The 144,179-nt window shown below is 46.5% G+C and overlaps 3 protein-coding genes and 2 pseudogenes across 4 annotated transcripts; 3 read left to right on the forward strand and 2 right to left on the reverse strand.

The window, feature by feature from the left end:
* The first annotated feature begins 18,243 nt into the window (after positions 1-18,243).
* On the forward strand, positions 18,244-121,008 carry LOC146196216 (uncharacterized). 2 transcript variants are annotated; one of them, XM_084598123.1, is made up of 10 exons: positions 18,244-18,531; positions 20,481-20,642; positions 25,971-26,089; positions 98,624-98,686; positions 107,217-107,490; positions 112,180-112,329; positions 112,535-112,626; positions 112,799-112,940; positions 120,152-120,311; positions 120,835-121,008. In XM_084598123.1, the coding sequence occupies exons 6-10, from the start codon at positions 112,255-112,257 to the stop codon at positions 120,969-120,971; spliced, it is 606 nt and encodes a 201-aa protein (XP_084454249.1). In that variant the 5' UTR covers positions 18,244-18,531; positions 20,481-20,642; positions 25,971-26,089; positions 98,624-98,686; positions 107,217-107,490; positions 112,180-112,254; the 3' UTR covers positions 120,972-121,008. The 2 variants fall into 2 exon arrangements, with proteins under 2 accessions (XP_084454249.1, XP_084454250.1); XM_084598124.1 differs by lacking the exons at positions 107,217-107,490; positions 112,180-112,329; positions 112,535-112,626; ... (1 more) ...; positions 120,152-120,311; positions 120,835-121,008 and adding an exon at positions 100,874-101,395 and having other exon boundaries at positions 18,280-18,531.
* LOC146196217 (uncharacterized) lies at positions 36,539-38,378 on the reverse strand (annotated as a pseudogene).
* On the reverse strand, positions 72,276-73,078 carry LOC146196218 (uncharacterized). Its single transcript, XM_084598121.1, has one exon. The coding sequence runs from the start codon at positions 72,981-72,983 to the stop codon at positions 72,276-72,278; it is 708 nt and encodes a 235-aa protein (XP_084454247.1). The 5' UTR covers positions 72,984-73,078.
* LOC146196219 (uncharacterized) lies at positions 101,863-103,307 on the forward strand. Its single transcript, XM_084598122.1, has one exon. The coding sequence runs from the start codon at positions 101,945-101,947 to the stop codon at positions 103,151-103,153; it is 1,209 nt and encodes a 402-aa protein (XP_084454248.1). The 5' UTR covers positions 101,863-101,944; the 3' UTR covers positions 103,154-103,307.
* A 19,538-nt stretch (positions 121,009-140,546) lies between the features above and the next one.
* Positions 140,547-144,179, forward strand: part of LOC146196220 (uncharacterized) — a 4,014-nt pseudogene continuing 381 nt past the window's right edge.

The raw sequence follows: 144,179 nt of genomic DNA on the forward strand, positions 1-144,179 counted from the left end.
GGAAAAACATAAAATAAATATCTAGTTCACAGGAATGGAAAGGCGCAGCATCTGTCACACTTGTTTCTGTGGACACCTGCCCGCGCCGTAAGGGAAGGAAGGCGTTGGAAGTGAGAGTGGAAAGAGAGACAGAGTAGCCGCAGTGGAGTGCTACAGAGTAATTTCGACCACCTGGAGATCTTTAATGCCACAGCACACGGACGCCTTTTCGTTTCGCCTCCATGAAACGCAGCCGCCGCGGTCGACATCGAACCCGGAAACTACTGCACCAAATGCAGGGGTAAGACGCCCGACGCCGCAGTACCCGGGTTCGAACCCGACCTCGGCGGCTGCGTTTCGATGGAGGCGAAAAGAATAGGCGTTGCTGTGCTGAGCGACGTAAGCGCACATTAAAGATCCCCAGGTGGTCGAAATTACTCCGTACCCCTCCATTACGGCTCCTCTTTCTCTCTTTCCACTTTATCTCCCACCTTCCTTCCTTCCTTTCCTTACGGCGCAGTTGAGGTGTCCACAAAAAGTGAGGCCGTTACCGTGCTTTTTCCCTTCCAATAAATCAAATCAATCAATCACTGTGCATTTTATATTACTTGTGAGGCTAGGTAGAGCCTAACGCTCGCCAAATTATAGTTTCTTGCAAGAATACTGTATAGACAGCAGGCCTCTGTAGAATTCAAGCAGCTTTGAAACACTGGGTTGACAAATATCCTTCAAATGAGAGACACTGAACAATATAGGGTAGATTTTATGGAGTGTTATTCTCGCAAGAATGTGCCACGGGAGGGTTGGACGATACAGTCGTCTTTTAGCCCCGACGTGCAGCCCACACAGACAGAGCTGTTACCCCCAACCCGCGGTGCGAGAAGACGCTTCTACGGCGCGTTCGGGCCAGAGGGGACAGCGCCGAGTTACTTGAACAGTTAAGACCAAAGCCTTTAAAGGCCCATGCTGTCGTGGACGTAGTGTGTCCCGATTTAGGGCGTTCTGATTGGCCGAGGCAGGATGTGTCCCTGCCATGTGCAATGCCACATTTGAACGCACGCCAAGGAACGCCACGCGACAGAAGCGATGGTGTACCATCCAAACACACTTGCCGGAAAAGCGTGTTAGATACAGCGCCTTTCTTTTCCTGTAAACCTATTATAATTAAGGCGAAATCCTTTAATGGTTCATATCGTCGTGAACAAAGTGTGTCCCGCGTTTGCGGCGGCTGTCGCATGGCGATCCTTGGCGCGCGTTCTAGTGTGGGATTGCAGATGACAGGAATGCTAGACAAGATGAGACTTCTCAGGCTTTCGCCTTTCGCTACTATAGTCGCTAAAATCCCTGTAATTTTTGTGCTCGAGCACACGGAAATGCACAACACTCAAATGCAACCACTGTAGCTAGCGAACGTCCCACTCGCGTACGGGGGTGAAACAAAACCACCTAATTGGAAAGCACGCGCAAGGCGGTGAGAAGAGTCTGCTCACCTGGCGCAGCTTCGTGCTCAACCGTCGAAAGACCCCCAGCGAGTTGCGACACTTGAGGTTCTTGTGTGTGTGTGTGTGTGTAGGTGGGGGGGGGGGATCAGGAAGTGTAGAAAATTGGGGGGCACAGCCCTATAACTGTCTACTACTAGCAGTTAGGGACCACTGCAATAGGGCTGTGCAAGGGAAGAAGAGATAAGTAGAGAGGGGTGGAGCGAAAGGGAAGAGGGGGCAAAGGGCAAATAGAGGGGAGGAGTTGGCGCGAAGCCAGAAAAGGACGCGCCTGCAGGGTCTAGAACCGGGGCGAAGGTCAGTTTTCAAGCTCTGTCAAGTTTTCAAGCCCGGTGACCTAGGCCTAGCCCTTACCTCCCATGTTGGCGCCGAGGCGGTCAAGGCCCTCACCATCTGGCCCCTCTGGGACCAGAACATTTTTCTCTGCGCCACCCAAGACGTCACCACAGCCAACAAGCTAGCCCGGGAATTCATACTGAACTCAAGTGAGGGCCCACTTCCTCTCGTTGGCCACGCAAAACTCAACGGGGAGGTGTGTCGGGGTGTCATCACCATCCACGAGCGGGAGACCTCGGTTACTCTTAGCAACAAACTCATCTGGCGCGACGGAGAAATCGCTTTCGTCAGCAAGCTCGGAAACTCGTCTGCTGCGCTGGTCACCTTGGTGGGCCGGAAAGTGCCACGCTTTGTCCTCTACAGCTCAACGGTCACGCCGGTGCGGGAGTACAAGCGCACAATCCCAGCTTGTTACCGGTGTGGAACCATCGGACACCGGGTGGCCATCTGCCCTCGCCCAGTAGAAGAACGCTGCGACCATTGCGGTCAAAACATGGGGATGGTTGCCGATGGCATGGCACCCCACGAGTGCAAGCCGGCCTGCATGGTCTGCGGGGAAGCCCATATCACGGGCTCGCGGGCCTGCAAAGGAAAATTTCGAAGGCTTCAGCAAGCCCGGAGCCCCAAAGGGCCCCCAGCAACACGACATCTCCAGTCGCAGGGCAAGGTGTTTGGAGGTGATCCCGGCGGCAAGGCTGAGAGCGCGCCGACCAATCAGAAACTACCTCCATCCTCCAAGAAGCCGTCATCGAGGACGTCACCGAAAAAGATTTCACAGGGCCAGGGCGGTCCGGTTATCCAGGCTGAGGACTTTCCGGAGCTCGGAGGCAGTGGGTTATCAACATCTGCAGCTTTCAAGAAGTCATCGAACAAGGTAGGCAGCTGGGCTGGGGTCGCCTCCTCTCCCGCCTCTCGCGCCCCTTCCTCTCTCTCCCCAGAAATCCTAAAGATGCGCCGCTAAATGGCAGCCCTTCGTGCGCAGGTAGCTCAGCTAGCTGCTGAAAACAAAATTTTACGCTCTGCACACGCAACCCCACCTTCCCCGCCGTCATCGCCGGCGGACCCAGTGATGCGCCCTGCGGAACCCGAGCCTATGTGCGAGGGCCCTCGGGAAAAGGCAATGGACAGTCGCATAACGGCTGTAGAAAACACTAGCTGAGTTGGTAGGCCAGCTTTCCAGCTTCGGTAAGGTCCTGGAAGACATCACTCAGAAGATGACCATTGCAGTCACCAGTAGCGTCAAAACATGGTTGAGCGAGAATGGTTCGCGCCTCGGCCGCAGGCTTAAATCACCGAAGGAAGTTAAGCGCCCGTCAAAATTTATGCGCAAAATTGACCTGGATGAAATCGTCGAAGATCCTGCGGAGCCCCTCCCAGCTGCTCAGGGACTGGGAGACGTAGCTGCGCAGTCTAACCCAGCTCAACTCCAAATTCAACATGGCGGTGAGAACTAAGCCATCCCGCAGCCCCCCAAGTTTTTCCCTCATGCAATGGAACTGCCATGATTTTAAAAACCGTAAAAAGAGAGCTAACTTAAGATTATATCCCGAGACTTTTAAGCACCCATCAGTACGTAGTTGGACCCAAGAACCTAGGGCTGCGGCGAAGCTGTCGGGCTACAACCTGTTTCAACGGGATCCGTCCACCTGTCTTCTTGTCCACAAAGGCTTTACCGCGCAGGAGGTCGATCTCGAACTTAATCTTATTCGTATGTGATGGTGACAGTCCTCCCCTTGCGTCGTACTGATTCACCCGTACACATCTTAAATATATACTGCCCCCCTAAACTTAAGAACATTACGTTATCGGACATCTTTAGCAAGGCGCGAAAGGTAGCAGATCGCAATCCCCTTCTGGTTGTGGGGGATTTCAACGCCCCCAGTCAATTATGGGGCTACCGCAAGGAATAGTCGCGTAGCAGAAAGCAGAACTAATCTCCACGCTGGGCATTACTCTTCATACTGACCCCGTCCATCCAACACGTGTTGGTAACTCCGTAACTAGGGACACCTGTTCCGATCTTACCCTCACCCGCAACATAAGACACGCTGACTGGATCAACATCGAGGACACCTTGGCAGTGACCACTGCATCATCCACGGAATCATTTACACTCGTGTCCTACACCGCACCATAACACAGGCCGTCCTGCCAGACTGGACGGCTTTCCGTAAATCACTGACAGCCTCCAGTATGCCCGGAGACGACTATTCTGCCTGGGCCCAAAGCCTCACCCAAACACTACACAAACACGAGAAGCAAATACAACTCACAGGTAAGGTTACGGATGTGGACAATCATCTCCTTCACCTTTGGGAAGCGAGGCGCAGCCTCACTAAGAGATGGCGCCGTCAGAAACAACAAGAAACTCCGCTTGAGGATTCGCGATCTCACCCAAAAGGCGGCTGAGTATGCTGCCCAGCTCACCGACTCTAACTGGGTGGATCGCTGTAACTCTGCTGCTAGACAAATGTCTAGTCGCAATACTTGGAGGCTATTCCGCAGCCACAGATTCCACTCAGACCCGCACAGAAACACCGAAACATCTGCAACGAGCAATTCATAATTTCAAGGGCAATACTGACAACTTGCACAGACTCTACGGGATCAGTATCTGTGTCAAGTCCAAGGCACCCTTTGACAGGAATAACTCTATGCAGGCAGAGATAATCCGGATATGGATCGTCCGTTCCAGCTCCATGATCTGCGGGCAGCTCTTGCTAAAATGAAACGAGGTACCGCTCCCGGCAGGGACAAGGTTACGGTGAAACTTTTGGCCAACCTTCTTGATCCGGCGTATCAGTCCCTGCTAAAATATATGAACGCAATCTGGAAAGAAGAAACACCCCTCCACCTAGAATGGAAAACCGCTTATCACCATCCCTAAGCCGGGTAAGCCGATCAATATCGATCACCTGCGACCTATCTCCCTAACGTCTTACGCAGCCAAGCTCATGGAGGCCATGGTTCGAGATCGCCTCTCTGAATATCTGGAAGCTTGCAATATTTTCGCAGACACGATTTTCGGATTCCGACCTCAGAAGTCAGCACAGGAGATTCTGCTTCAACTCAGCCACGAGGTACACACGCCTTTCGAGCACCCTCTCAGCGGCAAGGTGCTTCTCGCCTTGGATTTGAAGGGCGCTTTCGACAACGTGAAGCACAGTGTCATCCTCGCTCACCTCAGCGAGACACAATGCGGACACAACACGTTTAATTACGTAAAATAGTTCTTAACAGACCGTGAATCCTTTATCCGCATTCAGGACAAGGAGCGCGGCCCTTATGCTATGGGTACGCGGGGCACGCCACAAGGCGCAGTGCTGTCCCCACTACTCTTTAATTTGGCAATGCTTAATCTCCCTGACCAACTAGATGATGTTCAAGGTATACAGCATGCGCTGTATGCCGACGACATCGCCATTTGGGCTACAGAGGGCAACACTGGTGAACTGGAGGACTGCCTGCAAACAGCGGCGGGCATAGTGGATCGCTCATGCTACGTACTGTGGTCTCCAGTGCTCTCCTCAAAAATCAGAATTCATGCATCTACGCCCCTCAACGAGATGCAAGACACCAATACTTCTCTCTCTGGCTAGCGGACCCATACTCTAAGCCACAGAGATTAGTCTTCGGACTCTTTATTCATCAAAACTGTCGCGCTGACACAACACTAGCCAAGCTTCGCAAGGTTGGCGACCAAGTGGGCCGCGTGGCCCGCCGCGTCTCCAACGAGCGTGGGGGCCTCAGAAGCAGGGATGCGATGCGACTTGCCCCTGCTTTTGTGACGAGTCGAATTCTTTATTCAACTCCATACCTGCACTTGCGCAAGCATGATGCAAGGTCAAAAAACAGCGCGGCTACTTGGGACAAACAGAGAAGGGAGAATAACGGACAAGCGCTGACTAACAACTGAAGTTTATTCGAAAAAGCACAGGTAATATACACTTTTTTTCTCAAGAACCAGGACGCATGCGCTCCCAAACAAGCATCAGTCTAATCATGGGAATCCAAATATACAATCTCAGTGTCATGCAGAAGCACCGATGGCGTGCTCACGCAACTATCCTCTTTTCTATGGATGTGATAGGCTTCCGATAACTCCCTGGTTAGTTGATCCTTATGCCTGTAGATTACATTAGTGTTGTTAAAAAGAGGTGTGCATAGTTTTTTATCAGGATATCTCTGATCATTATTTAAAGGGCAGTCCCGGTAGTGCAGGGCAAGGTTCGAAGATGGGGCATTTTTCAAAGATGCCTTATGTTGGCGTAGCCGGGTGTTGATACATTTACCTGTTTGGCCTATATACCTCCTTCCGCAAGAAAATTCAATGTCATACACCACGCCTTCAGCACATGGTACGAACTTAACCTGGTGATTTATTTTACACGACCTCCTCTCTCTTTTTTGTTGATTCTTCATTCTTCTGTCCACAATGGCACATATCTTGGCAAGTTTTTTGGGGGCTGAAAATACTACATCAACACCATATCTTGATCCTATGTTCCTTAACCTATGCGACAACCGGTGTACGTACGGGATGACTGCGTACTTCTTTCTACTGCCCTGCTCCTGTGGCTGAGATCTATCTACCGACTTTAGTTTTCTTAAAATTTTTTTACAGGCAAGCGAGATTACCTGATCCGGATATGCCGCCAATCTTAATCTGTCAATCTGCTGTCCAAAACTACTAATCATTTCATGCTCACACGATTTTGAAAGGGCAGACCCCAAGCACGCGACAGCTATACCACATTTTACCAATTTTGAGTGGGCTGATTTGTAACTAAGTAACGGCTTCTCCGAACGCTGCCGGAAAGCCCAGCATACATGATCTAACTTTAATACTAACCTTAAATCTAAAAATTGCAACTCCTTGGCGCTCGGTACCTCAAAAGTAAACTTCAAACCCTGCCCGCAACTATCAAAGACCCTCAAAATTTCACCAACCTGCCCCATTAAGTCCCCCTGCACAAAAATTAAATAATCATCAACATACCTAAAAACCTGTTTTACACCTACCCCCAAGCTACTTTTTATTGCCCTATCCACAAAGCAAAGAAAAATATTACTTAGTACGGGTGCTACTTTTGAACCAATGCACACCCCCGCTTTTTGAGCATACAGTGCACCCTCCCATTCCACAAAAGTCGACTGCAAATAAAACCTTAACAGTTCCAAAAAAGATTCAACAGACACCCCACAAGCCGAAATGAACTCTTCTTCATCCTTATCAATCGTTATACAATTTCTAACATACTGCAGGAGCCTATACTGAGGAAGAGAATAAAACAAATCTTGGACGTCAATGCTGAACATTCCACTTGAACCAGGGTTATGACACTGCAAATACTCTACAATGGCCACTGAATTACAAACCAGAAAAGGGTCATCAACTACAAGCGTGTCCAAACATTTCTGCAAGAAACCCGATACGGAGTGTTGCCAGGAGGCGCGTTCCGTAACTATGCATCTGAAAGGAATTCCCGGCTTGTGGGTTTTGGCAGAAAAGAAAATTTCTAAACAGTTTTTCTCTGACTTGTTAACAGACTCCCGAAAGCGTTCCAAATTCATTTCCTGCAATAACCTCAAAGCTTCACTCTTTTGCCTAGTAATGTTAAGTCGGACTTTTTTGAAGTTTTTTGCGACGGCAGCCCCTGCTTTTTCTGTGAAAATATTCCCTGGCACAACAACAAAATGACCTTCCTTATCGGAAACCAATAGCCTCAAATCTTCAGATGACGGGAAATTCACCAGCGGGGCAAAGCTGTACCCCTTCACATGCCCCCCCTCAGTCCCCTTCATAGCCTCCACACACTCAACCATGCACCTCGGCTGCTCCTCTTTTTTGGCCTGGCGAGACACAGACCTTCCAAGCGACAACTTCTCTTCCTTGCCAAGGGTGGGCTGTACACAAAACTTCGGGCCTTGCTTCAGCACCTTTTGGAACTTTTCCGGCACGAGCGTGTCTCCCAAGATCAATAACTTGCCTTCAGTTCCGGATGGCGTCGTTCTCGCAGAAGTCCTTGCAGAAGTCCAGGGACGTGAAAAAGACCACATGAACTCCGTATGTCACTTCGCTTGGTCACACCACGCCCTGAAGCACCGTACACGTTGCCTCTCCCTACCACAGGCCACCCAGAGACAATCCTTGTAGTGCCTATGCTTGTGCCACCATTCTGATGCCATTATGCGGCACAACCGACGACTGTGGCCCTTTGACGGGAGAAGTCCTCCGCACCATAGCTGCACCTCAACAGGGCACAAGCCTCGTCTAGCATGCCAGGTAGCCAGGCGAGCTTTGAAGGCCGTATTGGCGATTAGTGAAGCCAAGGCGGCCTGGTCCTGAAGAAAAGCGGTATTAGAACAAAAAGGAGAGCTCAGCGTACAAGAAATAAACTGCAGAAGAACGGAAATCTGAGCTAGTTGGTGCATTGCAAGATCAAAAAACAGCGCGGCTACTTGGGACAAACAGAGAAGGGAGAATAACGGACAAGCGCTGACTAACAACTGAAGTTTATTCGAAGAAGCACAGGTAATATACACATTTTTTCTCAAGAACCAGGACGCATGCGCTCCCAAACAAGCATCAGTCTAATCATGGGAATCCAAATATACAATCTCAGTGTCATGCAGAAGCACCGATGGCGTGCTCACGCAACTATCCCCTTTTCTATGGATGTGATAGGCTTCCGATAACTCCCTGGTTAGTTGATCCTTATGCCTGTAGATTACATTAGTGTTGTTAAAAAGAGGTGTGCATAGTTTTTTATCAGGATATCTCTGATCATTATTTAAAGGGCAGTCCCTGTAGTGCAGGGCAAGGTTCGAAGATGGGGCATTTTTCAAAGATGCCTTATGTTGGCGTAGCCGGGTGTTGATACATTTACCTGTTTGGCCTATATACCTCCTTCCGCAAGAAAATTCAATGTCATACACCACGCCTTCAGCACATGGTACGAACTTAACCTGGTGATTTATTTTACACGACCTCCTCTCGCTTTTTTGTTGATTCTTCATTCTTCTGTCCACAATGGCACATATCTTGGCAAGTTTTTTGGGGGCTGAAAATACTACATCAACACCATGGTTGTAATTGTTCTGGTTCTGGTTTGTAATTCAGTGGCCATTGTAGAGTATTTGCAGTGTCATAACCCTGGTTCAAGTGGAATGTTCAGCATTGACGTCCAAGATTTGTTTTATTCTCTTCCTCAGGATAGGCTCCTGCAGTATGTTAGAAATTGTATAACGATTGATAATGATGAAGAAGAGTTCATTTCGGCTTGTGGGGTGTCTGTTGAATCTTTTTTGGAACTGTTAATGTTTTATTTGCAGTCGACTTTTGTGGAATGGGAGGGTGCACTGTATGCTCAAAAAGCGGGGGTGTGCATTGGTTCAAAAGTAGCACCCGTACTAAGTAATATTTTTCTTTGCTATGTGGATAGGGCAATAAAAAGTAGCTTGGGGGTAGGTGTAAAACAGGTTTTTAGGTATGTTGATGATTATTTAATTTTTGTGCAGGGGGACTTAATGGGGCAGGTTGGTGAAATTTTGAGGGTCTTTGATAGTTGCGGGCAGGGTTTGAAGTTTACTTTTGAGGTACCGAGCGCCAAGGAGTTGCAATTTTTAGATTTAAGGTTAGTATTAAAGTTAGATCATGTATGCTGGGCTTTCCGGCAGCGTTCGGAGAAGCCGTTACTTAGTTACAAATCAGCCCACTCAAAATTGGTAAAATGTGGTATAGCTGTCGCGTGCTTGGGGTCTGCCCTTTCAAAATCGTGTGAGCATGAAATGATTAGTAGTTTTGGACAGCAGATTGACAGATTAAGATTGGCGGCATATCCGGATCAGGTAATCTCGCTTGCCTGTAAAAAAAATTTTAAGAAAACTAAAGTCGGTAGATAGATCTCAGCCACAGGAGCAGGGCAGTAGAAAGAAGTACGCAGTCATCCCGTACGTACACCGGTTGTCGCATAGGTTAAGGAACATAGGATCAAGATATGGTGTTGATGTAGTATTTTCAGCCCCCAAAAAACTTGCCAAGATATGTGCCATTGTGGACAGAAGAATGAAGAATCAACAAAAAAGCGAGAGGAGGTCGTGTAAAATAAATCACCAGGTTAAGTTCGTACCATGTGCTGAAGGCGTGGTGTATGACATTGAATTTTCTTGCGGAAGGAGGTATATAGGCCAAACAGGTAAATGTATCAACACCCGGCTACGCCAACATAAGGCATCTTTGAAAAATGCCCCATCTTCGAACCTTGCCCTGCACTACAGGGACAGCCCTTTAAATAATGATCAGAGATATCCTGATAAAAAACTATGCACACCTCTTTTTAACAACACTAATGTAATCTACAGGCATAAGGATCAACTAACCAGGGAGTTATCGGAAGCCTATCACATCCATAGAAAAGGGGATTGTTGCGTGAGCACGCCATCGGTGCTTCTGCATGACACTGAGATTGTATATTTGGATTCCCATGATTAGACTGATGCTTGTTTGGGAGCGCATGCGTCCTGGTTCTTGAGAAAAAAAGTGTATATTACCTGTGCTTTTTCGAATAAACTTCAGTTGTTAGTCAGCGCTTGTCCGTTATTCTCCCTTCTCTGTTTGTCCCAAGTAGCCGCGCTGTTTTTTGATCTTGCAATGCACCAACTAGCTCAGATTTCCGTTCTTCTGCAAGCATGATGAAGACATCCTGGAGGTCATTCTCTACAAGGCAATCAAGAGGGCGTTCGACCTCCCGATCTCTACCTACAATGCGAGGCTCCTTGCAGGGAGGGTGGTGAACACCTATCGGTAGCTACACGAGGCGCACCTCACTAACCAATGCACTCGTCTTATGAGCTGGGCTGGATAACGCCTACAGCACAAACAATACTTCGGAGAGCAGCTTGGGATCAGGATCCCCAGACCGGATTTCTCATTTGGACTCCAGGCCGCCAGGGCCTACCAGGCAATGAGGCCGCCAGCTCGGCCGCCCGCGCACTCACTAACCAGGCCCCCGGCATAGACCATACCAATCTGGACCAGGACACTTATCCTCTCTTAACTTTTCAAGACATCTGTGCCTATTACCGGGACTCGCACCGTCAGTACCCAGCTCCTCTCAAGGGTCTAGGGAAAGCGGGCGAAATAATACTTCGACTTTTTACTAACACTCTACTGTGCACGGCAGTACTCAAACATTTCGACCCTTCCTTTTCTGTCCTCTGCCCTTTCTGTGGAGAGGTGGCTGACACCTTTCACATGGTCTGGGCATGCCAGCTAAATCCTTCTCTTTTACCCATAACCCCTTTCTCTACCCGAGAGGACTGGGAGGTGACCCTGCTTGGCTGCCTGGATCTAGCGGCACAACAAGCTCTGGTCCACCGAGCTCGTGTGGCGGCCCAGACCAATTGAGTCCCAGAATAAGGGATTTCACCTAATATTGTAAGGAAAGCGGCCCACTAGGGGTGGCTCTCCAAGCAATCTCTCCTTTTGCAATAAATGCTTTCCACTACCACCACCGGTCTCAGGCTACCTACGTGCTCTTGAAGCAGAACTACTCCGAATCCGAGATCACATGCATCCGTGTGGATCACAAATTCCCTGTTAACAGCTGCAGCTCTGTGGTTTCCGCGAGCGCTAAAGTTAGGCCTCGCAGTGCAGCCTCTTGCTCGGGACCCCAATGCCACTTAACACCTTCCCTTAACAACGTCTTTAAGGGGGCTTACAGAGCTGCACAATCTTGGATAAACAGCCGACAAAAGTTCACCATTCCCAGACCGTGATCTCAGTCCGCCTACATCTGCCGGGGAGGGGAACTTCGGACTAGCCCGGAGCTTTTCCTCGCACGGCAGAAGGCGTCCATTGTCTAGCGTGAACCCTAACAAGGTTATTCGGGTCACCGCTATCCGAGTCTTATTCGGGTTCATAGTGATTCCCTCAGACTTTTGTCTTTCCAGTACTTCCCTGAGATGGCGTAAGTTGCCGTATATATCACAATGTTATCTAGGTAGGAAAAAGCTTAGCGCCGCCTTGCATCGCCTAGAACACGGTCCATAAGACGTTGGTACACAGTCGGAGCTCCAGCTAGGCCAAATGGCATTCGGGTAAACTGGAAAAGACCCCTGTGACAGGTGAATGCGGTCTTCTGTCACAGGGATTCATCTCCACCTGAAAGTATCCTCTGTGGGCATCGGTTCTGTAAGAAAGCAGTGCCATCCGAATGGCTCTGTATGGCCGGCAATATGCGATGTATACCCGGTCCTGTTCAGTAAAACTGGAGGACGATTCCTTATCTTTGTAATTTCTAACAGCCATCTCTGTGAAGGAAATATAGTATCTCGTTTGAAAATTGGAAACAGTAAATGAACCCTCCGCAATTATTTTATTCCAGCACCATGAACAACCTCGCGAACCACCGGCTGCCGCCACAGAAGCAAGCGGCCAGGGTTGTGTTAAGTCGCCTTGATCATTTAGGTTCGGTTAGAGCTACTGTATATGCTGCTTTTGGTAGCATATACACTAAATATTCCACTAACTCTCTATAACGTGAGAGGGAAATAACAAGGAAAATAAGATTGGGATGGAGCGAATTGGACAAGCACTCACAGATTATGACTAGCAGCTGACCGGTATCGCTCAAGACAAGAGTATACAACAGTTGCATCTTAGCTGTACTTACCTATGGGGCTGAAACGTGGAGGCTAACAAAGAGGGTTCTACTTAAGTTGAGGACAACGCAGATGGCTATGGAAAGAAAAATGGTAGGGGTAACATTAAGAGATAGGAAACGTGCAGAGTGGGTCAGAGAAATGCCTGAAGTCACCGACATTCTAGTGGAAATCGAGAAGGATAAATGGGCATGGGCAGGACATGTAATGCGAAGAGAGGATAACCGATGGCCGCTTAGAGTCTGACTCGGCAACCGAGGATCCCTATTTCGACCGCCACCTCACCTTCCCATTTAGCAGCTGCCACGTGGCAGCCTTAAGATGATCACCCCACTGCGGTGGTGCAGTGGTAAGACGCCCGACTACTGTGCCTTAGTACCCGGGTTCGATACCGACCGCGGGCGGCGTAGTTTCGATGGAGGCGAAGCGAAGTGGCGTCCGTGCGCTGTGAATTGTCAGTGCAAGTTTAAGAACCCCAGATGGTCGAAATTTCCGGACTCCTCAACTACGGCATAGCTCATTGCCTGAGTCCCTTTGTGACGCTTAACTCCACAAACCAAACCAAACCCTCGGGGGGATACACTTGTGCGTACTGACGGCGCGCGGTAGCGATAGATAGTAGCGGTAGCGAACTAAGCGTGACCCCTCTCTCTCACCATAGCCGAACCATCCTCCCCATTAATGTTCGCATATACGACGTGGAAAGAGATGAAGTCAAGGTCTCAGTGAAATTCTTACTTTTAGCGCCTGTCCGATTCGTCATGATTCATTCTTCGCGGCCACTGAACTTAGTACATGCTAAGAGATATTAGCGTACGAAATAAGTAAAAGTACAGCTTCTCCATGTAAGACTGCAATATGCGATGTATACCCGGTCCTGTTCGGTAAAACTGGAGGACGATTCCTTATCTTTGTATTTTCTAACAGCCATCTCTGTGAAGAAAATATAGTATCTCGTTTGAAATTTGGAAACAGTAAATGAACCCTCCGCTATTATTTTATTCCAGCACCATGAACAACCTCGCGAACCACCGGCTGCCGCCACAGAAGCGAGCGGCCAGGGTTGTGTTAAATCGCCTTGATCATTTAGGTTGGGTTAGAGCTACTGTATATGCTGCTTCTGGTAGCATATACACTAAATCTTCCACTAACTCTCTATAACGTGAGAGGGAAATTACAAGAAAAATAAGATTGGGATGGAGCGAATTTGGCAAGCACTCGCAGATTATGACTAGCAGCTTATCGGTATCGCTCAAGACAAGAGTATACAACAGTTGCATCTTGCTGTACTTACCTATGGGGCTGAAACGTGGAGGCTAACAAAGAGGGCTCTACTTAAGTTGAGGACAACGCAGATGGCTATGGAAAGAAAAATGGTAGGGGGAACATTAAGAGATAGGAAACGTGCAGAGTGGGTCAGAGAAATACCTGAAGTCACTGACATTCTAGTGGAAATCAAGAAGGATAAATGGGCATGGGCAGGACATGTAATGCGAAGAGAGGATAACCGATGGTCGCTTAGAGTAACAAACTTGATTCCAAGGCAAGGAAAGCGTAGCAGAGGGCGGCAGGAAGTTAGGTGGCCAGATGAGGTTAAGAAGTTCGCTGGGGCCAAGTGAATGCAGCTAGCACAGGACCGGGTAATTGGAGGAATTGGGACCTTCGTCCTGCAGTAGGTATACAGTAGTCCGGCTGGTGATGATGATGACACTAACTCTAGATGGATGGATGGATGGATGGATGGATGGATGGATGGATGGATGGATGGATGGATGGATGGACGGACGGACGGACGGACGGACGGACGGACGGACGGACGGACGGACGGACGGGACGGGACGGGACGGGTTGGGATGGCATGGCATGGATGGACGGATGGATGGATGGATGGTAGCAATTGCTACCATACTCGTTTTTTTCCTATATTTTAAATTTTGTCCTAAATGGGTACCTATATCATCATTCTAATATTTGCATTTTTGTTTCTACCTTACTAACATTATGTTACTTTTCGGCTTTTACGCCACCAATATTCTAATCGTTTTTGCTAGCTTCCCCCGCAGGATCATTCACCCGGCCACTAGTATCTCTAAACTCCAGGGCTTTAGGAACAGTGACTGCGCCTGCATCGACTCCCAGGTGGATAAAATCACATTAGGGTATAATATGGTTAATTGTTAATTGGCCACTGACGACAGCGCCCCAAGCGGCAAGCTAACCAGGCGGACCGCCGAGAGACCCCGGCATGGGCGACAACGCCAAGCAGAGCGAAAGCGGGCGCCATTACCTGATGTATAAATAAACAGTTTTGCTTGTTATACTGGCTACGTCTACCACAGTTACACTCACAGAATAACACCGACAAAACTTTTCCGCAAAAAAAAAAAAATACGAATAGTGCACTGGGGTTTAATTTTTTTTTCTTCCCTACTAGGGCTGATAGGCTCAGAGATGTGCGACGAGACGCCGACGCTTTTGCCACCATTTACCCTCGGCGCGCCATTTTAGCATTATAACGATTGCCTTGTATTTCATTTCGACACCAGCTCCCACCTAGCGGCCATCTGCTCTTTAATTGGCACGCGTATCGCTCGCGGTGATCAACCGCGCGACACCCTTCGCCAGCATCTGGGCTTTGTACATATGCGAATCCGGGTGAGTCGGCGCTGTCATATATGGCACCGTTTTTGTTTGTGAGTATTTTGAGAGTTAAGACTCGATCTTTCGTGAAGCGGCACAGAAAGTTGGAATTAGCAGTGAAGTTTGAGGACTGCCCTTGCACGGGTGGGAGCTGTTGCTCGGAGTCTTACGATATGTGGAAAAGAGTGGAGTGTGTAACCTGCACAGGTGTGAGGATCGTACCTGGCTAGCGTTGGAATAAATATGAAGGCCTGATGCTGTGAATAACGACCGTGCGCTCATCACATAAAGCTACGTACGTTGACGATTTCCTGCTCGTTATGAAACCCTACCTAAGCAGCTCCAACGAGGACTGAATAAAAGGATTTTTCCTAACATTTAAGGCTGCTGACCCGAATTGGCTTTCAACTCCGAAATTCGACAAAATCCGTCAATAAATACTTTCACCTGTCAATGGCGTTCAGCGCAACCTGCATGCGTGTTAGCACTGTGAAGGAGGTCTGGCAAAGGTCTACTTTGTGTGTGCCTCTCTGTTCTTCTTGTCCCGTCTTTTTTGCGCAGTTTTGTATTTCCTTATGTCTACTCCCCAGTGACTCTGGGAACTCCAGGACAGCGCAGCAGGCCTTGGCAACTTCGGTCTTTTGGTCAGCATTAGCTATCCTGTGCACAAGGTGGACTTCAGCAACAACAAGCATAAAAAGCTGCAAAATGCTAGCTACCTGACTGCATGCCTTGATAGCCGCCGTCAGCGAAGCAGTGTAGAAAAATTTCAAAGCGCAGCACTAAGGCAAGAACACTAGCGGCGTTGGCAAATTGAACGAGAGCAAGTCTATGCATACAGTGTTGCCGTATATCCAATGGCATCACGCATAATTTGAAAAATATTGTCTCAAAGGCCGGCGTCGAAGTACTGCGTCCTGCCCCTAACAAGATTTACTCCATGTACCTAAAAATCAAACGTTCGTAGCACCTCCTGGAAGAGACCAAGAAGCGAATCTGGGAGTGCCAGGAGTATACCTTATCTACAAGATTCCGTTTTCTTCAGGCTGACACTACACCGGACAGACTGGGTGGTGTATGAATGAGAGAACCTGGGAACACATGAATTCACTCAAATGAACCCCATTAAGCAACCTTGCTCTATAAAATCATGATCATGCCCAAAAAAATGCAAATTGCAAATCAAGCCAATTCGTGATTGGAAAGAGTAGGCAGGTGCGCGAGATTAAGAAGGCGCGTGGTGGTTGACCATGGTGGACTAAACACGTGTCAGTACACCATCTGTAAATTTTGCAACTGAATTAGAATTTTTGCGCAGAGCTTATCACAAAGCAGCAGAATTTAAATCTGGGACAGTAGGTACATGTTTTAAATAAACACGAGTGCGCCTTATCTCTTCCGTCCTTCGTATTTTGTTTGGTTTATTTTTTCACGATGAATAAACAGCGCTACAGACTAGGATGAAAGTCAAGAACAAACAGGACGGGCGCTGGTTTGTTCTTGACCTTCGTCCTAGTCTGTAGCGCGGTTTATTCATCGTCACCGTACCAACTTGTCCAGATGTCACTTCTATTATTTTTTCAAGTCCTATAGTCACAAAGAAGCTGAAGTTCTGTTCGTCTTCTTCGTCACACAAAGTTTTTTCACCCTTATGATGTTTTCTGTCTCCTAATTACAGATGTTTGGTTTATGGGGTCTAACGTCCCAAAACGTCTCAGATGCCGTAGTGGAGGGCTCCGGAAATTTCGACCACCTGGGGTTCTTTAACGTGCAGTCACACCGCACAGCACACGGATTCCTTGCTCTCCGCCTGCATCGAAAAGCGGCCGCCACGGCCGGGATTCGATCTTGCATCGTTGGACACAGTAGTGGAGCGGCCTAACACTGTACCACCGCGGCGGGAAAATACAGGCATTTTTAGTGTCAGCGCAGTCCTTCCTCTTTAATTTGCTTGCGTCTATTCTTGTGGTGGCTTGATTTTTTCTGTGTACTAACCGGCTCAGATATAATCAGTTTTGTAATAGATTTCCATTCTTCCACCCTAGCTGCGCCACCAGGCCCATTCAACATTCCTTTAGCTGCAGATCAACGCACAAGCGATCATAGATTTCCGCTAAAGCACCTCCTACTCAAAGCGCATTTGACAGGGGTGGGACAAAGCTCGGTCACTGCGCGTGGGTCTCCGCTATGCTAGAGAGGCCTACAGGGTTAGTCCTGCGTACTTGTACCCACTACCCGCGCTAACCTTGCGACTTACGACAAACATACGCTTCCGATCTCCTTCGTTTCGTTTGAGGTGCGCATCCCTGAAACATTTATACATATTGTTTATACCCCCGCAAACTCCCCTAGCATACCTAATCACATCTTGGGCTTCCCTCCTTTCATCTAATTTACGTGAGCTCGATGTACCACTCTGATATATCTCTCTCCCTCTCTCTGCAGTCTTTGTCCTTTGACCTCTCCTCGTCTTCAGTGCAGCTTAGCGCTTTTCAAAATACAATTACGAATTAAGCCAGCATAGGTGTGCGCAGGGTTCTGCATTAAGGGAAGCGGAGTTTCATCACAGGGAAGAAAGAAAACGGTAGGACAATGCGCTCTCATAAGAGTTAGCGCTTGTTCTGTTCTTTTACATCCTCTCGTGCATGTTTTTCAGTGCACCTTGCTTTTTCTCTTCCCAATACAAAAAATATTGTCCGCTTAAAAAACAAAAGTTTCGCAATGGATGCAAAATTGAAAATGACACATCGACGTGCTTCTCATAACAGTTCCCTGAGTTTCCGGGAGTAAAGGTGGAAAGTAAGCAGTGCGGGCAAATCACATCACCGGGTCCTTGGCCGCAAGTATCTTTAAAAAACCTGCATGGCCACAAACAACCCTGCATTTTTAAAGATGTTGGCACAGGTGCGACAGAGTAAAGGTACGGGCCGACTTTTCACCCCCCTCCCTCTCCGGCCCTCCGTGTGCAGACGCCTACGAGGCGCAGATTTGACGAGAAAATACGTTTCTCGCTCGCCCAGCCGCGCCTCCCAGCCGCGCTTCCTTCAGCATGTTCAAATCCAGCGCCAGCGCACAAGCTATCTGGTCACGAGGCTCAAAAGCCAAAGCCATCCGTGGTCAGCCGGCCGTCCTAGCCAAGATATGGTGGCCATAGCCAAGACCCATCCATTGTTCTAGCGTTCTAGCCGTCAACGGTGAGTTGCTGAAAAGGCGGGCTTGGCTGGAGGGTTTGTGTGGGTTTTCTTGTTTTCTGCGTTTATGTGATGAAAGGTAAAAGGGGTTCAGCACTGCAGTGGGCAACCAGCGTTGTGCCCACTCGTATTTCGAGGCCTGAAGTCGTTTTTCTCGTGGTTCCGTGGCAGCAGCGCACTTAACCGCGAACGTTGGACCCTCATCACCACAAAGTGCGCATGTAGGCAGACGGTGCTGTTTTTCCTTTCGTTTGAGCTGTTTTTTTTTTTTTTTTTGCTGACTGCCTGGTCATACAAAAACAGCTGGGTGAAATGTTCTTGCATGTGGGCACAACCGCTGAGCGTGTCAGTGAGTATATTCAAAGCTCCCCTGCATTTCAGCACTTGATACGTAAGCCTTTGTGTTTGAGACGTTACAAGTAGGGAGCTCGCCTTTTGATTTCATATGTTCGCTTGCACTGCTATTCCTACGCGTTATGGTACATTTTAATTTTTTACCTCTCCCAGGAGCATGCTGGCGGCTGTTTTTTCAATGTATTTTGAAAAGTGCCAGTGAGGTAGCGCGTATAAATTTTGGTAGGTTTTTTCCTTTTACTTAAAAAAAGAAAACAAAAACTGCCTCTACGCGTGACGTATTGTGCACCAACCGGATTCTCAGTCTTTATGGTGTCTAATAATTTGACACGTGCTACTTTAAACACGTAGTACATTTTCTCAGTGGTTTTAGCAGATAGCCACCCTCTTCGTTTTTGCATTTAGCCCCCGGACCAGTGAAGCAAAGAGCATCATTTCACTATTTGTGTACGTTTTGATAAACTTTGCAGAGAGAGTTCTTGGAGCTCCTGCAGTGTGCACCACGTTACCCTTGTTGCAGGTGTCCTTTTTTTGCTTGTTTTAACTCCCCTTTTGATTCACTTCTAATTGTGGCATACTCATCTGCTTTATGCTTGCTTGAGAACTTGTCTGTGTACATTAATGAGCCTCAGGTGGTTGAGTTAACCCAGAACTTCACTACAGCATCCCTCATAACCGGAGTTGCTTTTGGATGTTGAACTCTGTAAACCAAATTTACCTGTCAGCAGTAAGTGCAAATTGCATGCTAAAAAAAGGATGTGTTTAATCCTTTGGAGTTGCCAGTGGCTACTGATGGTTGTCATTAGATTTGGTTGCTTAGGAATGTGATGTGTGCATACCCTGATGTTGCTGTACTGCCTGTGCATGTTTGGAATGGCCTGCCACCTTTCCTATCTCTCTCCTGTTGCCAGTTTGGTCGCTTTTTGTAGAATGAATTCCCATTGGTGGTTTAACATATATCAAAATTATGCAGCAAGCTTCTGACAAACTATGCCTTGTTTTGGTTTTTGAGCTCTTTCCTGTTACTATTTTCGTGTCGTGGTCCTGACAGCGCTTATACGCTGTGCTGGAATGCACCATGCACTGCAGATGTTTCGGGAACCTCTCGGTCGGCTTTGTAGAGTGTTGCAAAGAATGGGAAAATTTAGGTCGAAAATAGTGGCAAATCGGAGGTTTCTGCATGTTTGTAAAAGGGTAATGATGGAATATTTTTCTCATTTGTTCCACATGCGGGCAGCAAAAATGGGTCTCAAAAAACTTTTCTCAAATCTTGCAGCTTGTACCACTCTTATATTGTCTGCATTTGTATATGTAAAGGGTGCACAGCATTTTCGGGTAACCTATAGCCTGTTAGTAAAAGCTCTTACTGAAGTTCAGAAATTACAGCGCTCTAATTATAGTTCTATAACCTTTTGTGGTATGTATTGGTTTTGCTTAAAGTAAGGCTGCATGATTTGGTTCTTGTCCTTGGTGTGGAGCCCTTAAGGTACACAAAAAGCAAAATAAAGTTAGGGCGAATGTTCTTCTTAGCATAGAATTTTAATTTTAAACTTGAGGACTCTTATACAGGGACTTCCTTATTTGGGAGTCAGGCTTTAAAAAATTCCTTTGCATAGACTACTAGCACTGAGTAGCTTGTTAGGTCTGTCTTATTTTCAATATTATTTAACATCAGTATTTGCCTGCATTGTCTGGAATTGATCTGCTTTCGACTGTGAACACATTTGTGGCTGGTATGAGCCAGGAAAATGATCTGCCAGAATGCACCACCTGCCAGACAGAACAGTAACCAAATGGCTTTTCCTCTTGGTTTCAGAGCAGGCAAAACAGTTTCTTCAAAGAAATCCACAACCTGTGCACCTGCTGAGCCATGCTGTTGGTCACTTTTCTGACCGGCAGGGGACGTAGCCCATTGTGTCAGCTGATGAGACGGCATTTTCGAAGACTGCATTGGTTGGCAGTTCGTCCTTAATGACAGGTAATCCAGGTGGATGCCGATGTTATATTGTCAAAGATCGTAGACCATAATATGATGGGTTCCTTCTGGATGTTAAAAACCCTACTATCCATTTCATGATCGCTAGAAGTCCTGTGGGCAAAGTAAGCACAGTTGCACAGCACTTATAGGCTGAGAGTTCAACTAACAGATAGCTGGATGGAAATCAGCGAGGACACTCAAAGTAGATACTGGGCACACCACTTGAAAGTAAAACTTACTTTCCTTGCATTAAAACACAATGCAAATTAGACCATGATGCTTGCCCGGCTGTGTTTACTGAAAGGAAAGCACGCTTGACTGCCGAGCCTGAAGATTAGAGACGGTGTACAATGTGCCCGTTTACTGTGATGTCAGTACTGATAAAATAATCTTGGGTCATCCAGATTTATCCACAGTACTCTACTTTGGTGTCCCCCATATCCCAAGGCTAACCAAGAGAGTTCTACTTAGGTTGAGGACAACCCAGAGGGCTATGGAACGAAAAATGGTAGGGGTAACATTAAGAAATAGGAAGCGTGCAGAGGGGGTCAGAGAAATACACAAGTTACCGACATTCTAGTGGAAATTAAGAAGAAGAAATGGACATGGGCAGGACATGTAGTGCGAAGAGAGGATAACCGATGGTCGCTTAGGGTAACAAACTGGATTCCAAGGGAAGGAAAGCGTAGCAGGGGGCGGCAGAAAGTTAGGTGGGGGGATGAGGTTAAGAAGTTCGCAGGGGTCAAGTGGATGCAGCTAGCACAGAACCGGATTAAGTGGAGAAATATGGGAGAAGCCTTCGCCCTGCAGTGGGTATAGTCAGGCTGATGATGATGATATCCCAAGCCGCTTTGGGACGTTTGACTCCATATTCTGCATCACACTATGATCAGTGAAAAATATTTTATTGTGCAAACCAGAGTACGAAGCGCTCTTGTGAGCAGTAATAACACGTAGCGAAGTAAGAAAATTGTGTCTATTGTTTAAGCTCTTGCTTTAAAGGCATAACGTGAGAGCATTAACAGCTCCCTTTGCAGATCCTTGTCAGCACACGTGCGCTTTGCCTCATGCTTAATAACTAATTATTATCTCCCTCATCTTAAAACGCTCTCTATCACACATTTGCTAGCTACCATATTATATGAATGCCACCCCACGTAGATATAAAGCCTTGCTTAACCAAGCCGTATGAGCGTGCTTGCGTGACATAGGTGTAATATCCTGGGCACCGAGGGCTTTAACTTTATCGCACTAAAACAGCTGCATTGTTTTTTTTTTAACATGATTTTGGCATGACCTATTTCCTTCATTCAACTCATGTATCAACCTCACCTTATTAATGAGAGGGTGACAAGCATCGTTAATAAGCGGTATAAAATGAAGCTTGTGCAAAGCCTGCGCGCCTACATGTAGTCATGATGACCAGATAGTTGAAAGCTTCTATGAAAATGTAGAATCTGCATAGGGGAAAGTAAAAACGCAGTATACTGGGTTGATGGGAGGGCCGAGGTGGGCAAAAAGCAAACTGGAGATCAGGCAGTGGGTGCGTCTAGGAATAGTAGGGGGAGTTACTAGTTGAGTTTTTCAGAGCACCATAACTAAAGAATCATCTTCTTAGCTAACTGAAGACCCGGAAGTAGACAAGGAAAAATCCTAATGGACTTAATGCTGTGCTTGGCAAAAAATTTTGTCACGTTGAGAGCAGTGTGCGGCCTTGCGTTATCGTGGAGAAGGCTCCATTGTCCAGATGCCCACAAGTCAGGGCGATGGCTTCGCAGTGCATCACGCGTGTGTTGCAGCATGCGGATATAAAACTCCTGATTTTGTGTCTGCCCTTGTGGGACGAACTAGTGGTGTATAACACTAATTGCATCGAAAAAAACTATCAGCATCATCTTTGTTTTGGTCTTCTGTCGCCGCACCTTCCCCGACGCCGGAGAGCTTGGGGACCGCCATTCGGCGCTCTGCCTCTTTAAGGATCGTATTGAAAACATGTTTTGTCTTCAGCAGTGATGCTGTCGACGAATGCAGCATCCTTCTCTGCCTCGGAAGACCAACTCAGCGCTCACTGATGCCCACGTGTCCCTCTGGTCCTATATGAGGCAGTACGGCACTAGTTTGTCATTTAGCTTTCGTTTCCCCAAGTTTCTCATGCACAATTTGGTGGCATCTTGTCTTATTAATGTCGAGAGCATCTCGCAGCATGCGGACTGTAATGGTGCAGTCTTGCTGATCCGAGCCACGTTGTTTTCACTCCGTGAGGTTGACGGGCGCCCCTGCCTTCTGTTGTCTTCCACCGACGTTCTCCCCGAAACGAACCCCTTGTTCCACTCGAAAACTCGCACCCGCAATAACGTCTCGTTGCCGTAAGTATCACGAAGGAGCTCATACGTCTGTGTGGCTGTCTTGCCAAGCTTCACACAGAATGTTATGTTTACATTTTGTTCGAAGTAGACTCCCATCTCTCCACATTCACTCACAGTAGAATGCGCGGACGACTAGTGACAGCATATTTTTCGACATATACAGTCGAACCCGGATATATCGAACTCGACGGGGATCGCGAAATAGTTCGATATATCGATAATTCGATATACAAAAATCGGCTTGTGACGGCACTTACAATGCCAAAAAACGATACCGTATTTGTCGCGTCAGCAACCCACTCGCATAATAAACCCACCCTGCACTTTTGCACAGAGAATTTGAAAAAAAAAAAAAAAAGCGTTAAGGCCAGCTCGCTCACATGCAAGCGATTGAGCGATCTCAGGGACGAGCGGCAGCGACAGAGCGAAAATTTTCAACCTTGTTGGAACTGCGTACTGCGTCCCTCTCGCTGCTCGAGCCACCGCGGCAGCACTAAACTAGGCTTCTGAGTTGCCGCGGCGGAAATCGCAATCGCGAGCGTTTTCGCTTGCATGTCGATGGCGCACGTCACTCCGTTTCGGTCGTCTCATCCACAGCTCATTTCTTGGCAGCGTGCCAAGATGCTGCGCAGCGATAACATCGTTTATCTTTTGATAGCTCCTGCGGTGGCGGGGAGCGAACTTGGCAGAGTGCCCGTGATGGCTTGATTGCACAAGACTGGTTCGATTTATCACGCCGCGATTTATCATGATCGCAGCAGCTGAACGCGTGCTTTCGTTGATTCATACATGCAAGGATAAAAGACTCCCGCAAAAAGAAAAAAAAAACTGCCGCTTCTTAACGTCCGCAGACACCATAGCCACCTCAGCCGCCGCGCGCGCAGAGGGTTCGCAACACACGCTGGAGAAAGCGTTGACGCCTGTCTGAAAACGGGCTGAGCTGGCTTGGCGCATGCGTAGCGCGTGCTGGAGAGAGATAGCTTGGCAAAAGGATGGACACACCCACGCACATGGCTTGCAAACGTCATGTGTTGGCGCGCTGAAAACGATAACTGCAGATGCGCACGCCTTTGGGGAATGGGCGCGGCGCTGCCCAGACCAGCCGTCGCCAAACTGGCCCCTCTCATTCCTTCCGCGGGTGGTTTTGAAAACGGCACGCGGCAAACGGCCAAGGGGGATGCGATCGTGCAGTGTGTGTCAAAGAAATAACTCTTGAGTTAAGGACATTCTAAGGAATGAGAATAAAGGAAAAATGGACAGTGCATGTAGTGCAAACTGATGGTTGCTAAGGGCAACAAATTGGATTCCAAGGGATAGGAAGCGTCGCAGGGGGCGGCAGAAAGTTAAGTGGGCGGATAAGGTTAAGAAGTTCGCTTGGGTCAGGTGGGTGCAGCTAGCACAGAACTAGATTCAGGTGATGGTGATAAACAACCTTGCATTGCTCATGCCTATCCAGGATCTGCTTAACCGAAAAGTCCATCTCTCAAACAGTTCGTCAACCTTTTTGGTGGAGGGTGCTGGCTGCTCAGAAATAAAATTAAAAACAAAAAGACATGACATGCAAAATTCATTTGAGAACAGCCATAAAGTGCCTCCCCTTTATCTGATTGGGGGATGGGGCCGAGGAAGATGATGGGCACAGGATTCTTTTTTTTTTTTTTTACATGGACAGAAGGGCATAAATTTGCAGCCCCTTCTTTAGATAAAAAAAAGGTTCCTGTGGCCAGTTTGGAACAATTCTTGCACATTTCAGTAATTTTTATCAGTTTTACAGTAACAACGCCCTCCCTTTGGTGTAAACATTATGGCTTTCAGCTTACCATTTTGTCTCGTATGAGAATATCAAGTTGACCTCCACACCCCGGAGGAGGTCAAAAGTACCTTCAGTCAGTGTTCTCAGTGTTTTAGATTGCCATATTACCACTCAAGCTTTTTGCATTATTTTAAACTTGAATCAGAGGGTTACCAAATTGTATACTCTTTCTTTTCATTTCATTTCATTTGCAGTGAAAATATGAACCAAAGAATGCTTGTTGTGATGTTACGTCTGTTTTATTCAGAAGTGGTTCTCGGCACCAATTCTGAAATAGTTCTGTTGGTGCCAATCAGGTGCCGATGAGGTGCAGTTCCAGTTCTGTGGTTTAGGTGTAGCCTGTCAGCAGCGCCGCACATTACTGGTGCGCATTTTCAATCGTGCCTTGTCGTCTGCTCGCTTGTTGCCGTTGGCTGCGAGCTGTAAATTCTCGCGGTTAGGCTATTTTCGTGCCTTGCGAGGCCACCGACGACAACATTGTCAACGTCATTTTTAAGAAATTTTTGGAGTCCTCCGAGGAACCCGACGCCATGCTTTACTTCGCAGCAGCACAGTTAATACATCGTTGTTCTGACCGAGGCCACTCGACTGGTTCAGACAGACCGCACCTAACCAAGTTTCGTACAACTAAAGCACTGTTGCTAGATACTTTAGCTGTGAACTTTGGGGGCTATTCAGATTGCCACAAGAGACCTTAGAGGAACTCGCCATTTTCGCGGAGAATGACGCCGGATCTATCAATCGACGATGGGAAAAAAAATGTCCCTAAGGGAACCATCGATGTTTACAAGCATCTCATCGGCAGCGTGCTTCGTCTGCTAGCGCCGTCAACATGTGCACCACTTTTCTGCATCTCTTCCTCGGAGTGTGCCGCGATTCTTTGCACCAGAGCGGCACCATGACTGCGCCAAAATCAATCATAGACGGTGGTGCAGGGAACTCTGGGGAATCGAGCACATTGGTGCAGCGCACCGTGAACCGGTTACGGCGGTGCAGAGAACCACGGCTGAATCGAACACAGCTGTTAATGAATAGGTGACGTGTTTTAGATTGCCATATTACCACTCAAGCTTTTTGCATTATTTTAAACTTGAATCAGAGGGTTATACCAAATTGTATACTCTGTTTCTTTTCATTTCTTTTGCCCAGGGGTTTCCTGTCACTACAAAAGGAGTGGGGTCTTCCTTTTGGCCCGGATGCTGATGAGACCAGGACTACTGTCAGCAACACAATACAGTGAGGGCAGCCCTAGGTGGCAGCACTGTTGGGTGAGTGATGCATGTTATGTGACCTACGATGTAGCTGTGGCCAGCTAGGCACTGATGCTTTCGTGTGGACTGCTGCACTCTGCTGGAGTTTCTCGAAGCATCTTGTGCTGGCAAGTGGTACTGCCTTGTTGTGCTTATTACTTCATACTTTGTCATGCCTTATTACATCGGACTAATTATTAGTGGTTGCTTGGTTAAGCCTGGATATCAGAAGCAAAAAGCTTCAGCGATGCTATGGCTTAGCTTGTGGTTCTTTGGCATAGTTGTGGCTTACCTTGTTCACGGTTGCACCTCATAGGTATTCCATGGCTTATCACGGTGAAACATTGGTTACAGCCGTACATCACATAAGATTAAACTTTGTGCTGATTCCATATCATCATCGTTACACTTCTGTATAAACATAAACACAGCCTGGTGATCCGTATAGTAACATGCAGCTGTTTCCACAGTTTTGACACAGTATTCAGACTTTACACTTGGTGGTGCCTGTCGGCCAAATTCCAAGCTGCCACTTCAGCATCGTCTTCCATAGCGAATGCCTCTTACGTTCCTCTCAGAGCGTTCATATACATATATATGCCGACAGAGTTGCAGCAGCTCCGACCACAGCCACGCATGCCCAGAAGCGCGCGGCACCGGTTAAAGGTCGACCGGCGGAGTTGCGGCGGCGGCTCCGACCACCTACGCCTCTCCTGTGACGTCACATGGTTTGCGCATGCGGAGCTGTGGCTTTTATTGCAAAAGCAATACTACGTCAGGTCTAACCGCTCGTCGCTATGTGCCGTGTCCGTGTCCATGACTGTGATCTCCTGACAGGAGCTGCCAACTTGGGTCTCTCGTTTCACATGGTACGGTTATGTAGACTCAGCCTGCCAGGACCCTTGCAATCACGTTACCCCTATAGGCCACTAAGGCACATTCGTACGGCTTGGTTAAAGCGGGGCTTTATATGCGTTTAAGGGGGGACACCCCTCTTAAAACTTTTTTCCTTATTTATGGGTGGATCTGACTGAAACTTGCACCATTAATGTACTTTTGCATGCTGATTTCAAATATCTGATTAGTTTTCTTGTAGATGAAATAGCTTTCAAAATAATCCCTAATTCATGTTCTTCGTTTGGAGGTGAGTTAATTATTAAACACTTTATGGCATGAGGAGAATAGCCCTGCCAGAGTGATCTAGAAGGATCATAGAGTGCCGCTAGTCATGAATTAACGTGGTAGAAGAATTTGAACCAAAGTTACAATAAGTCAAACTTTTATGAATAAAAGCCCAGGTTGGCACCTAAGATTGATAATTAATTCTGTAAATGTTGCCGCATAATAACTGTACATATTTTTGTCCTACGGCACTGTCGAAGGTTTTCTCTTTCTAACAAGACAAGAATGAGAGCTATAGCACAAATAGACTAAGAGATATCTCTCCTCCAAAATTGCAGCACCCTCAAAATTGCAGTTTTGAGAAAACGAGGAAAAACACTTCACCGCATGTAGGTGTAAATTATGTCAATGATTGATATGTCAGCAAGATCAGAAACAGGTGGAAAGTGATCTGAAGCGAAAATTAATGGCCTATGCCAATTTGAGCCAAAGTTACGCAATAGGAAACGCTTGAAAGGAAAATTCCATTTGGGTACCGAAGACAACATAACCTTCTCAGCAAATTTTCTTTTGTCGTCACTGCATTTACCTTGGTTTCATGAGACTCGCAGGATTCCCTTTCTAGAAAAAAAATTTTTTAAGCAATAGCAAGAACAGGACCAGAGATATTGATCTTTAAAAAATGCAACACTACCAAAATTGGGGGATTGTCGGAAGCACTCAAGCCTCACGGCATTTAATCAGGAAGGGCAACCCCAAAGACCTCATGCTATTAAAATGCACCAGGAGCATAGTCGGGGTGCATGCTGTCGCGGTGTTTTCTTTTTTCTGTTTTAGCAACGCCAAGCGAAGCCGCCCGCTTCTTTGCAGAACGTACGCTACGGTGCAAGTCCTTTTCTTCAGCTCTCCTGGACCCAGTTGCTGTCACATTTGTACTGCATTCTTGCAGAATTGCTGCTGCTGTATGCTTGCAGCCGGCATTGAAGCGCAGCACAGCTTCTGCTGTGGCTGCTTCCACAGCAAACAGTGATGAGTGCCGCTCTTTGTGGATCAAGGTCCAGATGACCGAGTGGAAGCTTTCGTTCGAGTTCTGGGTCTTCCCCCGAATGCACCTCTGCAGCAGGCTCTTCTCTGATAAACGACTATAAACAGGCAAAAGAGCATCAGCCACATCTCTTGGCAGACTGTAATTGTGCTTTGGTGCAGGCTCCTCTTTTGCCTTTGCAGCGTTGTGGCGGCACCATGACTTCTCACCGGTAGGACACAAACTGTGTTTGGGGCAGTCATCAGTAGATGTGATGTGGTAATATGTCGCCATCACAGCTCGCTGCATGGCATCCACATCACCTACATTTGATCGAAGCGCTCGGCCATAATATATTGCCAGCTTGTCAACTAGATCAGCTGTCAGCCTTCCTCTGCCGCCAAGACTTTGCTTCCCTGCACCCTTGTGTCTCTGCAAGAGGTTGCGCAAAGCTGCTCCCATACGCTTGTGCACGTGATTTATGCAGTCCTCTTTGACTATTTCAATGTAGCCATAGATTGCAGCATCTTTAAGAGCACTGAACGTGCGACTGTCCCCATCGCATAGCATGGTTGTGTAGCGCATGTTGTGGCGCTGCAGAGATCTTTCAAACAGAATTTTGCCAGCCTCTACTTCCATTTGACCAGCCTTGGAGTTGGTGTTTTTTTGGCACTGGTGGCGTGATTTCCAAAGTTCGTAGCCGTCAGTGTTTGGCTTGGGACCAATTTCGCAGCCCAGACAAAAGTTTGACAACACCACATAATCAAGCACGTAACCAGTGAAGAGTTCCACCACGGCACCGACGCCTATATGTGATGAGTGTCCGCGCGTCATCCATGTGCCGTCGTAGCACACGGCAATGTTCCCCCTATGCCCAAAACACAAGTCATCGTAGACCTTCGCCACTGCCTGCGCGGCTTGTGCCATAGCGGTCGTGGCGGCTCGGGTAGCAGCGGGTTGCAGTGTGCTCTTCAGATGCCGTTGAAACGTCTTGTTGTGCATCCCGCGCCGCGACAACCCCATCGCCGAAAAGATATCGTTCATTGCTGTCTGGCCGTTACCGGTCGACAGCATTGCTCGACTAGCCAGAATATTCAGCTCAAAAGGATTGCACCTTTTCTCGCCGTCAACCCTCCGCGAGTTCCACTCGGCCGCAATCTCACCGCAGTTGTCGCACAGCACGATCAGTTTTACGGCGAGGCCATAGCTCCGGTCGCTGGTAATTAAACGCACGCATCCACGACACGTTTTGCACCGCACGGCATCCAGAAGGATATTCACAATGCTGAGGTCAATTACCGCATAGGAGGCTGTTCCGTCCGCATCTGACTCTGCGGACGCACCACTTGCATCGGCGAACAGCGCGGTCTTTCGTGCCGTCGCCGGCGTCGATACCAGTCTATCAAGCGTAGCTTGCTCACGGGCACTCACTTGAGTTATGTCACTGTTAGTGACAGGCGCGGTATCAATACGTACACGACTGCAGTCGGCACGAAGAACGGCGCCGTTGTCCAGCGGAATCGGAGAAGCGTCGCCGCCCGCAACGTGATCGTCACACAATCCCGCAGCACTGGCACTTGCTTCTTGCACAGTATGCAACGAAGTCGCATTCTTAACGCGTTTCTTTGGTTGCTTTCGCCCGAACTTGTGCAAAGAGCGGTACTTCTTCGCGCCTGGCATGACTCTTGCGTTGCACTAGCGTGGTCGGCAGAAAGACAAAATGGCGTCACTGGGAGTCCGCATTTCAGGGCTAGCTTGCCGGAACCAACCAAACGACGCCATTTTGATCACGTGCCTTAACCGGCCAATAGTAGCGCGCGCTGCATGCTTTCTTTTTGCTTGTTTTTTATGGGAAAGGCGGAGCGCACAGGGTTGCTTTCCGAAAGAAAAAATAAGCCGAAAGCGCGCGCTTTCGAACGAGACCAAAATCGCCGCGGTGGAGCGCGTAGTTCTCATGCGCCGGGCGATCGAAATTGGGTGTCGTTTGTCCACAATTTAAAGGGCAGTGGGTGTGGTACTGCATTTTTTAATCGCTATAACTTCATAAATAAGCGGGGTATAAGGATGAAAATTTGCATGCAGATGCGGAATGGTGCGAGGAATACGAAAATGAAAAAATTGAAAATCCGATTTTTCAGGCCGATTTTCGGTGCCAAAGAGCCGTGTCCCCCCTTAACAACGGAACACACGCGAGATTTGGAGTTGACTAGCCTAGTGAAACTTTTCGCTTCAAAACTCCATCAAAGCCTGGCAATAAAAAAAAAAATCTGTCTAAGCCTGGCAATAACAAAAAGGCGAAGCCACAAAGGCCAAGTGTAGATCTCGCACCAAAAAAATAAACTGAAGTTTTAACATCATTTCCCGGAGCCTTTATCATGCTCTGCGTACCGTATTTACTCGCGTAATGAACCCACCTTTTTTCCAGATAAGTTGACATAAATTTGGGGGGAGGGTTCATTACGCGGGGAAAAAAAATTTAGATATTATTTTTTAGGTCGAAATTTCATGTCACAATGAAGATAGGAAAATCGCAATCCCAACCTTACCTTTATAGTAAAAACACGTACGCGATGAATGTGAATTCAAAATTCATTTTTATTTTCATGCTGCTGGCTGCTTATGGTCTGTCTCACTCGGGCTCGCTATCTGAATCCACGCTTCAACTCATATCGCTTGCGACTTCGTCGGCGGCGTCGTCTTCACTGCCGTCGAGGCTGTTGGAGATGCCAGTCTTTTTGAAGCTGCGGACGACCATCTCGCTGGGAATCACACTCCATGCTTCTAGAATCCTTCGACAGAGCATGTCGATGGTGGGCCTTCTAATCTTACCTGCGGGAGTCAGGTCGTGGTTTCCCGCGGCCATCCACTCTGTATAGAGCCGGCGCACGTTGTCCTTAAAGGGCTTATTAATGGAAACATCAAGGGGCTGCAGCACTGATGTCAAGCCACCTGGGATGATAGCGAGGTCCGTGCGTAACTCGCTCATTCGGCAGCGGACATTTTTTTCCAGATGGCCACGGAAGCTGTCCATAACAAGCAGCGATGGCAGGAGAAGAGCCCCGGGCCGCCATCCCCAGACTGTTTTCAGCCAGTCGGACACCAGCTCGGCCGACATCCACCCTTTCTCCTGGGCGCGAATGTGGATACCGGCAGGAAGAGTTTCCTTTGGCAGAGTCTTTCTTTTGAAGACGACGAACGGCGGCAGCTTCCTGCCGTCCGCTGTTACAGCTAACATCACGGTGCACCGCTGCTTCTCTGCGCCCGTCGTCTTAACCTGCACACTTTTCGCACCTTTCATATCGACAGTGCTGTTTCTTGGCATGTCAAAGTTTATAGGCGTCTGGTCCGCGTTCCCGATTTGCGACAGCAGGAACTTTTTGTCCTCACGGATCCGAATGACAAAGCGGTGGAAATCACACACTTTGTCCCCACAGTCTGCCGGCAGCCGCTGGCATAACGTAGTACGCCTTCTGAGGCACAACCCGTTCCGGCGCATGAAACGAGTCGTCCAACCACTGGTCGCCTTAAATTCACTCGCGGCAATGCTGTGACTTCTTGCAGTGGCCCGCGCGTGATTCTGTATCAGCTCGTGGGATACGGCACATCCTTCGTTGCGGAGCCTCTTCACATAGCTCAGAACTTCTTCCTCGACGCGAGGAAACTTGCCCTGCTTCGGCCCGCGAAAGGCCCGGCGATCTTTCTTCGTCGCTCTGAGTTCCTCTTGTTGATTCCTCCAGTAGCGCACACGCACGGGGTCTACACTAAAATGCCGTCCAGCCGCGCGATTGCCATGCTCCAAAGCATGCTCCACGACTTTGAGCTTAAAACCGGCCGTGTAGCTAGCGTAACGCCCCATCGCACAACGCGCAGAAAATGCACAGCACGCACGAAATAATGCAAAGGTCGTAGCGAAGCACTTAAACAGCAACAAAATAGGACTGGCGAAATGGCGACCGACGCTGTCCAAGTGCGTTGTCTTTACTTCGTTCTGCCGCCGCCGCGCATGCATGGCGCTATAAGCAGAGGTTTGCTTTGCATTTAATAGATGGCACTCGGCAACCTGCATCATCATCATCATTGTAAAAAAAAATCTAGAGAAGTTTGACAAATTGGTTCGAGAAATACAAGGAAAATAGCCGAGCGTGGTGGAAACTGCCGTCACCCCATTTCAAAGAGGACGCCCCAGTAAAGCCCTTTGCGCATCCACCAACGAATCATGCAAGGTCAATGAACGATCAACGAAAGCGTGCAGTCGACACCCGCGTTCGCGTCGCCGGTGTTCAGCATCGTTGGCTTCAAATGATGTTTATTTTATCACTGCGCGATCAGACAATTTTATGATCGTCGACAGTCGACAGCGCCGGCCAATTGAGCCGAGATAACGCGAACATGCTGAACACCGACCCTGCGGGCGGGTGCGCGTTATTTACGCGACGTAAAAAAAGAAAATTAAATTTTCGACGACAAAAGTGGGGGTTGGGTTCATTACGCGAGTGGGTTCATTACGCGAGTAAATACGGTAAATTCTGCGTCACCAGCATCCGGCAACAGCCGTTGCCGGATGCAAAAGCATTCTTGGCCATTTTTCACAGCCGCCTTTTTCATCCAGCCCACAAAACAAGTTCCACTAAGCTGCTGACGTCGAGGTCGCTTGCGAAAGTTGTTTAGAAGACATCAAAAACTGTGCATGTTACACACTTCAGCACGCAGTTTTTGGGTCAACAGGTCACCTTGATCTCGTCCCCATACGCCATTTGCGCGGCTTCGAGTGGAGGAGGTATTCCCGAGGAGAACTTGTCTGAGGAAACGCCGAAGGGCGTTCATGGATCTAATTGGCTCTGGAGTGGAGGAGCAGCTGTATTCTCCGCTCCAAGGAGTGAGGTGGAGCGTCGAGTCGAGGCGCATTTGTGAATATGGGCTTTAGTCGCCTACTACGCCATTCGAGGTCATCGATATCTGCTTTCAACTCGGCCAGCTCATTCAGTGGGTTGCTTTCAAGCGTGCTGAGCCGCACCTTTAACTCCACCGTTTCTTTTTCCTGAGCGTGAAGCCATTTCTAGAACTCATTGAACTCGTTTTAGATAAACACATTTTTTCAATCTCATCTACTTTCCCTAGTAGGCAAAGAAGCGAGTTCAAGCTGCTACTTATATCAAGCAACATAGATTTGACATCCTTGTCTGAAGTGTTTCCACTACCACTCTTTGTGGCAGTGGGCCTACATGAGGCACATTTTCAGGCTTTTTTGAACGATTCCCTTTTGCTCTTTAGTGTTTCATCCGTAACGCCAGAGCAAGTACTTGTGGGAAATTTGAATTCACACTCATTACAACTCTAGTAGGGCATATTTTCCTAAAGCGAAACCCTGCATTCATACCAGTGCGACATAATGTTGACGTGTCTGCATAGACAGTACAGTAGAATCTCGATGATACGAATTGCAAGGGAGCACGCAAAATATTCGTATCATCCCGAATTCGTATGATTCAAAACAAGTCAACATCCACGTGGGAATGAACTGAAAATGAACCAAAGTTTATTATGGCGAACTACTTGCGGCCGAAAAAGTCCGTAATGCTCGTCTGCACTTTTTTGCTGTTGATGTCGCGGACAAGCTCCGCCTGAAAGGCATAAAACCGTGCCGCGGTTTCGTCGCTCACGCTGCTGACACTTACGGTGCGGCGCAGAACGTCCAAAGCGTGAAGAGTATCTGCCTTTGACGGTGGCTGATCACACTCGTCATCAGCGTCACCATCGCTGTCAGGCTCACTTTCGCAATCATTCGCTTCATTGACCAAGTCTTCAATAGACCTCAGCCCACAGGTCGCGACATTGTCGTCCGCGGTAACGAAGTCCCGAACCGAAGCTTCAGTTTCCATATTGTCCCAGCCATCAATCGTGAGGTCTTCGTCTGGCTCTTGACAATCTCCTGCCGAAGCCGCAGCAAGTCCGATGGCAAATCCGCACTTTCTAAAACAGTTCGAGATTGTGTCTGAAGTTACACTATCCCACGACATGGCTAGAAAGTGCAAAGCATCTAAGAGACTGATCCGCAAGTTTGCTTCTTTACGGTCAATTTTTGCCAGCAGACGCCTCACTAGAAGTCCTTTGAAATGATGTTTCACATTTCTAATTATCCCAGCGTCCAGTGGCTGAAGATGGTTGGTAGTGTTCGCCGGCAGGAACCTGACTTTCACGTTATTGAATGTCATTTCCTTTGGGTGGGCAGAGCACTGGTCCACGAAAAGCAAACTTTTCCGGTTTCTTGACGCCATTTTCTGATCAAGGCTTGTCAAGAACTCGCGGAAAAAATCTCCAGTCATCCACGTCTTTCGGTTGCCTTTGTAAAAGACAGGCAAACGCTCCGCCGATCGGAAACACCTCGGTTTCTTCGACTTACCGATGACGGTAAGCTGAGGTTCTCTGATCCATCCGAGTTGCAGCAAAAGAATACTGTTACTCTCTCCTTGCTTTTCTGGCCGCCCTGGCATGCCTGGCCTTTTACACACAAACTTCTTTCTAGTTGAAGGTTGAAAAAGAGGCCCGCCTCGTCGGCATTAAATATGTCACGTGGCGCGTACTCCGAAATCAGCGCCAGCAGCGTGTTCAGCCACTCATCTACAGCTGACTGATCCACTTTCTTGCCTTCACCTGAGGCGACCCGGCAGACAAGTCCGCGCCGCTCCTTAAACCGGTGCAGCCATCCCCCAGACGCTTGGAAATTTTCAATTCCAAGCGAAAGCGCGACGGTGTCGGCTTTTTCACGTAGCACCTTGCTGTCCACGTTGACGCCGGCCGCTGTCACTTCGCGGAACCAAGTCAGCAGAACCTCTTCCAGCTTGACATGGGTCGCTGTTTTAGCCTGCTTCACGTTCGCACCGAAGTGCTGCACATTCTTCAAGATGACATCTCGCTACCCAACAATGGTGCAGAGTGTTGACGGTGCCAACCCTAGCTCTTTTGCTAAGTCGACACTCTTCTTTTCGTCGACCCTCTTCAGCACTTCAAGCTTTTCCTTAAAAGAAAGGGCTTTACGCTTCCGCGACATTTCGGCAGCAGCGAACGCTTGCGTCTTTCTAACGTTTGGGCAGTTCACGTCACAGCGAACGACAGAAAGATGCGGCGAACGGAGAACCGGAGAACTACTGTAGCGGCAGCCAGCGTCACAGTCCTCCTGGGAACAGCCGGCGAGACAACTTTTCAATAGACCAATGAGCTGCCAGCGAATGAGTGACGTACACGACTGGGCACGTGCTTCGCCTTGGCCGTCCTTGTCTAGTGCTCGTCGGTTTGCTACGAAAGGGAGGGGGGAGGAGGGTGGCTAGTGGGGTGAGAGGCGTTGGAGAGGAGAGGCAGCGGCTGCGGTGGGTACCCTCTCCCCCTGTGAGCTCTTGCGCTGAGCTGCTCGGTGGCTTTGTGCGTTTGTACAACGTTCGTTCCTATAATTCGCGGCGGGGGGAGGGGGGGGGGGAGTTGGCGGCGGCCGCGTTGGTTATGTTGCCCTCTTGAGGCCAGCCGCGCCGGCCCGCTCGCATGCACGACTGGTTTGCACGTTCGTATCAACCGCGGCAGGTTCAGAAACTCTTCGTATCACCCCGAATCTTAACGTATTCTATACAATGTAGTCCGTTCAAAGCATTCTTAAAATTCGTATCATCCCGAAATTCGTACCAGCCGTAATCGTATCATCGAGATTCTACTGAGATGCTCCTCGAAGGTACTTTTTTCTTAATATTCAACCTATGATTATGAAACTTATATAATTGATAAGGATTTTAATGCAGATTCCAAATATTGTCTTAGTTTTTATGTAGCTTGCATAGTTTTTGTGTAATAGAGTCTTCAAAAGTAAAATATAGGGCTTTTTGTGCACACTTTTTTGAGGATTAAATTTATGTTTAGAATAGCTTGCAATAGCTCATTTTGCATCTTAGGTTTAGTAGTATGAGCAAAGCTACTTGAAATTTGATTACAATATCCTGTACTTGCAAAAAAATTCACTAACATCAAAAGTGTACATTCTGGGTGCTGCTAGTCAACATTTTGAATTTTTGCCAAAAAATGTAGAAAAGATATTGACAATCCAGATAGATATGCCCATTCTGCATACTTTGAAGAAGCTGTGTGCAAAATTTTATCCGTATCTGAGAATTCCACGCACTTGAAAGTTTGTGCACAAAATGTAAAAAAATGCTGAAAATTAGAATTGGAGAAAAACGCATCTGAAAGTTTGAAACATCTGCATTCTTGGAAAACATGACACAAGCACATGAAATTTATTCACAAAATACAAAAATAAGTCTCAGACACAGTCATGTTGATCAGAATTCTCCTACCCCATAGATTGGGCCCTCATGATCTTCGCGAACCGAGTCTGTCAGACGTGCCCTCTTTGCCATGTTACGGCGATGTGCTCGGGCTTCAGCTGTTTGGCGGACTGACATCATCTTCATTCTTCTCTGGTCACGAGAGGTTCCCAGCACAACAAGCTCTTCCGATGGTAGCACACCAAGCTCCTCGAGAACTTGCTGAAAGCTACTGTGTCCCCTGTTATACCATAACACAGCAATGGCAGTTGCTGTCTCCACAGCAGTTCTTGAAGCAAACCTAGTTTTTGGGCATAGCAGCCAGATCTTACTATTCAGGGACTCTGCTGCGTTTTGAGTCTTTCCCTGTAGGCACCGGGTAAGCAACTCTTCATCAGTCAGCCGTTTGTAGATGGGTAGCACTGCCAGCCCTTGCGCCTTGGTGAGAAGCGTAGTGTGGTCTGGTGCGGGCTCTCCTAGTCCTTTGGCTCGCTGGTGCTTGCACCAAGATTCCGCTCCTTCAGGGCAGTATTTATGGCTGTGAGCAGCATCTGTTGAGCAGGAGTGAAAGTATGACGCCCAAATGGCACGATACATTTTCTGGATGCTGCCCCTGTTGCTGGTAATAGCTATGCGGTAGTAGTTTTGTAACTTTTGGATTGCTCCATCCTTCAACTTCTCGCCACGTGGAAGAGGTGTTTTTAGTTTTCGGAGTGCAGTGCCGAGACGCTTGGCTACATGATTTGTGCAGTCTTCTTTCTCGACTGGGGTTCCACCATACACCTTTGCGTCGGAAAAAAAAAGGTAAAAGGTTTGCTGTCCCCATCACTGAGGAACTTGGTGAAGCGCAATGGTGTCTTCTGTGAGGATGTCCTCGTCCATATACTTATTGCTGCCTCTGTTTCCATTGCATGAGAGGAACACTCAGTGTTCCTCTCACAAACTGGGCCATGGTACGCCTGCCATATTTCATCCTCGCTTCCGAGGTCCTGGTGTCGACTGCACGCAAGGCAGAAGTTCGAGAGAACCTCAAAATCTAGGCATAAACCAGTGTCTACCGACACAGCTGTGCCAACGCCGTTATGGCTTTTGTGGCCCCGCTTTTGCCAGGTGCCGTCAAACATAACGGCAACATCGGTGTCACCAACCTTCTCTTTTGTGAGGGCTCTAGCTGTCTCCAGATTTTCAGCCACAGCTTTCATGGCCGCAGCATGAACTTTCTGCCGATAGCCACGAAGTTCTTGTGACGCAACGGCGTCGGCAAGCCGAGAATCGCACAAAAACGGGACAGCTGCTCGTGCCCGATGCCTATTGCGCGCGCAGCCACGGCGACCTTGACGTTCACGGCGAAGCTGTCGCGGGAGCTCCCGCTCTGAAACCTCCGGCTTCCACTGGCACCATTCGCGAGTCCACCAGGCACAGCACGGCTCGACGTGTATGTAGAAGAAAGTAGCGCTGCAGGGCACTCGCTATTTTTGCAGTGAAGTTCAAGAAATGCCGAGAGGCCCTTGCGTTTTTCGGCCGGTTCACGCACCGCAAGGTTGCAAGTACGGCACGTTGGGCAAACAGCCCCGCTTACCAATAACGTAAGCGAGCTGATGTCGCATATCGCGGCACTTGTGGAATGACTGTTCACAGCTGTATCGCTTTCGAAGAGTCCAATCTTCATCTCCGAGGCACTCACAAAGTTCACTGCGGCGTCAATTTCGCCGAAGTGGCCGTTGCCCTGATTAGGGCTAGCTGGCGTCGGGCGAATGTCTTCCGCTGTCGCTTTCTGTCGCGGCTTGCGACGGCGTGCTTTTTTCGTGCGAGATTTCCGGGCGCGGAAATCGCGCTTCGTCGTCTCGTCGTTCATTTCGAACCAATTGAAAAAACAAACGCCGGAGGGATCGATGTAGAAGCAGCACAGAGCGAAAGCAGGGATAGCAAAAGAGGGGGCTTCACCGCAGTTGCACATCGGTCTCGGCCAATGGCGGCTGCGCTACAGCACCACGTGATTTAAAGGTCCAGTAGAAACGCGTGAAATAGGCGCCGTAAACGTGTTTTTTTTATTATTTACAGCCCGAATACGAAACTGCAGGAGATGCTGTCGGAGAGAAGAAGGCTTACTCTTCCTCTCCAAGCAGACGGCAATGGCGGGCGCTCCCGCGTTCTCGAGAGGCAGACGCGCGAAAGTTGACGATGTGCGCGAAAAATTGCAGTTTCTCGAGTCACCTTGGCTCAATAAAATGGATTTTTTATTAACTTCGCGTTCGAATTTTGCCATGATTTTTGGAGGGATTGTAGCTGAATGCCCAAAGATAATTTTGCAGTAAAAAACCGAAAATTGAAAAATGTCGCGAAAAACTCGCTTTTTCGACGTGCATCTCCCACAGCGCTAAGGAATAAGTTTGGCAGCAGGGGCGTAACTATGAGAGCAGAAAGAAGAAAGGGAATCAACCTGCAAACGTAGAAGCAGATGTAATACAATCAGCGTGACTTGCCGCTGCTGCCAAATGCAGGGAAACGTCTATAGGTACAGCCCAGGAAAAGTTTCGATGCGACGATGCCGGTGTTGCTGCGTTTGACAATGGCGATGTGGACGCCTGCAGGCCACGGTGAAATAAGCTGCTAAATTGTAAATGCTGCACCTCAGGGATTAGAGTACAGTCCGCAAAAGCAGATCAAAGTTCACACCACGGGTGGGCAGGAGCTCAACATTGTTGAAGCCAGCTAGTAGTCGTTGTCCACAGAAGATCCGTCGGCTAAAGAGACCTTCAAGGCTTGGAGTCGCGAGCACCTCTATTTGCTCACGTGCAATGGGAGACCAATAGCAGCGGGCGTTTCACGAGATTTTGTTCCTTTATTTTCCGCTTCGGTGGGTTCGCTCATGGTCACCAACTGAAATACAGTAGACTCATTAATTCAAACTCGAAGGGACCCCAGGATTTTGTTTGAATTATCAGAAGTTTTTGTACATACAACTCTGGGCAAGATGACAGAGCACACTATGACCAGGCATCTATTTGAATCATTTTTATGCACTTCCATACCTCAACTACACAAAATAAACAAGCAGAGGTGGAAGGTACACAACAAGTTTATTGGTCATCATCTACTGTTGACCAGACCTTTTAAAAAAATTGTGAATGGTCGACTGCTTCCGTGCTACATGAGCTTTCAACACAAAGCTCTCTATGCCCGTGAGAGCAGCCAGTTCATTTTCAGTTTTCTGTTGTCATTAGAAATTGGCAGACTTGAGCAATGTGATGGAATGCTTGTGCAGATGTCACAGTGGATTGCTCTTGCAACTCCTCACTTTCACTACTGCATTCTGGTGGCATCACCTCCGCTGCCAAGTCATCAAGTGTGTCCTCCCTGCACACACACAGGTCATCATCAGCAGCTGCATAATCGCTGAGGTCGGCAGCTATGTTGTGCACTTGCAGAGCAGAGAGCTCTTGGTTTGCATCGTCGCTTTGCAGGCAACCTTCATCTTCACTTTGCTGGCAGTCAGGCAAGTCACTGCTGCAGCCAGGGATGCGGAAGGCGTGCTGAAAACAATTTCGAATTGTTGTTGGCGTCACAGCACTCCATGCAGCAGCAAGCATCCCCAACGATGAATGCAGTGTTATGGTGTATGGCATTGAATTATCCATACACACCAACATTCTCTTAAGTAGCAGCTTCCTTCAAAGCACCTGGGGCGCTTTGACTTTCCGACTACAAAAAGTTCAGGCTTATGGCTTCCGTCCATGTTGGCACAAACCATGACTGTCAGCCTCTCTTTACTAAGTTTTCCGCCAGTGCACCGCTCGCCCTTTCGACACAAGGTCTGATCAAGAAGGCACTTGAAAAACAGCCCCATTTCGTCGGCGTTGTAAATGTCAGCTGGGGAGTATTCATGCAGCAGGCTCTTCAGTCGCGTGTGCTGCCAGTCAGTAGTTACGGCTTCATCGACCGCTGCCGCTTCACCACTTACACTTTTGAAGGCGAGGCCGTGTCGCTCCTTGAAGCGAGAAATCCAGCCATCGCTGCACTTAAAGCCTTCAATTCCGAAGCGCAGCGACAGCTGTTCAGCTTTCTCCCGCAGGATTGGTCCACTCACTGGCAGACTGGAGCTCCGTGCGCGCTTCAGCCAAAGGAGAACAGCCTTTTCGAGTTCTAGGTGCGCCGCTTCCCTAAGCCTTTTTCTGTCGGGCGCGAAGCGGCTTGCGTTGCTCCGCAGCTTGTCTTTAACTTTTAGGATTGTTGTCCGCGTACTTTTAGTGATTCCATATTTTGCTGCCACTGCAGTCTTCTTAAGGGGGGAAGAGGGTATTAAAAACTTTTTTCTTATTTGCTGTCCTATCTTGCTGCAACTTGGCATGCAAGTAGATTGCTGAACGCTGATTCCAAATATGTATTCAGATTCTAGATATCTAATTTGGAACTCATGATATAGAAAATTATTCTAACCCAATTAAGCTTTTTCTTACGGGGCTTTATGGTAATTTCCCGATTAAAAAAGCTTGTTTAAAATATATGCCATCTATGCCAAGTATCCACAGCACATCCTAAAGCTAAAGAAATGTATACAATGCCATTATTTAAATCATGAATGAATAACAAAGTTCAAGGAAAAAAAACAATGTGACAGTAATTAGTTAACATTTGATCTAATTAATGATCTTTCAGGTTTAACGAAAGAAGAAAAGCTTTAGGATGTAGCTGAATTTCTGCTGAAAACAGTGACACCAAGTTCTCTAAAATCCGTTCATGTAAACATTATCAAAAGTCCCGTAAGGCTAAGGCATTTGACAAAAAAACAGAAGCTGAGAAAATTGCATTCAAAGTTTTAATGGCTCTGCAAGATTTCTTTGCTGAGCATATGTAAAAAAATATAGCTTTAGCATGTAGCCCAATTCTTTCTGAACACAGTGACATCAAACTAACAGGAATCAGCTCATGGGAAGATCACCAGAACCTTTGTATGCAATGGGTACCTCACCAAAAAAGAGCTCAGCAAGTCATTTACTAGTTTTGCTTGTGCTGTCACATGTTCACAGAAGTCCTGGGCAGTAGTCCTGGCCTCTGTCAGGCTTATGCTTCTTGGCCATCCTCTTCTTGACCTTTTCGGCATCACTGTGCCCTTTGTCAGACCTGTACAGCCTGTACCTATCTTTTTCACGGCTCCGACGAATGAGGCAGCTGCCAGGACTATAACCAAGCTGGGCTGCAACAGCTCTGCTGGTCGCTGCCATCCCTTGGTTGAAACGTGATACTGCTTCTGCCACAGCCCTTTCGACAGCCAGCAACGAGCCATGGGTGTTCTTGGAGCTTTGGCTCCAAATAACAGAGTGCAGGCACTCAATGGCATTTTGCGTCATGCCATCGCTACAGCGCTCCAAGAGGGCCTCGTCACCAAGCCTTGCAAAGATGTGCTCAAGTGCAGTGCGAACCTCTACTGGTAGAGGGTTTTTGTGTGCTGGTGGCTTCTCTTGCTTGGCCAAAGCCCGGTTGAAAGCACACCATGAATCAGTGCCTTCAGGACAGTGGCTGTGGTCTGGGTTTTCATCTGTTGAAGTCATGTGCAAGAGTGTGGCATGCACTGCCTTCTTCATGGCCGCAACATCATGACTGTGGCTCCTCAGAGCGTAGCCATAATAGTTGGCAATTTTTTTTATCTTTTCTTGTGTAAGCTTACCCTTTCCACCCAAGAATTCTCCTCGCACCTTGTTCTTCTCCACTAAATTGCGAAGAGCTGTCCCCATCCGCTTGTGGACATGATTTAGGCAGTCTTTCTTCTCAATGGACAAATATCCATAGACTCCTTCCTGAGTCAAGGCTTGAAAGGTGCGGCTGTCCCCATCAGAAAGAATGGTTGTGTACTTCAACCCGTTTTTCTCAAGAGACCGCCTGAACAAGATTAAAGCTGCCTCAGTCTCCATCCGCCCCGCATTGCATTCAATGTTCTTCATACACCTGTGATTGATAATCCAGTCACCATAAACGTCATCACAGGGATCAGGTGCACCTTGGCATCCACGGCAGTACCTAGACAGGACAACATGATCAAGAACAAGACCCGTGTACAACTCAATGATGCACCCGACTGCAATGTTGGAATTGTGTCCACGTGTCTTCCACGTGCCATCAAATATGACATCTATGTTGCTTGGTGGATTCATGAAGTTCTTGTAGACGTTCTTCACCACTGCAACGCTTGCTGCTTCAGTAGCAGTAGCTGCAGCCTGGCAGGCTTTCACCATGGTGTCCATGTGTCTTCGAAAGGTTTTGTGATGAAGACCAAGGTGGGAAAGATTCATGGTGGCACAAAAATCTTGTAGGGCAGTGAATCCTTTTCCTATACTTTGAATGCCCTTCATTGCCCGCAAATTAACCTCAAAGGGCGTTATTTTTGCTTCCCCCGATACAGTTGAATCCCGCCACAACGAATACCGCCACAACGAAATTTCCGCGACAACGAATAATTTTCTATTCCCCGCGAGTATCCTATAAGAATTAATGGCCTAAATTTCTCTGCACAACGAACCATTTTTGCAGAGCGTTTCCGCTTCAACGAAATTTTCGCGTTCAAAATCGAAACCGAAACTAGTTTTATTGGCGAGAAGTCCAAGTCAAATCCAAAGCCACATTAAGCATGAAATCACGTGATTGCAGTTCCGCCATTTTGGCTTTGTGTCGTGGTCGCGTTGTTCACTCGCTGCCTTTCTCTTCGACAACGACGAGTTTTCATCCGCAGGACACGATGGCAACGCAAGTGAAAAAACGCAAAACTCTTTCCCTTGAGCAAAAAGCTCAAATAATCGCCCAAGCAGAAAGCGGAAGGAAGAAAGCGGCAATTGCTGAAGACTTCGGAATTCCTGCAAGTTCGCTGTCAACGATTCTAGGCAATAAGGACAGCGTGAGAATGGCACTTGCTTCAGGCACATCCTCGAAGCACAAAAAGGTGACGCGGCCCCTCCACGAAGAGTTGGACAAAGCAGTGCATGCGTGGTTTGTGGAAGCACGAGCCAGCAACGTCCCCCTGTCCGGAAGCATCGTCCAGCAGAAAGCCTTGAACTATGCATGCCTACTTGGCATTGATGATTTTAAAGCCAGCATTGGCTGGCTAAACCGTTTCAAGGCCCGCCATAACATCGTTGGAAAAGTGTTGTGCGGCGAGTCAATGTCAGCAGACGTGGACGGAGCAGCTGCTTGGAAGGCGAGTAACATGGCCGGAATTTTAAGCAACTTCGCGCCTGCAGACATTTACAACGCCGACGAGACCGGGCTATTCTACGAGATGTTGCCGGCTAGGACGCTCGACTTCAAGGGGCAGCGCTGTCACGGCGGCAAACACAGCAAAAAACGCATAACAGTGCTGCTTTGCACAAACATGGATGGCTCGGACAAGCGTCCGCCGTTAGTCATAGGCAAAAGTGCCAAGCCGCGCTGTTTTAAGGGAACTCGTAGCCTACCTGTGCAGTAAAAGGCGAACAACAAGTCATGGATGACCCGCGCTATTTTCACCGAGTGGATGATGGCATTCGACCGCGACATGAAGCGGCAGGGCCGTAAAGTTTGCTTGCTTTTGGACAATTGTTCAGCGCATCACTCCGACGAAGTCAAGCTCACTAACACGGAGCTGAGGTTTTTCCCTCCCAATTGCACGTCTGTCTTACAGCCTCTCGATCAGGGCGTGATTCTTAGCCGGAAGCGCGCTTACCGCGGGAGGTTAATTCAGCGGCTGCTTTTTAACACTGAAACCGGCCGAGACACGAAGGTGGACTTGTACGTGGCACTGCAGATTATGTCTGCTGCCTGGAGCACACTGGGGCGCTCAGTAATTGTGAACTGTTTCAGGCACGCCGGATTTGCCGAAGGTCGACCCGTACACTCTGCTGGCCTAACACCAGGCGTTACAGACGACGACGAATAGGCGTCACCGGCTCCGGGGATCGCGGCCGCCTGGAAAACGCTGGGAGAAATAGGAACCGTGCCGCCTAATCTCGAGCTCGACGAATACATCGGCGCTGACGCTTGTGTTGTTGTTCACGAAGATGTGAGTGATGAGCAGATCATAAAAGCTGCCCGGAATGATAAGGACTCTTCCGATGAAGAAGACGACGACGTACAGGAAGCGCCGGCTGCGGCAACCGCCGTACAGGTGATGGACGCTTTTGATGTCATCAGGAATTTCGTTGCTGTCCGAGACGACGATGTTGCAATGGGTTTGCTGACCGAGTGCGAAAATCGCGTGACGGCGTTGCTCGCCGTGAAGCGTAAGCAAACCAAGCTTACAGATTTTTGGCATTAAACGCCTTTGCTGCTGCTTGGGCAATTCTTTCTGCGTTTCACGTCAAATTTTTGCGATAACGAAGTTCCGCGAGAACGAATTTTTTTTCGTGCACCGTGAATTTCGTTATAGCGGGATTCAACTGTACTCGCGACGACGAAAAGTGGCACTCGGCGAAATCGCAGCTCGGGCATGTGAGCATCAACTTTACTGCAAGGCCGTATTGCCTCTCGTGGCACTTGGAGAATTGAAGAGTGGCCATCTCACAGTTTCTGCAGTTTGTGGACGCAAACATCTTTCTCAGGACTTCGATATCCACGATAACAAACTCTGTGCCGCAATCGTGTTCTTCGCTTACTGCGCCGACGTCCATGAGCTCGAACTTTCGGGAAGTCGCGGACTTCTTTGCCAGAGAAGATTTGAAGTGATGAGCACGTTTTCCACGCTCCGCGCACTCCGTATCCGTGAAAAACAGTGTCGAAACGCTCAGCACGCCAGCTCCGTTCAGCCGCGTCGACTGGCATTGAAGCTACAGCGTTTGTTGTCGTTAGGCTCAGCTCACCCAGCTCAGCCGCGGCCGACGGCAGGGAATATGAAGCGACGTGCAGCGTCCCAGAAGCCGACTTTTTTGATGGGCTTATACCAGGCGCGTCTACTAGCACTGAGGAAACTTGCGGTATCACCGAAGCAGGCATCGATGGGCTCGGTCGAGTCGCGTCAGTCGGCGGTGGATCGATCTTTGACGACACTGATGTTGACGCTGACGAACGTGGTTCAGCCGCGTCCACCGGGGGAGCAGCACCTTGTGGCAACACCGAGGGTGTTTTTGACGGTGCAGGGCTCTTCTTATTCCATGCACGCCTTTTCTTGCCGACCGCTTTTCGCGTGCTTGCTTTCAAGCGCCCGTCTCGCGCCATTTGAGACGCACGGACGAAGAAGCCAGGCAGGCGAACAGACACAAAAACAAGAACTTCGAAGCTGACGGGGCAAGCAAACTGTGAAATTATTCGCACAAACGACGCGCAGAAAGGCAGGAGAAAGAAAACTGCTGCGAAACAACGCGGTTCGACGATCGTGACGCGCTCGCATACGAAAACTGCAGACGACGCAGAGGCGGACGCCCGGCCGGTGCGGCCGGCCCGGCACCGCGAGATGAGGGAGGAGAGCGGTGCAGCCAATCAGAGAGGCGCGTCTCCATGGAGCGCGCGCTTTACCCAATTAGCGGCCGTCTCGAGAGCGGTGGTGCCCTTGACAACGGAGCCGTCTGTGCCGCCGTACACGTGTCTACCTCGTGGCGAGAGACGCCGGAAAGAAGAGCGGGAAACCAGCTTTCAAACAAGGCCAATATGGCGCCGATCGGTTCGCGTCGTGCGGAGCTACAGCGTATTGAAATGGGCCAAATTTTCGAGCTTGGCCTTCAGATCGGGCCTGCCGAAGGTTCTAAATTGTCTTTTTTTTAATACTTTGAGAAGGAATTGAGCAATAATATTTTGCAGAGCCATAGTTTGGACATAGTAGACTTCGAAATCACAATTTTTGAAAATTGTCATTTTTTGCCGTCTTTCGCGATTTTAAGACCCGCGTCCCCCCTTAACTCCAGCGTCGACCTCTTCGATGGCCGCCAATTTCTCTTTGACGGAGAGCGTCCGTGTGCGTAACGAGATTCTATTGTCGCGAATCGAGGTTCTGTAGGCGAGACCACCACTTTGGCTCGAGTATCAGAAACGAAGTAATCGCACCTAAACGACCACCGATTTCCGACGCACACCAAAGTCGACGTCGTCTACTATGCGGACGGAGTCGCGCCCTTCTCTCGCGATCGCGCGAAACAGCGCACCACGCACCCAATAGTAAGAGGGTATCGAATCGTACTCGACGTCGTTCCGCACCAGCGAGCTCAGCGCTTCGAACGCGGCATCGTTTCTGCTCGTCACGCAACGGAGTATCAATGCCAGCTCCGTTTCGGGACTGCATCGGGGATACATGTGACTGTCTTCGCACTGAATAAAGTGTAACACGTTGCGCGAGTACGTGGACCATTCCTTCTGAACGCAATACTCCAACATTTCGTCCGGATTGAAATACAGCAAGTCGGTCGTGTCATTCGAGCCCCACAACTCGAGCGTGCTAACCACGAAACTGGACGGTACGTCCACTCCAGTCACACGCGCTTCTCGACGCCGAAACACGCGTAGCCCAGGCACGCAATGTTTCTCCCACCACGAAGTGCGATTTGATACGATTACAGTAGTGGGTGCGAACGTGGACAGGGTATTCTCTCTGCCTATCTCGTGTATAAACACTCTATTCCATAATTGAAACTCCTCCTTTATGACATCTACGCCGGGATCTAGCTCCAACAGAGCGTCAAAGAATTGCTGAACCTGTGTCATGCTAACATTTGCGAACGCTTCGTTCGTCAAGGTGTCTTTCATTCGCATATACATTGAATTTACGGCGTCTTTGATTTCGACTCCGGTCGCGAAAGACAGCGTTTGTGCCACGCGCAACGCAATGCCGTTCACGTTGTCTTTCGTCGGTTTCCATAGATCGTCTTTCTTGACGTTTCTGGTCGTCGAACTGTCTATGTGTTTCCTAAGGGAGAATATCACATACGAAAACGGGTAAACGCTCACGATATCTTTGCATCCGTTATCCGCGTTGATGCAAGCCACGACTTTCGAAATGTCGTTGTGTTTGTCAGCCTTCGAGTTGTATGGATCGACTATGGTCGTTTTCGCATCGTTCAATTTCTTCGCCGTGTCTTTCAGCGCGTTCGTGGCATTTTCATACTCTGTGTGTACAGCCGTGTAAGCCAACTTCTTGGACTCGTAGTCGGTGTATGACGACAATTTCGTATATGCGTCTCCTGATATTGACGTATCAATATCGTTCGGAGTAGGTGGACCGTCGGTGTTGGCGTCCGTGCTAGCCGATGTAGGTATGGTCAACGTTTCTATCGTCTCGGAACTCTGAGCGTTCGACAACGAGGTGCGGCCGTCGGGAATCTGTAGCACGTGCTTTAACGTGTTGCCCGACAACGCGACATACTTTGACGATTGTACCGATACGCGACTGCCACCGAAGAGGAATTGCAGTGTGTTTTTGTTGAGACAAGTGGCGCGTATTATATTCTCTAAGGCATATTGTAAGATCAGAATGTTCTTGGGTACGTGAGATATGGTTAGTGACCGGTCCTGGTACGTGTTCGCGAACGCGACGAACAATAGAGCCGACTTCAGCCACGAGTGATGTATTTCGCCCGATGCTACTTTCTGGAGGACGGAACGTACGACACTCGTTCCTAACTTTCTGTCGGACGCAGTGCGTAACAACCGAGTGTACCAATGTTTGCAACGCATCGCGTCTAAGTAACGCGCGGCGCATCTCTATAGACGATAGTTGTAAAACACTTCGCTCAAACGGTCGTCCGTTTGTATATCTACCCTTGGGGTGGTAGGTAATATGGATCCCAATTCCTTCCTCAAAGTATCAAATGGTAACACTCTAGTCGCAATCTGTGCGAAACTCAATAATGACCTCTTCCTACGCGTGATACCGAGGTTAGTACCTTCGTTGGAAGGAATTGTTATCGTAGCGTGCATGTCGTTGGAAGTCGAAATTTCAGACCACCACTGTGACGAATATGTCGATAGTGCATTGTTAAATTCGTCGACTTTATCCACCGGCAGTATGAACACCGAAACGTACGAATTGCGTAGTGCGTAGTTAGTGATAGCTTTTCCCTTGGTGTTTCCGAGCGTTACAATCGATATTTGAGGCGACCACGGGATTACGCTAGCATTACCTTGATTTTGCTCACTTTGCGCCGCCTGACCATTACCGGTTGCAATCGATATCTGTACACGCACAATTCTATGCGTCTTCGCTTATTCTTCGCTGAGCATATCTGCAGCAGCTTTAGTCAGACTGACGTCGCTGAAATTAGATATCTCGCTAACTTTCTCATCGGTCAAATCGTTGTACGCCGCTCGGCGCAACAATTCGTCCAATTCCCACGGAATTTCGATGAAAGACTCAAACGCTCGCGCATTCAGCAATTCAAACGCCATTATTTTATTCCATCAACCCCCAGCCACCGTCGCACGCTAAGAAGAAATGGCCGAGCTGGATGCGGCGGTAGCTTCTTGCTTGATCTTTTCTTTGGCACTCTCATACTCTTGCTTCTTCTGTTCAAAATCGGCCTTGGCTCCGTCGTAGCTAGACTTGGCAGAATTGTACGCTTCTTTCAACTTATCAAACTGATCCTTCTGTGCCTTGTCTTCTTTGGCAATGTTTCCCATCATGTCTTTCAACCCCTTGCTCACTTTGCACATATCGCGTCCACGTCGTCGATGCCGCTGTCGGGCGTGTCGTCGCGCAACGTCTTCAACTGTATCGGTTGACTCATGTCGTGTTCCACGTGCATGTCCTCTTCTTCGTAATACTCGTCGGCACTATTAGCAAACGGAATCATCATGGACGTAATGTTCAACGGTATTACCACTCGATAGTACACGTCGTATATTAGCGAGTGTAAGGTATTGAAAAGCGTGCTCACTACTGCTTTCTTGTTCTCCTCCGAAAGGCCCTGTACATCCTTCATCAATTGATTCAGATTCGATGTGACTACAGTATTCAGCTGTTTAGAGAACGTGTCGTCGTTCGCAATCTTGGATAGCGAAAGCTGAACCAAGTGAGAGTACGGAATGTCGAAATCGTACGACTCTTCGTATCTGTCCAACGCGCGCAAGTACAGCCAAGTGTTCCAAATATCTTCTCGATCAAAGTCTCTAGTTTCGGTATGCTTCAGCATCGCGGCGAGCAGGGTGGTGAATGTAGCCTCCATCAACATGCCGCACAGATCGAACGCGTTGTACGGGTGACCGAGCACGAGTTTCGCGTTCGCAGTAGAGTCCAGCATTGAGCTCAGCAACTGGCACGTCTCTGTCGATGGTGACAGAATCGGGAAGTACTTCACCATCTTCGCAGCCTTCTGTACTTCATTGTCGCCAAAAGCAACTGTTCTCACTCTCGAGTAAATGAACATCCAACCCGCCGCGTCTCGGGGGATGTGTTGAATTGTAGCGAATTCAGTTGCAAGGGTAGTAACCGTGTTGTGGCTGGCGTAGTCAGTCTGAAAAGCAGGTCACGTGCTACAGAGTCCGCCGACAAGCGTCACTTTCGTACCCGTCGGCTCTTTCTTTTTTTCCTCGCGCGGCATGTTGATGTATGATTTGCGTTGAGGTGCACTTATTGTTACATTTTTTTACTTTTTGACTGTTACGATATAAAAACGCAAATTTTGAGCTAGTTGCAGCGAAGCAGCAGATATTTTTCGGTATGAACACGCAAAAAGTACGAATTAACCGAATGGCGGAGTTTGAATTAAGCGGTTTTTAAATACATTGAAAGCATAGCGGGCCAACTAAAATTTTGAATTTTGTTTGAATTAACCGAAAGTATGAATTATCAGAGTTTGAATTATCGCGAGTCTACTGTATAGGAATGGCCTGAATAGCAATCTTTCAAATGACAACAAGATTATACTCGCGGATCGCATATTTCTCGAACTGCGGACAACACAGTAAAAGGAGATTGTGCATAGAAGTGCATGCCTTTCAATAATAACAAGGCCAGTTTTATATACTGCAAGTATTTCTACGAATTTTGGTCATACAGACATCAAAGACAGCTTAGAATTAGCCTCGGCTACCCTAAATTTACCTGAGGCACTTATGACCTTACGCATAACATTCTACTTAGGCTACAGCATGAACAGCACGTACGTGGAAACAAAAGTAAGCCGTGGCCCTGTCGTCATGGGCACGCAAACTGAAATTCGTCCTTGTGTATACCCCTGTTTGGTTAGTACTGAGCTGGGATATCGAGCTAGCTTTCTTTTCTTTCTAGAGGTGCTGGACAGTCGTTAAATAAAATTTTTCTCAGTTGAACAAAATACTCTGCCTTCAACCAGGCCAAAATGCGAAAGAAGGTCACGTGATATGTGGGGCACATTAAAAAGCCTTGGGGAGTCAAAATAATCCAGAGTCATGAACTGAAACATCTCTCTCTCTATGCTTTTATTACAGTCTTCATTATTCCTCAAGGTGCATTTACACAGCGAGGCATTTTCTGCACCTCTTCTTTGCTTATAGTCAGTCATTATTGCTATGCATGGCTATAAGAATTTATTGAAGAGTCACACTGTGACTCTTCAATAAAGAAAAACTGTTGATAATCATAGAGTAGACTTGCACCCGCAAAGCAAATAACGCAACAGAGGTAACAGTAGTAAGTGCACCTTGCTCGTGCAGATTGATTGCCATGAATAAAAACGTAGCCTAATCCTCTTGCTATAGATGCAGTCAATTGTTTTTCGCTGTTCTGCTGAGATGCGCTCAGTGACTATGACTTTTGATTGTGTGGCTAAGTTGGTAAGTGGTGATCTGTCAAATGTGTACAAAGATTTGGCTGACCGGCTGCCGAAAAAAGCCACAGCTCTTTTTGTTCTCTGGGTTACAGTAGCCTGTTTGTAAAGATATTTGCCGGACAAGGGACAAAGAATAGCATCCTACTACACAGCAGAGCTAATCTCTCATATTTCCTGTGCGGCTGATTTTATTTCTGTCGTCTTTGATATGCGTTGGTGTTTGAGAGGCATCTTAATGTAGTATAATTAGTTATATGAGGATTCAAGTTTTCAGTTTTATTCACAGTGTAAAGCACAATCTGCGCGCAAATCATTATCATTATTTTCAGTTCTGAATTTGGTGACCTGAGTTGCCGAAAGCCTGTCATCAATGATAGTTCTGAAAAGAAACGGGCTTTTGTGTCTATCCAGAACAGTATTTTATCCACGTACCTCTCTTTCTATGTGTACAATTTTCTGCAGAAATCAACAGATGAACAAATTACAAATGCTATTTCGTGCGCATTCTGTCAAGGTTTCTTTTTTTCTTTTACTTTTTCTTTTTTTTTGCACCCTCTTGAGGTGCAAAAGAACCTGTATTGGTGCGTTTAGCACAGCGTGCTAAGAGGTGAAATGTAGTCTTTACGTGTTCAGCGTCGCGTGCTGTGAGGAAGTGACAAGACTCGCGTCACTAAATGCACCATCACAACACTCCTACTTTATACGTGTTACCACAAACCTGTATTATACTAAAGATGGAAGTGTGACTGGAAATGGCATTCCTGTAATAAGCAATAGGTCATTCAAAACTGCCAGAGCAATAACATCTGTTCTGATTTTTTTTTCTGTATCTGTATCAAATGTGTGCCTCTTAAATGTTTCTTTCAAGAGAAGTTACATCTTGCAAAATTTGAGAACCTTCTGCCAAAAGGGTTGTACAGTGTGCATTTTGATATTGCTGATTCTCATCATCCAATAAAAAAATGCCCAGTCTACGAAGCGAAGCTAGACGTAAATTCAGATGTTCCTGGTATACTTTGCACTTCGAAGGCTTGAGGCTTGCGAAGCATTTCGTAATGTTATAACAGGGTAGTTTAGGAGGTCATCATCATCATCAGCCTGATTATACCCACTGCAGGGCAAAGGCCTCTCCCATATTTCTCCACTTAACCCGGTTCTGTGCTAGCTGCATCTACTTGACCCCTGCGAACTTCTTAATCTCATCCGCCCACCTAACTTTCTGCCGCCCCCTGCTACGCTTTCCTTCCCTTAGAATCCAGTTTGTTACCCTCAGCGACCATCGGTTATCCTCTCTTCGCACTACATGTCCTGCCCATGTCCATTTCTTCTTCTTAATTTCTACTAGAATGTCGGTAACTTGAGTTATTTCTCTGACCCACTCTGCACGCTTTCTATCTCTTAATGTTACTCTTACCATTTTTCGTTCCATAGCCCTCTGGGTTGTCCTCAACTTAAGTAGAATTCTCTTGGTTAGCCTCCACGTTTCAGCCCCATAGGTGAGTGCAGGCAAGATGCAACTGTTGTATACTTTCCTCTTGAGCGATACCGGTAAGCTGCTAGTCATAATCTGCGAGTGCTTGCCAAATGCGCTCCATCCAAATCGTATTCTTCTTGTTATTTCCTTTTCGTGGTCCGGATCAGCGGTTACTACCTGTCCTAAGTAGACATATTCGCCTACTACTTCCAGTATTTCGCTACCTAATGTAAACTGCTGTTCCTTCCCGAGGCTGTTGAACATTACCTTAGTCTTCTGCATATTGATTTTCAAGCCTACCTTTCTACTTTTCCTGTCTAGGTCATCAATCCTTATTTGCAGTTCATCCCCCGAGTTGCTTAGCAAGGCAATGTCATCAGCAAATCGCAGATTACTGAGGTATTCTCCATCTACCCTTATCCCTAACTGCTCCCATTCCAAGTCTCTGAATACTTCCTCTAAACAAGCTGTGAATAGTACTGGGGAGATTGTGTCTCCTTGCCTAGCACCTTCCTTTATGGGAATTTCGTTACTTTCTTTATGCAGAACTATGGTTGCTGTGCAGCCACTATATATATCTTCCAGCACTTTCACGTACGGCTCGTCTACCCCCTGATTTCGCAATGCCTGCATCACCGCCGAGGTTTCAACTGAGTCAAATGCCTTTTCGTAATCAATGAATGCTATGTATAAGGGCTGGTTATATGCCGAGCATTTTTCTATCACCTGATTGATGGTATGGATATGATCGATAGTAGAGTACCGTTAGGAGGTCAAGGCGTTGGTAAAAAGGATTGCTAGGCGAAATGCAACACTACCGGTAGACCGCAAAGGATGAGGTTTATAGCTATGATGCATTTGGTGAGCGAGCATTGAATGGAACTTGCTGGTCATATCCTGTGTGTGCATTGCGAATAGTGAATGCTTCGAAGACGTGAGGCTTGCGAGGCATTTCATAATGTTATAGCAGGGCTGTTTAGCATATCTCGATGTATATTATACCTCAACTCCCTTGCAAAAAGCCACTGTTTTGCTGTGTGCTTGTTAAGCACCTCATCCAGCGAACATTCAGTATTTTGACATTGGCCGTAACAGCCGCAGGTTGTGCCTACCCCTTGGGACCAAATTTATATTCAGGTGTTATGTGAAAGCTTTGCAATGCTGTAATAACTGAAACCATGCATAAACAGCTCTGGAAAAGAATCCATTTGGTGCCTAATACACTGCACATACTGCATTTTTGAACGATTTGCTGTCGTGCATTTGAAAGTGTACCTGCAGCAATGGAACGAAACAGTGGTAGAAAAAAAAAAAAGTTTGGGCGAAAGAAGCTTTCTCGCTATAGTAAAAAAAAAAACTGCTTACACCTGTAGTTGTGGCTTGTAAAAACCCTTTTCGTGTCCATGCCCATCACAACCATCTACAGCTCCTTGCATGGAGGTCTTGAGAAAAAGCCATAACCACTGTTGTGTATGTTTGGAATATCTTCACCCATGAAGGACACAGGGAGTGCTGGCAGATATCCGATAAAGCTTCTTGCAAGAGAAAGAGTTCGGTACATGTTTTGGGGGTGAGCGGGGGGTAGCCGAAACTATGCAAGGGCGTTGCCGCAGACTGGGCCACAAGCTGCAGCTATGAATCAGTTCTGTTTTTCCGCTGAGTGGAACCGCCCATAGAGATAGAAGTTCATTTTCGCGCCTCCGTTGCTATCGCGTGGCGAAACCGAAACCGCGATAGGGCGGCGGCATTGCCGCAGATCGGGCGACACGCTGCACGGGCGCAAGGATGCAGCGCAATAAATTTCAAGCGCTTCCTGTACGTCCTAGGAGGTGGCAGCACCTTCCAGTCAGCGTGCATCGTCATTAGGGCTCGAAATTTCAAACTGAGGATTGAAACTGTACCGGTACAGCAAAAACTTTGCGGGACGGAAAACCTCCGCCATACATTTTACAGCAAAAACCTTCAAAACGTTTAACTTGAGCTTGCGTGGCGTGGCTGTCATTGCTGCCACCGTGGCTATGCCTCCTTTATTGTTCGGAACAGGCACACTCCGACGTTGCTTGCTCCCACTCTTCATTTTTTTTGGATGGTATTCTCTGGCCTTATCGAAGGCTGGTGTCTGCGCTGTCATAATTTTCATCTTTCGCATGCTTTCTGGGTCATAGCCCTGTCCGAGAGCCATGGTGGCTGCGTCCGGTGCACATCCACGGTGTTCACGTCTACGACGTTCACGTGTTCAAAGAACAGTGTCATGTAGAACTGCCGGAAAATGGCCCAGCTGGATAAAAACATCGTTCACGGGTTTCTGGTGAGTTCACGGATGCAGTCCAACTGGTTTTGGGCGGGGCAGATCAAATGTTGAGCTGCAGGACATCGAGTTTGCGGAACCGACGTGCAACACTTTTTACCTCCCTGACGGCTCGCAGTCAGTGCCTTCCCGCATGTTGAATTATTGGACTTTCCAAATTAAGGGCTCACATCAACAAGGTTTCACTGTATCCAGGTTTCTGTTACATGCGGTTTTTGGGCCAAGACGATCATGCAGAAATGAAACCAAAATGCAACAAATATCAGTCCAGGTGAACTCACCATTCAAAGAATTTATTTAACAGAAAAACAGCGTAATTTTCGCTTGTTTTTGCCCAATCGAAGCCACTACTCAGTGCTCCAAGGAAGCTAAAAGCATCCAGGGCTACTTCATCATCCTGCGAGTCGGCGAAATGGCGCAGAGCATCCGCTGTGTCCATCATTTTCCTCACGGTGGGCACTGCACAACAGAAATCTGGCTCTGATGAACCGTCACCTTCAAGGTGATCTTTAACGGTTTCCACAAGTGTCACATCAGACATCTCTTCTATAGAAATGGTGCTGTTGCCCACGAACAAAAACTCGCACAATTCTGCGGCCTCAGGTGGACTTGGAATTTCTTCTCCAGTAATTGTAACTTGAATGGCCTTATTTATCCGAGTCTTGGCAAATCAATTGGCGATCCCTTGTGATCTGACTTCCTGCTACGATGCAGCAAATATTTTGATTGCTTGGTAAATGTCGACCTTTGTCTGTTATTCAAGGCAGGTGTGCAGGAGCATCTTTTGGATCATCCGATGGCGGCAACAGCATTTAAGACTGTTCATAACTCCTTTGTCCAAGGGCTAAGTAATATTCTCTTTGATGTGTTTTGGGTGTCCGCTCGTGGATGAGAGCATCTTCCAGGAAGGCACTCAGCAGACGGTGCAGATCAATGTAGCACGAAAGGGGCTTATTGCTTGTCTTCAATATAAAAAAAAAACTAGCAATTACGCAGCATGCCGCAGCACACTTGTCCTATCCTGCATGGCACACTCGAGGCTCGCAAGCTACGTAAAACGGCCTTCCGCAGCAACACGCCTGCTGTATACAAGCTGCGAGTGTGTGCTCCGAGGCCTGCTTAGTTGGGGTGGGGGATTCTTTGTTGCCGATGTCGCTACAGCCCCCACCCAAAGTCCTTTGCAGGGTTTTTGACCCTGTGGCTGGCGTCTACGTTAGCTGACATTACCAACTTGGATCATGCCGTTAAAGGAAAAATGTGACACTTAAGACAGAATGAGCAAAAAAAAAGAACTCTGCAGCGCATTCTATACATGGTACATAAACGACGTAAAATTGTGGCACTACGTTATGAGGAGGAAACAAAGTTGACAGCTAGGTCCAAAAGCAGAGTTAACTGTTCTCTTCAGAGGTGCGCTGTATCATCCCTCTACAAGTGCACCTTGGGACTCGAAACGAACTTTAAACTGGAACTGAACGAGTTCGTGATCCACTTCTGCAGCCTTGCCAGGCGAGGTCACTGCCAGAAATCACTTTAAACATGCATCTGTGGGAGGTACAAAATGCCCTTCACACCTGCACAGTTGACCAGAGCCTCAACTGCTGCTTGGTAGTCTTTACAGGTCATCCGCAATATCATGAGCTTTGCCTTTGTGATGGGTAAGTGATTTTGCAGCGTGTGGGCGATTCCTCTGCACGAGGGATGCGCAAAAAAAACAAATGCACAGCAGGCCATGTAACAGACATCTTTATCCCACTCCAGCAGGGGGTCGTCCAAGGCAGTGCGGGGGGTTGTGCGGGGTCGTTCTTCGGGAGGGCAGGCAGCGAACCGCGGGTCGTCTCGGTAGTGAAGAGGCAGGAGCGAAGAGAGCGAGGCGATGGTGCGTGCCTTCCTTTATCCCCTCGCGTGGGACCGGTTATCCCGGAAAAGAGTGCGAAGAGGGAAGGGTTAAGTGGCGACGCATCGGTAGCCGCGGGAACTTTGAAGGTGGCTGGCGTGGTCCCCATAAGCGCTGAAGAGCGAGTACCCACCAATGAGTTTCACACTACTCGTACGGGTGGTCTGGTAGGCAAGAGGATTATGGTCTGAAACAACGTTCACTTCAGTGCCACGACTGCAAAAGTCTCTCTCCTTATCCTCACTCACCGTGTTTGTGTTTCTGTCAACTTATGGCTGGCCAACGCAATCGGCAGTTCCCCACCCTCATCAGTGATCTGCGACAAGCAGGCTCCTGCCACTGTTTCGGAAGCATCCATGAAGAGCCAGTAAGGTCTGTTGAGGCATGGTGTGGAAAGCATAGCCGTGCATAACAGTTCCTTTGTGGTTTTAAAAGCCGTTTGCTCCTCCTTGCCCCAAGGTACGCTGTTTGGCATGCACTTAGCTGTAAGCTTGGTCAGCCGGAAAGTGACCTGTATGAAATGTAAGATGTATTGACGCTAGTAACAAGCCCAGAATGCTTCTGACCTGTTTCTTTGTCACTGGTCGCTCAATTTCTGTAATAGCTACTACCTTTCTGAGATCTGGTGCGTGCTTGGCAGAACCAATCACGTGCCCAAGATGAGAAATGCAGGGTTGAATTTTCTGACACTTGGATGGAGCCACCGTCATACCCACATTGTGTAGCCGTTCTAGATGGTTTGGAGATGCCGCAGATAAATATTGTCGTAAGTAAGCAGAGGAATTTTCTCGTCAATCCTTTAAAAACATGTTCACAATGCACTGAAGTGGCCGCTGCGTTTTTCAGGCCGAAGGGCACCACTTTTTACGTGAACTGGCCATACAGCATGACAAATGCAAATGCAGTGTATTTCTGACTTAGTTCTTCTAACAGTACCTGCCAGTACCCGCGCTTCAAGTTGAACAAGCTAATGTAGTTCGCTCGCCACAGAGTAAAAATGAGCTCCTGCGAGAGGGCTGTTGAGAAGGCATCGTCCTTAGTAACTTCATTGAGGCTGTGATAACCGATAATCTGTGGTTGGAAAATTGAAATTGAAAAAATTATTGTCGAAGATTTAAAATTTTTGTCTTTGAACTGCACCTGGCGACCATCTCAAACCTTGTTGCACTCCAACAGCTATATAGCTACAAAACAACAAAATATGGACCAAAATCTGACGAGTGCAAGTTGCCAAGTGACCAGAAGGGTCAAATTAAGAAAATTGCAAAAAACAGAACAGAATGTTTTCTAACCTTTTGTGCTCAGTTATAAAAGAATTGCACTTTAGAATGCCCCAACTGAGTAATTTCACCAGTTTTCTTTCATAACTGTTTCACAGCAGAGATAGCCTGTTCAAGCTGCCCGCTTTCTCTCAGAATTGGCAGTCCGCAATCGTTTTTTGCCCGTGCTCTCCAGCTGGTTAGACTGTTTGGTTCCTTTTGAAGTTCTTTGAGAATGCGTGATGCGGCTCCTGTGTCCCAAAATTAAGTCTCATCACTGCTTCAGCGACAGCCGCTTCACAAGGAATCAGCGAGGCATGCTTCATCTTAGGAGCATTGAGACCAATTCACTGATTGGAGTGCCTCATTAGTATTTTGTGTTTGGCCTCACTGGCATCTGCTAAGCAAGTCCTGGTTAGCAAGGCACTCGTACAAAGGCAGGCAGTACCTGGTGGATGCAGTCGGACACGCTGCTCTCCCTCTGCAGCGGCAGCATTATGTTTGCACCATGAGTTGGTGCCATGTAGGCACAGAGCATGGTTTAGGCGGTCGTCAGTTGATGTCACAAGGCAGTACTTGGCGGAGCGAAAATAGCGAAAACTTTTGCTGGCATGAGCGGCACAAAGCACTTTCTTCCCATTGTTTGAATACACGCTTGCTGAACAATCGTAAATACAACACCAGGAACGACACACGACTCAGCACTGCCAGCAACAAACATAAGAAAGAGGAACACTGCAGAACATTACCGTGGCCACCATACACTTTTTCTTCTTTGTGCCACTCATGTTTGACATAAGCTTGTAGGCATACTTTGTATACAACTTACTTTTGCCGTTCTCACATTCCCGAAACTTCTGATGGAACGCTTCTGCTGACAGCCTGTACTATTTTAGCAGACTCGATTTCACTTTGTCGTAATTCTCTGCTTCCTCTTTTGTCAAGCAAGCGATTACATCTGCCACCTCACCGGGTAACAAAGTGAGCAAGCGCTGTTGCCACATTTCCCGAGAAAACCCTTGCTTCTCGCACATTCGCTCGAAGTTAACCAGGAACAAACCAATGTCCTCTCCAAATTTAAACAGCCGCATCAGGTCACTCATTTTGAACGATTTTCATTCTCCTGCACCATGAGCCCGAAATGCGCTCGTATTGCCGAGCGCATTTCATCTCTACGTCTAGACGTTTCATTTCCAAAGCTTGTTGACGCTCTCACTTCTCTTCCCCTCATTCTGTACATTCCCATTCATCAATGATCTCGGCATTCCGAAAGGTCGTCATCTCCAGCTTCCAATACAAGGATAGCCTTTGGCACTTCTGGTTTTTCCAAGTTTGTCTGAGATATTCGGACCCAAGTCCTTTGCAAGCTCTAACAATTTTTTTTTTCCGCAATGACTTCAAATCCATGGCTGTTCCGAGTGCTTCCTTCTCTACTGCCCACTATCGCCTTGCTGCAAATTAACCCAGCAGTAATGGCAACACTATTACCTGCTCTGTTTTCTACACAAACAAAAGCCTGGCAAAACTCAGTAGAAGAAAGTCCCGCACTCATCAAATCTCACAGCCAAGAATCCAGCACAGTCGTTCTGCTGCAGGCAACCAGTCATCACACAGGGCTCGTTGCACTGCTCCCGGCTTGCCGTTGAGCTGCTCGTTGCACGGGTCACGCCTTGGACATCCTAGAGCTGCCTACCAGCTGTTAGATGAGGCTCGAAAGCCTCAAGGGCAGTGTTGACCTTGCGGCTCGGGGTTCAGCAGAAGGTATCAGCAGTCCCGGCAAAAGATGAGCCATCGACTAACAAGAACAATGTTTAATACTGCATCACGTAGGAACGACCGGAGGAGCAGACCGAAAAGAAAACTGATGCTCTCACAAAAGCAGGTGTCCCGGCGTCCTCTCTCGCAGCGGAAGCAGCCGCTGCTCTTTATACACTCGGTGGTTGAGGATTCATGTTACAGCAAGCTTTGCTGACTCTGTCACGGTGGCATGGAAAAACCTCCTGTTATCGGCCGGGGGCAACGCTCTCTCCTTATAGTGCTGGGCTTTGCCAGCGTTTGCACACACACACGCGCGACGACATATGTAGCTTGAACACATCGGAACATGCCGGCGGGAGGAAGCGTTAGGCATCCAGATGTGCGGCGCTGAAATGGCCAAAATGCCTGTTGCTTTGTTGATGCTCTTGTGTTCGCTACATTTTGCTGTGGTAGCGTCGGTGGTCGCACATGACCGTAGCGAATCATAATGGGAGGCATCAGGTTCGATCTCTGGTGACGCCGGGTACCCACAGTTTTCGATAGCCACAAGATTTCCCCTGGCCTGGTGCGTTGCTTTTCTGGGGTAAAAATGCTTGGGAAAGGGTCAGAACCAAAACAAAAGGGCTGGGCTTCTGTCGCACAAGATGGACTTTGGTTGTCCAGTGACAGAACGAATCTCTGACCCATCTGCGCAATATTTTTAGGGAGGTTCTTAGGATGTACCCAAGCCCAAGCATTTCAAGACCCCTTTCTCCCCCCCAAAAAAAGGAATTCACCGTAACAAGTTCTTCAGATGAAAATTATTTTCACTCAGCAGTCTACATCAACGGCTGATCTTGGGAGCAATGCCCTGATGATGTGGCACTTTTCCCTGTGCATTATATTTGAGTTATTATTATTCATGACCAGTCAAGCTTATAATAAGTTACCTGTGAGTTAACTAATGTACTACAAGCAGTATTTGCAGATTTCACATTTCTTTATTATTAGCATTTAAACATATCTGGTATGAGTGAGTATGAGTCATCAAAGGCTTTCGCCTTAAAACTGGTGCGATGACTGGCGTAGTGGCCGTAAGGTGGGTGGTGGCAGCCGTGGCGGCTACCTGCTCTTAGATTTGCAACTTAAAGTGTGTGAGTTGACTCCTGTTCAGAAATTTGGATATGTACTGTTGTAGATAATGTGTCTTGTGAAGGGGAGATTTACAATGAACTCGTTATCTGTTTGCCATGGTTTTGGAAACGGGGTGACATACTTCCAATCTAGGATGGGTTATCTCATCACCTTGTTTCTAACCCATGAGATTACATAGCTTCCAGAAGAGATGGTTAAGTGTTTCTCATCAAAGTCGTGCCTCATACATCCTTTGAAACTTTCTTTTCAATTACAACTATTTGTCAAGTTAGAAAGATGACAAAGGCCTCGGCAGGCTGTGCCACTGATTGTTCCTGAAATAGCTGCTTGGAAGTGCTGTGGGGTCACTTATTTTTATTCTTGTTTTGTTCTTTTCTGGCCCAATCACAATACCTCATGAGAGCGCCGTACAATTTCTCCTGCAATTGGGCCTGGTACTCCCGGAGCTCGAATTCTTTTTGTCTGGTGCTCAAATGTCTTCCTCAAATCCTTTGCTCGTGCGGAGACAGCTGTCCTCTTGTACTCTCGTGCAGGCTGCCGTTGCCCAGCATGCCGCATATGTTGAGCACCTGAAGTAAATTCGCTCTGTAAGAGGTGGCTGCTGACGGCACTCAGTGCACAAATTTACTAGAGTTATTACAGTGCAGTCCACTTATAACGGTATTGAGAAAACTGGAAAATCTGATCGTTATAGCTACTTACTATATCTGGATCAGGGAAAAGACAAACAAAAGAGCACACCCGCATATTTTTCATTGTGTGTTGGCTTGCCTGCTTACCAGCGATGAGTAAGTCTGGTTGAACGGCACAATCGTCGTAAAGAGCCCTGAACACTATTACGGGGATACCTTAATAGTAAGGGTGGGCGAATAGTGGTTTTTTGATTCAAAGCGAATTCGACGCGAATAGTGATTTTCTTCGAATAATTTCGAAGCGAATAGTTCGAATAGTACTTCTGGCACTAAAAAGAGGCTGAATCACAGTAGGCATTTCCAAAACCATTTATTTTCCCAATACACGATGCCATTACATACTGCACTGAGGCTTTATTTAAAACCACACTTCAAAATTTTAAGAAAGCACCTAAAGTGAGTGATGAACAATTTTTGCTGGCTTGGTAATAAAAAGTTATAACACATAAAGATACTGCTGGCTTTCTAATAAGAAATTCGAGATAAAATTTAAAAAAATGAGAGTATAACAGAACGGTGCCAGTAGTACAACCAATAACTGAAACTATAGTTGTAACTGCACTACACTGCAGCAAGAGCACTAAGAACAGTAAAGAAAACAAAGACATTCTGCACTTCCAGTGACAGCTGCCATTTACAGCCCAGCATACTCCAATCTAAATGTTATCGTGTAGAAACACAAGCTGTTCTACATGACGGGTGAGCAGATTCTCTCTCTGACAGCGCACAATGTTTCCTGCAGCTGAAAACAGCCTTTCGCTGGTAGTCTGTGTTGCTGGGATTGAAAGATATTTGCGTGCAAGTGGTGCTATGGATGGGTACAGATGGCTGCCGTTGGTTCTCCACCATGCCAAAGGGTCTTCAGACTGCGGAAGAAGGGGGCTGTTCAAGTACGTTTTGCCTGAGTGCCTGAGTTGCGGCGACGAAGTGCGGCACACCACCGAAGACGGCTCAATGCCCTGATCACGACGGCGTTCCATTCTGATCAACGCGCAAGGAGTAAAAATCTCAAGAAAAGACGCCTGTCACAGATGGATGCGATCATTTCGTTCTACTAAAGTTCGGCAGTCACATTTTAAGTCCGCAGCCTCCCCTATGCCGAGCGTTCACAGCAGTATAACGCTCCACGGGTGCGCAATAAGCTTGGCGTTATCACACGCTAAAGGCGCCCTTCCCATTGACATAAGTATACACTTCGGCGACATCGAGTCTCTGGGCTGCCGCTGAATTTTTCGCCACTCCGAGATCGGTCGCCCATGTTCGGTACGCATGATTCATCACCTGACTGAATGAAGCGATAGCGTGGTAGGGCTGCGTGTTTATCTTTGCATCTTTACTGTCGGATAATCTTTTCCGCAACTCTTGAAAAAGAAAAAAAGGAGGGGGGCCGACGAGATTTCGGGCGAACGACCTGTATACGCTTTCGCGTAAAAAGCCATCTATGCGGCATTACTCGAAACCGAAACCACACAAAGCAAGCGGGCGAGCGTCCCAGAAACACAATTCGCGCGAGACGAATACTTCGAAATTTCGAATACCGAGAATTCGGTTCGAAGCGAATATCGAATCCTGTGCTATTCGATCGAATATTCGAAATTATCGAATATTCGCACACCCCTACTTAATAGCCATAAAATAGCTTGAACATGCTTAAAAAGTCAGAAATTTGCACTCACTTGAGCGGCAGCTGAAGCTTGACAATCACTGAGAGCATTGCTGCTAGTAGCGTGTATGCTGGCGGCAGTCCTTTTCCCATGCATAAAACTTATCTGCGACTGGATGAGCTGCAGGACATCCCCAGGCTTTATGATCGTTAAAATCGTAGAGTGCGAATGCCCTATTATTTTGCGAGGCTTCCAGCCTTGAATTCTGTTGCAGTGTTTGGGGCTGCACTTTTGTCACTTCACCAGGGTTTGAAGCTGTACCATCGCTGTTAGAAGACTTGGTTCCTGCTGAGATGGAGACATTCAGTCTGCTCAAATGTTTTGTTGTCGTTAGTATTGTTGAGTGCCAGCTGATGCCCAGTGAGAGTCCAAGTTCAGGGAAGCAGGCTCCTCTTCAGGGGACAGTCGGGAAGTGTGTTCCTGTATGTGTTCGGGAACCAGTGCTCGTTTCTGTCCAGGTTTCTCTCAGCCTTCTGGTTCTTTTCCCTTCTGCTTGGAGAGTTGCTTGGCTCTTTGGTCGCGGGCATTCTTGTGATATGTGTCGCATTGCTGAACAGTTAAAGTGCTTGTGTTCTGTCTGCTTGCTGCTGTCCTATGAAGGCTTCTAGTTTAACTTTTTGCTGTGGCATTGCCAGATGACTTGGTGGCATCCTAATTCTTGCCACGACATTGAGATGAATGACTTGGTTGACATCCTAACAACCTGTATCATTCAGAGGTTTTCCTTCGGTTTCTAGTAGCACCTGCAGCAGCTGTCGACGACTGTAAAGGTTCATTGCTCGATTGATGGGTTTTAAAAGTGTGGAATGGAACCGCCCGCTTGCCTTCATGAATGCCACTCAGTATCAGGTATATGCTTTCTTCAAGGCTGAGGCTGCGTGGTTCCTTTTCCAGTATTGCATTTTGGCCTACATGTACTGGACAAGGGCTTCTTAAGGCCAAAGTGGGTGCTTTTTATAAAAATTTGGGAAATTTTGAAGGGTCGTTTTGTGTTGTTGGAAGTGTTCAGCAATGGCTTGCTTCCATGTTCCCCAATCGATAAAATAATGCTAGGAGGGCACGGACTTCACCGTAGGTACGAACGGTGTTTGCAAACACAAACTTGGTTGAAACTTGACGCCCTAAAGAAGGCTTGATAAATAAAATAAACAGCGCTACAGACTAGGACAGAGGTCAAGAACGAACAGGACGGGCTGTTTGTGTTCATTGGGGGCCTGCCACTCGTCACTCCAGATATGTAGAATCTGCTTTGGAGTTGGTAGTGATGGAGCGCAATCAGTACACTGGCAGGCGTAGAAACTTCTTTCCTACTTCAGCTGTGCATGTCCTGTTTACATTTCTTTTTTCGAATGCTACATTGATGTTCTTGTGCCTCGGGTAGGGTGTGCCACAGCAATGGCCGATATTGAAATCCTAGCCTTGAAGGTGTTAGATGTGAGACTGTCGGTTCAGCTCTCACTCTGGTTGATCTCCTCAGGTCCCGTTCCAGAGACAGTAAGCAGTAGGAGGTTTGGAAAAATGGGCAGAGGCTTACGGCAAAAAAACATTACATGAGATTTATCTACATATTTGCAGGAGTACAGGGAAGTTCAATGAGAGGTATATTGGGAGCGTAAAATAGAGCATATCAAAAGCCGTCCGTGGGCTGCTTAAATACAGTTCATCGTCCCCATATCTCTAGAGTTGGGGACTTCAACTGCTTCTTTATCATCCAGTAGCCTTCGAGCCACTTCTTAGGCTCCACCCACCATGTGATTCATCACACGAATCCTCGCACAGCGTTGGTTTCGAGTGCACACCTGTCCAGGAGTCGCATGTTCAACCCGGTGGATGATCTCTGAGAGGATGTTGTGGCTTCTTACAGTCACGGGCCGCAATTCAGACTTGGCGCCGGCTGGGCACATCGGATTCATAGTCTCAGGCCTCGACCGTGAAAACGCGAGTCTGGCAGAACACCACCTTTGCTTGCAACACAACACGAGTGGAATTCTTTGACCAGACGTCGAGTCTGTGTTCTCACCTCACAACCATACAGTGTGCCCACGCAACCTTTGCTGAGCCAGTCACGCCATACGTGTTCATCATCAGCCTCCGGTCTTGATCCAAGCTGTGAGAACCAAGGCACCGACCGGCAGTCACGTAGAAATGGTTGTCTGGCGCGCGGCGAAATACCGAAGTGTTGTCTTACACCGCCGTGTTTTACTGACAAAGGAACTAGCCATGCACAGAGTCGTCGTCCCCTCTAGAGTGGAACATCCAGCAGCTTGGAAGGGTGGAAGAGAGCTGAGCCTTCGATCTGAACAGTTTCTCCGTAGCCCGGAAGAGTCTCGTTTGGCCAGTGCCCACTACCGCTGGACGGGAAGAGACGGGCTGATATCGAGGCTGATGGCCGGTCTGCATTCTGGTCCGCCTTCGTGCTCCTTTCTGGAAGCATAAGCCAAACTTCCGAGCTCCTTACAGAGGAGGCATTAGTCGAACCAACCATTCACACGACACTGCCTACCCGAGCAGCGCAAGGAATTCGCTTGAGAATCGTCGGGATTTTTATGCAACATTAAAATGTTCTGAGTATCACTTAAAGAATTTTGCAGCAGTCAGCAAAGGTTACATCAGCGACAACAGACCTGCATGCTTGCTAAATCAGTCACCAAAGCAAATGTTGGCTCAGAGGGGCAGCCTTCAAAAAAAGAAAAAAAAACGTATAAGTAGATGACTCTACACAAATAGGTTAACATACTACCTGCAGTCCAGAAGTGCGGGTGCCGTTAAAGAGGCAAAGTGATTCTCTTCCTTACGGAAACATCCCCCTCAATCCGTTGGCATTGCCATTGCATTTTTTTTTTTTTTGTACCACACGGAGTTGTATTGCTGGAGAGCAAGACTCCATTGGAGCAATCTGCCGTTTTTGGGTGACATTTGATGCAGCCGTATGAGTGGACAGTGGTCCACTCAGAACGTAAATTTGGCCCCGTACAGGTAACAGGCAAGCTTTTGGGTCGCTCAGACCAAACAAGCGCATTCTTTCTCCGAGGCACTGTATGCTACCTGTCTTACGGTTAACATTTTGCTGGCATAGAGGATGGGCATTGTCGACTCCGATTTGACCTAATACGATCCCCATTTCCACTGTCACTTTTATCACGCTGAACAACAAATTCTTTGTTGTAGTCTGGTTCGCGCAGCACGGGCCGTGAAGCTAACACGCTTTTGAGGGTTTGAAAGGACTTCTCTTTAGCTGCATTGCAACTTAAGCTATTTGGCTCTCTTTTGCGAAGCGCGTCCGTTAAAGGACTTGCTAGCTGGGAAAAGTTTGGTATGTACGTTTGGTAGTAGTCAGCAAGCCCCAAAAATGAGCGTACATCTGTTTTAGTCCGGTGCTTTGGGAAATCAATGATTGGGGCAATTTTGAGGTCCGAAGGCCGTCGGGTCCCCCTACCGACATGTCCGAGGTATGGGACATGCGAGCAGCCGAAACTACATTTCTCTGCTTTAATGGTGAGCCCAGCTTCACGTAATTTAAACAACACTCTCCTGAGATGAGAAAGATGGCCTTTCTACGAGTTAGAAAGAATAGCCATATCATCACGATATGGGAGAGCGAAATCCTGCATGTCTTGAGGACAAGGTCCATTAGTCTTGAAAAGCTAAAGGGCAAATTCTTCAGCCCAAAGTTCGGCACTAGAGGCTGGTAGACTGCGACGGCGGAAATAAATGCCGCATACCTGCTTGCGCTCTCTGACAGCGGAAAGTGCCAGTACCCCCGCACTAGGTCAATAATGGAAATGTACCTGGCCGCACTGTCTCAATTCTTTCTTCGATGTAGGAATAGGATACAATTGGTTCTTTGTTATTGCGTTAAGTTTTCTGTAGTCTACGCAGGGTCGCGGATCTTTGCCTGGTGTTTCTACGAGTATCAAAGGTGAGGTATAATCGCTCTGTGCTCGCTCTATGACACAGAGTTCGAGCATGCGTTTTATTTCGGACTCTATTATCTCCTGCCTAAGTCCTTACTGGCGCTGCCGATGTTAACTCTATCTCATGCGTCATGAAGTTGGTCCTTCCAGGTCAGCCGCTAAAACTCTCCTGAAATTCGCTTAGCAGTTGCTTCAGTTCCTGTAACTGCTCTGGCTCTAGTACATTTTCGTTGTTGATTGAGCCATGATTTCTCATATATACTGCAAGCCGTGTTTTCGACATTTTCTTTCCACTCAGGAATTTCAGTTGGTAGAAGGGGACGAACTTTCCATAGCCGATCGGCTTCTTTACCTTCATCGGAAACAGCGAGGTCGTTGACGACCTTGAGGTTCGATCGGATGAGAAAAAACTTATCCCTTGATATTTTGTCCGCCACGGCGGCGACACGCGTTCCTCGACTCCAATACATTCTTGCTCGTGGATAACCCAAGGCACTTGTGAGCAATGTAGCTCCAAGGAATACCTTCATTTCCCCAGGAGATGAGTTTAGTGATCCTCTTGTGCGCTGGAGGTACGAAACTTCTGTCATTTCATGGAGAAGCTGAAACGCCTGCTCATCCATGTACCTTGTGTAATACTGATTCGCATGCCAGCCATCTCTTTCGTCGGCCGTAGACGACGGTACGTCAGGTAAGTCGGGAAGGACGGATGCGTAGATCTGCTTCCGAGGCCACCTTTCGCGTAAAGGCATGACTGTTGCAAACGTAGCAATCCTGCTCCTCTTCATCTGCAATATAACAAATGACACAAAGGGACAGAAGTGGGGTGCAGTTAAATTTTAAAACGAACGACGTCCATGAAATTTTACCTAGAATTCGGTTGCACTGCTCATTCGCCTCTGCACCATCCGGGGGATCTTCAGGGTCTGACAAGTCCAAGTCGGAATTGACCCCATTTCTCGCAATCCTCTGAAGAATTTCAAAGGCAGAAGCATCAGCGGCATCTAAACAGATTTTTTATTATTTATTTACAATATGTAGACCCCTAATTTCAATAGAGAAAGCCACCAAACCAAAATAATTGGTTCTGTCAAATGCAGTCACAAAGAGTCAACATTGTCCTGACGTGCAACCTGTTGCACATCAAGTTTACATGTAAAATAAGAAAACAGAAAAATGAAGTCAAAATTAGCGAAGGTTAACGAAACCTTAATGTTTCATGAGTTCACAAAACGATATTCAGGAATGACGGCATCGGTAGAAAACCTCCGGACTGAAAGTCGCCAATTTTGTTTGTTACCATGAGCGCCACCTCGTGCCCGCAGTTGCATGAAACATCAACAGATGGCGCCACCCATCTTTGCTGTAGCTTGGAGAGACTGTTTCAGTTTCGCTTTCAGCCAATTTTGTTTATGGAGCACTGAAATCTGAATGTGCAACACATTGCACGCAGGGTCTTTAGAGGATATATTATATCAGAAAGAGTTGATGACAACTGATTAATAAATGTGAAATGAATCACCAAGAGTTTAAAAACGTAACGGTGGATTTATTTCAACGTTTTAACCGGGGTGCGGTCTTTTTCAAGAATGAAGTACAGGCGGTTACACACATCTTCGTAAAACCGTTCACAGAGAGGGTGAAAAGGGGGAATTAAACAGGTGAGGCAGACATGTTACCTGCAACGGCGACAACAAATAGTAACGCGCACCAGGAGAGAGGGGAGAGAGGAAATGCTCGGCGTAGCGCGTGAAAAAAAGACAGAAAGGAGGAAAGGAAAAGATAAAAAGGAAAAGGTGGGGGTGGGGGTGGTTCAGGATTCTACAAAAAAGGAAGAATGAATGCACCATTTGTGAGCGACCGCGGCGCCGCCGGCCCAGTCACTGGTGTGGTCCGTCACGGCATGAAGACAAAAGCACAAAGGGTAAAGCATCCAAAGAAGCTCCAGACGCCGCCACATGTGACGTACGATACAGGGGTGTTACACAGATTGAAACCACATGGTAAGGCTCATTATACAAGAAAATGTCAGAGCAAAAAACATGGATAAGTGAGCATATGCCACTGTTACAGCAACTGAACTATTACTAACAGAGGGCACGCTAGAAAAGCTTGGAAGAGGAGAAATGCAAAGTTGTAAATTGTCACATAAAATATAATAAAGAATTGAATAAAAATGGAAAAGATACATTTAAATCACAATGTCAATTCCCGAGGAGCTCGCTAGAGAACGAGTTTATGGTATCCGATATCCGATAGACATCGATACACACGCGAAAGAGGTGACTCAGAGCGCAGGCTTTTCGAAGGCATCACTAATCATGCTCGCACTCTCGAGGAAAGCAAATGCATACTTGCACGACACAGACAGTTGGCGTAGCGACATAACACGTAAACGCAAGACATCTGTGTACTGAAATTGACATCGAGCAATTCAAGCAGTACCATCAATCATGAAAGAATAGTTTTGCTAGTTCTGTGAAATGCGCTGTTAATTTAAACGCACTATCGTGCACAAGGCAAATCTAATCAAAAACCACATTTTTTAAAAATAATTGGTATGACCTTTCTCTCCGCAAATTGCTTCATATTATCTTTGGAAACGAAAAAAAAAGGTTTTACAGTTGAGGGCTATCAAACAGCGGCAACAAGCGCGACGACCGAAGGCTCGCACGATGAGCGCGGCGCCTTTCCATTCACGCTAAATAATGGCGAAACCGTTGAAATCCTTACCTGTAGCAATATGTACACACACTGCAGTGCCAAAGTGCTTCCGTCTCTCGGAAGCATCGGCGACAAACGTCTCTTTTCTCCACAGATTTCGTAAACACGTTCGTCAGCTGATCACGAGTTTTTAAGGATCTTCAGCGACGCAGGCGCTTGAACTGGTATGATAGTCCCTGGTACACTTGGATCATGTCAGAATGAAGCGTGAACCGTGACAAACGCGACCACTTTTCACAAAACACTACCAATTTCGTCAAACAAGGAACAGCAATACATTTTCAAGGGACGAGTTACGCGGGACCCCACATATTTCCGCCATCTTGCCCAGTGTGGCCAGACTTCACAGTGCCCCCTGTCGTTATTTAGAGTTGCGAATAGTAGTTGACAACAACAATAACATAGAGGAAAGCCATGGCTCTGAAAATTATTTCAAACAGCCATCTTATTGTGGTAGATTCATGAACAGCACCGTACGTACATAAAGGCGAGTCACCAAGCAAGATATAAACATGACATTTATTTCATGGCATCTTGTCTTTTACCCTCAAGATCCAGATTTGTTTAAAATAATTATTTGTCCGATATTGTAGGAATGTTAGACCTGCCTGACAGGGCTCAAGTATGAAGGCAGGACAGCTTTCCTATTGATTTGTTGATACCGCCTGCAACGGTTTTGAATTTATGGATCAAGTACGATTCACTACTTTTGCGGTCATAGTGTGTTTTGAACCCTGATTGGATGGAGTACAGTAGCTGTGAAGTTATCGAACTGATGTCCAAATATATTGATATGTTTTGATATGTTTGAAAGAGGGAGAATCTGCAGTGCTCGTGCATGTGATCTGTGGTTGTTAATTTGAATTCTGAATGGTGTCGCTGTTTGTCCTGCGTACTGAGCCCTGCAAGTGCCACATTCCAGGAGGTAGATAACATTAGTGCTGTCGCACGAGATATTGCCTCTTATCTGATAAGTGAAGGCTGATGCTATGCTTTTAGCAGGGGTAGCTGTAGCCATCATGGGATAGAGTTTGCATCTTGGTTTGTTGCATGGCACGGATCTGCTGAACATGCGGCTAACAACGGTAGATGATGTAATCATGTCACGAATGTTCCGTGCACGTCTGTACACAACGCGCAGCGGAGTGGGGAGCACTTCCATCATCCTTTCGCTTTGCAGGGGAATGTTGTGTTTTTTGAGAACCACTTTAACGTTGGGAATAGATGCTGAATGAGTAAGAATCAAGTTAGCGGGAGTGTCTGTTGGTGCCTACTTTTGGTGGTCTGTGAGTTGGAATCGGTTATGTGAATCGTCGATGACTGACATTGGGTGTTTCTGCCGTGTTAGATCTGCATAGAGTTTCGCACAATTTGACTTAAGGGGAGACACTGGTCTTAGAATGAAAATTTTTATTTTTAGAGATATAATAACGAAATTGGGTGTGTATATGTATTTCTTCCTCCTGTTTTCAAAAATGTAATTAGTTTTACTCTATCTCAATTAGTTCTAATGTTATTGGGAAATAACCAAAGCCTAATTTGGTAATTTCTTACGGGTCGTTAGGACAGTTTCCCCCAATATTTTTTCGTTCCGATTAAAATGTAGTTGTAGCCAAAGACCTGCCATGTGGAGCTATGCTATTTATATTATCATTGACGTACATCACCGTATAAAAATATTCAATTATGTAGATGCCCCACAATTCGAAAATATAATTAGCTGACATTATTGTTCAATAAATTTGATATGTTCAACTTAGCAATATAAAAATAGCATAGCTCTACATTTCAAACCTTTCTGAATTCAACGATATAAGATTTATTAAAATTGCACCACAAAAACCCAATGAAAAATTCCGCAAGGCTACTCATGCCACCAAAAAACATGAAGCTGAGAAAAACTCATTTGAAGTTGACATTGAGTGCAGAAAATATTGGGAAGAATCTTCGACAACGGATGTTACTCAGATGTTCCTTATCAGTTTCCCTACAAAACAAAACAAAAAGTGTCTTATTCCATCCAAGGAAACATTAAAAAAAAAAAAATGTCGAATGTGTAAGTGTGATGAAATTATAGAGGTTACTTTCGAGAAGTTAAGGTTGACTTTTTTTTTTTTTTTTGAGGTGAAAGTGAGGACCGGAGCCAAGGAGACGAGAGCTCCACCAGGCAAACAGTTGGGTGGCCCTGAAAAGGACCGTTGGGTGTGATGCTCGAGCGGCTGGCCGCTAACGTCTTCAAAGGAGTCCCGGGCTGTAGTCTCCAGTTGCTCCCATTTTGTGCCGCCTTGCAAGAGCCTCTTTTGTGTTGGTGCTCTTCTGATGAGCTTCATTTGCCCTGCGCAAACATAGTGCATCTTTTTCGATGCTTCGGCGAACAAGGCAATCACCAGCTTCATAGCCTAGACTTGTAGCGATGGCTACGTTGGTTGCCCTTCTTTGGTTGTAAACAGCAACCGCCTCAGCAGCAGCTCGTTTCACACTTTCCAGTGAAGCATTCCCATTCTTTGAAGTTTGGGTCCAGATAACAGAGTGTAGGCTCTCACTCGCATTCTGCGTCTTTCCCTCACTGCAGCGTGCCAGCAGGTGCTCATCGCTGAGCCTGGCAAACACTGGCTCCAGAGCGGCCCTAACCGAAGCCGGGAGGGCACTCTTGTGCGGAGGTGGAACCTCACCATTAGTCAAGGCTCTATTATACTTGCACCAAGAATCAGCACCCTCGGGGCACTTCGAGTGGTTTGGGGCATCGTCTGTGGATGTCATGTGCAGGAGTGTAGCTTCCACGGCCTTCTTCATGGCTGGAACGTCATTCCTGTTGCTCCTCAGGGCATAGCCGTAGTAGTTCGTGATTTTCGTGATTTTGTCCTGCGTCAGTTTGCCTTTTCCCCCAAGAGACTCACCCAGAGCCTTCTTCTTCTCGACAAGATTCCGGAGTGCAGTCCCCATTCGCTTGTGGACATGGTTGATGCAGTCCTTCTTTTCAATTGGAATGAAGCCGTACACTTCTGCTTCAGACAAGGCATGAAATGTCCGGCTGTCTCCATCGGATAGCACGGTTGTGTAGCGCAGCCCGTGCTTGGCCAGCGACCTCCGAAACATAGTCAGTGCTGCCTCCACTTCCATGCGGCCAGAATTGCAGTCTATGTTTCGTTGGCACTCGTGGGTGGCGAGCCAGGCACTGTACCCTTCATCTTGTGGCTGTGGCCCCGAGGCACATCCAAGGCAGAAATTTGAGTATACAACGTGGTCAATCACGAGACCAGTGTACAGCTCAACAATGCAGCCCACACTGATGTGAGAGGTACGACCACGGGTCATCCAGGAACCATCAAATATCACATCAATGTTCCCGACAGGATTCAAAAAGTCTGCATACAAACTCTTGACGACTGCTGCACTTGCAGCTTCACTTGCGGTCGCTGTACTCTCACAGGCTTCCACAAACGTTTTCAGGTGTCCCTGAAAGGTCTTGTGGTGCAGGCCTCGGTGTGAGAGGTTCATACAAGCACAGAAGTCCGCAAGGGCAGTCACGCCTTTACCGATCGTCTGTATGCCCTTCATTGCCCTCATGTTGACTTTGAAGGGAGTGATGTTGGCAGCTCCGCTTATTCTTGGGGAAGAGAACTGCTTCTGTTCGAAATCGCAGTTTTCGCAGACAAGCAGAAGCTTTACAGCAAGGCCGTACTCCTTATCTGCTGCCTTGCTCAAACGCAGACTTCCTGCGCCGCAGGTTCCGCACTTCGCTTGCGCGAAAAAATTGTTCAAAACCTTCAAGTCCACAATCATGAACTTGGTACCGGCATCAGCTGTCTGGTAATCCGCACTGACGCCAAGAAGGTCAAACTTGCGCTGGGTTGCCGACTTTTCCGACAGAACGGACTTTGTTTGCGCCGATCGCTCAACACGCTGCGCCTGCTCGGTCGACGAATAGTACACAGCATCAACACGAAGTGTACCACGATCCGAGATACGATTCGTGCTGCAACTTGGTCCCACGATGTTGTCATCGGGCAGCGTGCTTGATGTACCCGGCGGATCCAACGAGTCCGGCACTGCAGGCCCCGGCGACGCACTGGTGGCCGCTGCCTGCTGTTTTTTGTTCGACGGACGTTTCTTCTGGCTTCCAAAAGCTCGTTGCATGTTCGGTTTCAATCAACTGTCTCCCGGCATCTCGATCGCAAAGAGAAACTCCCGGCACAAGGCGGAAACACGGCGTGTAGAGAAACACGAGCGCAAAAACAGACGCGCACGAAGCGACAGCCACAGCGGCGAACGCAAGAGAAAGAAAAAAAAAGATGACGTAGACAGTCACACCAGCCAATGAAAGGCGCGGAACGGCCGCGTGCGAACCAATCAGCGACCCGAAAACGGCCTTCGGGAAACCGGCCCGGACCGCCGCTCTGCTTGAGCGACGCCATTTTGAGATAGCTCAAATTGCGCACAAAGAAACCAGCTTCAAAACAAGGTCAAGATGGCGGCGATCGGCCGGCTGCAACGCCGGCGGCGCGCGCGGGAAGTTCGAACAAAGTCTCTCTTTTCGGGGCCATTTCGTCGCTGCCGTGGTGTTTTGAAAGCCGATTTTATCGCATTTCCCGACCGAATTCAGCGTTAATAATTTTACTGTAGATGCTCGAAAGGATAAACCTTCCGAAAATGAGTTTTTCCCAAAATCGAATTTTTTGACCATTTTCGACCGTTTTAAGACCCGCGTCTCCCCTTAAAATCCTCATCTTTGGAGCAAATCTTACGAAAGCGTAAAGACTAGCTGTACGGGATGGAGGTTTTACAGTGCCTTGTGTGACTACTCTGGAAGTGCAAGTACTGTTGTCTGTCGCTTGGTTTTCAATAAACAGCTGTCTCAAGATTGTTTCTTCTCATAGTAACTTGGACATCAAGAAAATAATTGTCAAGGCTCAATATGTAGAGAAGAATGAGATGATAGCACGTGCATTGTTGAAGGCAGCAATAAATTCAGACAATTTTTCCTCTCCATGTGTCCAGACCAAGAATGTGTCATCGATGAACCTCTTGTAAAAAGACTGGCTTCTATTGACAACTGTTAAGAAAATCCATCTCAAGGACAGCCATAAATATATTGGCATAATTTTGTTCAAATTTGGTGCCCATAGATGTTCCTCTTATTTGCACGTAGTGCTGACCATTATACTCAAAATTGTTTAACTCTAGTATCAATTTTAAGAGCTTCGCAAGCGTCTTGCCGTCGATAGGTTTTTCAGATTGTGAGCGCTCGTAAGCATTGACCACTGCCTCGATTCCATCTGCGTGCGATAAGTTGGTGTGCAGTGAAGCGACATCCAGGGTGACCAGAAGGGAATTATCGGGAATGACTAAGTTGAGAATCTCTCTAAAAAAATACATGGTGTCCTTAACATTCGAGGGGTATAAAGGAGGAATATCCCCGATGAGGCTGTTAATGTAGCTGGTGTTTTCGGTAACTGTTCCAATACCAGAGACCTTCCAGGGTTATTGGCTTTATGAATTTTGGAAAGGAGATTGAAGCGGCTAGAACCTGAATGCAAAGGAATTAGTGCTTGTGCAGTCGTGGCCGTGAGTCATTCTCACATGCATTGCTAGCAGAGGCGTTTGCTAAGGGAAGGGGCTGTTGCCTGGGGAAGGAGGAATGGAGAAGTAAAAGGAGCTAAGAAATGAAACAAACACGAAAAAATGGTGTTTGGGCATGAAAAAGGGGAATTGCCTAGGGATCGTGAGTTGGGAATATACTCCCTCCTTTTTTATTTAGGTAGGATTTTGAGAAAGAAAAAGATGCCCAATGTTTTGTTAATTCTATGAGTTACTCTAAAATTGCTGTATAAAAGATTCTTTTTTCTGTCGACTTGATGACCCAAATGTTTTAGAAAGTATGTTGTCATAAGCACAGATATTTAGAAAAGGAGAGATTTGGCATTCTCTGAATGTGGCATTGTGGTTGTTGAAATAGAACCTGAATGGTTTCGCAGCCTGGCGTGATGTATTCCACGCCGTACAAAGTGCAGCATGGCACGTACACCACATTGACGCTGTCGCAGTTAAAGGTTTCTTTATTCTAAAAGTTGCAGACAAGTTACCTTTGAAGTGTTTGTCGCCTGCACATGGTTGCAAACCTCACAGCATAGTTTTCCACACTGTTGACAACCGGGGTTTGGGTTAGTATTGGGTGCTGTTTCAGATTTAACTAAATTGTCCTTAGATTCCTACTGCATTGTTACATTGCTCTTGGTGGCTGTTTGAAAATTAGCATCATCGACAATGGATGGTGGGTGTTACTTTTGTAGATTTCTTTACTTGCTCAGAATGGCGGTCAAAGTCCTCGAGCTCATAGCAAATCTGCCGGAATGAGCCTGTGAGTAGGATATGCTTGTCTTTCATGGGTTAGGTGGCTGCTCTTGAAGTGCAGGTACTGCTGGCAGTGAGTGGATTTCTGGTACAGGGCTGTCTTTTTTTTTTCTGTATTTTGACGTCTGGCGAGTTACATTTAGATGTTGCAGGAGAATGATATAGGTGGGTGAACGGAATTGTAATTTTATATATATGTTTACAGGTGGCTTCGTTATGGGGCCAAATGAGGAAGATATAGTCCAAAAAACGTTTACAGAGGAGAGGTTTCAGGGACTGTGTCGATGAATTGTGTTATGAGGGCTCCCATTAAATATATTAGCATTGGCCAGTGCCATCTTTGTTCCCATCGCCATAGCATTCTCTTGAAGATGGTGCCTTTCCTCAAAGTCACAGTTGTAAGCATTTTGTCAAGAATAATTGAGAGGGTTTCCTCATCCAGGTGCATAAGAGTGGGGTAGAGGGCCATACTTAAGTAAACATCCAGTTGTTTACGCTGTCTGAATGAGGAATATTCGTGTGTAAAGTTGTTACGTCCCTTGGGAGGGTCTCGGCTTCCTGAGGCAGCAGGCAAACCCCAGCTAGAGTCATTTCTGTCCTGCTGGTAGCATCAGATGTTGATGGGAGCTCCACCTTGCGACTCCTAGGTGAATTCCTCGTCATGCAAGGACTGTCAGCATGGCATAGGTAATCATTAGCTTGCAACGTTCAATACCGGCCACCAGCAATCCTCTGGGCCAGCTCACCTGTGAGTGCTGAGGCACTGGCCAACTTTGCCTTGCTTGGACCAAATTGATTAGATGTATAAAATAATGAAATGTATCGGGTTGATGGGTGTGAATTTCTAATTGCAAGCGTTTGATTGCCTTTGTTTGTGATGAAGTTTGATATAGTGATAAGAGCACACACTTCCTCACAGTGATTATACCGTGTAAATTTTTCATTGCATTTCTATTTCTCATATCTTATAAGCGATGGCAAATAATGTTCAAAATACTTATATTTGCTTACAGTGAATACTAAAGATTCTTGCTGCAGACGAGGTGGGATTCTTGCAAATGCAAAAAATAGAAAAAATGTCCCAATTGGACATGTGTATAACCATGTGTGGATCTCAAAGTACAATTTTCACCTTCAGATAAAATGTATGGTACTTTTTTTTTTGCCTCACAAGGTCATAAATTTTTCTGTTATGCTTAGTCAGACTTTTGACCTCTAGCAGGATGGCTGGCTTTCCATTTTTGATGAAATTCTGTCTGGACAAGCTGAGCCATGGAACTCTAGTGTTCACAATAAGGCCCCGTTGTTGACATTGCATCGCTCGTGTTCAACGTATATTTCTCCAGAGCTGGTTTTCACATGCCTTCCCATATCTTGTGGTGTCATTACCTGCAGAGTTCTGGGTGAACATTTTTGTGGTCTGGTCTTCCCAGCTGTGATCTGGTGATGGCACAAATCTGTACAATGTGTGTGCCTGGTTAAACGGAACATTCGCTCCATTTGCCACTGTGTTCTGTTCTGGCCAGCTGTCTGAACACAAATATTTACTCCCTTTGCTCAATTCACAGCAACCATGTCATCATAAAATTTTGATGGATGGGGCACAGGTCTGTTTTAAGAGGACTAAAATTGTGCACTTATTCCAATCCTTAAGCACAACTTTGTGGAACTGCAGTTCCTCAAACTTGGCGCATGCTTGCTGGCAGGAATGTGCTGCAATAATAAATTGGGCTCGTGCGCTGTGTTTGTGCCACACAGGTTTGCAACACTTTTCAACAATGCAGCTTTGAAGGATGCGGCCTTCAGAATGCCTTGCTGGGGTGTGGCTTTTGACTCGAGAGGCGGTTCAGTCTCAGCTCTCCAGTCACTGACTGGAACAGGATTGTATACAGCTACGTGGGTTGGCGTGCATGCCACCTCACCGGTGGAGCTGGCGCCAACCATCTCAGCTGCAGCAGCTTCGACCAAGGCTTGGTCGGCTTACTGCTGCGGTCACGTTACTCAGTCGCTTCCCCAATCCGTCGTTCACTTTCTGGTGAAAGTTCAGGTTGCTCAGAGACTTCAGCACTCTAGCGAGCCGGCAGCTTTCTAGCGCTGATACCAGTTCCAAAGATCCTGCAGTGAGAGCCAATGTTTTTTTAGTAGTGACTCCTTCAGTTCATTGTAGTTTCTCAGCCATCTAACATGCGCTTGATTTGTTCTGATGCTTCAGCAGAGAGAAGAATTAGAAGTCTGTATTGCTATTTTGCTCAGTGCTTCCTTCTGCAGACACGCCCGAAATATACCAAATGCTCTGCCTTATTCTATGCTCGCCTTTAAAGCCTCGGAAACCATTGCCACTCAAACGGTCCGAAAGCATAAAAAAAGAGATATCCCCTACGTTTACCTTGGACTCTCAGACTGGCGGCTCTTTTCATTAAAAAACTTGCATTATGCTTACCTAATTTCTGACCACAATTTTTCAATTTTCCTTCGCAGTAAACTTTTTGATCTGTAGGTTGAGGAGGAGTTTCTTTTTCCTTTCAATTGCTTATCTTATAAGGAATTATCTTATGAGGAATATCTTGTAGTTTAAATTCTCTATCTCAATCTCGTGAGCTTGGGCTCGTTTCGCCAACCGACCTGTGTGCTCAGCCCTCATAAGCCAAAGCCTCAAGCGGTGCTCTCGTGTCTTTTCTTTTTGTCACACTCAATGGCTGCGACGTGACCCATTAGCTCCCGTTCAACCAGTGTTTGTCTGTGTGCACTGGCAGAGGAGCTGGTAGCTCCTACCCTCACTTCAGAAGGAGCGAATGCTGTTGCTGTCACAGGTGGTGCAGCTAGCTAAGCAGCAGATGCTGCTGGCAGGGCCCTTGGAATAGAGGCATGGCTGGCAGGATGTCTGACGCAGCCTGGCTCGGTTGGTCAGCAGAATTGGAGGGACTGTTAGCTGCATCGGCCAGATCCTGCTCCATTTCTGACACCTGATCCTGATGATAATGCCAGGACCAGTATAGGTCCTCTGCATCATCTTAGGCAGAAATGCTTAGTATTAGATGTTGCAGTGAGGGTGCATACTTTGGATCAAGAAAGATTTTTCAATCCTCTCTTCAGGTCACCTAAACCTTTGAATGATTCATAATAAATGAGTACGTGAACTGCATTGACAGCCGAGAGATGTATTTCATGTTCACTATGATACAGTGTGCAGTAACTCAAGCAACGTTTCAGTTGGAGCTAAGCAACGGGAGTAAACCTGGCATATTGTCTGCTTTGGAGAGAATCAGTTTTGGAATACCGTTCTCATATAATATGGCTGACAATGGCTTGGCAGATACGTTTATGCAGTACATTTTGAACTTGAAAACCACTGCGGCGCACAGAAAACACAAGACAGGGAAAGACGCCACATGCTCTGTTTTGTGTTCTTTTCTTTGAGCCGTAGTGGTTTTCAAGTCATGAACCAACTCACCCCTCTTAGATGTAGGTTTTGTTATACTGGTCACACAGGTATACGATAAGACAACACAGATGCCACAATAAAAATGTCATGGCTGTGTACCGTGAATGTCACTGCTGCTTTAAACACTTTGATAACAAAAGGTCATATGCAGAGAAAAAAATAAAATGTTCTCCTCTGAGGAAATCTGGGCAGACATAAAAGGCCGGGATGCTACAATATTTTTTTCTAGACAGCCTATTTTTATATAAAGGTAGTGACTGAAAAAGATGTGCATACTAGTGCTTGCACACCAACTTCTTTATCTCAGCAAAAATTGATTTCAAATTTTAGTGTCGAATTTATATTCAGTGCCGGCAGTACAATACAAAAAATGAAAAGGCATACCAGCTCCTGGTACAGGAGTTGCTTGTGTCTGTGACAGCAGAGCGTCCACAGACTTGCTGCTGTGGATTTGGTAGCTTGCTGGTGGTGCTTCTGGTCGCTGTCGAACGGATTGGGCAATCGAACTCCCATGTGTGGTGACAGCGTCAACCCGCTGCAGTTCATCCGTTAGCTAGCTCGGTGGCACTGAACCACCACCTGAGTATCGCAGAAACTGCTGTTGCTGTATCGCATAAATTCGATACAGCAACAACAAAAAAGACTAGCAGGATAAAAGAAAATAGGACTTACGATTCAAAACTTTCCCTAGTATCGTCCCCTCTTCCCTTCCGCCACTTCTCTTTCAGGATCTCCCAACATTTTTTAAGTTGAAGCCAGGTATGCAGGCGCACATTATGGTGGGAGTTAAACTCCCGCTCCATCAGTTCCCATTCCTTTCGCTTTATAGCCACGCTCACTGCATCCATCTTCTTGTTTTTGATCACTGGCTCGTGCTTTTTCATGATACTCAAGAAGATGGACTGCTCCTTTTCTGAAAAGTTATTTTCTCTTCCCCAGCCTTGGCATCGCGAGCACACGTGACGCAACACAGCACATGAAGAAAATTGTATATAAGAGAACATAAAAGACACTACAAATGCCAATACATTACCGAATGCAAAACTCAAAATATATACAATAAAAACGGACGGCTGCAATAAAAGGTCAGGGGAGCGAGATAAGAGCAGGAAAGAAGAACGATGCAAGCAATGGACGCGGGCGAGCAAAAAGTATGGTTGCAATCTCGACAGGACCTTTGCTTTTCCCCTTTTTGTGATAAACACTTTCAGCAGGGCTTCTGAGAAAGAAGATGCAGAGATCAGAAAATAAGCAGACCAGGTAACGCGTAATTTTTTACATATCTCGGGTGTTCAATAGAAAAATGGGTCTCCTGATAAACATTCGCAGCCGCAGTACAAGTGTTAGCATTAATGGCTTACTTTCTCACTCGCTGCTAATGCTTTAGTCGCTCTCTGACATTGTTGTCCAACTTTCCAGACAACGCACAGAACTTGCGTTGATGGGGCCAGTGCTGGCCTGTTCCATTCAGTCCTGATGATGTTGACTCATCCCAGACGTTCCCCGCAGGCTGATTGTTTCCTCCAGAGGTGTTCATAGTGGGCAATGATGACGGCAGACCGGCCAGGTGTCTGCTATTTCGAATGGCTGATAGCTCCAGGATCGATACCCAGCACCTTAGCCAAGTGCTACGAAGTAGCAGTAGGTAAAACTGTAACAATGAAGGACATTGGGAGGTGGTCAGCGTCAGCTACTCAGCCTGCATGCCTCCGCTTTGTATCCTCTTTTCCTCATGTCCTGACCAACATACCTCAGACATGTCCTCTCACATATTTACATCAGTCAATCAGTGTCTACTAAAGTGAACTAAAATAAAATTTTAAGAAAAAACAAAGAATGTCCTTAGCTATCAAAGTGCAGAGAGCCCTTTCACTGGTCGTCTTGTTCTGACCTCTAACTGTACTGCATGCTCCCTTCAGGCAAAGAAGTAAGTGCACGAGGAATAATTTGCATATGCTTCTACTTTGATTTCCGCTCTGCTGATTGTCATTAACAATTGGGCAGTTGTCCAAACTCCTGTCAAGCCGTCAACCACTTATTTTCATAACCTTTTGTGCTGCACTGTCGAGAAGATATGAATACTGCACTTACTCTATGTAAAGTTGCTGTCATCTCTCGCAGCATCATCAAAGCAGTCTTCTCACATTCTGCGTGCGTAGCACACTAGCTGCCCAGTCTTTGCACTGTCCTTGCGATGTAGCTAACCTTCTTCATATCAGAAATTTTCTGCAATGTCTCCCTTTAGAAGTACTACTCTTTCATGCCAGACCTGAGGGGAAGAAGGGTGCTCTTGTGAATTACCTACCAATATTCAGCCAGCAGAAACTGAAAATGTGAGCATGGCACTGTGCAGTAGCAGTACATTGTGCTGCACAGAAATGCATGTATATGTCACTTTCTCCATTGGCTCTGTCCTGCTGTCTGAAATTTCTCACAGGCAGCTCTAACCTTTCAATCCCGCTAAGTGTAGGTGTTAGCCTGCCACGAAATCACATTCTGAAACTCAGAATTTCAGTTCTTTGGCCACTCAAAAGAATTTTGGCCCACAATTTCTCTCATTAACACCTAATCCTCGTATATCCTAGAACACGTTCGTGGCCCCTGGGGCATAGCGGCGTCCGAAACATTCAACATATTTTCTTCACTGGTGGTGGCCACTTTCGTCATCTGCATCCGCTTGCATGGGACTCTCTCGCTAATTGCACTTCAGGGGGCTCGCTTGCAAGCATAGCACAAGTGGTGCATCGCTCTTGTGCCCACAGGTAAGAGGTTCAGGCATGCGCAATTGCAGTTCTGCTTGCTACACGGGTAGCACCAAACATTAGAATGTTATTAAAGGGTGATGCAAGTTTCCTGAATGCTGCCTAACGTTGGTGGGATGTAAACATTAGTGAAACAGTGAAAAGAAACATTCTAATGTTGACTTTTTGACAGAATTGTCAACATTCATCAATGTCAACATTGGTGAATGACAAAGCTCCGTCAGCCTTATGGCACTTAATGTTGCTGGGATATAATTATGACATATTTCAAAGTGCTAAAACAACAAGTATGTTTGCTTCTTTGTCGTTATTGTTTTAGCACTTTAAAATATAGCATACCAGCGTGAACTAGCCCAATCCATCACCCTTCTGAATATATGTTATCTTTCAGGAGAGAAGCTGGCCAAGCAAGAAATTTATTCTTCCTTCTTTTCAACTCGGCTCAAGGGCGTGTGGCCCCTTTTATAAGTGCAGCTTTTCATCATCACAAAAAAAAAACATTTGCTGTCAACATACCATTTCGTAGGTTTTGTTCATTTATGAGCAGGCTCATAGAACTTTTCTGCAGTGATATGCCTTATTTTATTGCCATTTTTTATTGCTGATGGCACAAGGCTCCTTTTCGCATTCTGACATCACATTTCGACTACTGCCATTCTGATCTGTGTCGTAAGGCTTAGCTGCAGCATGCTAACTTCGGAGTACACAAAGGGCATATTTTCCTCGTCGCTGGCCTCCACAAACCCATCACATGTTTCCACACGCTTTATCTGTGGTCAGCACATTTTCTCCATCTAAAACTGTACCTGTCCAAAAAGAAAAAACAAAGCGCAAACTTACAGCATCCAAGGCGCTGCTCTAGATAGTTTTGTAAGCAGTTGAAGTGATCTTACCGATAGCGATTATCTTGGTGGCATGCTTTTCTCCGTGCCAGCGGATGCTTACATTCACATTCAGTACGCTGGAGGCCTTTTGGTTGTGGATAATCAGTGCAGTGATCTTCGTTTCCACTATGTCTCGCACTGAGACATCAAGTATTGTGGTGCTGCCAGTTTTCTATAGGGTGTAAAGCATTGTTTTGCCGAGACCTGCAAGCAAAATCACAACACGTGCAAGCGCACATGGTAGCCAAGGCCTTGTGGTAGCTGGGTTCGGTTGGATTTGAACGGCTTTACAATCTTATTAATGTTAATAAATATGACAGCTATAACTCCATGATGACAGCACTATTCGAACGGTTTTTGTTTGGCTCTGAAAGTCCGGATTAGTGCGATAAATGTTTCCGTCCCATGTCACTGCTACAGTGGCTAGAATACTGTAAACTGTACCACTGTTCTCTCATCGCCTCATATGCAGCCCTAATGTCGTGGTTATAACCTCAACTTGCTTGTCTAGCCCATTTGGTCATCCTTATCTTCTACGTACCGAAGGCAAGGTCAATCTGAAGGTTCTGGGCCTGAGAAACCGCCTCTTGTGTCCATTAAAAGAGGACAAAATTGCATTGGTCATGATGTGTGCCACATGTGGTCATATAATCAGTAAAGCAGTTTTCCAAAAGAAAAACTCATTCTCTAGCACTGAATCGTGCTATCCTCTTTTTTTTTTTTCCAGCTCCTAGCCACTTTTTAATTATGTAGCCGGCACCTACCTCCATTTTTCTTTGTTGTCCTAATTTTCTGTGTGCTGTGTGCAGCATCAAAAACCTGAGCTGTGAGACAATTACTTTCACAGTCATTTCAATCGCAATATTTCATGCAAGGTCCTATACACTTTGCAATGAATTGCGAAGCAGTAATTCAGTATGCGAGGTGCGAAATAAACTAATGCATTGTGCACCTATGGAGTTGTCGAATTAGTCTTCATGGATTAATTGCGTTTTCCCGGTAAATAAATTTTGGTTTTGGAAAATTGATTGACCGAAAATATTCAAGCATTTAAATGAGCGAGGAATAAAACGGCGCCAATCGGGCGCCACTATGAATGACAGTTGGGCGACAAACGGCGAGTTGGGTGCCAAAAAAATTCTATCTTGGATTAATTATGGGATATGCACTTCTCACAAATGATATTTGATCAAGCTAGGTTGGGTCAAACTAGGGATAGAAAACTGCACCGAGTGTTTGGACAGAAGCCCTTGCCAGAGTGTGCCCCTGTCAGCCACAGGTTTGTGGTTCTTTCCACACCTAAACACACAGCATGCATGTAGTCTACCACAGTGTTGGTGATGCTAAAGAACTGCATCAACAACAGCACTGTGGTTCCAGGCACACAGTGCGAGTGTGATCTTGCATCCTGACGAAGTAATCATCTGTCATGTTTTTGACTTTCATTACTTCATACACGTGCATGCCGTCTGCACTGCTTGACAAACGGCCAGGATGGAAGCATCTGCAGCACCCATATTGCCCCTTGAATTGTCTCTTATAATGCAACATCCAATCAACTGTATCCACAGTATATGGCCTCTACACATTTATCAAATGGCTCACATCATTCTTATCAGACCATGACAGTCCAGTACAGCTGAGTTCATTCATTTCCTGAACAAATGGTATCAAAAAGCACTGCATGTCTGGCTTCTTTGGCCTAAACGATAGGCCTGCCAGAAGCACATTATTAGTGCGCTCTTTCAGTGGAAGCTTATTCACCATGAGCTCTAATGGCCATACACTAATATGAAAAATGTGCATGCCATCTGTAATCCATCCCAGTGTGACATTTTTAGGGCAAAGAGGAAGTTGGCAGTACGCTGGACTTTCTGGTATATCCCCAATGTCGAACTTTAGGCCCGGCTTTTCTGCCAGAGGGCCTCTGGCTTTCAGTAGATTAAGGAGCTCCGACCCAGTCTAAAGAAAGAATGACCCTTCCTTTAGCAACACTTTTGCCGAATGCTTTAGACCAGATGCACAAGAGTTCACCACCTTCTGCCACACTAATAATATTTGTGGCAAGTTGGGCAGTATGGGCAGTAAAAGTGGCTACTGATTTCTTACTCCTGGTCTTTGAAATACTCAAACGCACACAAAGTACACAACATAATAAGAGCACTCAAAGGATATAGCACAATCCCAACGCCCCTCGTCAGCACCAGTGGTGACTCTCTTGAACATTAAGCAGACACACTAGGGCAACACTTTGAATACATATTCAGCTCAGCACACTATACAGATTCCTTTTTGCGGCACTAGGCAAGAGAAGAGAGGAAGCACATACATGATAAAAGACCATCCTCAGGAGGATACAATAGCCCATTCACCATGCAGGAGCTGAAGATTGCACTAGACACATGTGGTAACACAGCTCCAGGTCCTGACAGGATCACATATGGAATGCTCAGGCATCTGCATGTGAACGCTCTTGAAACCCTACTCTCCTGTATAACAAAGTATGGGTCACAGGATGCTTTCCTAAAGCATGGAAGGAAGCGATCATCATCCCAATATTAAAACCCGGAAAAGAACCCACACTTGCTGCTAGTTATCGGCCTATCGCACTAACCAGCTGTCTATGCAAGCTTCATCAAAACCAAGCTGGTTTTAGAGCTGGGCGGTCAACAGCTGATCAGCTCATTGCCTTTGAGTTCTATGCAAGGGATGCTTTTGTACATATACAACATTGTTTATCTGTCTTTTTCGATCTTGAAAAAGCATATGTTACCACTTGGCGCTATGGTATCATCCGCGACCTCTTCTCGCTTGGCATCACAGGGAACATGTTGAATACAATTCGAAGTTACTTGTCTGAATGGACCTTCAAAGTCCGTGTTGGCAATGCATATTCAAAGCAGTACATTCAGGAAAATGGTGTCCCTCAAGGTGGTGTTCTCAGTTGCACACTTTTTGTAGTCAAAATAAACTCTTTAAAAAGCGTGCTGCCAAAAACTATTTCTTGTTCTGTATATGTTGATGACGTCCAGATAAGCTTCAAATCTTGCAGCTTGGCCATCTGTGAACGACAGATTCATTTAGGTGTAAACAAATTGTCCAGTTGGGCTGATGACAATGGGTAAAATTTAACTCTAAAAAGAGTGCGTACTTTTCTCTAAGCAGCGCGGCATCAGGCCTGACCCCAACATTACACTGAATGGTCAGAGCCTTGCCTTTAAAAGGGAACATAAATTTCTTGGCGTAGTTGTTGACGAAAAACTTTTCTTCATTCCCCACATAAAACAGTTGCGACTGAAGTGTCTCAAAGCAATGAATTTGCTAAAAATTCTCTCTCGCCTGTCATGGGGCACAGACCGCGACTGCCTTCTGAATAGTGTAGTTCTATCACGCATTGACTATTGCTCGATCCCGTGCACCACCTCGGCCTTCGCCTCCCTACGGGCACTTTTCAAACTAGCCCAATTGCTAGCCTCTATGTCGAGGCGAACCGATGGTCACTGCAACGAAGGAGACCATCCATGTCGTCGGCTCCTGCTTGACAAAACTGGCACAGCACTTTTCTAAAAAAAAAACATCTCTAACACCACCATATCCAATCAGAGTTGCCACGCATATTGAATATCTCTATGTTCCGATTACTAGTCATCATACAACTTCCATAATAGACCTAATTGCTCCTTGGGAAATGCACGGTGTTAATTGTGACCTGTCGTTTCTTGAAGTGGGGAAGCACGCATCCCCTATTGCCATACAGCAGCACTTCATGTCACTACAGGCGAAGTACACTTGGGATGAATATTACAGCGACGCTTCAAAGTCTGCTCAAGTGTCCTGTGCAGCACTTGTACCGCACTTTTCACTTTCAAAAGCACTGAACAGACACACAAGTATATTTACCGCTGAATGCCATTGAATCCTGCTAGCTGTGAGACACATTAATACAGACATCGATCATCTATACAGACTCCCTCAGTGTTTTAACATCCCTATCCTTTTGGAAGTGGCATAATAAGAACTCGGTCCTGAATTCTCTCTATAACACCCTTATGTCTGCCTATAAACTAAAACTTAGAATTACACTGTGTTGGGTGCCAGGCCACCGCTGTATACCAAGTAACGAGGCAGCTGATAGGCTTGCTGCATCAGCTGCCCTTCGATACACTACAGACATTGATAACATATCAGGGCCTCAAGCCACACATCAAAAACATGATTCGACAACAATGGCAAGAGGAATGGGACGCAGCAACAGAAAATAAACTACACACAATAAAGCCAAGGATAGGCAGGTACACCACAGAAAAACAAGACATGATTTAAAGAAGTAGCCCTGTGCAGGCTGAGAGATGGTCACACATACACAACCTATACATATCTTTTAACCAACTCTCCTGCACCACACTGCTCGAGATGCAGTGATCGGCTTACTGTCATTCATGTTTTAATCATGTGTGCACAACTGGAACAAGAAAGAAGACGTCATTTTCCCTCCTTGTTCACTCATCAAATACCTACACACCCATCCATTTTTATTGGTGACAACCCATTGTTTCCTTTAAAACAGGTGCTTAAATTTTTATCACAAGTAGGCTTTTTACATGAAATTTCTTATCGACGTGGGTTTCAGCCCGCTCCTCCTTGAGAGGACGGATGAGATCTTTTAAAACATCTACTTATACATTGCAGATCCATTATATATCGCAAATGAATTTTAGGCCCTATACACCATCGTTTTTAGCGATATTACAGAACGAATACATTTTTAGGCCCTATACACCACTGTTTTTTATCCCTTCATGAAACATCACAACTATTCCATTACATAAACTTGAGTACATCGTTAATCTTGAGCTTGGCGCTCTTTGGCCTGAGTCGCCCTTGCGCCATTAAAATCCATCATCATCATCACTTGTCGGAGCTCTTGTATGAGGAGGTGATACTCGCAGAGTTCTGGCCTCTTTTTGAAGATCTCTTATGTACACAGTTCTACGTTTGCGCCCAAGCGGTGCACCAGTAGTACTAGCACAAGTTTCGCCACGCCTGTCAGCAGCATTGTGCGAGAACAGTTTGCTACAGACTTCAAGACCCGTGATGACGAAATTTGCGCGGGAGCCGTGTCATCTGCTCGAAAATGCTCACCAAAAACACCGCTTGAGGGTGCCTTTCGCGCATGCGTGCTGCAGCATCGTACATGCTAGGCTTGCCAGACTGCATCAGACTGTAGAGGGCAGTTTCTAGACGCGGCCGACGTAGCGTGGCTAACGTCGCCAGCTCTGCCAGCCGCATCGAAAACGTCGGACTATATTGGGCCCTTTAATGCTGTTTACCATGGTTCTACTAATCGCCAAGTACTACAGCGCTCCAATGCGATTATATTAAGGCATGCTGCTCTTGTCTTTTGAGAGAAATGTAATGATAAGACACATTTTCTGGAGAGGTTGAGGAGCTCGACATATGGTGGTTCTTCATGCATCTTCATAATTTCTTCTTTCGTCATAGGTGTGGAACCTTTGCTGATGACATTTTTTGGGGGAGCCATCAACAGTCCCTTTCTGTATTTTGAAATTCATGTCCTCAAGCACAGCAGGCTCCACATTTCGTTTCATGCCACGATACTCAGCTCAATGGTGTGTGGCCCCTTTTACAAGTGCAGCTTTTCATCATCACAAAAAAATACACATTATAAAAGATACCGTATTTACACGCGTATAACTTGCCACTGCATATAACCCGCACCCCTTACTTTGAACCCCATGAAATAAATTTTAAAAAATATCCTCGCGTATAACCCGCACACTTACCTGCAAAAATGAGGACTAGGAAGTTACAACTGAGCAAACAGTCACCATTTTAGTTTTCAAAACAAATATATTTGAAAATGACTGGCAACGTTGTCAGTGCTGTCGTTCATTTGTCAATCGTCGCTGCTCTCACTGCTGCCGTCCGAGGCTTCATCGCCGCTCTCAAAGACGTAATCATCTTCGGCTATCTAGGCTGTTGCTTATGGCACACTTCTTGAAACTTGGTTACGATGTCGGCCGGGATCATCCCCATCCATCTACGATCCACTGGCACAGAAGTGCAATATCTGGCCTTCGCACACATCCCATTGGCGTAAGGGCGTAAAGGCCGTCGGCCATCGACTGGGCATGTAGCTGCTTCACGTGAGCCTTGAAAGGCTTATTGATGCACGCGTCGAGTGATTGGAGCATGGAGGTCATGCTGCCAGGTATTACGCCAAGGTCTGTGCCATTGTCAGCGAGGCGAGCTTTCACCCCGTCAGCGCAGTGGCCTCTGAAGGAATCCAGCAGCAGCATCGAACAGCGTGCCAACAAGGCACCTGGTCTTTTTTCCCAGATTGCTTGAATCCAGTCAATGACGAGGTCACTGTTCATCCACGAGTTATCTCCCACTCGCACAACAATTCCTGGAGGAAGTGGTGTACTTGGTAGAGTCTTATGCTTGAATATTACATACGGGTGCAGTTTGGTGCCGTCGGCCAAAGCACACATCACTGTGCAGCGCAGCTTGGTGTTGCCGCCAGTCAGCACACTAACAGATTTCGCGCCCTTTTTTTCCAGGGTCGTGTCCATGGGCATCTCGAAATATACTGGCATTTGGTCAGCATTTCCCAGCTGAGATAGCAAATAGTTTCACTCTTTCCTCAGTCCGATGACGTAACGTAGAAAGTTGAGCAGCTTCTCCTCGTAAGTTTCGGGAAGCCGCTGGCACCATGGTAGTTCGCCGCCGCATCGAAAATCCATGCCTAGCCATAAAGCGCTGCAGCCATCCGCGGCTCGCATGAAACTCGCATGGAATATTCATTTCCGGGCCATCTTCAAGGCTTGCATCTGCGCTATTTCTGTAGACAGCGTGGCCACGACTCCTCTGCTCCTCAATGAATTTGGCAAGCTGCTTCTCGAGGTGAGGGTATGCGCCAGTCTTCGGGCCGCGAAACGCTCGCCTGTCCTTGTTTGCAGCTTCGAGAGTCTTTTTTCTTCCGCGAATGCAAGATGTAGTCGCGAATGCAAGATTCGTCAACATCATTCTTTCTCGCAGCAGCTCTGTTGTCGATTTGTTCAGCAGCGGCGACGATCCTGAGTTTCTCCTTCGCCTTGAATGAGTGCCGCAGACACACACTCATGATGCCTAAACAAGGCTTTGGCTTCCATGTGGTCTTCTTCCAGTCCATACTGGCCTTCGGTGGTCAAAAGGATGGTGCAATATTAATATGAACTGCAACACACGTTGATGTCGATGGGGATGCGGACTCTGCACGGCAGGCCGCGCGTTGCCGTGAAAGCCGACCCGCCGAACCCCTTCTCCAGAATATTCGCGTATTACCCGCACCCTCACTTTTCAAACACATTTTTTCAATTTTTGGTGCTGGTTATATGCGAGTAAATACGGTATTCGCTATCAACGTACATTTCGGAGGTTTAGTTCATTTATGAGTAGGCCTATAGAACTTTTTTGTAGTGATATGCATCATTTACTTATTGCCATTTTTTATTGCTGCGTGGCACAAGGCTCCTTTCCGCATTCTGACTTCACATTTCAACTACTGACATTCTTATTTGTGTCATAATGCTAACCTGCAGAATGCTAAATTCGGAGCACACTAAGGGCATATTTACCTCGTCGCTGGCCTCCACAAGCCCATCACGTTTTCACGCACTTTATTTGTTGCCGGCACTTTTTCTCCATCTGAGAGTGTGCCTGTTTAAAGAGAAAAAATAAGACTCAAACTTCCAGCATCCAAGGCGCTGCTCTAGTTTCGTAAACAGTTGAAACGAACTTACCGACAGCGATTATCTTGGTGGCATGCTTTTCTCCCGGATGCTTACATTCACGTTCAGTACGCTGCAGTTCTTTGGGTTTTGGATAATCAGTGCCGTGATCTTCGTTTCCACTATGTCTCGCACTGAGACAACATCAAATATTGCGGCACTGCCAGTTTTCTATAGGGTCTAAAGCATTGTTTGTTGCTTTTGCTGAGACGTACAAGCAAAATCACAGAACACGTGCAAGCACGCGTGGTAGCTGGCTTGGCCTTGGCCGGCTTGGGTTCGTTGGATTTGAACGGTTTATTACAGGCTTAATTAGGATAATAAATATGACAACCGTATCAACTCCATGATGACAGCGCTATTTGAAGGATTTTTATTAGGCTCTGAAAGTCCGGATTAGTTCGATAAATGTTTTTATCACTACTACTCCGTCCCATGTCACTGCTACAGTGACTATAATACTGTACACTGTACCACTGCTCCCTCATCGCCTCATATGCAGCCCTAATGTGGTAGTTGTGGCCTCAATTCGCTTGTCTAGCCCAGTCTGTCATCGTTATCTTCTACGTACTAAAGTCAAGGTCAATCTGAAGGTTCAGGGCCTAAGCAAAACCTGCCTCTTTTGTCCGGTAAAAGAGGGGACAAAATTGCATCGGTCATTACGTGTCTGCCACGTGTGGGTCATAAAATCAGTAAAGCAGTTTTCCAAAAGCAAAGTTCGTTCTTTAGCACTGAATCGCGCTATCTTTTTTTCAGCTCCCAGCGCATTTTTAACCCCTTACCGCATGAATTTTTAATTCTGCGCAAAAAAATTTTCACGGTCTTGATTTGTGACAGAAACATCCTTGCCAAGCTTCATTTAAAAAAAAAACCACGTGGTTGCTTTTTATAACTGCGTTTGCTTCGCGTATCAATATGATACACCATGCAGTTATGGGTATATTTCGTGCATATACACAAAAACATAGGATGTGAAGAGCAACAAAAAGAATGATTGACAAATACGTTGAAAGAGGGTGAAATAACATTTATTGCAGAAAATGAAAAATCTGTGAAACTTGAAGCTCTTGCAGTGTGGTGACGTCACTCGCATCTCCTAATGAAACAATGCAAAGCAGTTTCGCTCCCTGTTGAAGCACAGAGCAGCATTGCACTTTTTGCACGCAACATTTGTGAGGCGCTTGCAAGAGGGCAGCCTGCAGTGCACTCGCTTGGAAAGCCAATTGGGAATGTGGTCCATCTTGTCCAAGCGCACGTCAGCAGTTGTCAGCGGTGGCAGCGGAGCCCTCCTCTTTTGTTGAATGAGCGACTCGATTTCAGATCGTGGTTGCACTGCACGCTTTCTCTCGTGTGGCTTCCCTGCCTTACAGAGTCCTTCTGCAACGGCAGACTTGAACTCGAGGAGGGGTGTTTTGCCACAGACTTGCCTTCGCCACAGCAGCCAGGCATTCACCACAGTCAAGTCCATCAAATGAAAGAAGATCCGATGGTACCACTTCTTAGACCGTATTTTGATTCGGTAGTAGCCCAACATTGAGTCGAGCAGATCCACCCCACCCATATGCATGTTATAGACCAACACAACATTTGGACAGCTCACCATTTTGTGTCTTTTCTTTAGCAAAGTAGCGCTTCACTTCGCCCACTGGTTCACTCCCAATAAATGTTGACAGCAAAGTCACTGTCTTATTGTCGTGCCATGCAACTGCTGAAAGCTTGATCCCCGACACATCGCACACCCTTTCTTCATACGTTCCTCTCTCTCTCTTTTCTTTTTCTTTTGGGAGTGTGCAGCCAGGCAGACGGTTTCGACGCACAGTGCCAAGGCAATGGACTCCCTCCTTTTCTAAATAGACTTGCAGAAGAACAGACGTAAACCAGTTGTCGAAAAACAATTGGTGGCTGTTTTGCCTAGGGATCGTACGCGCCAACCTTACGACAACGTTGCTGCTGGCCCCTAAGTCAGGCTCCCCTGGAAGCTGCTTGTTGTCCGCGGCACCACTGAATACCTCCAAGTCGTAGCAGAAACCAGAAACACCACTGAGAGCAAAGACTTTGTAGCCCCAGCGATGTGGTTTTTTAGGGTTGTACTGCTTCAATGAGCTTCTTCCCTTGAAAGGAACGATTTGCTCGTCGATGCATAGCTTTTCTTCTCTGGGGACTATACTCAGCTGCTCAAGCAATTTCTTCAGAAGTGGTCTTACCTTGTGCAATTTATCATGCCCGATTTCACCAGGCGGAATAAATTTCTCATTGTCATTGAAGTGCAGAAATCGCTTCAGTTCTTCCCAGCGGTTGAGGCTCATCACATCTGATATTTCGTGGTGTCCGATGCTAGATTTTCAATAGTCCCGAGTGCTTGGCAGCTGAATTATTGACATGTAAAGAGCCATTCCAACAAATTTTTCCAGTTCCCCCGTACTCGTCGTATGAGGCTTTTCAGGGCGGCACTGAACTGAGTAACGCAACGACTCCTCTGAAATCATCTCAAAAACCTCAACAGGACAAAGGAATTTGAAAAACTGTAAAGGTGTGGCAAGGTCTGTGATAACTGATGGCATCTCAGTGCTACCAGTGAACTCGATTTCTTTTGGGTCCCTCGCAAGGCAGGTTTTTGTCCACTTCGGTGCGCATTTTAGGGGTCCTTTTTTGCCTCGAGTACTCGATGCTGCAAGAGGAACTTCATCTTCACTATCTTCCTCGCTTTCAGACGACTCGTCTGCTAGTAGGGGCGGCACCTGGCAGGGCAAAATCTCTTCCCCATCATCGTCCGACAGCTCACTATCGCTGCTTCTGTCCCCATCACCTGGAATGGGCCGGACTCCACGTCTTGTTCCACCATAAAAGGTGCCCACATCCATAGCCTAGAATATAAAAAAAGAATTCCTCATCGTCTGGGAAACGCCAATCACGCGAACTTGCTGCATTACAGAAATATATTACCCTGAAGAAAACGCCAACGCATCATCGCACACAAAAATTACCCCTAACTGCATAGAGTATCACATATGATACAGGCCCAGATGTGCTCCTCACGACGCAATGAAAACGTTTTGCACGCTCAAAATGTCTCAAGATCAAGACAAGGAGCTATTCTCTACGCTAATATTTTTTTTGAAGCGGAAGTATATGTCATGATTGCAAAAACATTTCATCCACTTACCAACTTGGTGAGCTAAACCGGCGACGCTGCGTCCTCGTGTTTGCAAACAGAAATGAAGTTCAAAACAGCTTCGAGAGATGAAGCCACCACTGGTGTAGTTGCTGGACAGGATACTAATTCCCGCTAAATATAGAATAAGTTTATTTTCGTTCCCTTGGTGCGAGAAGTTTGGTGTGTATCATATATGATACACACCTACCCCTGTTTTGCTTTGTTGTCCTAATTTTCTGTTTGTCACATGTGCGGAACATCACAAACCTTAGCTGTATGACACAATTACTTTCACGATCATTTCAGTTGGAATATTTTATGCAAGGTACTACACACTTTGCAATGAATTACAAAGCGGTAATTCAGTATGCGAGGTGCGCGAATTAAGCCAATTTATTGTGCATCTATGGAGTTGTCGAATTAGTCTCCGTGGGTCAACATGCGTTCTCCCCCTAAATAAATTTTTGTTTTGGAAAATTGATCGAGCGAAAATATTCAAGCTTTTAAATGAGCGATGAATAAAATGGCGCCAGTCGGGCGACAAACAGCGAGTCTGGGGACAACAAAAAAAGTTACTTCTTGGATTAATTGTTATGGCATATGCACTTCTCACAAATGATAATTGATCATGCTAGGCTGGGTCAAACTAGAGATGGAAACCGGCGTTCAGCAGCCGGACCTAAGGCTCTACTTGGTTCTGCCAAGTGGTTTGCTGTGCAGTGATGTGGTGTAAGGCTGCTATACTAATAATCATTGCCAGCTTTGAAGCTGGTACAGTACAGAATGAGCCACATGCCCTCTGAAAATAAATAAACTGATATGACTGTAGAACCCTACTATATTAGCTGTTGGTAGCAAACCGTGTGCCTGTACACATTGTCTCCAAACTTTGACAAAGGCTGCGTTATACATGCATGAATTTGAGTCAGCAACTAGCTGTAACCATGCTGTGAGCTTGCAGAGTACATTTGACCAGCCGCACTAACACCGCAGAGTAGCTTTTTGCGTTTCGCCTTCATAAACAAGCGCGTATTCGCCACGTATGTCTGGCGATATATATGTGCCAGTATTATGATGACAAACTCGCGTGGCAATGTCTGTCCTCGCAGATCGGTGCTTACCTGATTGCAGTATGCGCAATTTACTGCTGCATGACTGGAGCTGCATGATCGAATTTTCTCGTAACAATTGCATTATTCATCTAATGCATGGCCCTGCAGGGAGCACTTGTTAAAGCATGACACCACAGTCCCCGAGCACTCACGCTTAGCCGTGCGTGGGATCGCCATGTGTGGGGAAAAGGGGATACTGGTGGTTGATCTGATGCTGAGTGTTTGGATAGAAGCCCTTGCCAGAGTGTGCACCTGTCAGCCACAGGTTTGTAGTTGTTCTCGCTACACTAAACACAAAGCATGCATGTAGTCTGCCACAGTGTTGGTGATGCTAAAGAACTGCATCAACAACAGCACTGTGGTTCCAGGCACACAGTGCGAGTGTGATCTTGCATCCTGACGAAGTAATCATCTGTCATGTTTTTGACTTTCATTACTTCATACACGTGCATGCCGTCTGCCCTGCTTGACAAACGGCCAGGATGGAAGCATCTGCAGCACCCATATTGCCCCTTGAATTGTCTCTTATAATGCAACATCCAATCAACTGTATCCACAGTATATGGCCTCTACACATTTATCAAATGGCTCACATCATTCTTATCAGACCATGACAGTCCAGTACAGATGAGTTCATTCATTTCCTGAACAAATGGTATCAAAAAGCACTGCATGTCTGGCTTCTTTGGCCCAAACGATAGGCCTGCTAGAAGCACATTATTAGTGCGCTCTTTCAGTGGAAGCTTATTCACCATGAGCTCCAATGGCCATACACTAATATGAAAAATGTGCATGCCATCTGTAATCCATCTCAGTGTGACATTTTTAGGGCAAAGAGGAAGTTGGCAGTACGCTGGACTTTCTGGCATATCCCCAATGTCGAACTTTAGGCCCGGCTTTTCTGCCAGAGGGCCTCTGGCTTTCAGTAGATTAAGGAGCTCCGACCCAATCTAAAGAAAGAATGACCCTTCCTTTAGCAACACTTTTGCCGAATGCTTTAGACCAGATGCACAAAAGAGTTCACCACCTTCTGCCACACTAATAATATTTGTGGCAAGTTGGGCAGTAAAAGTGGCTACTGACTTCTTGCTCCTGGTCTTTGAAATACTCAAACATATACTTGGTTATGGGTAGATGGCTGCCCTTAGGTAAGTGGCCTTCGAAGTAAAGCTGAAAGGCTTTCTGTGGCTTCCTCCGAACTGTGATGCTGCAGACAATGAGCCATAATCAAAAGAAAGCTCTCATGATGGTTCAATCAGGCACCACTAAATAAGGGTCGAGCTATAAAGAAAAAAAAATGAAAAGCCTTTGGCACAAGCATGTTTTGCTGGTGACTTGGTCACATAGTGTGAACTGCAGGAAGCAACCCTTCATAAAAACATGACGTGACAAACTTGCTGAAAAATGTGAATTCCTAGAGCTTCAGAGAATAATCTGACATGCTTTTTAAATGCAAGGGTTACATTATTCATTCACATCTTTCACAGATTTCCTGTATTTGAAAATGAGGCATAAAGCTATCTTGTGTAAGTAGAACACACCTCCAATTTAAGCTCTTTTGGTTCACAGGTAAATGCACTTTGTGTGACAAAATAAATATAAATGTGTTCACACCATTTGGTCTTGCTCAGTTGATTCCATGTCTGGTGGGTCTAAAACCAGCCTGTTGAGGTAGTGTAGCTGTAGAGTCTTCAATGCTTGAAATGGTAGCAGCACGTTGCGCAGCGAAAACTGCAGTACATTGAATGTCTCTCTTTTGCAAGTCTTCAAATTCACATGATGAAGAACACACTGCCGATGTAAAGTTCTCAGCAGGCATTCTATCAGCTAAACTGCAAAAAGCATCAAGATTTGTGCATGTCGCTGAAACTGCTACGAGAAGTCAAACTGCAGCATGATTAAAGCTATCTGGAATTGCTACATTTTTCTTTTCCAGGACTACATGACCACTTTTCTATTAGAAAATAGAAAACCCACAGCAAAGTGTCACACAAGTACGTATTTCATCCATATGTGGCAAATTACAAGCTTGTCACTTGTACAGGCCAGTAATAATTTGACAAATAAACCTTTAAATCAGCAAACATAGAACAAGTTATTGCAAACTTGGTCTATGCTGTTCATGAACTATGCATTTTACTTACATGGCACTTCAGAATTACAAAAACTGAAAGCAATGAGAATGTCAATAAATATTTAAGTCAACTGTCGCATTCTACTAGCCAAGTCTTCCAATTGCGCTTTATGGTCATGAAACTGCCCTACGATTCTATGGGAAAGCTTGGTATGTACACTGTCAAAAGCAGACATAGCGTCAATCATGGAGCAGATTAAAATTAACAATGCATGACTTAACTGAACAGAAAACAAAGTTTGCAGTGTTGGTTTCTTGTTCTAAAAGTATGCAAATGCTTACTATTTTCATATGAACAAGCAAGTGATGTCTGTTAACAGTGCAACAATGTTCAAATTGCACCGCTTTCCAGTCGACCCCGAGTTGAGTCGTCGGTGCACTTCGCTGGTCAACAGAATTTTTTCCCGAACACAAACTCATGCGTCTGTTCCCTGCATTTCGTCGATGGCAACCGAACGAATCAAAACCCACTACCGATGCTAAATCTTGGCTACGAGCGAAAGACAAGTACGAGGCTGCAGTTCTTTTTTGTGTGTGTAGTAATGCATGGTAATTTGCTCATTGCAAGGCGGAGATGTTTTGTTTGCTTCATTTATGTACTTGAAAATGCATACTTGTTTTACACGTGTTTTTTTTACGCAATCACCTGACATCGGCAGTGGCGCAAAATATTGAACTTAAAACGCTGGCGAGAATGCAGAATTATAGCTTCATAACTTGACTATCTCCGCGTGCGAATTACAAGAGCGTGTTATGTTGTAATCTTTTCGGATGATCTACGGCGTTTTTTTTTTACGCGAACACCAGATATGTTATCGGCAGTGGTGCGAAATGTGCTGGTTGTCCACAGATTGAACTCAAAACGCTGGCAAGAATGCAAAATTATAGCTTCATACCTTGACTATCTCCGCATGTGAATTACATGAGCGTGCTACGTTGTATTCGTTACAGGTGATATACAGCCGCAGACGCCTGATGCGCGATGACTATGGTCCACCACATGCCAAGCGCAAGGTCAGACTGTCGAGTTTGTACAAGGAAGTACTGAAACTCACTTTGTTTTCTTTGTACAACAAACCATCTGGACTGCAGCCAAGATAGGGATAGTCCGGATGTATTATAAGGCCACCATCCTCGAGCCTGCCATTTGTATGCTTTGCCTTGAAACCAGCCAGAGCACGCTCTCATGCAACGGGCTCACAGTTAATGCCATACTGCATGGCAGGGCTGGTTGTGCTGTCAGCATTAAGTATTCTCTTTAACAGAGCAGTGCAGTTTAAGCACTTCGAGCGACAAACATCTTTAAATACTGAAGCAGTTATTCTCCCCTTTCGATGTAAAAAACCATGCAGCACAGTCTTTTCTGTCTTGTGGCAGCTTCAATTTTTTCTGCTGTGGTCACCGCAATACTAATCCTTTTAGCCACTTGCTCACTTCGACTGGAGTTCCAGACTGGAGGCGGCAGAGCGGTCTTTCAAAAGTAATTTGAAAGGCTCCCAGAAGCTGTTTCAGCTCCACGTTGTTCAGTGGCTCTTCACTGTTCTTTGACGGCTGGAAGGCAACCTAAAAATGTGTTCGTTAGTCTAATGATAATTTTTATTGATAAGTGCACATCATGTTAGTGAAAGGCTGATTTTGACAGTTAAAGCAGCAATAAAAGGGTCATAACATTATTTGTCGGTTTGCAGACTGAGGGCAAGCTGCATTATTTTACTGTAAATAAGTACCAAGCCTGCCAGACCGCATTCAGCAGTGGGCTTGAACTCCAATTTAAGATAAAGTAATAAGCACTTAAGTTATCTCCATGCGTAACTAAGGCTCACGCACTTTTGTGTCATTACCTTTTCTGAATGACCTGGAACCTGTACCCTCTGGACAGTTGCTGGTGCCATAGTGGGCTGCTTACTCTTTTTGGTAGCTGTCAGTGTCTGGTGAAGGAGGGTGCCTGCACATGAAACCATACAATGCTTAGTAGCCAGTTTCATACCATGAGAGGCATGCTCATGAACTTGCATCTGCATATATTATAGTCGCTGTACTGCCTTCATTTTCAAAAATGGAACAGTGCAACAAGGACGAGAAAGAGAATGGATGAGCACAGTGTTCACTTGTAACTGTAGGGATCAAAGGAGTGACAATTAGGTTCTGATGACACAAATGCTAATATATCTCCAAATTAATAAAGTTTGACTGAAGCATGTAACTAGCACATTTCAGGGTTTGTAAACTGAATTTGGCCAATCAACCCCAACATGACACATTCCCAAATGATCCCTTTTACTCTTATGGAACTATTTGTTAACAGTGTTCCATTTTAGTTTATCTGTACAGCACATAGCTTCACTGCACATATAGCTTCCATATAAAATGCAATCACCTCTTTTTAAGGAGCACTGTAATATGCCCAGTGGGTAGCTTTTTTTTACATGAAAAGCACCATTCATTTTCCTCAATTACGAGGAAAATTACGAGCCAGCGAGACTATTCAAGAGTGGTTTCCCTTCCCTTAAAAAGGAATTAAAATTTTGCTACTTGTGTCCTGTATTGCTGATGATAGAAAAAAATTATTGGCCACACACCCATTCAGAGGAATATGCTCAGGTTCAGAAAACGATATTACGGTAAATGTATGCTCGCAAACAGATTCTTCATGGTGAGAAGATTTATATTTGCTCCATTTCTAAAAATGACGACCACCTATTACAAACTGAGAGGCAGACTCATTCCATGCTCTACAAATGCTCTATTTTTTCAATCAGTTTTTACTTGAGTCATTCTGTGCATTGTCTGTAGTACTCATTGTGCTGTTGAATTTCTAGGAATGAATGCTAGTGACATTGACCAGTTTGCCCCTTCATTGTGGCAAATTCTTACTCATCCTAATGCGACAATTAACAATGTTACCTGATATTGACGAGCAACAAGGCACAGTTTTAACACCAGTAGTCAGCTTATTTAACATGGATGTGTCGTCTCAAGGCACTTACCAGAAACATTGAAAAGCTCGCCATATGGTGACTTCTCAACATGGCCCATGAGTTCTTTGTTTGAAAAATGTTTAATCTTTCGGGTTGGCCTTGGGTCGTGTGTGTTGGCAGGGTGCACCGTTGATTTTTTAAGTTTAAAAGTCATAGAATTGAGGAGAGCCGGCTCAACATTTTTTTAGTAGCTCGCTTCCATGCCGCTGCCTTATCGGTGCAGGAGCTGCCGGTGATTCCTAGCTGGATGCCCATCTCCAGCTTCCACAACAGGGCGCCAATATGGCTACAAACTCGTGCCTTTCCAGCCTTGCACTAGCAGCCAGCTGTGACCACTCTTCCCTCTTTTCGTATACAGGCCCATGACAACCATGGCCTTTTGTTGACTGCCTGTGAAGGACATATATCTGCCCTCATATACACAATATTATGAGCTGCTTCATGGCTCAGCACCTGGCCCACTCAGCCACACTGCAGCTGATTGTAGGGCTCGAGGCTTTTCTATGCCTCTGCCTCTTTTAGGTCACAGGCCTTCGTTCTAATTAAATAGCAAAAAATATGAGCACTTTTTATATGTTACTGTTGTTAGTTTCAGAGGTATCACAGCATCACTGATGCAGCCCCACATACAGTATGCAGCCTCAGTAACAGCCCGTAATGGCGGCGGCGCTGGAATGTAGCAATATGGCAGACTCCAGGTATCGAAACAAATTGTGTATAGCTAGCTAAAGAAGGTTTGATGGGTGCTGGTCTATAGCTTTAAAATATATATCACTCTATTTACATCCCCGCAGGGGGCACCTGTTAAAGCAGGTGATTGCGTGTACTGTGCGACACCACGGACCCCAGCACCCACGCTTAGCCGTGCGTGGCATTGCCGTGTCTGGGGAAAAGGGGATCCTGGTGGTTGAGCCGATGCCGAGTGTTTGGACCCTTAAGGCCCCTCGGCGGAGGCAACACACCACTTTGGCCCACGCTTCCCACAGACGGCACCTCCGGGCTGACCCACCCGGGGGAAATCGGCAGTCGCCTTTTCCTGTCCTCCCCCTTATCTTTCACTTTCCTATCTCTTTTCTTGGCACTGTCCTGTCTCCTCCTCCTTTCTTGCTTTTTCCTTTTTCCTGGCGGCAAGGGTTAACCTTGTGTGGAGTAGCTACCCTGAGTTACCCATATTCGGTTATAGTAGAGGTGTACAGCTGGCGTCAGCAGGGCTTGTTGCAAGTTTCCTGTCTCGCCCCCTTGTTGGGCTCCGTGGTGGGTGGCTGGCACAACTACCGAAAAAGCAAACCCTTTCATGGACTCTCTATCTTCAACACATGATCGCCCTCCAAACAAAAGAGGGCGGACCGATGTAACAGGCCAGTTCGTGCAAAAACAAAAAGAAACCTTTCCGAAATACCACATTGTTCATAGTGAACAGTCAGAAATCCCAGCTAGAAAAATCTCTCCATTTACGGTATCAAAATGTCTCACAGGAAGCCTAGGCCCCGGTTACAAGGTAACCAAACTAACAAATGGTGACCTCTTGCTTGAAGTCAGGACCAAACATCAGTTCTCTAATCTGAAAAATATTGTGGCACTTGGGGACATACCCATCTCCATCACACCCCACCGATCTCTCAATACTGTCCGAGGTGTTATATCAGAAAGTGACTTTTTGTCCCTGACTGAGGAAGAAATGGCAGAAGGACTTGCTGACCAAAATGTCATAGGTGTCTACAGAATCAAGATCCGAAAGGATGACAAGGAAATCCCCACCAAACATCTTGTTTTGACTTTCAACAGCAGCACGCTCCCAGAATCAATTGAAGTGGGATACATAAAAGTAAATGTCAGGCCATATATACCAAATCCAAGAAGATGTTTCAAATGTCAGAGGTATGGTCATGGATCACAGAGCTGCCGCGGCCGTACCACATGTGCCAAATGTGCATCAAGCGAACATAATGCAGACAACTGTGCTGCAGCACCGCACTGTGCAAACTGTGACGGGGAGCACCCCGCTTACTCAAGAGCTTGTCCAACTTGGAAAGATGAAAAGCAAATCATTACCATCAAAACAACTGAGAATATAACTTACAAAGAAGCACGAACCAAATACTTCCAGACAAAACGCACAGCATTCCAGTTCACGGCAAAGCCAAATCTCGCCGAAGTGGTGCGACGGGGCGAGGCACCACACCGGCCTTCAACACCTGCCCAGGCCACACAAAGTGAGCTTGAGGTAGGGCCTTCTGCGCCCCTGGTGGAAGTGGTTACTACCACTCCACCCCAAAAACAGGCCACCCGTTCCTCAGGGGCGGTGGCCCACAAGACCTCTGCCCTTGAGGCGGGGTCTAAAAACAATGAACACGCGCCTCCGGCACAACTGTCCGCCTCCTCTGAAGAGGTGATGGACACATCCAGCCAAGATGGCCATGTGCCTTCGTCGTCACACAGACGGCGAAGCTCCTTGGAACGATCCAAGAAAGACAGGGCCCGCATCACGGGCCCTGAAAAATAATAACTCTACTTCTAAACTCACAAAAGAATAAGATGGTGTTCCTAGTGCAATGGAACTGCAGGGGACTTTTAACCAACATAAACGACATAAAAGATATCCTAACCACACTCTCACCTGTTGCGCTTTGCTTGCAAGAAACAAATCTAGGTCCCAAGCACACAAAAATACTAAATAAATATCAAGTCTTCCGCCGAGACCGACAACAAGCCAGCAGACTTTCCGGTGGAGTGGCCATTATAGTGCAAAATGGTATTGCAGCCCGAGAACACCAATTAAACACCAGATTAGAAGCTGTGGCAGCCACATTACTTACATATAAAACCATTACTGTGTGTTGCGTGTATATTCAACCTCACCTAAAAATAACTCTCCATGATTTAGAACATCTTTTTAGCCAGCTTCCAGAGCCATACGTGGTAGTAGGCGATTTTAATGGGCACTCACCCCTGTGGGGTAGTGAGAAAACTGACGCGCGAGGCCAAGTTATAGAGAACCTTATTCTTTGCAGTAACACATGTTTGTTAAACTCCGGAAAACCTACTTTCTGTTCTCCAAACACAGGAAAGATGAGCGTTTTAGATTTGTCCTTTTGCTCGCCCTCTATTTTTAACGATTTTAAATGGAATGTTTTAAATAATCCATATGGGAGTGATCACCTACCTGCACTAATCAGTTTATCATCTTCATCTTCAACATCTGTCATACCAACCAAACCACGACGTTGGAAACTCCATTTAGCAGACTGGGATTTTTTTAGAACAGAAGCAGACTTGGAAACAATTTTTTCAGAGGAGCATAGCGTAGATAAAATGAATAAACTCATCACAGATTGCATTATAAATGCCGCGCGCCTTGCCATTCCACAAACCTCAGCAATGGTACAACAAAACAGCAAAATCTGGTGGACACGGGAATGTAGGGAGGCAAAAAAACAACAAAATAAAGCCTGGGGTAAGTTTCGAAGATACCCAACATATGAAAATTTGACAGCTTATAAAAAAGTTAAAGCTAAAGCTCGTTATATTCGTCGCAACGCCGAAAAACAATCATGGCAGAAATTCGTGACATCTATAAACAGCTCAACACCATCTAAAAGAATGTGGGAACAAGTCCACAAACTAAATGGCAGCTTCTCCTCATATACAATTCCGATTCTCACAGCACCTGGTATGCAAACGAGCATCGAAGAGCAGGCAAATATATTAGGGGAACATTTTCATAAGGTTTCAAATTCTACACACTACACAGAAACATTCCTAAAATATAAGAGCACAGCTGAAAAACAAAAGCTTCCAACAAGTGGCAGCACGAACAAACCATACAATAGTTTAATTACACTGCAAGAATTAAAGAAAGTCCTAGCTAGAGGTAAACAAACTGCACCAGGTCCTGATCAAATTCATTACGAGATGCTTGCTCATCTATCCGAAGCCTCTGTAGAGGCACTTCTGAAATTTTTTAACAAAGTTTGGGTTCTAGGGAAATTGCCGGAAGCTTGGAAAAGGGCCATTATTGTACCATTCTTAAAACCAGGAAAACTGCCAACTTCTCCTAACAGTTATAGACCTATTGCTCTCACCAGTTGTCTAGCGAAATCTTTTGAAACTATTTTAAATACTAGATTAACCTTTGTTTTAGAATCTCATGAACTTATTGATATTCATCAGTGCGGTTTTAAGAAAGGGTGCTCAACAACTGACCACATAGTACGCCTTGAAAACACTGTCCGAGAGGCTTTTATACATAAACAGCATTGCCTCGCAGTTTTCTTCGATCTAGAGAAAGCCTATGATACAACGTGGAGGTACGGGATCCTGCGGGATTTAGCAGATCTAGGCATCCAAGGCCGAATGCTAAATGTTTTAAATAACTTTCTCTCACACCGTTTTTTCCAAGTCCGTCTCGGCGCCACCCTGTCTAGAAGCTTTGTTCAGGAAAACGGGGTGCCACAAGGGTGCATTCTAAGCACAACCCTGTTCGTTGTAAAAATGAATTCCATTTGCAGAGAAATCCCAAATTCTGTTATGTTTTCGCTCTATGTAGATGACCTTCAGATAGCCTGCACATCCTCAAACATACAAACATGTGAGAGGCAAATACAAATAACAATTAATAAACTAGCGAAATGGGCCGACAAAAATGGATTTCAGTTTTCTCCTCAGAAGACGGTGGCAGTTATGTTTTCGCTCAAGCGAGGCATTCAGAACAGCCCTGTCCTCCACTTAAATAAAAAAGAATTACCGGTGAAAACTGAACACAAATTTCTAGGCATTACGTTCGACAAAAAACTTACGTTTCTACCACACATAAATATACTGAAAAAGAAAGCTTCCAAATCTCTTAACATACTGAAAGTTCTTTCGCGGAAACGTTGGGGATCCGACAGGGCATGTCTTCTACATATATACCGCTCTGTTATACGCTCACGCTTAGACTATGGGAGCATAGTATATGGTTCAGCTAGACCTTCATACCTTAAAAAATTAGACCCGGTACATAACTTAGGCCTTCGCCTTGCGTGCGGAGCGTACAGAACATCCCCAATAAATAGTCTTTATGTGGAAACGAACGAGCCTTCACTGAAAGACAGACGAAATGCACTCACATGCGCTTACGTTCTCAAAATAAGGACACGAAAAAAACACATCTGTTACCCGGTTGTCACAACTTGCCCCTCCCGAACAATATTCACAAATAAGCCTCAGACAACCAGACCATTGATTATGCGATTTGAAGACATTTGCCGTGAGCTCCATATTCTGGACACCTTGCCTGATGTCGCTCAAGAAAATAGGCCCCTGGCCCCATGGTACAACTTTCCAACAGTCTGTGACCTCACTCTTACACAGTTCAAAAAGAGCGAAACTCCTACAGAACATATATTACAAGAATATCACGCACTAAAAGAGAAATATAGCAAATGCACAGAGTTTTACACGGATGGATCAAAAACTGCCTCCTATGTGGGCTGCGCTGTAGTGGATCGGAACTCCGAAAAAATTATTCGACTTCCTCAATGTGCATCAATATTTGCAGCCGAGTGTTATGCTGTCCTGGTAGCTGTAGCAAAAATTGTGTACGAGGGCATCGAGAACAGTGTTATTTATACAGATTCACTGAGTGTGCTCACAGCTCTAAACTCCAGAAATGCAGTCATGCCATTACTCGGTAACATAATACACGATGTAATAAAGATCTCAACCCAAGGACATAACATAATATTCTGTTGGGTTCCAAGCCACATGGGCATTGAAGGAAATGAGAGAGCAGACGTGTGTGCTGCTCAAGCAGGCAGGAAAGAAATAGAGAAAGTAAACATACCTTATAAGGATTGCATAAAGTTAATTAAACGAAAACAAAAGGATATATGGCAGTCTATATGGAATAACCAAGAAAGTAATAAATTGCACCTCGTAAAGCCCAAAATAGAAGAATGGGAAACAAGCACTCATCAAGAACGCTTCATGGAGGTTACAGTATGCCGTCTGCGTATCGGGCACACACATCTCACACATAACTTTTTACTAATGAAACAAGATAAGCCTACGTGTGGAGAATGCGGAGAAGTGCTCACCGTCAACCACATCCTGATTACATGCCCAAAACTAGAGACACTACGGAGAAAGCATTTCACTATTTTTTATGATCGTGCCATCCCTTTCCATCCCAAATTACTTTTAGGAGAAAGAGCAATAATAAACTTAACATGTGTTCTTAGTTTTTTAAAAGAAGCAGACGTTCTGAATAAACTGTAAACTTTAACGAACCTTTTTCCCCTTTTTAAATAAGCACAGATTTTAACCTTGCTCTTGGCGCATGATAGCCTGAGTTGCTTATGCGCCAAAAAACCCCAATACAATACAATACAATACTCTATTTACATATGAAGGGAATCATATAGTTGCCACTTTTTATCCTCATAGACATACAGTAGTCCAGCTAGCTAAAGGTTTGATGGGTGCTGATCTATAGCTTTAAGTATAGATACTGGTCTATAATGGCTATCTGGAGTGTAGTCTGCTGAGGCACCGAGCAGCATGCTGATCTTGCTGCTTTCTTTTAGGTCCTGCCTTTGCCGATTGCCTGCTGCCTAAGTTCACCTTGCTGTCTACCGGCTACTTGCCACATGATCAAGGACCGAGCAACGGACAATGCACGGTGCAACTAAGCCACGTATTTGGCCGCGTCAGCGATAACATTCGTCGCTTGATGTCCAAGGCAGCGATGACGTCAGGAGCCTGGAAGGAGCCTAAGCCTACAAAACGAAGAACCAAACGATGCTGGAGTGCAGTCTTGTGGGGCACTGATCAGCTTGCTGGTCTAGCTGCTTTCTTCTGGTAAGAGGCCTTTCAAGTGGGATGAGACGTTCTTGTCTCTGCTTCACTGGACTGCATTCCTGTATCGAAACATGCCGCCGCGCAATTGCACGAATTGTTCAAAGTTGCTTGAAAACGGTCAAGACAGTGCATCATGTGCTAAATGCAAGAAAGCATACCACATCGGTAAATGTGCGGGAATGACTAAAAAAGCTGTCAAAAAATTGACATCGCGCAAAATTGACCACTGGTGTGACAGCTGTAAAAAGCAGGAATCAGATGAACAAACATCAGAAAGCAGTGACGCAGAATTCAGTGGGAAAAGGAGGGGGAAAGAAGAGTGAAATGGGTCATGTAACAAAACTGATTGAGATGGTTAGCCAAAAGATGGTTCTAGTTTTGGTCCAACTGGAGAAGCTGGAAAAAAAAGGTAGACAGACAATGCACACCAACAGCAGGAATAGAAGCCTCAATAAAACTCCGGTTGCATAAATATGACCAAGTTATGGCCACCTTGGCATGGCAAAAAAAGGATATTGCAGAACTAAAAACCACATCAGCAGAGCTGATGCAGATTTCAGAAAAGGATGCCAAAATCCCAAGACTGAAGGAAGAAGTTGATGGTTTTGTTTGTGAGGTTTAGCGTCCTAAAGCGACTCCGGCTATGAGAGACGCCATAGTGGAGGACTCCGAGCATGCTGAACAATACTCGGGGCGGAAAAATGTTGAGCTGCATGGCGTTCCCTATAATCAGGTCAAAGATCTGTACAAAGTTCTGCGGGACTGAGCGCAAAGCTATAAATAGCAACAGTCCAGCGTCACTTCCTTGAAGCTGTTCACAGGCTAAAAGAGCAGAAAGATAAGGTACCCCCAATCATTGTCAGATTTAAAGATGTAGCTGATTGTGGCAATTGGATCTCGAAGAAATATGCATTGCAGTCTGATGACATCTACATAAATGAAAACTTGACACGAGCACAAAAGAAGTTGTTTTGGCTGAGCAGACAGGAGCAAACAGCAGGGTTATAAATTTGTCTGGATGCGCAGTGGGAAGGTCTTTGCAAGGCGGCAAGAAGGAAGTACTGCTATCAACATTGCAACGGAAAGTGATTTGGAAAAAATAAGCTAATGGCTGAGTTGATATCATTTTCTGACTGGGATTCTCACCTAAACCAGGTTTTAAAAGAAGGGTTGATGCAGGATTCATGTTTGTTGCATGTAAACATACGTACCATAAACAAAAACTGTGATCTGCTACGTGCTTATGTAGATAGCCAGCAGAAAAAAGGTGCAATTATCCTAACAGAGGTTAATCTAGATGCAACCCAACAAAACATTTACAGCCTTGTTGGGTACTCGTTACACTTGGTGTCAAGAAAACAGAAAAGGAGGAGGAGTGATCATTTTGTTGTGCTGATAACTGTAATGTGCTGATAAATTTTTTTAAATGTGCAAGTATTTCTGGATTCTGAATTTGCTCCCTGGCATGATTACGGACAAGCATTTACAAAACTGTTTCTCCATTCAGCATCTGGCTCTGCCAAGTAATAAAAATACAGTAGACTTGCATTAATCGTGAGATATCAGTACTGCGCAAACGCCTTCCGCGAAACTAATGGTGAAAATAACCCTCCTGAGTGCACTGAGCTCATACAAACATTGTGCTCCACTTAGGAAAAAAGCTGCAGCTCAAGTCGTGAAAGAACAGTCAAGGTTGGGTTGCATCTTTTAACCCATCGGTTTTTGCCTGTTTACACACTTTCGGATAGTTTGGTTTATGGGGTTTAACATCCCAAAGCGACTCAGGCTATGAGAGAAGCTGTTGCTCTGAGTTCCGAAAATTTTGACCACCTGCAGTTCTTCAACATGCACAGACATCGAATAGCACACGGGAGTCATGCTTTTCGCCTCGATCGAAATGCGGCCGATATTCAATTTGCAAGTTCCGTAGACGCTGCAGCCACCGTGCGGCCGACGAGCGAAACGATCCAGTGGTGGCTGTCGGCAGCGAGAGTTCGCGGAGTCTCTCTCCGTGCGTAGGTGGTGCGTCCATTTGAACAACTCTCTTTGTGCTTCGGTGGAAATGGAGAAAAAGTCTGGAAGTAAGCGAATGTGTAGTGTGCCGCAGTGCACAAATAGAGGTGTCATTAATCAGATTAGCCTGCACTCATTCCCCAGCGACGAACGTTTAAAGAAGGAATGGGGTATAAAGCTCTAGATCGGAAAGACCGTGACGCGGGAAATGAGTCTGCAGCGTACATTTCATAGACGACGATTTCTTCTGGAGCCGTACAGGTAGTAGATGAAATATTTTTTTGCCTTCGGTCAAATGTGAACGTGTCTGCTTGCGATTCATTTTTTTTTTTTTTTTTGCGATTGGTACACACCTTTTGCAAATCGTTACACAGCACATGCCAGCAAGCACGCAATGTTTACATGCGGAAAGGATCCACCTGAGCTCTGCGTGTGGTACTGATAACGCATAGCTATTTCTGCTCATTTCTTGAAACAGATGGTACAATAACCAAGCTTATTCTGGTGGCAGCCGACTCGCCAGAGTGAAATTCTCTCGGCCATTGCCTCCGATGAGCTCCTCATTATTTCAACGTAATTTATTGGTTTTTTTAAGGCTGGTGATTGCCCAACACTTTGTACAGTCGAACCCGGATATATCGAACTCGAAGGGGATTGCGAAATAGTTCGATATATCGATAATTCGATATACAAAAATTGGCTTGTGACGGCATTACGATGCAAAAAAACGATACCGTATTTGTCGCATAATGAACCCACCCTCCACTTTTGCACCCGAGAATTTGAAAAAAAAAATGCGTTAAGGCCAGCTCGCTCACATGCAAGCGATTGAGCGATCTCAGCGACAGAGCGAAAAATTTCAAACTTGTTGGAACTGCGTCCCTCTTGCTGCTTGAGCCACCGGGACAGCCCAATACAAGGTTTCTATGTCCCTGCGGCAGAAATCGCGAGCGTTTTCGCTTGCATGTCGATGGCGCGCGTCACTGTTTCGGTCGTCGCATCCGCAGCTTTCATGGCAGTGTGCCAAGATGCTGCGCAGCGATAACGTCAGGGCGCGTCTTTTTATAGCTCCTCCGGTGGCGGGGAGCGAACTTGGCAGAGTGCCCGTGATGGCTTGATTGCACAAGCCTGGTTCGATTTATCACGCCGCGCTTGGGGCGGTCGTCATGATCGCAGCAGCAGACCGCGTGCTTTCGTTGATTCATACATGCAAAGATAAACGGCTCCCGCCAAAAAAAAAAAAAAGCCAGCCGCCATATCTTACGGCGTACAGCACAACGATAAGAAAGGATGACTCAAAAAATAAATAAAAAAAAAACAGCTGCCACAACGTTCGCAGGCGCCATAGCCACGCTGGCGAAATTGTCCGGTGTCTGTCTGAAAACGGGCTGAGCTGGCTTGGCGCATGCGTAGCGCGTGCTGAAGGAGAGAGATAGCTTGGCAAAAGAATGGGCACACCCACGCACATGGCTTGCAAACGTCATGTGTTGGCGCGCGGGAAAGATGCGCGCGCCTTTGGGGAATGGGCGCGGCACTGTCCAGAACTGTCCCCTCTCATACCTTCAGCGCGTGGCTTGAAAATGTCACGCGGCAAACGGCCAAGGGTGACGCGATCGTCTTTGGGGAAGGCACACTTTCCAGTGCGTGGTGCGGAGTTCGATATATCGAACGACCGGTGAAATTGAGTTCGATATATGTCGCGGCTTTCCTATACTTTTACATGGTATTTTCAAGGGGATATTCCATGAGTTCGATATAACCGAAATTCGATATATCCGGGTTCGATATAACCGGGTTCGACTGTAGTACTATAGTGATGAGTTCGAAAGTAATCGACCCGCCGGGGTGGCGCAGTGGTTACGGCGCTCGACTACTGTTCCCAAGGACGCGGGATCGAATCCCGGCCTCGGCGGCCGCTTTTCGATGAAGGCGAAAAGCAAGGCGCCCGTGTGCTGTGCGATGTCAGTGCACGTAAAGAACCCCAGGTGGTCGAAATTTCCGGAGTCCTTCACTACGGCGTCTCTCATAGCCTGAGTCGCTTTGGGACGTTAAACCCCACAAACCAAACCAAACCAAACCGAAAGTAATCGCTTGAGCTCGGGTGCTGTGTAGAGCGCCTAGCATTTAGTGGGACTTGCAGTTGTGTTTTCCACACACTGCGCCATGAGAGCATATGCAGTCACTTTCATCACTTTTCTCGGCTATGGAGGAGTTCACTCACGCAACTCGGTGCAACCGAAAGCGCAAGCAGCGACCAGTAATTTTTTTTTTCTGATTGCTTAGAAGCGGCCCGCAGACCGCTTGAAGGTCTAGTCTAGTCTTTGACCGTGAAGCTGCGCGAGTGTCCTGTTTCAAACTACACAGTTTACTGCTACTAAGCTATTCCAGGAGAATCATGGGCAGGGAAAAGCAAAACGGCTCATCACTTCGCCGGCCAAAGCAGCGAATTTGATGCGAGTGCCATGAGAATTGCAGCTTTTATCGGCTGGCAGCACTTGAGCGCTATTTCTTTTATTGCCATTTATGGAAGTCACCAATTTTTTATACATTTTGTGTAACCCAGCAGAAGCAATTTTGTGTGACTATTGACAAGTTCTAACGACTTCTGACATGTGGATAGTGTAACAACTGAACGATGTCTTTTAACAAATGTGTAATTCGCATTTTGCAACGCAGACCCAAAGGTATGGACGCCTGTTCGGAAGAGGTTGAAGACTGCCATCCCACCACAGTGCCTGCCATTAAAGGGCCATGACCGCCTTGATGCATCTAGATCTCAAGCATCAACAGCCCGTTCTGCATGAGCTGCTGCCAGGGTTTGTCGAAGTAAGTTTTCGATTTTAATCATGTTCATTTCTTGGATAACATTTCTTTTGCCTTATTTAACATAAGCAAATAATTATGAGCACCTAATGAGCTGCAGATTACTGCACCTGTTAAAAATTACGATACTGATTGCTGTCATTGCAATTGATATTGCAATAAGCAGAATTCCTTGGTTCATAAGAAATTTGTATATTTGTACTTTTAGAGGTTTCCCCCAAAGACAGAAGCATTACGAAGCTCAATTCTTCACCACTCAAGCCAGAAGAAGGAGAAAACGGTCAAGAAGAGGATGTGCAGGTAATCTTTGTTGTAATTTTGCATGAAAATGGAGAGAAAATGCCACCTCTTTTTAGTATTGCTCAATAATTACTGTGAGCATGAGGCTATGTAATCCCGCTCAAGTACATCTGGAGTAGCGTATGTGATACATTCCTTTCAGGGTCTCATTCACATTTTTTTTCCCATACAGATGCCTGAGGACGCACAGCAGATGCTGTCAGGTGGAGGCTTCTCTGACGATGCAACAACCAGATCAGTACCTGCAGAGAGATGCTATTGATGCTCTCCTAGCACTTTCAGTGTGGAATGCCCAAAATGACAAGAGAGTACAGGTTAACACTAATTCTTTCACTAAAAAGACTAAGCTTGTAGAACTGCTAGTTGCAGATTCTGCTGTACAGGCATTTACAGGTGTAGCAACAATGCCCAGCCTTCTCTCCATATCAAACGAGGTAGCTCTTCTAGACACAACAGTTAGCGAGATGACTGTGTTTGAACTGGTTGTCCTCGCCTTTGTTCGCTTGAAGACCTGCCTGTGATTCGCATGTCTTGCCACATTGTTTGCAATGAGCAAGACAACTATCCACAGACTTTTATTCTACTGTGCACAGTCTTGCAGCTGTACTTGAGGCTACAGTACCATGGCCCACAAAGAATGAAATCTCAAAGAACTTGCCACGTTGTTTTGAGGCTTACAAAGAAGTGCGTGTGGTGCTAGATTGCACAGAAATTCAAATTGAAAAGTCGCACTCCTCTTCATGTCGGATTTTGACATATTCCCACTATAAAGGATGCCACACAGCAAAAGTGCTCATAGGTGTTTCGCCAGGTGACATAACGTTTGTCAGCAATGGCTCTGGCGGCAGGGCCTCGGATAAAGCATGTGTGCAGAAGTCTGATGTTCTAACGAAACTGAACAGCTATGAGGATGACGTCATGATTGACAAAGGTTTCAAAGTAGATGACATGTGAGCGGCCTAGGACTGAGGGTTGTGCAGTCTCCTTTTTTGCACCACCAAGCACAGTTCTCAGCAGAAGGTGCTAAGAAAACAATCAGTATTACTAGGGCACGTGTGCATGATGAACGGGCTATTCAAAGGATGAAAGTTTTTAAAGTGCTGAAAGGTCCTGTCCCATGGGAAATCGTGGGCGTACTTGATCAAATGTTTGTCATAAAAGCAGGGATAGATAACCTGTCTGCCCCAATACTGGCCGAGGAGAGATTCGTCAATAGTAATTTGCTGTAACGATGATGCTTGTGTTGTGCATGCATCTGAAAATGTGATTTGCTACTTGCTTATATTTATGTAGCACCATGCCTTCACTTGCACCACATATGACTGTGCAATACTGATCTATACGGTAGGACATGCAGTGGTCACTGATCTGCACCAGGAAAGGGATAAGTAGAAAAATAAGGTTATGTTGAGGCACATTTGGCAAGTACTATCAGATCATGAAATACAGGCTATGAGTATCTGTCAAGAAAGTATGTAATAGCTGTACCTTACCAGTACTCGCCTGTGGTACAGAAACGGGAAGGCTTACAAAAAGATTTCAATTTAAATTGGTAACCCTTTCCTGCCCGCACACAACCACCCTGATAAATAACATTTTTTTTCCTGCTATTTGTTTGTGTGGGCTTCTCAACTTACCTCCATCATCAAAGAATGCAAATATTTAGTTCATCATGTTCAAAATGAACCCACACTTACGTGTGGGCTGGGCTTTTATTAGTACGATATTCAGTACAATGAAAGAAATGAGTGCATGTGATTTTGCACCCCTCAACTGGGGTATGGAATGCTTTAAAGCAGTTCCTCCGCTTGTCAAACAAAGGTAGACATCACACTTCGTACAACGCGTGCGACTTTTTGACAAGCAGCCAGGCTGCCTGCAACACCTAGCATTCTTGATAGGGTCAACCACTGGAAAATATCAAACCCATCTGTGCACTTGTCCACACCAGGAATTCTTGCCACCCTGATGGCTTTGCCAGCTTGCGTGTCATCAATGAAATCGCCATCAGCACTACCAGACCTGCACCGTTTTGGTGATGCACATAGTGCTTCACCGATAGCCAGACAAAAATCCACAAGCTCCATTACTTCACGTCGTTTGAAGTTGTTTCCACTGCAGTCCGCTCGATACTCCATCCAGGCGTTCACAATGGCCAAGTCCACCATGTGGAGACTGACTTTCAGAGTCCATTTCTTTGTTTTGATCGATATGCAGTAGTATTCCATTAGCTGGTCACAAACATCAACCCCTCCCATGAATGAGTTGTACCTGCGGACAGCTGCCGGTGAAGGAACGTCAATATATTCCTTCATTTTCTTGGACCAGTGCTTCACTGTTTCAACTGGACTTGCACCAATCCATGTAGAAGCAATAGTAAAGGACTTACTATCTTTCCATTTCACAACAACCACCTTTCCACCGGCTCTTGCGAATTCTTGGGAGTCACCTTGCTTCATCGCCGCGTCACTTTTGAAATGAACATTTCTGACACGGTTTAACATGTTAGTACCTGTTCCGTCAATGCCCTTCTCGATCAGTGCATCCAAAAGTGGAATGGTAGTAAAATACCTATCGAAGTAGACAGAGGACTCCTTTGGCAGTGTTTGCACAAGCCTGAGGACAACGTTTGGACCAAGTCCAAGAGCAGTACCTGCAAGGGGTGTTAATTTCCCTTGGTAGACTTCAAAGTCCATCACCAGTCCAGCAGTAGTTAAAACAAAGCTTTTCAAGCCAAGTGGCCTTGGCTTTCCCTTTACATACTGTCGAAGAGAGCACCTACCAGTGAACGGAATGACCTGTTCATCATTGGAGTAACTGGCAGGTGTTCTCTGTAGCTCGAGGCAGCGGTTACGTACAGCATCAATGATTGGCTGCACTTTCCACAGTCGGTTCTCTGTTGGATTCTCCGGAGGTGTTTCGGTATCCACAAAATGTAGGCATGTTCGCAGGGTTTTAAATTGCTCGCGCGACATCACGTCGGTCACTTGTTCCACCTTGTAGCCCCTCCGGCAATACATGTGGATATTTGGAAGGCGGATGCAACCCATGATAACATGCATACCAAACAGTTGGCGGATTTTCTGCGAGGTCGCCTTCAGTATTTTGCTTGTGGTTGACAAGCAGTAATTATTAGTTTTCTCTGAAGCGTCTTCAAAGAAAGGCTCATCAAAGTACTGCGAAAAGTACTGAAGCGGCGTACGCACGTTGGGCAGGACATTCTGATCATCATCACAGGGAGCTCGCAACTTCTCCTGAAAAGTCTCCTCCTTCCACTCGACCTTGCCTGGTGGCTGATTTTGTGCTGCAGATGATGAACTCTGCATGTTCACGACTGTAGCATCATCACGCAATGCCTTACTTTGTTCATCTTCGTCATCACTGCTTGCAACTTGGCGCTCGGGTAACTCCCAGTCTGGGTCGTCGTCGTCACTAATGCATTCAATATCAGAAGATTCCAACATGTTCAAAATTTCTTCCATGTCATCTTCATATTCTGGATTGAAGATCCCTGGAGAACAAATGTAAAACAATATTAGCAAGCGCCAACCATTTCTCTTCGCAAAAAAAAAAAAAACGACTTTAAAAGAGCAAGCGGCTAGCGTTCGATGGCTGCGTTCTGAGAGCTCCCTAGTCGCATCTGCCCAACCCACACGTATGAGTGGGTGGCACATCGCGAAGCCCTCGCTAGTTGTTTTCGGCGCAATCATGCCTATTTCTTTTACAGATGTATTCTTTGATGAATCAGTAAGCATATTTTATAATTACATTGTCTTACAAACGCGAATAATCAATACTATCAGCTACGTACGTCTCGGTGCCGGCGGCCGCTTGCTCCCTCTGGCTTGCGCCATCTTTAAAATGCTGCGGTGGTCCCCCTGGAGGCTCGTTTGCGAACTAGCCATATTGGTTAATTGAGGGAAACCCCCACAAACGTGGTGGTTGGGCTGGAATGTGCGTGGGGCGTGCAAAGTAGCCGGAAAAAAAAAAATTTTCTGCACCCACACGTATGTGTGGGCAGGGCAGGAAAGTTGGTAAGCGCAATGTTGAGCCATGAAGTGCCAAATGGGTAAGGGAACAAATTCATTAATGGCATTCTTGTAGAAATCATGAGGAAATGTGCATGGACAAGTCACATAAAGTAAAAGCAAGATAATAGATGGTCTTCAAAGGAAACAGAATGGATTCTAAGGGAAGGCAAGCATAGCAAAGGGGGGGGGGGGGAGGGGGGGGGCAGGATGAGATTATAGGAAGTTTGCAGAGATCAAATGAGTGCAGCTGGCACAGGACTCCGGGACTTTAAGTCTGTAACCCTCACTACTAAATTGGAAGCTATACAGAATAATACAGCGCTATTTGTAACTAGCTCATATCAGATAAACACTATAGCCACTAACCACAAATTGCCCAAGAAGTAGTGTTGACAAATGACAAGGAATTCTTTAGTGCACTGAGCCAACATTTTTATGATTTGTGCAATAAGAAACTGACTGTTGCTTTCGGAAGTGTATTTTGATGTCTCTTCTTTATGTGTGAAATTATTTTCTTGATTTCAAGTTCAGCTCTGTACTGCTTCACATTTGTTGAATGATACCCTGCTCCCTTAGCCATTGTTCGTACTTTCTCTCTCTAACATCCCCTACAACAATGCCATCAAGTGATTTTTACTACCTGAATGAATAAATAAATAAATTGGAAGGCTATGGAAAATGCCTTCCTTTGTCTTCAGTGGGTATGGCTGGTGGTGATGAAAATAAAGACTACACACATTGTGCAGAGTTCCGAAAATTACTTATTGTACATCAAATTTGCAACATAGTGTCCAGCCAAGTAGTATTGAAAAGTTTAATGATCACTACTCTTTTGGGCAGCAAGTTTTGTAAGGTGGGGCAGCACGTGTTTGAAGTACACATACTGCAGCCTCTTAACAAGCTCATAAAACATGGTTGTCACACCGTTCCACTTCGAGAACTAATGAGTCCGCTTGCGAATATACAACAGTGAGCTTTCCTTAGATTGAGTACAAACATTTCCAGTTGTACTTGAGAGAAGTAGGGATGATTCTTGTTAAGCACGAAGTTCTGTCCTTCTTGCTTCAAGTAGTTCAGCTTCTTCTCAGGGGCGCTTCAATAATTGCTTTTTTCTTACCTAATAACGGACTCAACTTTTATGAGTGTGACTGGACTACCATCTTTGAAGACAACCCCATCTGGGCTGTACCCGAGCCACGGCAAAGCCACATTCACTACCAACCCAAGCTGCGTAGGGACATTGCCAGAGTTCGGTATAGTATTCCAGAGCTTTCTTCTCAGACGCTTTCCCATACTCTGTGGCACTCTTACTGCAAAAACGGTTTTCAAGCATCATTGCCACTTTGTCCTCCCAGGAACTATCCTCTCTTGGGACAAAGGTAAAATACACATGGCATGTGCTGCTAGTAATTCGCACTTTGCGCTCTCTTATCCATTTTGTATTCTGGTCTCTCGTCTCTGCAAGGACTGAGAGTGACTGATCTTCTGAAAGTTCTACATGTGTGGAATAGAACTTTTATTTACCGTCTATAAGATGAAACCTTGTGAAATTGTATATCTTGCACTTTGTGGTATCTTCAAAGGTTACATCAAAATTGCATATCTCTGTATGGTTCCATTTTGTTCATAGTCATAGTCGTGTTTCACCAGAATATTCTCCTCTGTAGATGGAACACCATCTTGCTTTCTGACACGCCTGTGTTCTTCCCTGCCATGATATTGAAGTGCCAGTGCACTCTTCAGAGCGGCAGCAATTAGGCGCTGCCTGATGTTACGTAATACTTCTTGGAGGTCTAGCCTTGGTTGTGCCTGAACGGGACATAGTTCACGCAGTGTTCCTTCTTCATACATTGAGGATGCTTTTATTCGTCCCCACGCTTGCTTCATGTCTGTTGACGACAACACTTCAAGGTTATCAATGCCTGTCCTGTTATTAATAAAAAAAATTACATATGTACTAGTTCATTACATTCTCACAACTTTGTGTGCAATCACACCCTAAAACTGAATAAAACTAGCTTACCTGTTTACAAACAGCATCATTGCAATCATGTGTTTGAATCGTTCCGAGTTGCCTGCCTTGCATGAACAGTGACCCTAAAAAATATGAAGCAAGCATCAGGTACATCGTTTCACTATGATGGTCACCATAAGAAATGCAAAACGGATTCTCGCTCCAAATAATGCTGACATGAAAATTTTAGGCCATAATATTGTTACGAGGCACGTCGAGATATTAGGAGGCGATGGTACGTCGTAGCCGCAAGTTTACCGTCAGGGACACACTCGCAGGAGAACCAGAGGTAGCTGCAGCGTCGTCTTTCTCTACTAGCCCAGCACTTCGTCATCGTCTCTTTCACTGCGTACCGTAACAATACCCCCCCCGCGGAAGAAGCACAGTCCCGGTGCGTAGACTACACAGGTGAGCGCGAAATATAAGGTTTGAGACGGGCGACATGCACGACTTCTGGATGATGGTTTGCTGGAGAGTGGCGGTTCACAGGGATAATCTCGTACGTCATGTCGGTAAGTTGCTGCAAGACCTGGTAAGGGCTCACGTAGCAGGGCAGAAGTTTCATGCCTACACGTCGAGCAGGGAGCCAGAGTACGAAGGAGCCAGGAGGGTAGTAGGCGCCACGGTGCTGGAGATCGTAACGGTGCTTTTGAGAACGCTGGGACGCACAAAGCTGGTCTCGAGCAATATGACGGGCGGCAACAGCGCGGGCGGTGGCATCAGAAGCGTAACTGCAGGAAGAATCGTCAAGAGGCAGTAAGGTGTCGAAGGGAAGTAGAGGGTCGCGGCCGAAGAGTAGATAAAAGGGAGAGTATCCGGCGATATCATGTCGTGAGGAGTTATAAGCGAATGTTATGAAAGGTAAAGAGATGTCACGGTGATGGTCAGAAACATACATTGACATCATATCGGTCAGGGTACGATTAAGGCGCTCAGTAAGACCATTCGTTTGTGGATGGTAGGCCCTTGTGAAGTTGTGGCGCGTAGCGCATGAGCGCAGAAGGTCATTAACAACTTTAGAAAGGAAGCAGCGACTGCAATCGGTGAGCAGTTGATGAGGAGCACCATGAAGCAAGATGCATTTCTCTTACTATCATTACTATCACTACCGTTCCAATATTTCCACAAATGTGTGCTATCTAGTGACGGCCTTTTTACCTAGGCTAAGTGAAGGAGCGGTGCAGGTGGAACTTCAAGAAGATGACGATGTTCACTGCAAAGCGCGAAAGTGTTTTGCATCTGGAACTTGATGGAGACAATGTTTACTGCAGAGTGCAAGAGTGTACTACAGTTTTAGATATACGACTGGCTGCAGTAATATAGTGCTCTCGCGTCTGGATCAAGGAAGCTGATCTGCTCGGATGGTGGTTCGATAGCTGGTGGTGAATTTTTTTTTTCCTAAGTTTCATTGTGAAGGACGCTTTCTGGTCATGTGAAGCACGAAATGATTTCTTGTGCTACATATATTTCTTTTTTTCAGCTTAAAGAACTGAAGAGCCTTGGCGGCAACAATGTGGCGACAACAACCAAACGGATTTTGACTTATTTAATGGAAGACAGAGTTGCCCAAAATTACAGCTGGGTGGGCAATAAAGGAAAGTCCAAATTCAGAGACTTGAATGTGACAGCTGTCATAAAGGGTATGTTGTTCATCAAAGTTGTTTTGACAGTGCAGCCGAAAATTAGCAACTAAACTTTGGTAGGCAAAGTGAGTGTATTCTACAATTGATAAATCACTGTTGCTTTGCATATAATCTTAAAATGAAAGGGAACAAATTAATTGTATACTGCAGAAGCCACGTGCAAGTTTTCATTAACCATTTTCAATACATGAAAAAGTTTTGTAGCAAGCAAGGTGTGTTCTTTCTTTGGTGTAAGTGGATATACTGTCCACCAGATTAAGTTGGGGTACAGCGTGAGGACACAGGCGAGAAAAGAATGACATAGACTGGCACTGCTTTATTCATAAGATTTAGTAATTAGCTGGAGGATGGGCTTTAAAAAAAAGGCCTCTCCGTGCCCATCCCTTACCATATGTGTTTCTTCACACTCCACCTGTCTAATTGCATCAACTGACGCAACAAGCTATAATGCAGTATCAATCGTTCTGTGCCCTTTTTTTACAAGTGTCCCATCATGCTAAATTTCTTTCATTCTGCACAGATGCGGTTCGCTCAAACACAATATTTGCAGCGACGCAAGATGAGATAGAGGGTGTGATAAAAAAGTGGCTGCAACATGCGCCTTGCAGGCTGAAGCAGCTGCAGGAGAGGATCACGAAGAAAGCCGAGGCAAGCTGATTCTTTTATTTTTGTCAGAATGGGAGCATTTTTTGTGTATGAATATGGCAGTAGAACTGTTGTCAACGTTTTCTCATAATTTCTTGTTTAACAAGTATCTTTGAAATGTTTTTTCGGTGCCGAGGGTACCAGTGTTATAACCTTGATTTTTTTAATGCTGGTTTTCAATTCTTGTAGCTGTCTTTAGCATGCTATTACAAGCCTGAAAAAACTTGGTATTCTTCATCGAAAAACTAATAAGTACCATCAAAGTGACGTCTGAAAGGGTTCCAGAATAAAGTTGTTTCTCTGGAAGGTGCTACTAGTTGAGTACAATTAGCACATCAGTGAAGGTCTTGGTTTATAGTTGTAAACTATTTTTCACATGTGGCATCACTCCTAAGCTAATTTCGTCAAGCCTAAACTACTCTAACAGACACGTTTTTGTGCACAAAGTGCATTATTTACTTACATGGCTGCTGTTTCATATTGTACTTTTTTATATTGACAGGCCGCTCGAGATGCAACGGACACCTCATGAACAGGTTTGAGAACGGCTAGGGACTAAATAAACAAATCTCACTGTGGCCCTCTGTGTTCTGTCATATTTGCCACTACATTGGCATTGCATTCAGCATGGAACCCAGGGCATGACCCCCGCCCCTCCCAAAATAGATTAGATGAATATCTAATAAATATCCTCTGAATGTCTCAGGATTATCACCTGTGGTCATGATGTGGGTGTTATATGGACATCCACTATGATCAAAATGAACATCATATGGACATTCTATGGACATAATGTGAACTTGTAAGAACATCATATGGACATCTGATATCTTATCAAGAATATTATATGGACATCCTCTGAACATGACTTGGTTGGCTGGGTATTTTATTGTAAAATGTCTAATTCATCAATATGATGCAAAACTTGAAGCGCACATCTTCCGTGATGAAGTGGAAGCAACCAGCTTTCTGCAAAAAGAAAAAACAGGTTAGTAAATAGCCTGTAGCTCATGCACAGCATAATCCTTGACTCGAGGTTTTCTGGAGGCCAATAACAAGAAAATTGAGTATTTCTCATATTGTACCTGCCCTACAACACTTGTTAAGGTGCATCCACACGACGGACCACGGACCTGTTTTGGCCCGCGGACTTGGTCCGTTGTGACGTACCACTTCCAGTCTGACAAGTCCGCGTCAGGTCCGCGAACCGGAGCGGGCGATAAATCCGGCAGCATTTTTTCTAGCAGCGGCCCTCGGACTTTTTGGAGGATTTGCACTCATTGGGTCTGGCAACGGTACAGCGCTGTCCTCTCTCGCTCGGTAGCTGAATCGCCATCGCTAGCATCGCCTCATTCGAAGCAGGCACGGGTATAGCGCGGGCGATCATCTGTTTTTCACGTGCTGCTGCAACCATGGCATCCTGGTCGGATGACGCCACATTTTAATTTTTGGCGCTCGTGCAACAATTTCCTACTTTGTGCGACAGCAGCCGAGATGACTTCATGAGCTGTCCGAAGAAAGAACTCTTATGGATAAACATTTGCAAGCAGATGTCATCTGAATACCCTGCGTATGGGCCATACAGTGTGGGTAAGTAAAACGTGTTTTGTACCTCTTTGTGTACGGTTAGGCTTCTTGCTCAGAAGGATGACGGATGGTGTTAGTTGGTGCAAGTATGACCATTTTCGTTGTTTTTCACGCGTGTTGTTTAGTGCGCTGAAAATATGTCTTCTTAAGCGACTACAGCTCTATAAATACAGCGTCATAAATACGTAGAGCAAGCTTAGCTCGTGAATTGTGTCCAGTTTCCGCATACCGTGCACAGATCGCCTCGCTTATTGTGTTTACGTGCCACATCGACGAAAAATCCTATTCACGGAGTGCAACTATATATATATATACTTTTTTTTCATTACAGAAGGGCTAAAAACAGTCTTCGCGAACAAGCGGCGGACATACCGTAAAGAAAAGAATAAAGTTGATGAAAAGAAAAGTGGCCAAGCACGAGGGGACAGCTATAGCGTGAAATGGAAATTCTTTCGCTGCTTAAAATTTCTTGATGCTGTGCCACGCCCAGGACACCGGTATGCCACTGAAGCATTTTCAGAAGAGGCAGAAATGGCAAGTACATTTCCTAATATAGCACCGACACTACATTACTGTGCAGAAAACACTTGCTGAAATTTACATGTTCTGCACATGCTCAAACAAGACTTACTGCACATTTTTTGTTTTATAATAGCGTGAAAAGTTCTCAAACGTTTCTGTGCAGTCTACCAGCTATTCATTCATTAAAATGGCTCAGCATTTTACATTTTTTATCAGAGAAAAACTGCTTTTTGTTATTAACTTCACCCCTGACGCTTACCCCCAACCCTTTATCACTTGGTTTGTATTGAGGATTTAGAGCTTCTGCTCATGCATGCATGCACTTTTTTTTTTTTTAAGTGCGCAATGCTTCTTTTTCATTTAGCAAGTAACCATTCCGAAAGCCGCAAAGTTTTCCTGCATAGAAATGATCTATTTTTTGTATTCACGGCTGTTTGGCAAGTAACCTTGATGCTATGTGCTTGTATAATAGTCTGAAGAGTATCTTCTGGCAACATCAAGCCCTGCCGCATGCCAGACGAGCGTGATGCAGAACATGACATGGAGCCTCTGCAGTTAGAGCCAGGTTCATGCGGCACAGATGCAGCTATACCACAGCACAGTGGACATAGAGCACCCACTCCACCAGCAAAACAATTGAGGCATGGTAGAGGAAATGCTGCATCAAATGCAATTTTTAGTAAAAGGCAGACGGCTCTCGAGACCCTGGCCAATGCATTACAAAAGCCACCTGTCCCTGATGCAACAACACATTTTGCTAATTATGCTGGTGCACTAATGAAGCAGATGAGCACCACCAGACAAGTGAAATGTCAAAGGGAAATTCTAGAAGTCATCGAGAGGCACTTGAATGCAGGTGAATGAAGATGCTGAATGTTTATTTATTTATTTAAAACACTGCTGCAGCGGCCAATATCAGTGGCCTTACTACCATGGCACTGCACGCCTTGATGTTGCTGATTAAAAAATGTCATCTGGCTGGACTTTTCTTTTTCTTTCAGCAGACTCTATCTGTGAGGTGGCTGTTGAGGTGAGCAGAGTCTTGCTGCCACGGCACTGCACCTCTGTCCTTAAAGTATGAGCACAGCTGCTCACGCACAGCAGCCCCAATGCATTGGGTCGTCCACGTGTTGCCTGTTGCAAGCCAAAAAATGTGTGGTCGTGGCCATTAGCATCTTCCACACACTGTTCCAGTGGAGCTTGCATCTCATGGCTGAGAAAATTGTGCAGGGCGCAAGCTGCAAAGACGACAGGTAGAACTCTGTCCGGTCTTGCTTCAATTACTGTGTGCAGGCACCGAAAGCGATTTGCCAAAATCCCAAAGGCGTTTTCGGCGACCCTCCGAGCTCTGGACAGCCTGTAAAACACAAATTATGCCATAAAGCAAAATCAAGGTTGACAACTTAAAAAAGAAAGGTCATGCACTCGTCGTAGAACCGCCTTGTGGGCTATTTGGTTCATTTTGATAAAAGACTGGACTACCCGGCTTGGGCAGGGTAAGTGAAAGAAATGGAAACGACACCACAGGAAGAGTAATCACTACCATTGTAATCCACAGCATGTACAGACAGTCATAGCTGTCTCGCATTAGAGAAAATTCAATGGCATTTCAGTCGTTTCATTTCCTTGAAACCCCCCTGCAGGGGGTATTACATACATATATGACGATGACTGCTGGTATACCATGAACATGGAAGAAGCATTCCTATCCTATGTAATGCTTGAGTTAGAATCAGAGTGCTGCATATTACTCTGGCCAAGAACGTACCCTTTTACTCTATAAATAAAAATGCAAATGATGAAATACATGACAGCATTCAGCTTTTCATAGTAAATGGTTAAAGGCGAGAGAGGCGTCCTTTCGGGCACTCATGCATGCTACTACACCTTCATTGACACAAGAAGCACAATGCAATAAATATTTTCACCCTTACATTAATGATTTCACAGTGAAACACACGGCAATCTATTAAGTGGTATGTTTATTTCGTTAGTGTGTGCATTATGTACAGTACCTACTGATTGATTGTGGCTGTTAAGATTGTGTCTGAGAGTCCTGTTTGCCAGGTATTTTGACAATTTGTGGCACTGCGAAAATGCCAAGGTTTATGTTTTAGGTATTTTAGTCTCCAGCTTGGAATAAACTGGCACTCTCAAATATTCATAGCATGTACCTCGGAGCTTACCTGTAATTGAAGACTCTGGTCAGCTGACAAGAGGATGCCTCCATATGGCTTCATGAGGTTCTTTCCTATAGGAAAGGCATCATCACCTACGAAGACAGGTGGCAGACATATATCTGGTGTAGCTGCCACTTTAACCAATTCAGGCAAATTGGCCCTCTTGTCCTTCATAGCTTGTTGGAGTGGTGTTGTCTGCCAAACACCAGCATCGCCTTGCGACCCTGGAGCTCCCACGTCAAGATATATAAATTTGTACGCTGCGTCCACCACAGCAAACAGAACTGTACTGAATGATTTTTTGTAGTTGAAATATATGGACCCCGATCGTGGTGGCTTCTGAATAACAACATGCTTCCCATCCATGGCACCTAGGCAGTTTGGAAATTGCCACTTCTCCCTGAACCCTTTCATCACCTCTTGCCAGGCTCCTTCTGTTTTGGCCCGCAGGGGGCATCTGTTAAAGCAGATGTTTGCGTGTGCTGTGCGACACCACGGACCCCGAGCACCCACGCTTAGCCGTGCGTGGCATCGCCGTGTCTGGGGAAAAGGGGATCCTGGTGGTTGAGCCGATGCCGAGTGTTTTGGACCTTTAAGGCCCCTCGGCAGAGGCAACACACCACTTTGGCCCACGCTTCCCACAGACGGCACCTCCGGGCTGACCCACCCGGGGGAAATCGGCAGTCGCCTTTTCCTGTCCTCCCCTCCATCTTTCACTTTCCTATCCCCTCTCTTACAACTTTCCTGTCTTCTCTTACCTTTCTTCGTTTCTTCCTACTTCCAGGCGGCGAGGGTTAACCTTGTGTGGCTAACCACCCTGAGTTACGCCATATTGGGTTATAGTTACGGTGTACAGCTGGCGTGGGCAGGACTTGATTGCCAACTCCTGTCCCGTCCCCTCGTTGGGCTCCATGGTGGGTGGCTGGCACCGCAGCCGAACAATATACTTTTTTTATGGCTTCCTCTTCTTCTTCAACTGATCGCCCTCCTTCGAAACGAGGGCGCACCGACCAAACTGCCCAGTTCTTTTTGAAAACGAAGAGCACCTTCCCACACTTTCATGTAGTTCATAGTGAGCACTCAGAAAAGACAGCAAGACAAGCCTCACCGTTCATTGTTGCAAAGACACTGACTGAAGCTATAGGCAAGGGTTACAAAATCAAGAAGCTTGCAAATGGAGACCTGCTGTTGGAACTTTTATATCATCATCAGTATGAAAAACTCTCAGGAGTCAGCGCTTTTGGTGACATTCCTGTTGTGATTAGCCCACATCGTTCTTTGAATACTGTTCGCGGTGTTCTTTCTGACCAAGATTTAAATTACATGACAGAGGAGGAGTTGCTGGAAGGGCTGAAAGAGCAACACGTGACAAATGTATACCGAATAAAAATAAGACGTGACAACAAAGAAATCGAGACTAAACACTTTGTCCTTACCTTTGCACTGAGCGTACTCCCCGAGTCTGTGGAGGTAGGGTACACAAAACTCAACCTGAGACCATACATTCCGAACCCACGCCGTTGCTTTAACTGCCAGAAGTACGGTCACGGTGCTCAGAGCTGCCGAGGCCGACTCACTTGTGCAAAGTGTGCTGCACATGAGCACCAAACCGATGACTGTCAAGCTCAACCCCATCTTTGTGCAAACTGTCAGGGCAACCATCCTGCTTATTCGCGTAACTGTCCGGTGTGGAAGACTGAAAAGGACATAATCACTCTAAAGGTAACAGAAAACATCACGTTCACCGAAGCACGCAAACGATATTCAATCCAACACCCTTCCTATTCCTCTGTGGCGCAGCAGGGCGCGGCACCACAGGAGTCTTCAGCACCTACCCAGGCAACGAAAAATGAGTCTGGGGTGGTGCCATCCGCGCCCCTGGTGGAAGTAGCTGGTGCTGCTCCACTACCCCCAAAACAGGCTGCGCTGACCCCCAGGTCAGCAGGCCCGAAGGCCTTGTCCCAAGGGGCAAGGCCTAAAACAAGTGCACCCGTGCCTTCTGCACGAACGTCCAACACATCTGAGGATGTGATGGACACATCTCCCTCCTCGCCGCCGCGTCAGCGGCGGCAAAGCTCTCTCGAGCGAAAACGAAGGGACAAAGTCCCAATAACAGGTCCAAAGGACCCAACTGCCTAGGTTTTTAAAACCATCCTCAACTAATATTTTATTATGGCATTTTTAGTTCACTGGAACTGTCGTGGACTTTTAAACAATTACACTGACATAACAGATATATTAGGATCTTTTTCCCCAGTCGCATTGTGTCTCCAGGAGACAAACCTTGGACCACAGAATAAAAACATCCTTAAAAAGCATCAAGTCTTTCGTTGCGATCGACAGAACCCAAGCAGACTCTCAGGCGGCACTGCTATTGTGGTCCAAGGTGCTTTTCCAACCCGAAAAATCGACCTTAAAACCACATACGAAGCAGTTGCAGTCACAGTGCTCCATTTTAAAGCCATAACAATATTGTCACGGACAACAGGGCTAGACTTCACTAAAACGCCGGGACGAAGCTGTACCAGCAGGCGAAGTTCGGCACACAGCACGCGAGAGTCAACTTCAGTGTCCTCTTCTTCCAGGCGCAGCAAGAACATGGGGACACCAGGTGGCATTACTCCCCCTCTTAAAAAACGAAATAAGGGACGGAGCGCGAGCGATGGCCAATGTAAGCGAAACGAAAGACCAGCACATGGACAGCATAGATAACGGAGGCGGGGTAAGGTGCCCTACGCGACAACGAAACAAGCGCATAGCGCACTACCGCGTGAAATAGGGCTTCATGCGGACAACGTGCACGACCTCGGAGCGTGGTTGCCGACGCGAGGGCTGCACAGTACCCACTGGACGAACTTCGTAAGTCACTTCCGTGACTCGGCGCAGAACTTCGTAAGGTCCGAAGTAACGAGAAATCAGTTTATCACACAAGCCGGGCCGACGCACCGGGGTCCACACCCAAACTTTCTCTCCAGGATGGTATGCGACGTGTCGGTGACGGAGGTTGTAGCGGCGTGCATCCGTGCCCTGCTGTTGTTGAATGTGAATTCGGGCAAGTTGACGTGCTTCCTCAGCGCGCTGAGCAAACTGCTCGGCGTCTGGCGTGAGTGGATGATCATCAGTGCAGCTCGAAAGCATGGCATCCAACATCGTCTGAACGTCACGTCCGTAGACTAGGCGAAATGGTGTAAAACGCGTCGTCTCTTGGGTGGCCGTGTTGTAGGCATATGTGATGTAGGGGAGAATTTCATCCCAGTTTTTGTGCTGCGAGTCTATGTACATTGCAATCATGTCGGCGATGGTTTTGTTGAGTCTCTCCGTGAGGCCATTCGTCTGCGGGTGATATGCAGTAGTTTTTCGGTGGCTGGTATGACTAAGCTCGAGCACGTCATGCATGAGCTGTGCCGTAAACGCGGTGCCTCGATCGGTTACGACTAGGGACGGTGCACCATGACGCAACACGATTTGCTGCATAAAGAATTGGGCGATCTCAATTGATGTGCCCCGCTGCACTGCCTTGGTTTCCGCATAACGTGTGAGATAGTCAGTCGCGACTATAATCCATTTGTTACCCTTCGATGACAGCGGAAATGGGCCCAGTAGGTCGATGCCGACTTGGTCAAACGGCGACCGAGGCGGAATAATAGGTTGGAGCAAACCCGCGGGCTTGAGAGGAGGCACCTTTCGACGCTGACACTCGCGGCAGCCTCTGACGTAGCGATGGACAGCGTCAAAAAGTTTAGGCCAATAATAGGCTTGACGAACTCGAGCGAGTGTGCGTGCAAAGCCCAAGTGGCCGGATGTGGGCTCATCGTGGCAAGCAAAAAGGATATCGTCGCGAAGGTCGGCCGGCACGACAAGGAGGTGCGCTCGATCAACAGTGCTGGAGTTTTTCTTGAATAAAACGCCATTCCGAAGACAGAATGCAGACAGGTGCCTTCCAAACTGACGGGGGACGTCAGCAGCGCGACCCTCCAGGTAGTCAATGACAGGTCGAAGTTCTGGGTCAGCTCGCTGTCGGGTCATTATGTCTGAGGCATTTACTAGTCCAAGAAACCCTCTGTCATCCGTGACGTTATCGACAAATCCGATGGGTGCCCGGGAGAGCGCGTCAGCATCTTCGTGCTTCTGACCAGATTTGTACACAATGGAGTAATCAAATTCTTGGAGGCGAAGGCTCCATCGTGCTAGGCGCCCCGATGGGTCACGGAGATTGGCCAGCCAACACAAAGAATGGTGGTCAGTAACGACTTTAAACGCACGGCCATAGAGGTAAGGCCTAAATTTCATAGTTGCCCACACAACCGCGAGGCATTCCTTTTCCGTAGTGGAATAATTTGTTTCAGCGCGGGAGAGCGTGCGGCTGGCATACGCAATGACCCTTTCCACGCCAGCTTGGTGTTGTACGAGTACAGCGCCAAGGCCGATGTTGCTGGCGTCGGTGTGGACTTCGGTGGCAGCGTCTTCATCAAAGTGCGCAAGAACAGGGGTAGTTTGCAGTCGTCTGCGCAGCTCCACAAAAGCCTCCTGTTGCTCGGCAGCCCACACGAACTGTGTATCATCCCGCGTGAGGCGGGTCAGGGGTGCGGCTATCTTGGAAAAGTCGGCGATGAAGCGGCGGTAGTACGCACACAAACCCAGGAAACGTTTTAAACTCCTCTTCGTGGCAGGAACGGGAAATTTGGCGACAGCGGCAGTTTTGTCGGGGTCTGGCCTAACGCCTGCGGCACTCACAAGATGACCGAGAAACTTCAACTCTTTGTAGCCAAAGTGGCACTTCTCGGGCTTGAGCGTCAAGTCAGCTGACCGGAGGGCGTCTAATACTGCGCGAAGGCGTTCGAGGTGTTCTCCAAAGGTTTCAGAGAACACGACAACGTCGTCGAGATAAACTAAACAGATTTGCCACTTGAGGCCGGCGAGAACGGTGTCCATCATGCGCTGAAAAGTAGCCGGCGCTGAACATAGGCCGAATGGCAGCACTTTAAACTCATACAGTCCATCTGGGGTGACAAAAGCTGTTTTTTCGCGGTCCCGCTCATCGACCTCAATCTGCCAGTACCCGCTCTTCAAGTCAATGGAGGAGAAGTACTGGGCACGGCGAAGCTTGTCGAGCGAATCGTCGATACGAGGCAGCGGGTAGACGTCTTTTTTAGTGATGTCGTTCAATTTTCGATAATCAACACAGAAGCGAAGGGTACCATCCTTTTTTTTCACCAGCACGACAGGGGACGACCACGGACTGTTGGAGGGTTGGATGACACCATCACGAAGCATCTCCTGAACCTGTGTCTGAATCGCTTCACGTTCCGTCGTTGAGATGCGGTACGGCTGCTGGCGTATAGGGCGGGCATCGTCGGGAGTAATTATGCGGTGCTTCACAAGAGGCGTTTGCCGAATTTTCGATGACGTCGCGAAACAAGCACTGTATTTTAGAAGGAGAGAACGCAGATCGTGCTGCTGTGTTTCAGAGAGATCTGTACTAATATCCAGACGATCAAGGGATGGGCGCACATTTTCAACTTCTCCAAACGTAAAACATTCAGAAACGTCCGCTAAGGCGTCGGCGAATGCGATTGCAGTAGCGCGGAAAAGATGGCGGGGTTCGTTCGTAAAGTTAGTCACCAGGAGTTTAGATCGGCCGTTACGCAGATGGATGAGACTCCGCGCCGAGGTGACGCCGTGGGTGAGCAAAAGGGACTGGTTGCCCTCAGCGACCGCCGTTCCGTCACGTAGTTCATCGCAGTTAACAGTCACAAAAACACTAGAACGTGGCGGAATAGAAACGCTCTCGGCAGAAATTCGAAGAGGGGCACGGCTTTGGTGGTCTGCGGTGTCAGTATCATCAGCTTTCTCGGTCGAAAAGGTCACGGTGCGCTTCCGGAGATCGATAATGGCCCCATACTCCCGGAGAAAATCGACACCAAGGATACAGTCACGGGAGCAGTCAGGTATCACAAGGCAGCTGACAACAAACGTGGAGTTGCGAATTTGGACTCTCGCCGTGCACTGACCGCTTGGAGTTACGACATGTCCGCCAGCGGTTCGAATCTGCGTGCCAGACCATGGCGTCATCACTTTCTTTAGAAGCGCCGCTAGCTTCCCGCTTAAAATCGAAAAATCAGCACCAGTGTCTACCAATGCGCTAACCTTATAGCCGTCGAGGAGCACGGGTATATCCAGCGAGAGTCTGTCTTCACGTGTACGAACTGTCGTCGGGGCCGTCAAGTCGCGGTCACTCACAGGTCGCGTTGTCGGGGGGTCTTCGTCGCGTCGATCTGAAGCGGCCTCGCCCCCTGAGGTCGCTGTCTTTAGTTTTCCCGGCTCGGACTAGGCGACCGTCGCTGCGCCATCCCGGATGAGCTGGGCTGCGAGGATAGTCGGCGTGGAGACGGAGATCGTGACTGTCGTCTAAAAGTTGGCGCCATGCGCTGCTGGGCTACGTAGTCCTCAATATCCCGGGGTCGTTGGCCTAAAGGAGGGTTACGCATGTCGATGGGGAAACCCTTCAGTCCCAGTTGTCGATATGGGCACTGTCGATACAGGTGACCAGCTTCCCCGCAGTGGAAGCACAGGCGCTGCCTATTTTGGGCACGCCACAGGTCTGCCTTTCGCTGGGGTGGTCGGCGGTTGTCGATGTACGGCTCGGGGTGGGCTGAATAAAGTGAGCCTTGGTCGGGTGGCAGTAATTGCGTGGAATCAGTCGGGGGACGTCGCAAGATGTCCGCATACGTTGGCCGACAGGACTCGGTGGAAAAGGATGGCGGGTTAGCAGCTGGCACCGAAGGCCGAAGTGCTTGCTGGAGTTCTTCTCGGACAATACTAGCGACAGAGCTGACCGTCGGCTGGGGAGCACCGAAAAGCTTCTGGAGCTCTTCACGCAAAATGGAGCGGATGATGTCGCAAAGAAGATCCGGACTAGCCCCGAAGGCCGAATGCGGCTCAGTGAGCGAAGCGGCGAGTACCGGCCTGTCGTAGGTCGCAGACCGCTGCTGGAGCATCCTTTCCATCGTGATTGCTTCCGAAACAAACTCGGCAACTGTGCTCGGCGGGTTGCGCACGAGCCCAGCGAACAGTTGTTCCTTAACGCCGTGCATGAGATGGCGCACCTTTTTCTCTTCGGGCATGGCCGGGTCAGATCGTCGGAACAACCTAGTCATGTCCTCCACGTACATGGTTATGGTCTCGTTCGGCATCTGTATTCGAGAGCGTAAGGCCCTTTCCGCTCGTTCTCGGCGATCCGGGCTGGTGTAGGTGTCCAGGATGCAGCGGCAGAACTCGCGCCACGATGTTAGCACGCCTTCACGATTCTCGTACCAAGTACGAGCGCCATCTTCCAGGCTAAAGAAGACATTCCTGAGCTTTGCGGCGTCGTCCCACTGATTAAATGCGGCGACCCGTTCAAACTGGGTGAGCCAGTCTTCGACGTCTTCCGTCTGACAGCCGTGGAAAGTCTTAGGCAGTCGTGGGCTCTGTAGAGTGTAGTACGTTGGAGTTTGCATGACAGGTCGAGGGGCGGCTGCGGTGGTGAATTCCAACGGCCCGTGCTCAGGTGGTAGGCCTAGGTTCCTCCGGCTAGCGCGGTGGACAGGAGTGTCGATTGGCACAGGACCTGAATCCTGGGTATGCGGAGGAGTGCGGGACATATACTGGGATCGTTACCCTGCGCCGACACCAAAATATGTCACGGACAACAGGGCTAGACTTCACTAAAACGCCGGGACGAAGCTGTACCAGCAGGCGAAGTTCGGCACACAGCACGCGAGAGTCAACTTCAGTGTCCTCTTCTTCCAGGCGCAGCAAGAACATGGGGGGGGGGGGGGGGGGCAATATGCTCCATTTACATTGACCCTCATCTAACCGTTACACTTCATGACTTAGAAACTCTTTTAATACAACTACCAGAGCCATATCTTTTAGTTGGGGATTTTAATGCTCACTCCTATTTTTGGGGAAGCAGACAAACTGACGTCAGAGGTCAGGTTTTAGAAAGTTTTATTCTGTGCAACAATGTCTGTTTGTTAAATACGGGGAAACACACATACTGCTCTCCAAGCACTGGCAAATTCAGCTGCCTAGATTTGTCTTTTTGTTCACCAAGTGTTTTTACCGATTTTAAATGGGACGTCCTTGACAACCCCTATGGAAGCGATCATCTTCCAGTCATTATCAGCCTAGCATCATCACCATCAATCACCCTAACAAAACCACGGCGCTGGAAGCTAAATTTGGCCGACTGGGCGCTCTTCCGCGAGGAAGCTGCCCTAGAAGAAATCTTTTCGGACAGTTCTGATGTGGATAAATTAAATGAAACTTTCACAGCACGTATTATTGCCGCCGCTTACCTAGCCATTCCACGGACTTCCGGTGTGGTGCGACAAAATCGTAAAGCATGGTATACGCAAGAATGTAGAAAAGCAAAAAAGGAACAAAATAAAGCATGGGGAATTTTACGCCGCTACCCAACACATGAAAACCTGATAAATTTCAAGAAGGCAAAATCTAAAGCTCGGTATATCCGCCGCACAGCTGAAAAGCAATCATGGCAGAGGTATGTATCTTCTATCAACAGCTCAGTTACATCCAAGGACATGTGGGAAAAAGTACATAAACTAGATGGAAAGTACTCCCCCTTCACAGTTCCATTTTTCAAAACCTCTGGTGCACAAACCAGTATAGAAGAACAAGCAGACATATTGGGAGAATATTTTGCTGCAGTTTCAAGCTCTACGCACTATACACAATCTTTTTTAAAGTATAAATCAACAGTTGAAAAACAAAAACTCCCAATGACTGGTAGCATGAATGAACCTTTTAATGCTTTAATTACACTAGAAGAAATACATAGAGTACTGTCAGCTGGCAAACACACTGCACCAGGACCTGATGATGTGCACTACGAAATGTTAGCCCATTTATCAGAAACCTCTGTAGAAGCATTGTTAAAACTGTTTAACAAAATCTGGATATCCGGAAAAATTCCGAAGTCCTGGAAGAAGGCCATTGTAGTGCCACTTTTGAAGCCTGGAAAGTCTCCAAATTCTCCAGGTAGTTACAGGCCAATAGCCCTGACGAGCTGTCTTGCAAAGTGCTTTGAAAGTATTCTAAATATAAGATTGATGTTTGTCCTCGAATCCCAAAAACTGCTTGACACTCACCAGTGTGGCTTCAGGAAAACATGTTCCACTACTGACCACCTTGTCCGCCTCGAAAATACAGTTCGAGAAGCGTTTCTACATAAGCAACACTGCCTTGCCGTCTTTTTTGACCTTGAAAAAGCCTACGACACCACATGGAGGTTTGGGATCCTGCGAGATTTGGGAGAGCTTGGAATTCGCGGCAGGATGCTAAAATGTCTAGCTGACTTTCTACATAATCGATCCTTCCAAGTACGTCTCGGTTCCGTACTTTCTAAAAACTTCACACAAGAAACTGGAGTGCCCCAAGGGTGCATTTTAAGTACCACGCTTTTCATAGTAAAAATGAACTCTATAGCTAAAGTAATACCGAAATCCATTATGTATTCAGTTTACGTAGACGATTTGCAAATTGCGTGCACATCACCAAATGTAACTACATGTGAGAGGCAGATTCAGCTAACTGTAAATAAGCTGGCATCATGGGCAGATAAAAATGGTTTCAAGTTTTCCACGCAAAAGTCTGTGGCTGTTCTCTTTTCTCTTAGACGAGGACTGCACACTGACCCCACCATCTACCTAAATGAAATCACACTACCAGTAAAACACGAACACAAATTTTTAGGTTTAACATTTGATAGGAAGCTCTCTTTTCTTCCTCACATAAACGTCCTGAAAAAGAAAGCTTCCAAATCTCTGAATATACTCAAAGTCCTCTCACGCAAACACTGGGGGTCTGACCGGACGTGCCTTTTACACATCTACCGCACAGTCATTCGCTCTTGCCTAGACTATGGCTGCATTGTATACGGATCAGCAAGACCTTCATATTTGAAGCGCTTGGACCCTGTACAAAATTCAGGCTTGCGTCTTTCTACTGGTGCTTATAGGACATCACCTATCGCAAGCCTTTATGTAGACACCAACGAACCATCCCTAGAACTTAGAAGGACCATGCTCACATTTTCATATATCCTGAAAATACGCTCCCTACCAAAACATATATGCTACCCCATTGTCACTAAATGTGCCTCCAGAATATTGTCCAAAAATAGGCCTCAGTCAATCAAACCCTTGTTACTTCGATTTGAGGATAAATGCAAAGAATTAGGAATACTAAACGCCCTCCCCAATATTGCATCAAGGCAAAATTCACTGCCACCATGGTACAGCCTTCCTGTTGTGTGCGATTTCACACTAACTCAGTTTTCTAAACATAAAACACCACCTGAACACATCCTGCAAGAATTTCTAGCTCTTAAAGGAAAGTATGACAATTGCACACAATTTTACACGGATGGATCCAAGACAACAAAACACGTAGGAAGTGCAATAGTGCATGGAAAATGGGAAAAAACTGTGAGATTACCTCAGTGTGCAAGTATTTTTACAGCTGAATGTTATGCTCTGGCAGTGGCTGTAAGCAAAATAGTAAACGAGAACATTACAAACAGTATTATATACACAGACTCCTTAAGTGTTCTCACAGCCCTTCACCACAAAAATGCAGTTGTACCACTACTCGGAGAAATCATACACAACATATCAACAGCTTCTGCTCGAGGACATAAAATAACGTTTTGTTGGGTCCCGAGTCATGTCGGCATTGGAGGCAATGAGAGAGCAGACTTTTGCGCTGCCCAGGCCCATGGAAAACGAATAAAGAACATAGACATGCCATACAGAGACTGTATGATGCTGGTGCACAACAAGCTAAAGGACGAATGGCAGTCATCATGGAGTAAGGAGGTAAATAATAAACTGCAGTTGGTGAAGCCCACTTTAGGGGAATGGAAATCACGTCGCAATCAAGAACGTTTTATAGAAGTGATTTTATGCCGTCTCCGCATTGGCCACACGCATATGACGCACAATTTTTTGTTGAGAAAAGAAAACAAACCTTTGTGTGAAGAATGCGGACAGCAACTCACCATAAACCACGTTTTACTTTCATGCACAAGATTTGAAATGCTAAGGAAAAAGTATTTTACTCGATTTTATGATGAACACATTCCTTTCCATCCAGCTTTGATTTTAGGTGAAAGCGGACTTGTCGATCTATCATGTGTTTTTAGCTTTTTAAAGGAAGCAAATGTTTTACGGAAACTGTAGAATAAATAGTGTACACCATTTACAACCTTGTGCTTGGCGCATGATAGCCTGAGCTGCTTATGCGCCATTAAACCCAACACAACACTCCTTCTGTTTTGGGGGTCTTCAGGTAATCTCCTTTGAGCTCTTGGTAAATTGCGTCACAGGTTTCTGTGACAATCTCGTTAACTGTTGAATGTCCCAACCGGAACTGTTGGCTCAGCGAGTAGTGGCTCTCCTAGAAAATGAAAAGGCATTTGTTAGAAAATGTGGAACCTCAATCTAAAGTTACGTATAACACTCAGCTAAAAAAAAACTAAAAAAAAAAACAAGACTGCTCCTAGTTGTTACTGGATTGTTCTCCCTTTTTTTTTATTTCCTGTTAGCAATGACTGTGTGTGAGTATGTGCTGAAACAAGATATTCAATGGAGTCGTTCCAAGTCAGATATCCCGAAAACCACTCCGAGGACTTTACAGAGTCTAGAAGATTGTTGCCGCCTTTTGTGCCTACGTTCCAAACGCGCCCACTTATTCATCATGAACAGCCTTCAACTACCCAACTTTCCATTCTGCTGAATTACATTCTAAGTGTACTTTATAGCTGGCTGCAGGTGTAACTAGTGTAAGCGCATGGAGATGACAAGTTTGCTTTTAGAGTTACAAATATATTAGCGTTAAGCTTCCTGCGTGTGTTTTGCGTGTGTGCCATAGGATGCGAAGCTTTGCAGACCTAGCGGCACAGCCATGGAATAATAATTCAGAGTAAACGTTACTAACCAGACGCAAGGTAGCGAAGAGTGACTTGCAGTCTTGTCGTCGGCGAAATCGGTGAGCGCATCACAGTCTCCTGTCGCGCAATCCTGGGTCCGACGCGCGACAACAGCTGCGTAAACTGCTCCGGAGTGACGCGGAGAAGTCGCCGGTACTCGCCTGGGTCTGAAAACAGCAGCTCTTTGTAGAGCTGGTTTTGAACACCGATATTCTTTCGGTATATCCAGTCTTTCTGCCAGCATCGCCGTTTGCAAGCACGCAAGTCGTCTTCGTCGTCAATAGCTATTGCTAGAGCGAACGCAGCCAGCTGCCGATTCCACTCGGCCTCCATTTTGACGAGTACTCTCAAAAGTGCGCTACAAGGAGATCAGCGAGACGCGGGGTGGAGAGTACCCCTCCAGGTCCGCGCTGTCGTCTGCTCTCTGGGCCCGCCGTGTGGATGTCGTCGCGGATCAGATCATCCGCGGACCAACCCACGTGACCGGTCCGCGGCCCAGTCCGTGGTCCGTCGTGTGGATGCACCTTTACAAGCAGTCTCAAATATCAGCGAGGTTCTGCCCTCCTTTCCCTTCGTTCACGCCAGTTATATCGCACCCGCTATCTTTCGAATATCACATAGATGCAAGGATAAAGCTAAATAAGCTAAACAGTTCAGAAGGCAGTATCATACAGGCCATACCTAAATTAAAATAAGCTGATAACGCGCTTCAATAATTTCCAGCACAAAAAAGGCCACTCGCTATCTGAAATGCTTTTTTTTTTTTTGTAGTGGTGCACAACTTTCAAGCTCGCGAGCTTGGACGATTATCGCATTGTACAGGAGCAGTTATGCATTTTATCACTGTAATGCACTGCAGCGCAGACTGTGCCCTCGCAACCTGCAACTTGCATTGAAAAAATGCAGAGCATGCCACTTGCGAAGGCAAGCATATTAAAAAAAAAAAATCTTTGACGACCGACTGTTTATCCAGCGTCTTGGTTGACGAAAACAAGGAGGTTGGTTATAAGCTTCGCAAGATTGCGCCGATTACTCCTGGTTTTCGGTGTAACTAGCTCCTTAATGTTCTCGCATTGAAATGTGCCAGTAGGTTCACTGCGCTGTTACATATTCATGCAATTTTCGCTGCGCAGATTTCACGAAGCTCGATCGCAGTACTTACTTTCAAACGCGGTCGCTTTCGCCGGAGTCGTCCGTCCTGATGTGTTATCGTCGTGAACCACTGTTGCTCCGAGGGGGTAATCCTTTCACACTAGGAACTGGCACAACTGCGCAATCGTTGTCCTTGCAGCGCACACAGATGGGTGAAGGCATTGCAGCATAGTTGCGTGCACCCGCACAGAACAAAAAAAAAAGCTGCTGTCGCGAGCCGCGGCGGCAGGACGACAGCCGGCAATGCGGCACATAAACACGTGGTACGGGACTACGGCAGAAATATTCATGCGCAGAAATGAATTGGCCGTAATAAGTTAACATTATGTTTTTACTGAATATTGTTAGTTTCTTTCAATAGGCACCTTTCCTGTGAGGATATTCAAGCGAAACCTACCATCCCCCCCCCCTCCCACACACACACACACACACTGCGATGGCATACGCAACTTTCAACCAAACAGTACGGCCGGACTGGCGGGGATTTCAAACAGCAAAAAAACTATTTTTGTAAAGACCCACTGTGCAAGGTAATCCGGCGCGCTTTCGTTCGCCAAGACGTGGTCGTGGACTATCGTGGATGGCGAAGCCGCGCAGGTGGTACATGTAGTACATACGTTAAGGCTCAACTAGAGTAACAATTGAAGATCACGACCGCCGCTACCAACGGATACAACGAATTGCGGCATGAAAGCTGAGAAATTAATGACAATCGCCCGTACTGTGTATGTGCAAGAGTTTTTTAGGCCAACCAGCTAATCATTTGGTACAAAATACAATTCGCTATCTCAGGGGCCGAATGGAAGTTGCAAACCTAATTGGATTTCCTGTTGGAATTTTGAGTACCATTTGGAAAATCCGAAGGAAATTTTACACGCAATTGGAACTATTTGGAATGCCCAATTGGTATTTGCTGAACCATTTGGTTATTCCAACTGGACTAATCCATTGGAGAGGTGGTGTCCAATATTGGGTCCAGATGTAACCATTTGCAGGTCCCAATTGGCCCCAATGTTTTTTCTTTTTGACCAGGCAGGACACATCTCGACCATTGAAGACAAGTGTGAATGTTGAAACAGAATTTTGTTAGCGAGGAAATATATGTCCTGGAAACATACTTGTCCGTACGTACATCGGACGTACACCTCGTCTCTCATGCGGATATACAAAAACGGACGTAGTCTGTACCTCCGACGGACGTACGAATACGGAGCTTGTTATGTTAATATAAATGAGCTTGTTATGTTAAGGCTCGACTTTTAAGGACACTTAACATGGCCTAAAGGACATCGCCACTGTTTCATCTCGCTCCGCTCGGAATGCGGTCGCTGCGACTAGACTGAACCTCAATATGATTCTTTCTTCAAGACCTGCGGCACAAGTTGAATCGTTTCACATGCAAGCTAAAGTGTCCGCGATTTCTGCATCTGCGGCGCAGACTTGTTCCAGATGGCCGCGGCAACTCGATCGCGGCCAGAGCGACGATGTTCAGCACGTTGGAAAATATTCTCCACAGACGCGCCGCTTGTCGCATAATTTGCACACTCGGTCATCTGAAGTGCGTAAGCATTTTCTTTTCAATTAAATACACTAATGCTACTGACTATTGACACATGCACGCACCGCAGGGAGACTGAATAAACATTTGCGGCACACACCACTGCAAGCGACGCAATAGCTGTAACGTGCATACACGTATTGAAATGCCTAATAGGAAGAACGACCGGCATTTTCTTCGAACATTCTGCGTTTTCTGTGTAGATCACAGTAGCTCAGAGTGCCTAGATTTTTTTGCTCAGGCTATTGACAACTCGCACATCGGCTCTACTCTTGTATCACGACGAAAACGAAGTTAAAGTAAACTGGTACACATACCTTGAGAGAGCGGTCGGAGGTGTAAGTGAATTGAAGCTCGTGCGGTTTTTCCTTCACGTGGGAAGTCTGCAGGCACAGTCCTTGTAGGGTTACTGTCTCTTCCGTGCAACCTTGTACACCGCAGCATATCAAATGACCAGAGTTGAGCACCGCTTCACCTTCGATTAGGCATCTAATCCTTTTTTCGCGCGTTCCTATGTGTTGCAGTATATCCCCTAACGTTAGTGCCTGCAAAAACAGTAGAGGCATTTTTTCTGGGCGCCTTTTCACTAGGGCATGGGTATGGTGGCTAGAAGGGGTATGGTGGCTAGAAGGGGGAGGTGACGCCAGCGCCGGCGTATCCGCCGAGAGAGTGCGATCCTGTGGTTCACGCGCTGCCGCGAACGCCGCGGTGGCGCTGCGGTCAGCTTGGCGATGCAGTCACGCGATCATGCGCGTCTGCAGGGCTGCCAGATTTGGCTACTTTACGCCAAATTGGCTACTTTCTGAGCCACCTGGCGACAAAAAATTTAAGTTTGCTACTTGGTTAATTTCTGGCTACTTTTGAAAAATTTTCGCCTATTCCAACAAGCCCGTTTGCGCGCTGTTCAGGATGCTCGTTTTTATAGATAGACAGATAGCAAACCTATCAACGGTAGCGCTGCAATACAACCAACTGTGCATGGTGACGACTGTCTCCACCCTGTTTCAAAGGGGACGCTCTTAACATCTATCCACTAAAACCCCTTGATAATTTGAAAGGAGCGACCACGGTGGTAGCGACACTCTCCTCCGCGCCGCGCTTTCCTCCTCAATTCTCCTCGCGCGGCTAAGGTGGTGCGGCGGCTGCGAGCTCTGCACACGACACGCTTTTTCTCCCTGGCGCCCGCCGGCCGGCCACAGCAGTCATTGAAGCGCGCGTTTTTGGGCCAGGTCTGCGCTCCAGGATCAAGTACTGCCTCTTACTTTGTCTGTGTTTTTTTTTGAGCGTGAACTCCATCACCGTGGTAAAAGCTCGCAAAACGAGAAACCGACCCAGGCTGGTGCTTTGAACGTTAAGATGAGAGAAAGTCAAAGCGGCCGCTTAGTCTATTTCGCTACTTTCAAGCTAGCTTGGCTAAGCATAGTATATGTCACGTGATAAACCTTAAGTTTGGATCATTGGTTAATTATACGTTTATTTTGACCAATGACGGGCCAAATTAAATGAAATTTAGTAAATCGCACTTGAAACCCAAATTTGCGCTGCAGCATCGAGTCATATACCGTTGGGAAGCTTAGGCCAAGTGTAAGGGCACTGTGGTAGTTAGCGATCATTATTAATCTGCGTAGTAAATTTTGTATAAAACCAAACTTGGAGCTAGACGATCAAGTCATATACCGTTGAAAAGCTTAGGATGAATCCAAATGCTCTGAATTAGCGATCCATATTTGCGTTAGTGAGCTATATGCAATCAAAACCACCCTTTGCATTATAGCATCGAGTCATATACCTTTCGAAAGCTTAGGTTGAATGCAAATGAGTTGTGCTAGTTATCGAACCGAATTAATTAGTGCTAATTATTTAACTGCTCTTAGAGCCAAACTTTGCATTATAGATGACCAAATAAGGGCAAGTGTAAACACATTATGCTAGCTGGCCAAACTTAGATAAACATCACAACAACAGAACTAACACACTAGCTAGGCTTACCACGAACTGCTTCGAAATGTTTTTCTTTGCCCGTGCATATTTGCGTGCAGTAGGTCTTATTTAGCGCGCACCCGCTGACAATAAATTAGTCATGAGTACATCTTCCGTCCATAGGTTTGTCTCATCAGTGTGAAAGTGGCTTTTGCACTCTAGTTTGTTCACTGAATAAAACAGTTGCGCACTTTCAATGCGATCAAGGAGCGCGGACAACCATTCATTGACCGCAATTCGCCGAACATTATTAGGCACTGGTGTCAAGGAAGCTTACGAAGATACTCGGTATACCTATGAAAGAATGATTTCTATATCTCTAGGCAAGGTAAACGCCTCTCGATAATGTAATATTATACTTGAGAAACCGAAGGTTCCCGTCCAACGCCTAGTAGTCATGATCAAAAAGGAAAGAAGTGTGTTTGATCATGTGAACACCTCCTGCACATTGGCCGTATCCTTGATAAACCCAAACCATGATTGAGAAGGTCAACTCAACTATTTACGGCAGACCTGAACATCGTACATGAGTGGTTGCAGTTTCGTTTCGTCGTATTCTCCTTTTGTAGCCATTGTTTGAGAGGTCGAACTCCACTAACATTTTATACTTACATTTTCATGGACATAATTTTATGCATTTTATACTGTTTCTAATCATCACAGAGAAGTTTCTGATAACACTTGTGTTTATCTGGTCAGTTTAGTTTTATGTCCGTTTATATAATATCGCAGTGTTACGCAGCCAGTTTTTTTTTTTCAGAAAACGTTTCTACGTGATTTAGTTGCTATAAGACGCAACTGGCATTTGTTTCTTCACGAGCGTTGGAATAAAACGACTATGAAACAAATTTTTTTGGTTGTCTTTTTGCAGTGAGCGCTCTCTTTGCTGCCCATTGCATGGCCCCATGGCTCCTTTTTGGCTACTTTTTATTGCTCTTCCTCTGGTTGGCTACTTTCTGGCTACTTTTCCCATTTTTGTGGCGACTTTTCGTTTTTTGGACCTGGCAACCCTGTCTGCAGTATCTCATAGTATCTGGACGGCGCAGCAACGTTCCTGTTTATTCGCGGCTGCCAGCGTAATCTCTCCTTTATGACAAGCTGCTGACATGTTAATGTGAGTGGCTAACTTCGCCAAACAGATGAACTCTAACGAAAAAAAAAGCGAGGCAGCGTCAGTGCTTCGCCCCTGGCTGCACGTCCGGCTATGTGTCGTCGAGGCAGCATTGTCAGCGTGTGTCTCTTTTTTCTGTGCCCAAGGACCCTGCACGTTTCAAAGCTTGGCAAAGAGCCGTCCCCCGTGCCGACAAATCTTTGGACGCGAACTCGGCGCTATGTGAGCGTCATTTCGACGAGCAGTTTATTGAGTGCTGTTTCACGCACGTGGTGAACGGTGCAACAGTGCAGATTCCACGAGAACAGCCGGTGCTGAAACCAGACGCAGTCCCAACCATATTCCCCAATGTTCCCGCATACCTCTCCAAGAAAGCGCCAAAGAAGAGGACATCAAGAACTTCAACCTGCGGTTTGCCTTCAAAGATCCAGCGCCAGGAATCAAGCGTGTCTGTGCAGAACCAATAGATTCGTGCAGCGCAGAAAGTCATTGCAACCAAGTGCCATAAATTCCTGACGTTCGTAGGTGTGATCTTCCCAGCGGGGCTAGACACCTGATTGCTGAAGCCGGCAACCTCACAGTGTTTAGCGTGTGCGCTCTAGAAGGTGAGAGCATAAATTTTGAAAAGTATGTGCTTATGACAACAGGTGAGAAGACAGTCCAGGCAACGGTTTTTGTGCAAGCCACAAAAGTCAAAACTGTTAATATTATTGACATGGATATGGCAGAAGAGTTGTTTCGCAACGTGGACTCCATGATCCCATGCAGAGGTTTTGGCAAAACTGGCGAACTTGAAGCAAACGCCAAGAGCAAAGACAAGACCTGCGGTAGCAGAACTTTCAGTTCATCTTGTCGTGCAGTTGCTCAAATGCCAGAAGGAGCCTGTACCCAGTGCAAGCACCTCAGGAGACTGCTGCTTAATCAGGCATCCTACAGAAGGAGAAAAGTAAAAAGCGGAGTTCAATCGCTTTCATATAGGTTGAAGCTGCAAACAGCACAAGCGAAAAGGCGCAGGCTAAGTGTCCTTCGAGCCAAGGTAAGCATTGAGCAGTTGAAGCAAAAGAATACGCAGCTTGATTCTGTGGTCTTTGAGGAAGCAGTCAAGGCCTTACCCATGAAGCAGCAGCAGCAGGTC

The sequence above is a fragment of the Amblyomma maculatum genome, chromosome 3, assembly GCF_055883805.1.
Source record: "Amblyomma maculatum isolate TAMU_Amacu chromosome 3, ASM5588380v1, whole genome shotgun sequence".
In the NCBI taxonomy this organism is placed as follows: Eukaryota; Metazoa; Arthropoda; class Arachnida; order Ixodida; family Ixodidae; genus Amblyomma; species Amblyomma maculatum.

What these genes read in the sequence shown, in the direction of transcription:
- LOC146196218 (XM_084598121.1), bottom strand. Translation starts at nt 72,983, where the DNA reads ATGGGGACTGCACTCCGGAATCTTGTCGAGAAGAAGAAGGCTCTGGGT.
- LOC146196219 (XM_084598122.1), top strand. Translation starts at nt 101,945, where the DNA reads ATGGACTCTCTATCTTCAACACATGATCGCCCTCCAAACAAAAGAGGG.
- LOC146196216 (XM_084598123.1), top strand. Translation starts at nt 112,255, where the DNA reads ATGACCGCCTTGATGCATCTAGATCTCAAGCATCAACAGCCCGTTCTG. An exon ending in GTCAAGAAGAGGATGTGCAG is followed by an intron (nt 112,627 to 112,798) that starts GTAATCTTTGTT and finishes TTTCCCATACAG; the next exon opens with ATGCCTGAGGACGCACAGCA. An exon ending in TGTGACAGCTGTCATAAAGG is followed by an intron (nt 120,312 to 120,834) that starts GTATGTTGTTCA and finishes CATTCTGCACAG; the next exon opens with ATGCGGTTCGCTCAAACACA.